This window comes from Crinia signifera, chromosome 4 (genome assembly GCF_055691185.1).
Source record: "Crinia signifera chromosome 4, ASM5569118v1, whole genome shotgun sequence".
Taxonomy (NCBI): Eukaryota; Metazoa; Chordata; class Amphibia; order Anura; family Myobatrachidae; genus Crinia; species Crinia signifera.
The window spans coordinates 14758179-14902357 of NC_139220.1; the positions used below are offsets into that span (position 1 = coordinate 14758179).

At 49.4% G+C, this 144179-nt stretch overlaps 2 protein-coding genes across 8 annotated transcripts in view; both read right to left on the minus strand.

Annotated features, from left to right (window-relative positions):
- Positions 1–20308: 20308 nt before the first annotated feature.
- Positions 20309–64461, minus strand: PTN (pleiotrophin). The gene is made up of 5 exons (XM_083181178.1): positions 64001–64461; positions 42125–42222; positions 41071–41244; positions 39996–40157; positions 20309–21626 (listed from the first exon to the last, which is right to left on the minus strand). The coding sequence occupies exons 2-5, from the start codon at positions 42219–42221 to the stop codon at positions 21574–21576; spliced, it is 486 nt and encodes a 161-aa protein (XP_083037304.1). The 5' UTR covers position 42222; positions 64001–64461; the 3' UTR covers positions 20309–21573.
- Positions 64462–83404: 18943 nt separating this feature from the next.
- Positions 83405–144179, minus strand: part of DGKI (diacylglycerol kinase iota) — a 214671-nt gene continuing 153896 nt past the window's right edge. For 4 of the 7 annotated variants that reach the window (XM_083181180.1, XM_083181182.1, XM_083181181.1 and 1 more), the window contains exons 21-34: positions 142128–142190; positions 138326–138426; positions 120217–120296; positions 119561–119599; positions 118316–118385; positions 115449–115489; positions 113896–114023; positions 112434–112562; positions 105875–105900; positions 103075–103112; positions 94776–94896; positions 87594–87630; positions 86909–87008; positions 83405–84157 (exon numbers count right to left, since the gene is read on the minus strand). In XM_083181180.1, coding sequence (XP_083037306.1) covers positions 84041–84157; positions 86909–87008; positions 87594–87630; positions 94776–94896; positions 103075–103112; positions 105875–105900; positions 112434–112562; positions 113896–114023; positions 115449–115489; positions 118316–118385; positions 119561–119599; positions 120217–120296; positions 138326–138426; positions 142128–142190 — 1090 coding nt within the window. In that variant the 3' untranslated portion in view covers positions 83405–84040. The remainder of the gene's footprint in view (positions 84158–86908; positions 87009–87593; positions 87631–94775; positions 94897–103074; positions 103113–105874; positions 105901–112433; positions 112563–113895; positions 114024–115448; positions 115490–118315; positions 118386–119560; positions 119600–120216; positions 120297–138325; positions 138427–142127; positions 142191–144179) is intronic. The other 3 variants (XM_083181185.1, XM_083181184.1, XM_083181183.1) reach the window with 1 other exon arrangement.

The following is a 144179-nucleotide window of genomic DNA, read 5'->3' on the forward strand; positions in this document are numbered from 1 at the left end:
TAGGAAATTAATGCTGGTATCCGGGAGGGTTGCCCAACTTTCCGGGGCCAGGAGGGGGATGCGATTTTTGGGAGCCTCCCGGCTATTCCGGAGAGAGTAGGCAACCCTGGACTAACTGAGTTAGCTAGGACTGCTGGGCAATATTGTTGTGTATTGCTACACAGCTCCACCTTCAGCCTGTTGGTGGTACTGTATGCAATTAAATATCAATGTTGTCTTTGAGAGCCCCCATCATTGCATAATGGCGCTACTCTCCTTTTAAGAAAAACCATAAGACAATGTACTGTAATGAAAAAGTCATGATGTATTTTTGCTGCAAAGCTCCGATCAGGACTTGCATATGCAAAACGCGTCACATGGTAAACCACTAGAATCAAGTCAAATGGACCTCTTAAACGTTGATTTAGTAAACGACCCCTACAATTCGGCATAATTATGCGCGTTGGATGGAGGACGTGGTTATTCCACCACTCAGTGCGATAATTAGGCTCTCCAGGAAGTGCGGTAAGAGTACATTTCCTTAGAGAACCTGGAGGCAGTGGGGGATGATTAGAATAAATTGCATTCTTTAACAATGAAAAGCAATCACAGGGAACCCTTGGGTTGACGCCAACCTGCGTTTAACCCCGTCAATGCTGCAAAGAGAGTCTCGTCTTCTGTATTCATTAGCGGCAGTACAGGAATGACACACAGCCTCTCTTAAAGGCAGATGATTTATACAACTGTGTGTAATATAAATGTGTGTTTGAAGCGTAATCTTTATAAGATTTATTAGATTTACGCTGCCGGTATCTTCGTGTTAATACAGTTTTACAACAAAGTCTCAGTTTATACGGTTTTATATATTTTGACTGAGGTTCCCGCTGCCCCTCATTATACCACAGATAATATGCACTTGGTGTTATCATTAATAACTGGTATTGTTTTCTACGCCTTGAATTATGTACATGAATGGATGGCGCAAGAGCTTCTAAAGAGGGACGGCGTACCGTCGAGGGAGAAGCCGGTGACCACCCTGATGGTTGACGGGGGTCTGGAAGCCAGAAGTGAGCAAAAAGAGAAGGTAAGTGCCAGACCCTCATGTGCAGTGGGTGGGCTTTTGGGTTTTGGAACTGGGCTGCCTCTGTGAATAACAACGCTTGGATTCATTTAAAGATGTCATGATGTCAACATGCCGGCTGTCCACATGTAAAATTGCAACCTACGCTTTTTTGCAAACACTGACGCTTCTGCGGCTGTGCACAGAAACACAAAATGCATCATTTTTTTCATTTCTGGAAACCCTGACTGCAACCTAACCCTAAAGCTGGGTACACGTGGAGCGATATGGTGTCTGGTCGGACAGATCGCACCGGCATTGCGCTATATCGCTCACTGTGTACAAGCGAAGTGCACACTCCCATGGTCACATGTGAGACGTGTGAGACGTTTGGTTTGTTGCTGTGTACAACACACCTAGAAATATAGCTGGGGACAGTGCATGCAGATGAAGTGATTGTTCGCTCCTTCATTGAAATGTTGCCAGTGTATATCGGCAATCCCTTGTGACTTGTTCCCGATGTCATTCTCTGACTTCCCATGAACCCTCGTTGTTTACATCGGAATGGATCCCTGCTGCTCTCTAGTGTGAACCCAGCTTAAATGTAACCCTACCCACAGCCTCACCCTAACTGTAACCTAACCCGAATTCTAACTAGAGAAGAGCGGCGAGCACTTTTTCGGGTTTTGTTTTGGATCTGGATCTCCCTTCGTGTTTTGGATCTGGATTGGTTTTGGCAAAACCACCCTTGCGGGTTTTGGTTCTGGATTTTTTTGGGGGGAAAAATGCTAAAATAACAGATTTTGGGCCTGTTTTTGCCCCTAAAGTATTTTTGAGCTCAACAAAATTAATTTCCACTCATTTCTAGTCAATTTTGATCACTTCATATACAGTAGTTCGTCACACTGGACACTGGATATAGTCCGTCACACTGGACACTGGATATATGCCGTCACACTGGACACAGCCCGTTACACTGGACACTGGATATTGTTAGAATGCAGCGCCCTGCGTCTGTCTCCATACACTGTTTAGTGTGCAGCCTAACAGACTGCCTTGTCCCCTTGCAGCCACTGTAGCTAGACGTCACCCTGAGTGACAGCTCGCATAGCGAATAGCAGGGCAGAGACCCCTGACCCTGCTGGCAGCGTTTCCTTTCCTGTAGGGAAGTGATAGCGTGATAGTGTGCCTCAGAGCGTGTGTGACATCCTCCATGCCTGTTTACAGCTCCACGTGCACCGGAGCGCGTAAGACTAAAAGCCCCGCTGTACTCCCGTTACAAGCGTGACCTTTATACAGGGAGATTCATCATCATTGGCAGCAGCGTCGACTGGGAGAGATACCGCAGCGTAAACCAGTTAATTGCCATTAACCCTGCACAAGCTGAACGCTACAGATAAGTAACACCCGAAACTGTGATTCCTGCATCAGTTGTATTACACCTGAAGTTAACTACTGAAGTACTGTTGTATTCTACAAGCCTGTCACTTGAATAAATCTCAAGCTGGTTATATCTTCTAAGTGTGTCGTCTAACAACCACACAGCACGTATTTATAGACACTCTGCCAATAGATATAGCCCGTCACCCTGGACACAGTCCCTGGACAATGGACACAGCCCCTGGACAATGGACACAGCCCCTGACACACTGGACACAGCCCCTGACACACTGGACACAGCCCCTGACACACTGGACATAGCCCCTTGTATTATGGACACTGCAGCCCCTGTACACTGAGTGTACAGTCAGCAGCACTGCAGCCCCTGCGTGTGAGCACTGCAGCGCCTAGTTTACAACAAAATTAAAAAATCAGTCACTAAATAAATCACAGCACAGGGCATGGGGCACAGAGCACCGAGCACGGAGCACAGATCCCAACCACCCTCTTCCCTCTCCTATAATGGAGTGAAGATGGTGGGGTGCGCGTGCGTCTTATATAGAATCCAGATCCCACGAGAATCCAACAGCGCGATGATGACGTTTTGCCTCGTTTTCAGTCTGGAATTCAGGCGGGAACTCCCGAGCTGGCTCGGACCCTGACTCAGATCACCATATTCGGATCTGCCAGATCCCGGAGATCCGGACCCGCTCATCTCTAATTCTACCCACAATCTAACCCTAACTTTAACTGCAACCTTTCCCTAACTGAAACCATAACCGTAGCCTAACCCTAACTATAGCCTTACCTGAACTAAAACTGTAACCGTACCCTAACCCTAACTGAAACCATAAGCACAGCCTAAACCCAACTGTAACCATAACCACAACCTAACCCTAACCACAGTCTAACCCCAACTGTAACCATGACTGCCACCAAATGCTAACCACAGCCTAAGCATAACTCTAACCATAACCACAGCCTACCTTAACCACAGCCAGGGCAGCCGAGAGGAATGCCGGGCCCCGGTAAAATTTTGTTTAGAGGTGGGTAAAATAAAACTCTAAAAACTGTAATCTCAGACGCAGCACACACCTACAGCATGTGCTGTGCTGACAGCAGGCTCAGCATGACCTCTCACGCTGTCAGTGAGACACTCATGCTGAGCCTGCTGTCAGAACAGCACATGCTGTAGAAGTGTGTGCTACTGGTGATACCCGGGAGGGACGGAGGGGGAAGGGAGGGGTCGAACCAGGGCCCCTGCGGGCTCCTTCAGCAAGCCTGGGCTCGGGTAATTAGTACCTGCTCCCCCCCTCTCTCGGCTCCCCTGACCACAGCATAACCCTAACGGTAACCATAAACTGCAACCTAACCCTTGTCACAGCCGAAGCATAACTGTAGCCATAACCGCAGCCTACCTTAACCACAGCATAACCCTAACCACAGCATCAACCTAACTGTAACCCTAACTACATCCTAAACCCTTCTGTAACCAGAACCGCAGCCTACCTTAACCAGAGTCTAAAGGTGCCCATACACGTTACAATTATTGCACATACTTTTTGTACTAGATCTCATGTCATCTGATCTCATCGCAAAACTGAGATGCGATGAGATGCGATATTGTATACAATATTGTATACAATAATTGTAACGTGTATGGGCACCATAACTTTTACTTTAACCATAACTGCAGCCTAACTCTAACCACAATAAGTTGGTGTTGACATTCTGCGTGTCACTATAATGAGTACACGCGCTACATATTTATTGTACTGAACTTATCCGTGATCACCATTGGCCTGAATTACTAAGGTCAAGTATAAAATAAGCTGAACTGAAAATAACACAAGTTACACACAGTGCAACAAACATAATGCGGGTCACATTCTTGTATTATGTTAATGGATCCACATCCAACTGTAAATCAGACCCAGAGTGCGAGGAAGAGAAGGACGGCTGAGATTTGGGGGCAAAAGACGTGACATCAAAGGGGGACATCTGTCCTGAACCACAATGCTCAATAGACCAGGGACCTCGCACCACTGCTGGGTGACCTGCTTCTGGTGGCAGTGGTTGGGTCGGGGCAGTTCCATCCGGAGGTTACCACCACTGTGCCACCCACCCACACACACCCACCCTCGTAATGTGGGTGTCCTGCTCTTGCTCCTTAAGTGGATGTGCAATGTGACATCATGTTGTGTGTTGCATCCAACCTGACAAGAAGAGCACCAGAAGTTGTAGCCGCTTGGCCACCAAGCCGATATTCCGAACGGGAGCCTCACCGCTGCCCAGGTGCGATCTACACTCTTCCATTCAGAACAATGTTTTAAAGATTATTATAGACTCCACCCCTTTCTTTTCCTGCCCCTTCCTAGTTTTTACACTCTTATAATACAAATATAATTAAATGAACAAATAAGTGAACATTATTGTTTGCAACTTAGCATTAGAAATATAGGACACAACCCATCCGGCGCGGCATTCAAAAACCAGACCACATGTGCTACAGTGAGACATTTAACAGGACAGCTACTTGTAATTCTGCGCTGTGGTAATCATAACTGACTTAATGCCATGCATTGAACTTGAACTCACAACTCATTGTACCAAAGCGAGACAATTAACACAAGCTATTTGCCCCTGTATATCAAGCTTAATCATTCGAACCATATGCAAGCTACTGTAGCAATACGTACTTGCTTAGACCACTGCACAGGGCTGGATTAAGGTCTGTGGTGGCCCTGGACAACAAAATTGGGACCCCCCCTGACCCCCGGTCGGGGACAGAGGCAGGGATCCAGGCAGCGGGGTCCGTGCATCGCTGGGGAGGCAACGGGGTCCCTGTGGCGGAAGAGTAGACAGCCGCAGGGTCCCTGTGACGGATGGGAACTAGTAGCGGTATTGGCGGGGTAGGAAGCAGCTGCTGAACGTTTATTGCCTGAGAGAATTCTCGCCACTGACTTCCCATCCGCCATAGGGACCCCGCCACTGACTTCATATCCGCCACAGGCTCACATGGACCCCGCCGTTGCCTGCCGTGCCACCGCAGGGACCCCCCGCTTGCCCCACGCTGCCCAGCCCTGCTGCCTGCCACCCACAGCAGTACCAGTGGCGGGGCCCGGGCGACCACCCCTGTCGCCCCATGGTAAATCCGGCCCTGCCACTGCAGCTAGGAAGATCTATGTAGATTGCCCATACAGGCTAGTAGGGAGTCAGCCATGACTGTCTCAGAACCTCCTACATAAATTTTAGCTGCAGTGGTAATTATATATTGTTGCGCATATGTAATTAGTAAACAGGCTCCTCCCACTTGCATGACATCATTTAAAGCCACCTGAGAACGATGCCTGCTCAACGTTTCAGCGTTAACCATTATATGCCGGCAGGTTTAATCATTTTTAGACAGGGAGAAGACAAGGACCAAAAGCATGGAATTATTCTCTGCCTTCATTTTAACCCCTAGAACTTGTCTTCGGCAGATGCAGTGATTATAAACTCCAACTGAGCCGATGGAATCCAGCTGCCCTTTACACCACTCCAGAATCCTCATTGTCTCACCGTCTCTTCTCATTAAGCGCGCTGTCACCTGAGGCTTCTACACCGCCCGCGCTGTCATGGTGGAGAGGCAGCGGCAGCTAATAATACACTTTATTCCTTGTCGTAACCTGGGCGGAAAGACATATAGACTTATAAATGAAATTCAACAGTTCTACCGAAAAAGCAAGATGTTTTTATTTCCCTTCTCCTTTTTGTATGTTTGGGTTTAATGCTTTCACGGAGGCTTGTGAATATTTCAGATACGTCCCCCACTCACTACTCCGGTGGCAGAGAAGAAAGTACATAATGTATGGAAAATCTGTTACCAGTTTTCATTTATTTTGAGAGAAGGGGGCTGTAGAGTAGCGGAAAAAATGCCACCGGGAAATAAAATGTGCTCATAAAAGGCTTTTCTGTTCTTAAAGCTTTAGAAAGAAAGCTTAAAGCCTTTTAGAGCTTTTTGGTAAAATGTGGACAAATTTGTTTCATGAACTTTTTTCTTTTTTTTTTTTAACATTCCCGTCATGTTATGTGTATTGTGATTTAATATAACGCAGATTACAGGCCCGATTTGAGTTGAATCGTAGGCACACTTGAGGAGAACTTCCCAGCCTTCACCACCTGGTTCCTGCCTGACAGGAAATCGACCAGCCAGGAGCAGATGGATTTCGTTACCCCTAAATGGAGTACTTTGGGGAGCAGGATGCTAGGAACAATTGTGTTGAATGCTGAGTTGAAGTCGACTTACATCTTACTTACTCTCCAGCCCGATATACATCTGACAGATCCCATACTTCATTGACATTTGCCGTCTTTTGCCAACCCATTGCTGCAGCAGATTGCGGCCTTTGATGTTACAGTAGGTCTAAAATTGCCAAATTAGCCATCAAAGTCACATCATTACGATCGCTGCAACCAATCAGAGCGAATTGCTGCTTAATTGCTAGGACTTATTGTACAGTAATGTCTGTTTCTGTTAGTAAATAACCCCTGAATCCCCTAAAGATTTGGAATTCTGAGAAATGCTGAAGGTTTAGATAATAATAAACTGTTTCTGTTTGTTTGTGTTTTGCTTCCAGTTTCCATTCTCCCAGCGCAACCTGTCCATTTATCGAGTTGACGACGAGCCCTTTTCACCATGACAATGCTCGGCATTTCCGCATAGCCAGTTAATGAATATGGATTCGGCTCTTTGTATCCAGATTTAGACAGGGAAGAGAAGTTGTGGGAATTGCTCGATGGCCGAAGAAGTAACAGGTAATGATCCGCAAACATTCCCCGAATTTCCTGAGTAAACTGCGTATGTCACGCGTCAGATGTTCCCGCGTTCTGTGCTGGAACATAGCAGACCTTCTTGCATGCTAAGAGACAGAACTTACATTTTAAGGCAAAGAAGCCGCACCTCAAGGGACTGACCGCAAAAAAAGGGGAGGCGGCTGCAGTGTGGGCGGAACAAAAGAGGGTTGTTATTATTAATAATTAAAATCATCATAATAATGGTCAAGTTATTCCTGGGATGTCTTTTCCGATAATTAAGTTATTGACACAGTGGTATTGGGTTTTCTATTTTATTTAATAATCCTGCCAAACTTTGGGCCTACAGTAACTCAGATGGGGTCAGGACTCGGTGTTATCTGTGAGGGGTGGGCTGTGTGGAGGTAGGATGGGCGGTGTGATCTGTGAGGGGAGGTCTGTGTGGAGGTAGGAGGGGCGGTGTGATCTGTGAGGGGAGGGTTGTGTGGTGGTAGGATGGACGGTGTGATCTGTGAGGGGAGGTCTGTGTTGAGGTAGGAGGGGCAGTGCGATCTGTGAGGGGTGGTCTGTGTGGAGGTACGAGGGGCAGTGTTGCTCTGTTAGGTGGAGGGCTGTGTGGAGGTAGAAGGGCCAGTGTGATCTGTGAGGCGTGGGATGTGTGGAGGTAGGAGGGGCCGTGTGATCTGTGAGGGGTGGGATGTGTAGAGGTAGTAGGGGCGGGATGTGTAGAGGTAGGAGGGGCGGTGTGATCTGTGAGGGGTGGGCTGTGTGGAGGTAGGAGGGGCAGTGTGATCTGTGAGGGGTGGGATGTGTAGAGGTCGGAGGGGCAGCGTGATCTGTGAGGGGTGGGCTGTGTGGAGGTAGAAGGGGCAGTGTGATCTATGAGGGGAGGGCTGTGTGGAGGTAGGAGGGGCAGTGTGATCTGTGAGGGGTGGGCTGTGTGGAGGTAGGAGGGGCAGTGTGATCTGTGAGGGGTGAGCTGTGTGGAGGTAGGAGGGGCAGTGTGATCGGTGAGGGGAGGGCTGTGTGGAGGTAGGAGGGGCAGTGTGATCGGTGAGGGGCGGGCTGTGTGGAGGTAGGAGGGGCAGTGTGATCTGTGAGGGGTGGGCTGTGTAGAGGTAGGAGGGGCAGTGTGATCTGTGAGGGGTGGTCTGTGTGGAGGTACGAGGGGCAGTGTGATCTGTTAGGGGAGGGCTGTGTGGAGGTAGAAGGGCCAGTGTGATCTGTGAGGGGTGGGATGTGTGGAGGTAGGAGGGGCAGTGTGATCTGTGAGGGGTGGGATGTGTAGAGGTAGTAGGGGCGGGATGTGTAGAGGTAGGAGTGGCGGTGTGATCTGTGAGGGGTGGGCTGTGTGGAGGTAGGAGGGGCAGTGTGATCTGTGAGGGGTGGGATGTGTAGAGGTTGGAGGGGCAGTGTGATCTGTGAGGGGTGGGCTGTGTGGAGGTAGAAGGGGCAGTGTGATCTATGAGGGGAGGGCTGTGTGGAGGTAGGCGGGGCAGTGTGATCTTTGAGGGGTGGGCTGTTTGAAGGTAGGAGGGGCAGTGTGATCTGTGAGGGGTGGGCTGTGTGGAGGTAGGAGGGGCAGTGTGATCTGTGAGGGGTGAGCTGTATGGAGGTAGGAGGGGCAGTGTGATCTGTGAGGGGTGGGCTGTGTAGAGGTAGGAGGGGCAGTGTGATCTGTGAGAGGTGGGCTGTGTGGAGGTAGGAGGGGCAGTGTGATCTGTGAGGGGTGGGCTGTATGGAGGTAGGAGGGGCAGTGTGATCTGTGAGGGGTGGGCTGTGTGGAGGTAGGAGGGGCAGTGTGATCTGTGAGGGGTGAGCTGTGTGGAGGTAGGAGGGGTGGTGTGATCTGTGAGGGGTGAGCTGTGTGGAGGTAGGAGGGTTGGTGTGATCTGTGAGGGGTGAGCTTTGTGGAGGTACGAGGGGCAGTGTGAACTGTGAGGGGTGGGCTGTGTGGAGGTAGGAGGGGTGGTGTGATCTATGAGGGGTGAGCTGTGTGGAGGTACGAGGGGCAGTGTGAACTGTGAGAGGTAGGCTGTGTGGAGGTAGGAGGGGCGGTGTGATCTATGAGGGGGGGCTGTGTGGAGGTAGGAGGGGCGGTGTGATCTATGAGGGGAGGGCTGTGTGGAGGTAGGAGGGGCAGTGTGATCTATGAGGGGAGGGCTATGTGGAGGTAGGAGGGGCAGTGTGATCTATGAGGGGTGGGCTGTGTGGAGGTAGGAATGGCAGTGTGATCTATGAGGGGTGGGCTTTGTAGAGGGAGGAGGGGCAGTGTGATCTGTGAGGGGTGAGCTGTATGGAGGTAGGAGGAGCAGTGTGATCTGTGAGGGGTGGGCTGTGTAGAGGTAGGAGGGGCAGTGTGATCTGTGAGAGGTGGGCTGTGTGGAGGTAGGAGGGGCAGTGTGATCTGTGAGGGGTGGGCTGTATGGAGGTAGGAGGGGCAGTGTGATCTGCGAGGGGTGGGCTGTGTGGAGGTAGGAGGGGCAGTGTGATCTGTGAGGGGTGAGCTGTGTGGAGGTAGGAGGGGTAGTGTGATCTATGAGGGGAGGGCTGTGTGGAGGTAGGAGGGGCGGTGTGATCTGTGAGGGGTGGGCTGTGTGGAGGTCGGAATGGCAGTGTGATCTATGAGGGGTGGGCTGTGTAGAGGTAGGAGGGGCAGTGTGATCTGTGAGGGGTGAGCTGTATGGAGGTAGGAGGGGCAGTGTGATCTGTGAGGGGTGGGCTGTGTAGAGGTAGGAGGGGCAGTGTGATCTGTGAGAGGTGGGCTGTGTGGAGGTAGGAGGGGCAGTGTGATCTGTGAAGGGTGGGCTGTATGGAGGTAGGAGGGGCAGTGTGATCTGTGAGGGGTGGGCTGTGTGGAGGTAAGAGGGGCAGTGTGATCTGTGAGGGGTGAGCTGTGTGGAGGTAGGAGGGTGGTGTGATCTGTGAGGGGTGAGCTGTGTGGAGGTAGGAGGGTTGGTGTGATCTGTGAGGGGTGAGCTTTGTGGAAGTACGAGGGGCAGTGTGAACTGTGAGGGGTGGGCTGTGTGGAGGTAGGAGGGGTGGTGTGATCTATGAGGGGTGAGCTGTGTGGAGGTACGAGGGGCAGTGTGAACTGTGAGAGGTAGGCTGTGTGGAGGTAGGAGGGGCGGTGTGATCTATGAGGGGGGGCTGTGTGGAGGTAGGAGGGGCGGTGTGATCTATGAGGGGAGGGCTGTGTGGAGGTAGGAGGGGCAGTGTGATCTATGAGGGGAGGGCTGTGTGGAGGTAGGAGGGGCAGTGTGATCTATGAGGGGAGGGCTGGGTGGATGTAGGAGGGGCAGTGTGATCTATGAGGGGAGGGCTGTGTGGAGGTAGGAGGGGCAGTGTGATCTGTGAGGGGTGGGCTGTGTGGAGGTAGGAGGGGCAGTGTGATCTGTGAGGGGTGAGCTTTGTGGAGGTACGAGGGGCAGTGTGAACTGTGAGGGGTGGGCTGTGTGGAGGTAGGAGGGGTGGTGTGATCTATGAGGGGTGAGCTGTGTGGAGGTACGAGGGGCAGTGTGAACTGTGAGAGGTAGGCTGTGTGGAGGTAGGAGGGGCGGTGTGATCTATGAGGGGGGGCTGTGTGGAGGTAGGAGGGGCGGTGTGATCTATGAGGGGAGGGCTGTGTGGAGGTAGAAGGGGCAGTGTGATCTATGAGGGGAGGGCTATGTGGAGGTAGGAGGGGCAGTGTGATCTATGAGGGGAGGGCTGTGTGGAGGTAGGAGGGGCAGTGTGATCTATGAGGGGAGGGCTGTGTGGAGGTAGGAGGGGCGGTGTGATCTGTGAGGGGTGGGCTGTGTGGAGGTAGGAATGGCAGTGTGATCTATGAGGGGTGGGCTGTGTAGAGGGAGGAGGGGCAGTGTGATCTGTGAGGGGTGAGCTGTATGGAGGTGGGAGGAGCAGTGTGATTTGTGAGGGGTGGGCTGTGTAGAGGTAGGAGGGGCAGTGTGATCTGTGAGAGGTGGGCTGTGTGGAGGTAGGAGGGGCAGTGTGATCTGTGAGGGGTGGGCTGTATGGAGGTAGGAGGGGCAGTGTGATCTGTGAGGGGTGGGCTGTGTGGAGGTAGGAGGGGCAGTGTGATCTGTGAGGGGTGAGCTGTGTGGAGGTAGGAGGGGTAGTGTGATCTATGAGGGGAGGGCTGTGTGGAGGTAGGAGGGGCGGTGTGATCTGTGAGGGGTGGGCTGTGTGGAGGTAGGAATGGCAGTGTGATCTATGAGGGGTGGGCTGTGTAGAGGTAGGAGGGGCAGTGTGATCTGTGAGGGGTGAGCTGTATGGAGGTAGGAGGGGCAGTGTGATCTGTGAGGGGTGGGCTGTGTAGAGGTAGGAGGGGCAGTGTGATCTGTGAGGGGTGGGCTGTGTGGAGGTAGGAGGGGCAGTGTGATCTGTGAGGGGTGAGCTGTGTGGAGGTAGGAGGGTGGTGTGATCTGTGAGGGGTGAGCTGTGTGGAGGTAGGAGGGTTGGTGTGATCTGTGAGGGGTGAGCTTTGTGGAAGTACGAGGGGCAGTGTGAACTGTGAGGGGTGGGCTGTGTGGAGGTAGGAGGGGTGGTGTGATCTATGAGGGGTGAGCTGTGTGGAGGTACGAGGGGCAGTGTGAACTGTGAGAGGTAGGCTGTGTGGAGGTAGGAGGGGCGGTGTGATCTATGAGGGGGGGCTGTGTGGAGGTAGGAGGGGCGGTGTGATCTATGAGGGGAGGGCTGTGTGGAGGTAGGAGGGGCAGTGTGATCTATGAGGGGAGGGCTGTGTGGAGGTAGGAGGGGCAGTGTGATCTATGAGGGGAGGGCTGGGTGGATGTAGGAGGGGCAGTGTGATCTATGAGGGGAGGGCTGTGTGGAGGTAGGAGGGGCAGTGTGATCTATGAGGGGTGAGCTGTGTGGAGGTACGAGGGGCAGTGTGAACTGTGAGAGGTAGGCTGTGTGGAGGTAGGAGGGGCGGTGTGATCTATGAGGGGGGGCTGTGTGGAGGTAGGAGGGGCGGTGTGATCTATGAGGGGAGGGCTGTGTGGAGGTAGGAGGGGCAGTGTGATCTATGAGGGGAGGGCTGTGTGGAGGTAGGATGGGCAGTGTGATCTATGAGGGGAGGGCTGGGTGGATGTAGGAGGGGCAGTGTGATCTATGAGGGGAGGGCTGTGTGGAGGTAGGAGGGGCAGTGTGATCTGTGAGGTTTGGGCTGTGTGGGAGCAGTGTTATCGGTGACAAAGGCTCTGCTTGGGGATATTTAAGGAGCTTAAATACCCTTTTAATGAAAAGCTTGCGACCAAAACTGGACTAACTGCATCTCAAATACTATGTTGCCTAAATTACCCCATGTGCTTGGTAAATGTGTTTAGGAAGGGAGTATATAGTGCGATTGACCACTATAATACCTCGCATTGAGTTTGTGATGCAGTTACGGCGAGATTGAACTCTTTTGTTGGAAACCTAAAGGTTAAATGTCGTTTCTGAAACACATTTCCTTACGCAGCTGGATACGGGCAGGAAAAAAAAATGGATTCCGCCAACGGGCCTACAACATTCACCATTCTGCCTCTACCTGCAGTGCAGCCTCTGGTGCCTGGTAGCCTGCGATACCCAGTGACCCTCGGTCCGGCAACATTAGTGACATGACTGTAATTGAAAGCATAGTTACACAGTGACTGCAAGATCAATTATACATTAATAGCCGAGCACAGGGAGAAAGGTTCCAGCATTTAAAGGTGTCAGGCACATTAAAACAAGAAGAGCTATTGAGCTGGGGAAATGGCTTAATAACAGCAGCTGTACAGAAGGCAGAATGGAATCTCCGCAGGTAAGAGACTCAATAGACCAGAACGGCTGGGTGGTCCGGCTTATTAATGCATTCTATTGTCTAGCGAGTCGCCTCCTTAGTGCATGTGCGGTTGTATAATGCTGGTACTGGCTGGCCCCAGCTGCATTGTTATATAGGATGCTTAGAACCAGTCAATGCCATCAGCATGCAGCTACAAAGGGCACCAGCATAAGAATAATTACAAATAACAAAGTATTGGCTTTTATGTGGGGCCTACGCTGCATCGTATATTTGGGAAGTGCCACAAGCTCCCTTAGCAGTAGGTAACCATTGCGCAACTCCCTAGTGACGTGCTGATTGGCTGATGACGTGATTCATTGTTATCCCCCCTATTCACAGGGTCACAATAGTTATGCCAAGAGGGGGTGAGGACGGACGACAAACATTTCCCCACCACCCACAGTGGCCGCTCAGAGGGAGACGGATACTAATTACCCAGGGTTGGGCTTGTTGTAGTGGTCCAAATGGGGCCCGGGTTAGTCTCCCCTTCCCCATTGCAGTAGCAAACTGGATGTGGTTAACTAGGATGCAGGGGGTCCAGAGAAGCAGCTGTCAGTCCTCTCTCTCACTGCATAATGTCCAACTGGAAGGTGATTGCACTGATCACCCCACCCCTTGATCTACCAATGGGTGAGTACGGAGCATAAATCTCAGGGCTGCCACGAGAAATTTTGGGGGGGCCTGGGACAATTTAGCCAGCCACCCCATCTGGGATATGTTGGTGCCAGCAGCTGGGCAGAGACGTCGCAGGTATAATTTCACAAATGGAGCTGTCTGTATGCCAATCATAGCTTGCGGAGCAATGACCAATCAGGAGCAACGGCGATGGTGGCTCTTTATTGGCTGCGAGTTATAGGAGCAGCAGAAAGTAAAATAAAACTGACTAGACACAGAATAGCTGGGAGTCTCCTGGATTTTTGGTAGCCGTCCCTCCCTGTCAACCAAAAGAGTAATTAAATCTCCTGGGAGTGGCCCGTGTCTGCCTAATGACGGCATGTCCAAACTATGGCCCTCCAGCTGTTGTGAAACTACAAGTCCCATCATGCCCTGCCACAGTTTTGCTATTAGGGAATGCTAAAACTATGGCAAGGGATGCTGGGATGTGTAGTTTCATAACAGCTGGTCAATCCTGCTACCTTGGTTTTCAGAAAATTGATGTACTGAAATCTAAATTGCAGTGTAAAAATAAAGCAGTCAGTATTTAACCTGCACAGAAACAAAATAACTCCCCCAAATCTAACTCTCTCTGCACATGTTGCATCTGCCCCACCTGCAGTGCAGTATGGTTTTTGTCCATTTGTTAAAAAAGCATCTTTGCGATCAGGTCTGAATTAGGCCCATTAAGCACACTGACACAAGCTTCCGGTGATTCCCTGGATGCAAAAGGAAGAATCTCCAAACACTACACTCTTACCTGTCAATCAAATCACATGCAATAGAGTCAGCAATACAGTCCTCACCTTACCATTGGGTGCCAGCTTGTCGCTCACATAAGAAGCTCCGCCCCCATACACCATGGGCGGAGCTGATCCAGGTGAATTGAGCTTGGTGTGGTCTATTTGCTGTATATCCATTATGACTTTTGGTGAGGACAAAGGAGTAATAGGTAAGGTGTGGGGGTGGGGGAGGAGGAGAGGGAGGGGAGGTAGGTAATGGGTGCTGACATATTTGGAACACATATGTAGCTTAATTAAATATGTATTATGCATGACTCCCAACTTTCCTGAGCAAACTCACTATTCAGACACTTCCCTGCTGTCCCACAGTGTCCTGCGGGCAGAGGAAATGTTCAGGGAGTGTAGTTACTTGGGGAGCCCTGGGTTCACCCCCAAAATGGCAAAAATGACAAAAACAGTTGATAGTCTGTGAGGCCACGCCCTCCAACCTGAGACCATGCCCACTTAGGGGAGGCCACACACCCTTTTGGAAGAGTCCAGATTGCACTCATTAATTGCTGGAAGGTATGTGTGGCATAATGCACTGGGTGCCCAGCTGTGTGGCATATATAAAATGTGAGGCACATGTGTGGCATATGTATCGGGGCATTGTGTGGCATACAATAAATGTGAGGCTTAGCTATGTGGCATGTTATGTAATGGAGACGTTGCAGTATAAACAGGGGCCATGTAAGTCACCAGGAAGATAGGTGAGGCCGAAAATTGGCATGGCTCCTATAAATATGTGGAGGGCGTACAGCTGTGTGGCATATAATGAAGTTTAGGCACATGTGTATTGGTGCATTGTGTGGCATATTGTGAAGTGGGAGCAGAGTTTTGAGGCACATTAGGTATTTGGGGCACTGCTGTGTGGCATATGATATATTGGGGACACTAATGTGTTGTATGCTATGAATCAGGGGCAGTGGGTGATGTATGTTACCTAGAATGCCCAGATACATTGCACTGGCCCTGAGAACCTTTGTCCCCATGGGCCCATCTTCCTGCTTCTGGCACTGTGATGTCATGAGTCACATGGTGTGGCAGCAGGGGGCATGGTGGGTACCAGCTCTGCTATGGCACTATTACAGTGCGCTGCAGGTATAGCCCCATTGCCATAGATGGGATTTCTGGGTACCGCGATCCCCTCACTGCACATGACTGCTGCACTGATATAGTATATAACGGAGTCTCTTACAAGTGGAGCGTTTCCCAAACTAACATCTATTTCTCCCCTTAGCTGTGGGATTTGTACCGTGTCTAACAAGCCCTGAGATCCCGCTGCAGCATCTCTGACTGAGAGAAGTTATTATATCTCATCTGTGCTGAGTGTTCTACAGAGAGATGTTAGTGCTCCAAGCAACAAACTATATTACAGGGTGATCATATTTCTTCCTCCTCTACTGCACATCTCTGTACTCTGCTCTGCCACTGTGTTCTCTGCTGCTCTGCCACTGTGTGCTGCACTGCTGCTCTGCCACTGTGTGCTGCACTGCTGCTCTGTCACTGTGTGCTGCTCAGCCACTGTGTACTTTGCTGCTCTGCCTCCGTGTGCTGCGCTGCTCTATCACTGGGTGCTGTGCTGCTCTGCCACTGTGTGCTGCATTGTCACTGTGTGCTGCACTGCTCTGTAGTGGTAGTAGTAGTCCATTTATTTATAAGGCGCCACAAAGTGTCCGCAGCGCCGTACATAGTAAACAAACAACAAATTACAAGGTAACGTACAGGGTGTGTTGAAAAATACAGCATAAATAGGGGTATAGCTGGTAGAACTAAAATCAGCATCAGTTCTGAAGTAGCTCTGTCATTGTGTGCCTGTGCTGCTCTGTCACTGTGCGCTGCACTGCTCTCTCACTGTGTGCCCGTGCTGCTCTGTCACTGTGTGCCCGTGCTGCTCTGTCACTGTGTACTCATACTGTTCTGTCACTGTGTACCCGTACTTCTCTTTCACTGTGTGCCTGCGCTGCTCTGTCACTGTGTGCTGCATTGTCACTGTGTGCTGAACTGCTGTCTCTGTGTGCTGTGCTTTCTCTGTGTGTTGCTCTGTCACTGTGTGCCCGTGTTGCTCTGTCACTGTGTACTCGTACTGCTCTGTCACTGTGTGCTGCATTGTCACTGTGTGCTGCACTGCTGCTCTCTCACTGTGTGCCTGTGCTGCTCTGTCTCTGTGTGCTGTGCTTTCATTGTGTGCTGCTCTGTCACTGTGTGCCCGTGCTGCTCTGTCACTGCTGCACTGCTCTGTCACTGTGTGCTGTGCTGCTCTGTCCCTGTGTGTCCGCACTGCTCTGTCCCTGTGTGCCCGCACTGCTCTGTCACTGTGTGCTGCGCTGCTATGTCACTGTGCTGTCTCTGTGTGCTGCTCTTTCACTGTGTGCTGTTCTGCTCCATCACTGTTTGTTGCACTGCTCTGTCACTGTGTGCTGCACTGCTACTCTGCTCTGTCACTGTGTGCTGCACTGCTACTCTGCTCTGTCACTGTGTGCTGCACTGCTACTCTGCTCTGTCACTGTGTGCTGCACTGCTACTCTGCTCTGTCACTGTGTGCTGCACTGCTACTCTGCTCTGTCACTGTGTGCTGCACTGCTACTCTGCTCTGTCACTGTGTGCTGCACTGCTACGCTGCTCTGTCACTCGGTAGTAGTGTAGATGGACATTGCATCCCGATGTTTCTGTTCTGATTCTAGTAGTTTTACCATTCAATGGCAGCATTCAGATGTTTTCCGCCATCGAATGGAAAACGTTTCACCATCGAATGGAAAACGTTTCATGGTGTTGCGATGTTACTGCTCCCAGTTCCATCCTCAGCCAGCCACGCTGCAGATGTTCCATCATGTGTACAAAGAGCTTTTTTGCGCTTACACAATTAAAATATGAATTTTTTTCTAGCAAATTATTTTGATGCGATGGTCAGTTACCACCCCATGGAAAGATTTGATGGCGGAGGTCAAGCCATCAGTTGATGGTGGGCTTCTGATGTCCACCCCTATGCTGAACACGCCACCTGAGTTATTCAAACGGGGATGCGCCATGAGGCCACACCTCCTCTCTGCAAGGCCACACCTCTTTCAATTGAAGTCACACATGTTGCTTTAAATAACTGCCCTGCTAGGACGGCGGGCCCTCTTCATTCCTAGAAATGAAATGATTTTCTGTCTCCTGAACGTGTGAATGACAGAGACATGTTTCCTTGTCACTGGGATCCTGGCTGCGGCAGATGGAATGTGTTACGCTGCTCTGTGTGTTTTTTGGAGCCACTCCTGCCAAGCGGTTGTTTGCAATGTAACACATTGTGAGCCCATCTGCTGGTATAAGGGTCGGTGTGTACGGTATATATTGGGATCTTTGCGTAATACAGCAATGGGAAGACATATGTCAGCGTTATACCAGCTCAGCAATAAAGGGCAAGAGGGGAAAAGACGGTACTGTTTTGAAGTGTAACATATTGTAGTGTGATGTGTCGACAGGCTGGATCCATCACACAGGTGTAAAACTGGCATCAGTGTATACCGTAGGCAGTATTCCAATATATCATTGTCTCTCTCTCTCTCTCTCTCTCATCGCTGGAGCTATCAAGGAAGCAAGTGAGGTGAATAACATCATCAGTACCCAAGTACCACCTATATGTATAACCCCAGAAACAAGTAGGGTGATATGTATAAATAGTGCCCAGGGCAAGGGTGTAGCTACCATAGGTGCAGGGAGTGCAGCTGCTATGGGGCCCTGAGCTGAGAGGGGCCACCTTCCCTGTCACAGTTACATGTGTTATATACAGGGGTGTAACTACCATAGGTGCAGGGGGTGCAGCTGCTATGGGGCCCAGAGCTGAGAGGGGCCACCTCCCCTGTCACAGTTACATGTGTTATATACAGGGTGTAGCTACCATAGGTGCAGGGGGTGCAGCTGCTATGGGGCCCCGAGCTGAGAGTGGCCACCTTCCCTGTCACAGTTACATGTGTTATATACAGGGTGTAGCTACCATAGGTGCAGGGGTGCAGCTGCTATGGGGCCCTGAGCTGAGAGGGGCCACCTTCCCTGTCACAGTTACATGTGTTATATACAGGAGTGTAACTACCATAGGTGCAGAGGGTGCAGCTGCTATGGGGCCCAGAGCTGAGAGGGGCCACCTTCCCTGTTACAGTTACATGTGTTATATACAGGGTGTACCTACCATAGGTGCAGGGGGTGCAGCTGCTATGGGGCCTAGAGCTGAGAGGGGCCACCTTCCCTGTCACAGTTACATGTGTTATATACAGGGGTGTAGCTACCATAGGTGCAGGGGGTGCAGCTGCTATGGGGCCCAGAGGCAAGAGGGGCCACCTTCCCTGTCACAGTTACATGTGTTATATACAGGAGTGTAACTACCATAGGTGCAGGGAGTGCAGCTGCTATGGGGCCCAGAGCTGAGAGGGGCCACCTTCCCTGTCACAGTTACATATGTTATATACAGGGGTGTAGCTACCATAGGTGCAGGGAGTGCAGCTGCTATGGGGCCCAAAGCTGAGAGGGGCCACCTTCCCTGTCACAGTTACTTTTGCTATGGGGCCTACATCTATTTAGTTATGTGCCTGGACATGCTCATTTTAATGTGGCATAATATGAATTGGGGATACTATGTTGCATAATGTGTATTGGCATCCCTACCATGCACAAGTCAGAAGCTAATGTGTGTGACACTGACATAAGTATGTGAAAGTTTCCACTGGAGCCCTGTGAGGTACAGACAGCACTACTAGGAATTGGGGTATGTATATATAGTAGTCAGTAGAGATCTGTGTCAGGGAGTACCTATTATCAAATACAGGTAGTATATATATCATTGGCATTTGTAAAGTGTACCCATTGAATACATAAACTGAAGGCGGCCATTTGTTGGTCTGGAGCCATATTCATGAGAACCACAACACTATGAAAGACTCCGCTGCTGATAGGATGTCTTCTCATGAATATTGTCTTGCATAGGCTGCCATTTTGTACCCAGGCACCTTGGTGATGTCACCAGCTTCTAGTGAAATGATTGGTCGCATTCACAAGAGTAGCCTAGAACATGGCCGCCTCCTCTGTGAAGATGACTGGTATAATTTAGGCACCATCCTGGCTGTGGTTCACGTGATGCGCAAAATCAGCCAGGAAATGCCTCCAGTATTCTCAGTATTTACTCAAGGGTGACACTGTTTAGGATCATGAATCTTATAAAATGTATGCGGAGTCAAAAATAAATATAAATAATCCCATGTCTCCATGGAAACTAGGGTTACTATGGTAATTGCTTGAGCTTTTTTTCTCTTTACTGTGTCTTCCATATTTGAACGGGGTGGGACACAAGAAGCGTCACAGCTACACATGAGCAAAATGGCTGCCACTGAAATCTTGCAGCAGGACAGATTGTTTCTCAGAGGGGTCAAGTTCCCGTGATGCGGTCTACGGTTCTTGCTTTTGTGGCGCCGTCACATAGAGTGGGCCTCTTAATACAAATACACACAATGTGCAATTCTGTCTCAGCCAATCACAGCTGCGCCATTTCTAAGGTCCGGGTAGCAACATTTTCCAGGGACAAATATATGTTATTTTATAAACTGGAATCGGTGCAAACATTCTTTGTTGTGTTCGTATTGGATCCTCGCCTGTCAATCACAGTCCTGCAGGGCATCATGGGAGTTCTGGCAAACAGGCAAGCCACACCTCTGATATAAAAGGGCACTATGCATATTACCTGGCAGGTGTGTTGTGTGCTCCCCCTAGTGTAAGAAATGGAGAACTGCCGTAATCACACTCGTGTATGATCACTGATTAACACTATGGGATGTATTGATTATTATGTGACTGTAATCGCATGCTTGTAAGAAAACACACAGAATTCTTCATTAGTTTATTAAAGTTCACCATTGCCCTATTCAATTATACCGTAACCCAGGTTAATCATTACAACATCACAGTTCATTATTGGTACATATCAACCCCCTGCCATTTATAATTAGGATTTAGGTAGCATCAACCCCTGTAATATTTATGCTGGTGCGATTTGACTTTTCTAGAGTAAGATCATTGCAAATTCTAAGGGACAAATGACAATTCCACAACCAAACGCGCCACGGCTGCCCATTACTTGCATAGATACAGGATAACCGTTGATCTTGTTTGCAACATCGATGCTACAGTTCCATACCAGCAACACTATAACAAGACAGAGAACTCCATCATGTATTTGTAATGACCCCCGTCTGTGTCGGCTGTGGTTTGGGAAGGATTCACCCATCATGCCGGCTTCGGTGTTCCCAAGATGCACTGGGATTTACGGTCTGGGATTTCAGGCAAGTTAGATGGCGCTGGATTGGTTGTATGTCGAGTCTGGGGGAGTGGCTTGTGCTGCTCATGGGAGGGTCAGGAAATTGCCCATTTAGCTGTTACTTGGTATGCTTATTCAGGGCTTATTCACTTACAATGCCTATACCAACACCCCAGTCCCTGGGAAAGAGCACCACCTAAAATTTCAAATTGATGTCTTTAATTCTTAACTCTAAGACGTATCATTAATATTATTTCATCCATTAAATTTGCTTTATTTAATGCACATGCCAACTGTATGCTACATATAAAACTGTAACGCATCCGATACTGCTGAAAACTACATTCATACATCCATTCTCAAGTTGCTGTAGAACTGCAAGTACCAGCATGCCCTGTCAACGAAAGCTTGACAGGGCACGCAGAGACTTGCAGTTCTACCACTTTAGGAGATCCACAGCTTGCCTGTCCGCTCTATAGGAATGATGATGATCACAATGCAGGTATAATTAAAAGCACCCCAAAAATCTTGTTACACCCCATTAAACCCCGGTGACTTTACTACAAATACGCTACGGGTCCTCGGTTCTGTTATGTACAGCTCTAATAAGAAGTACCGTAAATACGTACCCTGTTCTTCAATGTTCCTAACACAGTGTTATGGTTTCAATTGAACCTTCCCCCCTCCACCAAATAAAACACTACAGTGTATAAAGTAGACCCCCCCCCCCCCCCCGTTCCCTTCCACTACTATAGGTAGGAATGTAGAGAGTCTGCCATGCCCAGCTGCACTGGCACACGTGCCCCCCGGGTCTTCCTCTCTTGTCCGCTGTCACTCAGTCCAAGATCTTCTCCTGTTTCTTTACTTCTTTTTTCTTCTTTTTCGACTCTGTGACAAAGACAGTTGTATGAAACGCAGTTATATATATGATAGTCCAGGCACATACTGTACCTGCTGCAGAGCAATTCAAAGGTCACAGAAAATAGCTTTATACTATTATTGTTCACTCTCGCTACTTGGTATTTGCAGGACACCGTTATAGAAAGAGAGAAATGTTCTGGGTACAGGAGATAAGTGCGGGATCTCACAGCGCCTAAAGCAAAATCCTCTAATCACATCACTGGTCACAGTCACAGGTTATAGTTCCGACCAAGGCATCAAATCACTAGGGTTCCACATCCCCCTGCCTACATGCCACTCTCCCTGCCTACATACCATCCCCTGCCTGAATACCACCCCCTGCATACCAAGTCCTGCCTACATACCAACCACTGCCTGCATACTACCCCCTGCCTGCCTACCACCTCCTGCCTGCATGCCACCCCGTCTACCTACCACCTCTTGTCTGCCTGCCACCCCTGCCTGCCTACCACCTCCTGCCTGCATACCTACCCCTGCCTGCACACCACCCCCTGCCTTCATACCACCCCCTGCCTGTATACCACCCCCTGCCTGCATACCACCCCCTGCCTGCACACACCCTGCCTGCCTGCATACCACCACCTGCCTGCACACCATCCCCTGCCTGCACACCATTCCCTGCCTGCCTGCACACCACCCCCTGCCTGCACACCACCCCCTGCCTGCACACCACCTCCTGCCTGCACACCACCCCCTGCCTGCACAACACCCCCTGCCTGCCTGCACAACACCCCTGCCCGCATACCACCCCCTGCCTGCACACCACCCCTTGCCTGCACACCACTCCCTGCCTGCATGTCACCGTGTGCACCCCCCCCCCCCACACACACACACACACATTTTCCTGAATGCTAGCTCCCTCAGCCCCTCCCCACCTCTGAGGCGTTCACATTTATGAGATGATAACCCCCTTGGTGTATTCCAGGTGCGCAATAATTACCATATAATAATATCTGGTGAATACAAGAGAGACATTCAGAAGTGTGTGTTCACAAAGAGGAAATGTGCCCTGTGCGGGATAGCAGGACCACCCTGGTGTTACACGCGCAGTTAGAGCGACATAAGACTAGTACCCCTACTGCTGCAGCCAGGAAGCAGAGAGACAGCGACAGTAATTCTTTCCATTAGTAGCATCTGGGCCTCATTCCCCGTCTGTGACTGCATGACACTATGGGGCTGAGACCAACGCAGCGGCGGTGTCACGGTAATGTTGCTAAAAGTGTACAGAGATGCTGGACTGCGGGTGATGCTGGAGATGTTGGACTGCGGGTGATGCTGGAGATGTTGGACTGCGGGTGATGCTGGGGATGTTGGACTGCGGGTGATGCTGGGGATGTTGGACTGCGGGTGATGCTGGGGATGTTGGACTGCGGGTGATGCTGGGGATGTTGGACTGCGGGTGATGCTGGGGATGTTGGACTGTGGGTGATGCTGGGGATGTTGGACTGCGGGTGATGCTGGAGATGTTGGACTGCGGGTGATGCTGGAGATGTTGGACTGCGGGTGATGCTGGAGATGTTGGACTGCGGGTGATGCTGGGGATGTTGGACTGCGGGTGATGCTGGGGATGTTGGACTGCGGGTGATGCTGGGGATGTTGGACTGCGGGTGATGCTGGGGATGTTGTACTGCGGTTGATGCTGGAGATGTTGGACTGCCGGTGATGCTGGGGATGTTGGACTGCGGGTGATGCTGGAGATGTTGGACTGAGGGTGATGCTGGAGATGTTGGAATGCGGGTGATGCTGGGGATGTTGGACTGCGGGTGGTGCTGGAGATGTTGGACTGCGGGTGGTGCTGGAGATGTTGGACTGCGGGTGATGCTGGAGATGTTGGACTGCGGGTGGTGCTGGAGATGTTGGACTGCGGGTGATGCTGGAGATGTTGGACTGCGGGTGATGCTGGAGATGTTGGACTGCGGGTGATGCTGGAGATGTTGGACTGCGGGTGATGCTGGGGATGTTGGACTGCGGGTGGTGCTGGGGATGTTGGACTGCGGGTGGTGCTGGAGATGTTGGACTGCGGGTGGTGCTGGAGATGTTGGACTGCGGGTGGTGCTGGAGATGTTGGACTGCGGGTGGTGCTGGAGATGTTGGACTGCGGGTGATGCTGGAGATGTTGGACTGCAGGTGATGCTGGAGATGTTGGACTGCGGGTGATGCTGGAGATGTTGGACTGCGGGTGATGCTGGAGATGTTGGACTGTCTTCTAATGATTGTTGTATTTTGACCGTCTGTATTTTGACTAATAGCATATATATTTCCTCCCCCCTACAGAAATCCTGTGTTGCCCCTGAATGATGTTTTGCGGCACCTGCATTGTACAGCGCAGTGATACCATATAAGCAGCGTGATACCGGTTACTGTGTTCTTTAGCAGCGTAAACCAAATAGAGTAAGAAAAATCCAGCCAAAATAAATCTGTATTCTCCCCCCCCCCCCCCCCCCCCCGCTGTGCAGCCTCCATAGTGACAGATGACAGGTAAGCGCCGGAGGGGACACTATTAGTGCTGCCTGTTTTCGGTGACTCGCAGACTGTGACCAAGTGAAGTGCGCGAGGGTCCGGGGAGAGCGAAGGAGTTAGACCACAAGGAATATATCAAGGCCTTTTACAGGACGGATCCATTTGGAATTCAGGATGCTGTGTCACTCATCACCGCCATGCTATGCGAGACAAGAAACAGCAGGAGCCGCGGCTGGAGCCTCCGGATCATGGCTCAGAGCGCTGGGCGGGCCCAGGCATTTGTGTTTTGTTTTGCCCTTCTTTCTGATTTCCCTTTCATAAATCTGGGGGGCAGCAGGGGCTCAGGTATTTGGGTGTAGGAGAATTCTTGGCACAACATTGAGATGAAGATTAGCCCCTTTGAGGTATTGCGGCCTGTACGTCTCCCTTCGTCTGCCTCAGTCGGTCTTGCCTGGCACCAATGACTGAATAACATTTGTGGCGGCCATTTTGTTTCATACACGGACGGTGGTAACTAACTAGCTGCAAAAATAACAACCACAAAGGACTGGAACATTTCAGAAGTGGATGTAGGGGCCTGTTTTGGGTTGCAGTGGCTGAGTGGTTGCATGCTGCATCGCCGACTCATCGCGCCCCCCCTTTGTCCCTTAAACTGTGGTCACATTTTTCACAATAAGAACATAGTAAGGGGTCACGCATTCGTGCTGGCGGAGTACGCCTGTGCATTATGAAAATCGCCAAATAGCCTGCCAGTTTTGTACTAAGATGTACTAAGCCTTAAAAAGTGATAAAAAGGAGAGTGATCAACCAATCAGCTCCTACCTGTTAAATTTCAAACCCAGTTTGTAACATGGCAGGTAGGAGCTGATTGGCTGTTGGTTTATCACTTTCTGTTAGGATCCGTAGAGTCCCCGCCAACCCTAACTCCGTTGCCTCCGGATAGAATTGACGGACGCGTGCTAGGGCTAAGGCTTCACCTATAATAGCCGCGTTTGACAGAGCCCGTTAGTCAGGCTCCGCCCCCGATGCCACCAGGTCTTACTTGTGACAACGCGCCCGTCAAGGCCAACGGAGGACAAGGGGAACTACTAACTGTAACCACAGGCGAGGACTCCCTAGACTAGGAGATGATAGAACTTGCCAACAAGGCACTGGGAGTAACAATACTCTAGAGATGGTATTAGCAGCAATAAACGATATATGCATGTAACAATACTCAAATGATGGTATAAGAACAATAACACGAGTACAGGAGTAACAATACTCAAAGGATGGTATGTAACACGAAATGGCATACAGGAGTAACAATACTCAAGGATGGTATTACAAATATAACAAGAATGACCAGGAACAAAATGAGATGAGGATAACCCCCCACTTATCTGAGAGAGGTGGAAACAGAACGGGGAAGGGTTAATCCTCAGCAGCAACACAGGAACAGACACTGGAGTGCTGGAAGCAGGACAGGAGCCAAGACCACCAGAGACCAGGGAACCGGGAGCACTCTGACCAAGCAAGGAAGGACTATCACCGGCGTCAGAGAGTGGTGCCCGGGAGTTTAAATAGGGCGCCAAAAGGCATCCCCGGCAGCTGCTGCCAATCAGCTGCAGACTGTCCCCTCCTCTCCGCGGCCGCCTGGCGTCCCCCGCCGCCTAGGCAACCGTTGCGGCATAGGAGGAAGGAATTGAGAGGACACCGCTGAGCGCACGTCAACGTCCGGCGGAAGTGCGGGACTGATGACGCGGCGGCGTCCCGGCTGCCTGGCAACAGCCGGGGCGCAGGGAGAAGGACTAGCCGGAGCAGTGCTACTTGCACCCGCATCCAGCGGAAGCGCAACGGGAATGACGCGAGGGCGTCCTGGCCACCTAGCAACAGCCGGGGCGCGTCGCCCACGGGTCCCCGGAGCCGCGCAGCCCGCGCTGCTCCTAACACTTTCCATTTTATCACTTTTCAAGTTTAGTACATCTGGCCCCTAGTAGGTTACGAGTCTGCAGTTGAAAGCCGGATCACCCAGAGTAAACCGCACACAAACACGGGGAGAACATACAAACTTCACCCAGCTATGGCTCCAGTCTGAATCATAATCCCAGACACTGTAAGACAGCAAAGCTAACCACTGAACCACCATATTTACATTTATCTTCCCTTCAACCCTCACCGTTCCGTCAGAAATACACAACGTGGTGAGATGTATGTAGCAATTCCCAGAGGTCTAGGCCTAAAATAATCTCCCATCACTGTGAGACGCACGAACCTCTGAGGTTTCTCACAGTGCCAATCCAGCGGCAGACCAGCACGGAACAGCTGCCAACTCCCATTCATCCCTCCGTCTTCTCTCTCCAGTATACAGAACAAGGGGCCATTGTTTTATCCCCGGGGATATTACAGGCCATCAACACAAACCTCATTTTGTCTCCCGCTTGCAGTACCAGGGAGCGAATAATGCAGATCATTCCTCCCTCACGTCAAAAGTGCCCCGGCAAAGGCAGATAAGTTCTTCGCCATCTCTGGCTTTATGCCGAAATAAGTAACCAGATCGGTTTTGGCTCAATGAGACTATATAACAGGTGGGCTGGGAGCGAGGCACGGATGCTCCGCAGAACAATGCGATACGGATTCCACAACTCCTTCCCGCCAAATTCAGCGTTTGTCTGAGGCTTGGGAGCGAGCCACGAGGTAAAATGTAATTACGGAGAAATGAATTGCTCAGATAAGTGACGCAGGAACATTTCTATAGGGGCGGCTGTGTACACACACACACAGAATAAGGAGTTTCTAAGGAAATGTCATAACGCCTCACAGACTAGCCTCTGAAGTACATGGCATTGCTTTTTCAGTTACACCTATCTGCAAGCAGCAGATAAACTTTGCAGGCAGCGCTACATAATACCACATAATACAGGTGTGTGTCGTTATGCCAACGAGAACAGGAGATGGTACATTATTAATATCCTTGTATCGATTAGGCTGCGGCCTGACATTCGCCAAAACCCTGCCCGGTCAGGAGGGTTCTGCTCAGACATGTCAGTCACAAGGGCCGTGGAGCTTGCAATCTAATTTCACTGACACAGAACAACAACAGGACACAGTCACTAGACAATTACTTATGTCTATGGATCTTGGACGTAAAGAAAAGTAGGAATTCCACACAAACATAAGAAGCACATACAAACTCCACACATATAGGGACTTAACCTAGAGCCCCGCTGCTGCTAACCCCTGTGCCACGCTGCTGTAGTATCTGTAGTATCTGAAGTATCTTGCCACTGGTGCTGATCATCTGTCAACTTTATTGGTAACACAGCGGTGCAACTAGAAATGTTGCACCCCCTGCCAAAAGTTTCTGAAACCTACCCCCAGGGTTCGAGGTCTAGACAAAGGAGGGACCAGAGGAATAAAGATCCTCCCATAGATCACCAGATGTCACCTCTTTTGACGAATAATAAATATCTTCCATTAAGGAGAGATCTTAACAGAGTACATTTTTTAGGGATCGACATAGATCGATCAAGAAGGGACCGGTAATCAAATACAAGATACCTACCAAACGAGGGAAGAGGGCAGGATTGTATAAACGCAATAGAAATAGATCCAAGAAATCCAAAAAGAGACCCCGAAAAAAACGATCAAAAAATAGAAAATCCATTATCACCCCGGATGATTCTGGTTCAGGTTTAACAAAAATCTTTAATTTGAGCTCCCACACCCTCAATCCCTTCGAATTATCAGTGTTGAATAAAGGCTTAAAATATGCGCCCACGTCTAATATAAACAAATTCGATACATTTGTAGACGTGCACAAATTTATAAGGAAACTGTGCATTAAAAAATTCTTTTTACAGAAAGATCAGGAGGAAATACCGTCCACTGAGGTCCCAGAAATAGCTAACTTTAGACCTAAATCTGTGTTTTACCCGGCTCATATTAAGGGGAACTTTATAGAAACTTTTGCCCAGCTGGTACAAAATGACATCAAAAAGATCACCCCCCGAGGCACTAATTACAATCTGACTTTAAATGAAAGAAATGCCCTAAAATCCCTGCGTGAGAACAAAGATATTGTTGTGAAGCCAGCGGATAAAGGGGGGGGTATTGTTATTATGGGGAAAGATTGGTATGTAAATGAGGTCCTCACACAAATAGGGGATGTAAATACCTACCAGAAAATCCGGACGGATCCGACGGAGCGGATCTCTAAAGATCTGACCACCCTTTTAACAAAATATAAACAAAAGGGGACTTTGAAAGAATCAGAGATGAAGTTCCTTTTAAATGAGGAACCCACGGTACCGGTGATTTATCTTCTCCCGAAGATCCACAAGAGTCTTACCCACCCCCCAGGAAGACCTATTGTTTCCGGTACCAATTCGATTACTGCAAACTTGTCCGAATTTATAGACTTTTATTTACAACCATTGGTTTTAACAAATATATCTCATTTGAGAGATACGAAAGATCTTCTCAATATTTTAAAGAATATACCCTGTGAAGAAGAGATTTGGGTAGTGACTGCAGATGTCAAGTCTCTTTACACCATTATCGACCACCAAAGCGGTATACAGTCGGTACGAGAATACTTGACAAACAGCACTTTACAGCAAGACCTCCAGCAGTTTTTATTAGAAGGTGTAGAATTCATTTTAACCAACAACTATTTTACCTTCGAGTCCGGCTTTTATATACAAAAGGTTGGGACGGCCATGGGCACCAGGTTCGCCCCGAGCTACGCCAACATCTTCATGGGCAAGTGGGAGCAGTCCCATGTTTGGTGTTGGGCGGGGCTTGGGTCGAGCCTGGTGTCGTGGGTACGTTACATAGATGATATTTTATTCTTCTGGAGGGGAGGAGAAGATGATCTCAACAATTTTTGTACTTTTTTAAACACCAACGATTGTAATATAGAATTGACTTTTAATAAGAGCATGTCAACAGTGGATTTTTTAGATATTACGATTACCAAGGGTACCAGTCAGTGGGAAACGAAAACATTTACAAAGCCCACAGATACTCACTCTTATATTCATCGTACCAGCTGCCATCACCATAATTGGCTAGACTCTATACCGGGGGGGCAGTTGAAACGAGTGAGACGTAACTGCACCGATATGAATACCTATAATGAACAGGCGGCAAATATGGCAAAGAAATTTGTCTGCAGTGGTTATGAGGGGGAAAGAATTGATTCATTGGTCAAAGAGATAGGTGACCTGGATAGGGATTCTCTGCTTGAGAATAAAATACCCCCGGAAAGACCCAAAAAAGACTTCCACTTGGCCTTCATAACAGGATATAACGCACAACACAAAATGGTGGAACGGTCATTCACCAAAAATTGGGAGATTTTAAAACATGACCCTGCCCAGTCACCCAAGCTTTATCTACAGAAAAGCCCCAAACATAAAAAACAAAGTGGTTAGTAGTGCGCTCCCCCTGCCAAAACGTCCAGGAAGGGTTTTGACTAAGGGGTTCCACAGATGTGGATTGTGTAAAGCGTGCAGGGAAATTAACAGCAGAGGGGTCAGCAAAACCACGGATGTTACGATCAATGGTGTTAAGTTTGTTTTAAATGATTTTATGACATGCAACACTAGTAACATAGGGCCTTATTCTGGTTGGAGCGGCCGGGCCGTACGCGTACGTCCCGGGGTTTTTCATGATCTGCGCATGTGCAGATACGCTAATGCGCCGGCGCGAACACACCACAACGCTTACGGCCGGGCTCTCAACGTGCGAAAAAACCTGTACGCGAGTGTACGGGTAATGGGGCGGCATAGGGGCGTGTTGATGGGAGCGGCCGAAATAATGAGGGAAAATGGGCGTAAATATGGGCGTACACGGGGGTGTGCACCAAAAATGAGCGGTGCTACTACCGCACGATCGACTAAGGCACCGTTCATTTCGGACACCAAACAGGCGGCCGCCAACCGCCAGCTCAAACCACCCCTACAGATACCGCATGCCAGCGTGCGCCTGAGTTGGCTAATTAACGCTGATTACTACTCAAACACATACACCTGAATGTAATAAGCAATGCTGCAGTCTATTAAGTCCAAACCATGATTTCACTGCCTGCAAGCCACACATACAGCACGCAAACACATTGGAAGCTTATGTTTCTATACTTCTCCACATTTAAAGGTTTGTTTAATTTAAGGTAAGAATCTTTTTATACGCTAAGGTAGGTATTTGCTAAACAGTTAGACACATTCACTACGTGCTTTCATAGACTTTACGCAGTAGCACACTCAATCTACACAAGTCGACATGTGTCAACGTGTTCACTCTAATACAAACATAGGTTTTGTATTTAGGATACAATAACATAAACCACATCTAACACCTACAAAGGATGTTTCAGCAATGTTTTAATCCCATGGCCACTATTTTGCACATTAATTAATTCAATTAATTAATTAATTTTCATAATTATAGTTGAAAGGGAAGATATGCTGGTCCATATATGTGAAGGGTATGTCAGCGTACACGGACGTACGCTCACTCTCACGAGCGGTGACATAAGCTGACTTTTCTATTGAAAACAATAGGGACCCGTCCGTGCAAGCTGGCGTACGCTCAGATAGCCGCAAGAAGTCGGTGGGAAGACGGCCGAGAGACGTCCGTAAACGGTGGTGTACGCTCAATTGTACGCCAGTTGTCGGAGTGTAAGGGCTGGGCCGTCCGCGTACGTTGCCGTACGCTCATCTGTACGCCACTCCCCTTCTACGGTATTTCTGGCCGTACGTAAGCGGCTGATTTGTGGGTGGACCTAACCCTAACGGCCGCGTACGGCTAGCGTGCGGTAATGGCGAACGTACGCACGTTTGGCCGCTCCGATCAGAATAACCTCCATAGTGTATGGCATAGAATGTTCTTGCCATAAATTCTATGTGGGTCGCACTTCACGCCCTTTTAAAATTCGTTTAAGCGAACATCTAAATAATATAAGGAAAGGACTAGAGTCCCATTCCTTATCGCAACATTTTAAACTATTTCATAACTCCTCACCATCAGCCATCATCAGGTTTTTTGGCATAAAAATAGCTCATACTGGCCCCAGAAATAAAAACCAAGCCACCTGTTTAGCAAGGGAGGAGATGAAATTAATTTATAAATTTGATACACTGAAACCAAAGGGCCTGAACTGCGATTTTGAAGTGAAATGGTTTTTATAAAGTAACTGCTTTTATGTAATTGGTTTTATATATATATGATTGATTTTATATGATATATATATTTTTATAATATTTTTATATGTATTTATATCCGATTTGCACACATTGTACTCATTTGCACTTTTGTATATTTATAGTGAACTTCCGGACGCATATTCCATTCTATTACCATTGGGATCCAATAAAATCCTAATGAAAAGTGAATGCTGTATATACCAGACAGCCATTTGCGTTCCGGAATCATGATCAGCATCAGGAACCAAAATGAAGTACTGTGTTGCACTTATTATGAATACTTAATAGCGGGGACACACTGCAGAACATCCTGTAAGTGGAACGCAAGATGCGTTCCAATAGCCGCGACCGGAAGTGAGGTAACCGGAAGTCCGTCACCGGAAGTCCGTCACCGGAAGTCCGTTACGGAAGTCCGTCACCGGAAGTCGCGGGAGCGTCAGGTGACTGAAATTGCCATGATTTCCCTGCTATAAAAGGGGATGAATACACAGCAAAAGTTATACTCCTTGAAAAAGGACACATTTGGTGTCCGAAACGCGTCGGAGCGGAGCAGCTGTGTTTCATTTGGACCAGGAGTTTGAGACGGTTGGACACAACTAGGACTATAGCGGTAGTTGACCCGGGAAAAACATCTCACCATCCCTTATGCCTATTTGAGAGCCATATCCATCTGGTTCTCCAGCTTGTCTGGTAAATTCCACCCTTTTCATCTCCTGGATTATTTTGTTTTGTTTTATACATGTCATTGTAATAAAGAGGTTTTGCAATATTATGCCATTTCTCTTCCTTGAGGGAATTATTGAAAAAGTGGACCGGACAGATGATGACCTGACTGGTGCCTGGTTTTCTCATTAAGTGATTCTATATTTGGAGAAGAGGAGACGCCACCATTCTCTAAGGGAGGTGTGGTTTATAATTTTAAGTCAGCGCTGGTGTTGAGGATCGACCCCAAAATCTGGTATCTTCGGATACCTACCCGTACACTATACCCCCAGGGTTGCCAGGGTTTTCTTGCTCATTGCCAGGGGCTACATGCTCATTGCCACTTGTTACATGCTCATTGCCCCTTGTTACTTTCTCGTTGCCACGAGTTATGTACATTGCCAGGGATTACATGCCCGGAAGTAGGCTCAGGCAAGTGTTCCCAGAATCCAGCACTATTGGGTAACGCTATAAGTGCTGTGCTTCCCTGTCAGACGCTAAAGATCCATTGACCTCCAAGGCGGCGGCCATTTTTGGTAAGTTCTTTTCTTCAGATTGTATGTGGATAGCCAGGCCCCATGGGATTTGCACAGATATCTGCTGCAATCCCACAAATATTAAATGCTGACTATGCCCCTTGGGTAGTAAGATTTCATGGTCTCTCTTTTGTCATTTTCCCTGCCCCATGTACAGGCCATCCCGGCCTGACTGACCCCAGGCAGCCTATGATGAACCATATGAAAGTGCTCTGTGCTTCGCTCCCTCGGGATAATGGTTTGGAGATAGGGCAGCTTCAATACGGTGTTATCTCCTCTTCCATTCTGTGCCACACCACAGGGGCATGTTTTTAAGTGTAGTGTACCACACCACATACCCCAGACATACACACCGTAATACCCATTCCACATTATAGCAAATGCCGTAATGCCCATTACATATTACACCACATGCCGTAATGCCCATTCCACATTATTCTGCATGCCACCATGCCTGTTACACATTATTCCACATGTTGTAATGCCCGTTACACATTATAGCAAACGCCGTAATTCCCATTACATATTACACCACATGCCGTAATGCCCATTCCACATTATTCTGCATGCCACCATGCCTGTTACACATTATTCCACATGTTGTAATGCCCGTTACACATTATAGCAAACACCGTAATGCCCATTACATATTATACCACATGCCATAATGCCCATTCCACATTATTTCACATGCCATAATGCCGTTATACATTATTCTGCAAGCTGTAATGCTTATTACATATTATGTCACACACCGTAATGCACATTACACGAGGCCACACACCGTAATGCCCATTACACATTGCACTACACACCATGATGCCCATTACACATTGTGCCAGACAGCGTGATGCCCATTACATATTATGACACATAAGTACTGCTCACCTACATGCATGATGCCCAGGTCTTCATGTTTGTTGCCAAGCTGGTTTTATGCTAGATGCCTGGGGTTTCATGTTCGTTGACAAGGGGGTTTCATGCTCGATGCCAGGTGGCTTCATATTCTTTGCCAAGGGGGTTTCATGCTCATTGCCAAGAGGGATTACATGTTTGTTTTCACAGGGGGTGGGGCGCACCCCCACACCACCCCCAATCAGGTATGCATCAGGGCGGGGGGGGGGGGAGAGAGCGTGGCTCCAGCTTACAGCTGTGAGCCACAGGTGGCGGACAACTGAGGGAGAGAGGAGGACTAGGAAGGTAGGTGGCGGACAATGGAGGATGGGCAGTCCCAGCAGACGGGAGGCTGTCTGTGGCATACACCACACAGTGCGCACAGCCTCAGCGCCAACCTCCCCCATTCAGGGCCACTGCTGACGTCTTCTGTCCCCCGCCTGGGACTTCTGCTCCCCCAGTCCCCCGTTCACCGCCGCAGCCGGGTCTCCTTCTAACCAGCTGGCCGCTGCTGCTTCCACCGGGATGCCTGCTCCCCATCTGGCTGCTGCAGCCACCACCGCCGAGGAGAAAAAAAATCAGTGCTTGAAGTGAAGTGCCGGTATGTCATACCGTTGTGTGTGTGTGTGTGTGTGTATATATATATATATATATATATAGCAGATTTCCAGGGGATGGCCGGCACTCCAAATAGCAGCAAAACAAAACCGGGTGCCCTCCCAAGGGAAGAGAGGCAAGGGCTCGCTCCAATATATTGGTGTACAGTGGGGTGAATCTGTGTGAGGACAGATACAGCCACCGCCACCTCAGGAACCAGGAAATCATTTGCTTTACTTAAACCTAGCTGCTTTATCTTAAAACGGTATTACCCTTAAGTCACTTGGGCACGTCTGCATTTTTTTCTGACACTCCCAGAAAACAGCACCAAATGCCCACTTCCTGTCACTCAAACTGCGGCTCCAAGATCCATGTGCATTTTCTGTAGCTATTTCCCCTTGCAATGCGTACGGAACACATGCACAGTAGTTCATGCTGAATTAGGCCCTGCAATCGAATGTCATATCCTCAGCTGACCCCTCTCTCTGCTATGGGTACGAGTGGGTTTGGGAAGCTGGACAATCCTGGTCAGATCAGGGGCTGGTAAGAGCTTCAGTGGGCTGACATAATCCCCTAACCAGGAGGCTGCTTGGCATGTTGTCAGGATCTGCGTTCTTCCTGTCGCTGCGAGCCACAGTGATTACTATTCATGCCGCGCAGGGTGAGGAACTCGGGGGGAAACTGACATTGCAGAACAACTGATGTCTGACATATTTCACAGAAGTCCATTCAAATGCGCGGAGGAACCATAGAAACGTGCTGGGCGAAGAACAGATCGACATTGCGGCAGTGGTACCGGGAATTTAGGGGCTCATTCTAAACCACGCTCAGGTCCGTCAGCATCTAGCAAGCCTCAGGAAATAGCATCTGAATCTGTATTGAGAGGCCCGCTGGAGGAATCTTAAATCCGCCGATTGTGTACACAACCATCGGTCAATAATCGACCTTCGGGGTAACGCGGTGGCCAAGCAGTTACACAACCCCCAAAATGGTAACGACACGCCTGCGTATTATTAGTCGCCCCCCTATCAATACAAATGGTGCCTGACTGTCAATCGCACTGGGGACATTGTTACGGGATATGGACAAGAAGGTCCACAAGCATTGGGTCGACACCATTAGGTCGACATGCAGAAAGGTCGACATGTGTCTAGGTCGACATGGGTCAATGTCGACATGGATTAGGTCAACAGGGTCATTGGGTCGACACAAGCATTACATCATCATGGACAAGGTCGACAGTAAAAAGGTTGACATGGGGTTTTTCACTGTTTTTTAAGCCGACATGTGCCAACAGGCGGTATTTCATGCCCTACCATCCACTAGGGCGTGGTGGGAGAATAAAATAGTGTGCAGAGCAGAGCGGGGCACCGAGCGCGAAGCATGGCAAGCGCAGCGAGGGGACGCGGTGCACTTTAACCTGTGTTCATGTCGACTGTGTCGGCATTCGGGTAAAAAAAACTGGAGGAAAAACCCCATGTCGACCTTTTGACTATCGATCTTGCCCATGTCGACCTAATGCTTGTGTCGAACTAATGACCCTGTCGACCTAGTCCCATGTGGACCTTGAGCCATGTCGACCTAGACACATGTTGACCTTTCTGCATGTCGACCTAATGGTGTCAACCCAATGCTTGTCGACCTTCTTGTTGTAGACCAACTGATCCACACCCATTGTTACTAGGCCATCACTACACACGCACTGAGGTAAAAGAAAATGGCTCCGCTGCATCCGACGTCGGGACTGCATCCATCTTGGAATCAGGTATTAGGTGTCGTCACCGGACTTGTGCCTAAAACAGTATATTCTTAGAAAAGCCTAAACTTGCATTTACTCTGAATAAGGCTGTAAATGAGAGCTAAAAAATCTTAGGCATGGTATTGAAACGCCTGAATGGGTGGCAACTGGTGGGGTCCCACCATTAGGAACTCTTTGCCTTAGCCCCGATAATGGTCTCAGAAGAAACCCACGCAGGGAACGTAGTGTCCTGCGGTCACCCACCTCTCGCCTGGTTACTTTCCTGGTAATTACATTACAAAGGCCCGGGGCCATTAGTTACTGTGCTGGGAGTATGAAATACAATTACACCGCTAACTAAGTTTACTCTCCACGGGAAACCATAGCATATACCATATATATAGGCAGTATGGGGTGAATTAGTCACGCCATGTGAATTATTCTTTTATATGAATGAGCCTGAGGGTATAAGGTGGTTTCATTATATGAAGCATTAGTATAGAAGCAGCGATGATACGCTTAGGGCCTTATTTTGGTTCATTCTTTCTGACAAAATCCTTCTTAGATGGGAAAAACCATGTGCACTGCAGGTGGGGCAGATGTAACATGTGCAGAGAGAATTAGATTTGGGTGGGGTTTTACTTCAAAGTGAGATCTATATTGCAGTGTAAAAATAAAGCAGTCAGTATTTTCCCTGCACAGAAACAAAATTACTCACCCAAATCTAATTCTCTCTGCACATGTTACATCTGCCCCCCCTGCAGTGCACATGGTTTTGTCTATCTAAGAAGGATTTTGTCAGAAAGAATGAACCAAAATAAGGCCGTGACAAGCATTGGGGAGGGGTTGTCCTCTGTTCTGCAAAGTAATGGTATGTTGTCTATAGCTACCAATCAGATTCTACTTATGATTGGTTGTTACGGGCAACATCCCATCTTCAACAGAACTCCCATCTTAATAAATTTACCTCACAGGAGGAAATTTACTAGGATGGAAGTTGTATTTCACATGTGATGTTGCTATGGGCAACCAATCAAAATCTACTTATTTATTTAGCACTTTCTAGAAGATAATAGATAGGATGTTGTTGCTATAGGCAACCAATCAAATTCTATCGTCAACAGAACTCCCATCTTAGTAAATTTACCTCACAGTGTCTAGGTACACAGTCGATAGTTCAACCCCATATGGTCGCCAAGTGTTGACAGGGAAAAAGTACAGACGGTCGTCATAAAAAAAAAAAATGGTGGACACACGCTTTGAAAGTTATTTTTGGGTGTCATTTTGTATGTTTCATCGTATTTGACCTCAATTAAAGGAAATGTTTAACATCGCGGGACACGTTTCAGGCAAATTGAGCCAGGGCACATCCTATGTAACCCATCCTGCAGCCCTCTCCTTATATCACCCAATAACACTATTAAGCTCCAGGGATAAGACACCGCAACTACGGCCTTCAATGCCGGAACGGCCTCCCCATATCGCAACATACACTATAAATGTGACGTATTCGAGGAACAGTGTCCGTATATGTAATCTGAAGCCTCTGACGTACAGAAATATCAAATAACGGCTTCTCAGTCATCCCTAGTCTGAGGAGAAGACCTGAAAAATGTATTTCTAATGGTGTGAGCTCCAAATGGGTTAACTCTTTGCTCCGCCACCCCCACATGTCATAGATAAGCCCTGCCAAGCTTCTGGGACACACACAGGAGAAGCTGGAGGAGTTCATTACACACTGAAGTCAGATCGATAGGAAAGAAAATGAGTTTGTCTGTTGGGTGCAGCAGGAGCTGAAGTGGATGAGGCGCCAGGGGTCAAAGTACCACAGCCAGGCCTGTCTGCCGCTCCGCCGAGCACGCCTGAGGCCCACCACCTCCACCGGCAGAGGCCTACAGAGATCTACATGCATGACTAACTAACACGCACACATGTATATGTATACCGCCTCCAAATGTCTGACACTCCGCTAAGCTTTGGAGGAGATGTCTCTTCACTGTGAGCAGAACATCTTCTAGTTGACAATAAATTAATTTTCAGACATTATTGTACGCTATGGTTACAGTTAACCGATTAGCGTCTCCGCAGCGGAAAGGGTCCGTTCTTTCGCAGAGATTGTCAAAAATGGAAAAACCCAAAACCTACCAGCATTTACTCTTCCCAACAAGAAGTCCTACTGTACGAAGGCCTCATACCCACTGCTGGGGAAACGCGTGCGTTTGCTAGGGCGCTAATGCCAGCAGGAGGCGGGTGAATGGGTCTGACATAGGTATCACTTTGGTGCTCCTAAAGGTGCCCATACAAAGTGCGTTTTGCAGGTGCGATGGGATGCGCGCTCCCGCACACATCCCAATCGCACAGTTCAAAAAGTATGTGCTGCACGTACTTTTTGAACTAGCTTCAGATCGCAACGCCTGCACATCGAAATGAATGATGTATGTGCACCTTAAGAACGCTTCTTGCGCCATGTAATGTGTTAAAAATGTATATAGGACCACCGAATGCATCGGGAAATATTATTTATTTATTACTAGTTATTTATATAGCGCACACATATTCCACAGCGCTGTACAGAGAATATTTGAACATTCAATCTTACTTACAATCTATATTCCCTACCACATGTACACGCACACACAGACATTGTAGGGTTCATTTTGATATAGGGGTCAGATTGCCTTTAGTTACTGGATTTGGATCTGGGTAATGACAAGAACTATACAGTGTCACTTACAGTAGCTCAGCATAAGGTGCTGACAGTACCATAACACATCCACTAAGTAACCTACTGTACTAGATGGTTAGTTTTATACATTGTAGCTTACTATTTTTCCTGGATGGGATGGGGTCACGCTTCCCTATTTTGCCACGTCCACCCCAGTACCTGGGCCCCACGGCTGTCTCGGCAGCCCTGATCCAGGATGGTAGTCAGCAAACTTTGGGAAGTACAGTGTAAGTGGGGCCCATTGTCCTCATCCGGAGGATTACATTGGCAGAGGATGTACGAGAGAGACTGCACAGAATGGGGGGGGGGACTTCTCTCAGTGTAAATGTTTTCAGTAAGTGACAGAGTTTATTATACAGAGAACACTGAGTGGCTGACTGGGCAGCCGGCCAATAAGAGCTGGTGACACAAGAGATGTCAGACTGCTTTAGCTTCAGACGTCTCCTGAAAGAAGAAAAAATGTTACAGGCCCCTATTTATTCAAAGCAGGGTTTCCCAAACTCGGTCCTCAGGTCCCCCTACCAGACCAGGTTATGAGGATATCCTGCTTGTCCGCAGATGTTATAATCAAATTGACTGAGGCTCTAATTAAGTCACCTGTGCTTAAACGTAGATAGGGTTAAAACCTGGACTGTTAAGGTGCATACACACTGGCCGATATATCAGCCGTTCGATCGAATGGCCGATATATATCGATGGACCATCGACCAGTGATAAAACGCCGTTCACAGATATATCGCTGGACACATTGGTCGATGGTCCATTGATATATCGACTGTCCAAACAAATCGTGTGCAACACAGCTGATGCCCGATATATCTACAGCTATGATTGTGCATCGTTCTGTGTGTATGGACGATCCGCTGACCGCCTGTACAGCCGCTGGAGACGCAGGTGATTGACAGCTCAATGGGTGGGCGCAGTTTGGGGAGTTTTGGTAAAGGGATATTTTTGTTCTGTCCTAATTATTTTTCTATTAAACCCTCTGGAGCACACTGGAGTGTGACAGGTGAGGCTCCGCCTCCCCTTACCACACCTCACTGCCCTGTTACCCTCCCCCAGCCATCGTCCAGGAACGGCCCATGTCTGCTACTGTGCGTCTCAGTGTGTTTTGTGAGTCCGCACTTATTGTTGGAGCTGCAACCTTTAATCCTCCAGTCTCTGGGGCCTGTCTGTCACTTGTTCCTGTGCTACCAGCACATACTTAGTATTATCCCCGCTGCCTGAAGCCTGGGATACCCGTGCCATGCTACAAGACTGATAATGTCATGGGATCTCTCTGCTGCTGCTGACCCAGTGATTCCTAATGAATAACACAGAATGAAATGCATCACATAGGAATTCTATTGCCGTAATAGCAAAAACAGCATGGTGGGCCTGATTCGGCGGAGGTCGCACTGTGGGACGAGAACATGCCCAAGTGCTGCAGGAGCTGTCTTTTGTAATTAGAAGCCGTCTTCATACATACATACATACATACATACAGTACATTCTCACCTTGAGGTTTTGGTTTGGTGACCTTGCCGCAGGGTTTGGACAGGGTGACGGTTTTCTGACACTCCGCATTGTGCAGGGCCCTCTTCAAGCTGCCGTTCCGTGTCTTTATTCCTGTCTCCGGGTCACACTCTCCCCACTCCTGGAACTGGTACTTGCATTCCGCTGACGGCAAGGGGAAAGCAGGAGAGGGTTATAGGATGGTAACCGGATCTAATACACACACACGCTGATCTCAGGCTGCCTAGCTGCTGAGTGTTAGCACTAGTCAGAGTTACAAAAAAATCCCTGTATTATTATTATTGTGCTGGCGCAGAGGAACAAAGGTAGTGTTATCTGTAACCCATGGCAACGTCAGATATTTGTTTTCATTTTGTAAACTGCAGTAACACAATTACTCTTTTTTTAAAGGTTAAAAGCCCTTTTTTGCTGGCCTAAGTTCCCATAAATGTCACCCAATAACATAACTGCCGTCATGATGCATAACCCCACCCAATTATCCTGCTCCTGCCGCTACAGATGTTACAACATTTTCAATGATGTAACTCCCAGAGACATTGGAGGCATTGGCCATGGGGCTCCAGCTGTCAGAGGGGAACCAAGAAAGAAAAACCAAGGGGGTGGCTGAACTAGGACAAATTTCCCTCAACTCATTTGAGAGTGACTTGCCAAAAGCCAATCAAAACCTGAGGAACGTGCTTCATGGTTGTCGGTGGTTGGAGCTACAGTACGTTCCCTCTCCTGGCGCGTGTAGGCCCCAGTGTATGTACCATCGGTGGCAGGAAAACATCTGCTTCTCCCCCTTCAAAGGCAACAGTATTCACAACCGACCATAAACCATCAATAATTTTGAATCTTCGATAGTCAATGGGTATCCCATCCCTGGGAGACCTGCCCAATTTCTGGGGGTCACCTGAATATTTTCTGAGCACCCTGACACTGCGCCCAAGATTCCTATGATCTACGTTTACTATTTTCTGATGCTTTGTGAAACTGCCCATTACCCTCATGTACAAATGTTCAGAAAATGGATTTTAGGGTCAGGTGCTTTAAGGCGTCAACGTCCGCGTCGTCTCACCTCCAAACTGCTTCTTCCAGTTGCAGGGGATTTTACATTTCTGGGTCTTTATGGTCTGTTTACACTCTTTCCCTGTGCGTGTGCCTTCCCGTGTCCCAATTCCACAGTCTCCACTGGTGGGGACGCAAACACTCCACTGCCACTCGCCGCAGTCCGACTTCTTAACCTTCTTATCTGGAAAGCAAAAATGCTGAATAATTAACAATAATTATGTAATAATAAAAAAAAGTTCTGAACTATCTGGTCAGTGGCAAATGATAGTACACAACTGTGGGGGGTTTGTATAGCTGGGGGAGTCAAGTGCCCCAATGACCAGGCCGGCTTTCTGGTATGGATATTATGGAATAGTTTTTAAGAACTTCTATTTCTTGTTAAGCATACGGGGCCGATGGCATTTTTTAAAATTTGACATTAAAGTTGGTGAACAAGGGTATGTAAGTCGGGTTACTAATGTGTTTGTGGTGGTTCATCATATGTAAGACTGGTGGATCCGGGGGGGGGCTACAGCATACTTCAAAATTCAAATACGGGAGTCACGGCAACTGCCATTCCAAACTGACTTAATGGCAGTGAGTGCAGCTCCCCTATTTGAATCTTGATTTGTGCTGCAGCCCGTCACTGTATGTAACGGTCACTGATGTTATGATCTCCAACACTGTAAATATATTAGATGATAGTACTGCATCCCCCCTTCCCAGGCAACATAGCACTACCACCGCCCACCGGCAGCTCCTCCTTTCCGATAGCAACAACCTCCCCACCTATGCTGTGACCCCCCCACAGATGATTCTGATGACTGCAGTCTTTGAGGACTCTTTCTCCTGTGACCCCCGGTGGGGGGTCCGGTCTGTGGGGACCAAATTACTCGACCCACGTCATCATAGCTCCGCCCCCCACTGTGCAATGTCTGTAATACTGGCATTGCACGACAGGGGGCTGACCACGATGATGCGTTCACACTGGTCAAGCCCCAATGCTGGACTTAACCATAAGCCCTGCTATGCCCCGCCCCCAGTGTTCATTACAATTGTCATAGCCGTTCTTCCAGGATTACCTTGTTTGTCTTTCTTCCCTGTATCCGTCCCAATGACCGTAAGCACTACCAGTAACGCTAGCAGAGCCAGTGTAAGTATTCCATGGTGATGGTGCATCCTGTGGGAGAGAGAGAGATGAGAGGCATTATAGGGACTGGGCAACATATCTACCAAATGCTCCAACCGCTATAATATAACTTACTGTCATAATATGGTTCCAGAATAGATCCCCAACATTTACTGACCACTGGCCATAATACATCTATTACACCCTATACAGACATAGGACACTACACCCCAATATGTCCTGACCACTGGCCAGAATACATCTATTACACCCTATACAGACATAGGACACTACACCCCAACATGTCCTGACCACCGGCCATAATACATCTATTACACCCTATACAGACATAGGACACTACACCCCAATATGTCCTGACCGCCGGCCATAATACATCTATTACACCCTATACAGACATAGGACACTACACCCCCAACATGTCCTGACCACTGACCATAATACATCTATTACACCCTATACAGACATAGGACACTACACCCCAACATGTCCTGACCACCGGCCATAATACATCTATTACACCCTATACAGACATAGGACACTACACCCCAACATGTCCTGACCGCTGAATCTATTACACCCTATACAGACATAGGACACTACACCCCAACATGTCCTGACCGCTGGCCATAATACATCTATTACACCCTATACAGACATAGGACACTACACCCCAACATGACCTGACTGCTGACCATAATACATCTATTACACCCTATACAGACATAGGACACTACACCCCAACATGACCTGACTGCCGGCCATAATACATCTATTACACGCTATACAGACATAGGACACTACACCCCAACATGTCCTGACCGCCGGCCATAATACATCTATTACACCCTATACAGACATAGGACACTACACCCCAACATGTCCTGACCACTGGCCATAATACATCTATTACACCCTATACAGACATAGGACACTACACCCCCAACATTTCCTGACCGCCGGCCATAATACATCTATTACACCCTATACAGACATAGGACACTACACCCCAACATGTCCTGACCGCCGGCCATAATACATCTATTACACCCTATACAGACATAGGACACTACACCCCAATATGTCCTGACCACTGGCCAGAATACATCTATTACACCCTATACAGACATAGGACACTACACCCCCAACATGTCCTGACCGCTGAATCTATTACACCCTATACAGACATAGGACACTACACCCCAACATGTCCTGACCGCTGGCCATAATACATCTATTACACCCTATACAGACATAGGACACTACACCCCAACATGTCCTGACCGCCGACCATAATACATCTATTACACCCTATACAGACATAGGACACTACACCCCAACATGTCCTGACCGCCGACCATAATACATCTATTACACCCTATACAGACATAGGACACTACACCCCAACATGACCTGACTGCCGGCCATAATACATCTATTACACCCTATACAGACATAGGACACTACACCCCAACATGTCCTGACCGCCGGCCATAATACATCTATAACACCCTATACAGACATAGGACACTACACCCCAACATGTCCTGACCACTGGCCATAATACATCTATTACACCCTATACAGACATAGGACACTACACCCCCAACATTTCCTGACCGCCGGCCATAATACATCTATTACACCCTATACAGACATAGGACACTACACCCCCAACATGTCCTGACCGCTGGCCATAATACATCTATTACACCCTATACAGACATAGGACACTACACCCCAACATGTCCTGACCGCCGGCCATAATACATCTATTACACCCTATACAGACATAGGACACTACACCCCAATATGTCCTGACCACTGGCCAGAATACATCTATTACACCCTATACAGACATAGGACACTACACCCCCAACATGTCCTGACCGCTGAATCTATTACACCCTATACAGACATAGGACACTACACCCCAACATGTCCTGACCGCTGGCCATAATACATCTATTACACCCTATACAGACATAGGACACTACACCCCAACATGTCCTGACCGCTGGCCATAATACATCTATTACACCCTATACAGACATAGGACACTACACCCCAACATGTCCTGACCGCTGCCCATAATACATCTATTACACCCTATACAGACATAGGACACTACATCCCAACATGACCTGACCACTGGCCATAATACATCTATTACACCCTATACAGACATAGGACACTACACCCCAACATGTCCTGACCGCTGGCCATAATACATCTATTATACCCTATACAGACATAGGACACTACACCCCAACATGTCCTGACCGCTGACCATAATACATCTATTACACCCTATACAGACACAGGACACTACACCCCAACATGTCCTGACCACTGACCATAATACATCTATTACACCCTATACAGACATAGGACACTACACCCCCAACATGTCCTGACCGCTGCCCATAATACATCTATTACACCCTATACAGACACAGGACACTACACCCCAACATGTTCCGACCGCTGCCCATAATACATCTATTACACCCTATACAGACATAGGACACTACACCCCCAACATGTCCTGACCGCCGACCATAATACATCTATTACACCCTATACAGACATAGGACACTACACCCCAACATGTCCTGACCGCCGACCATAATACATCTATTACACCCTATACAGACATAGGACACTACACCCCAACATGACCTGACTGCCGGCCATAATACATCTATTACACCCTATACAGACATAGGACACTACACCCCAACATGTCCTGACCGCCGGCCATAATACATCTATTACACCCTATACAGACATAGGACACTACACCCCAACATGTCCTGACCGCTGGCCATAATACATCTATTACACCCTATACAGACATAGGACACTACACCCCCAACATGTCCTGACCGCTGGCCATAATACATCTATTACACCCTATACAGACATAGGACACTACACCCCAACATGTCCTGACCGCCGGCCATAATACATCTATTACACCCTATACAGACATAGGACACTACACCCCAATATGTCCTGACCACTGGCCAGAATACATCTATTACACCCTATACAGACATAGGACACTACACCCCCAACATGTCCTGACCGCTGAATCTATTACACCCTATACAGACATAGGACACTACACCCCAACATGTCCTGACCGCTGGCCATAATACATCTATTACACCCTATACAGACATAGGACACTACACCCCAACATGTCCTGACCGCTGGCCATAATACATCTATTACACCCTATACAGACATAGGACACTACACCCCAACATGTCCTGACCGCTGCCCATAATACATCTATTACACCCTATACAGACATAGGACACTACACCCCAACATGTCCTGACCACTGACCATAATACATCTATAACACCCTATACAGACATAGGACACTACACCCCAACATGTCCTGACCGCCGGCCATAGTACATCTATTATACCCTATACAGACATAGGACACTACACCCCAACATGTCCTGACCGCTGGCCATAATACATCTATTACACCCTATACAGACATAGGACACTACACCCCAACATGTCCTGACCACTGGCCATAATACATCTATTACACCCTATACAGACACAGGACACTACACCCCAACATGTTCCGACCGCTGCCCATAATACATCTATTACACCCTATACAGACATAGGACACTACACCCCCAACATGTCCTGACCACTGACCATAATACATCTATTACACCCTATACAGACATAGGACACTACACCCCAACATGTCCTGACCGCTGGCCATAATACATCTATTACACCCTATACAGACATAGGACACTACACCCCAACATGTCCTGACCGCTGGCCATAATACATCTATTACACCCTATACAGACATAGGACACTACACCCCAACATGTCCTGACCATAGGCCATAATACATCTATTACACCCTATACAGACATAGGACACTACACCCCAACATGTCCTGACCGCTGACCATAATACATCTATTACACCCTATACAGACATAGGACACTACACCCCAATATGTCCTGACCGCTGGCCATAATACATCTATTACACCCTATACAGACATAGGACACTACACCCCAACATGTCCTGACCGCTGGCCATAATACATCTATAACACCCTATACAGACATAGGACACTACACCCCAACATGTCCTGACCGCTGGTCATAATACATCTATTAAACCCTATACAGACATAGGACACTACACCCCAACATGTCCTGACCGCTGGTCATAATACATCTATTACACCCTATACAGACATAGGACACTACACCCCAACATGTCCTGACCACTGGCCATAATACATCTATTACACCCTATACAGACACAGGACACTACACCCCAACATGTCCTGACCGCTGACCATAATACATCTATTACACCCTATACAGACACAGGACACTACACCCCCAACATGTCCTGACCGCTGCCCATAATACATCTATTACACCCTATACAGACACAGGACACTACACCCCAACATGTTCCGACCGCTGCCCATAATACATCTATTACACCCTATACAGACATAGGACACTACACCCCCAACATGTCCTGACCACTGACCATAATACATCTATTACACCCTATACAGACATAGGACACTACACCCCAACATGTCCTGACCGCTGGCCATAATACATCTATTACACCCTATACAGACATAGGACACTACACCCCAACATGTCCTGACCGCTGGCCATAATACATCTATTACACCCTATACAGACATAGGACACTACACCCCAACATGTCCTGACCATAGGCCATAATACATCTATTACACCCTATACAGACATAGGACACTACACCCCAACATGTCCTGACCGCTGACCATAATACATCTATTACACCCTATACAGACATAGGACACTACACCCCAATATGTCCTGACCGCCGGCCATAATACATCTATTACACCCTATACAGACATAGGACACTACACCCCAACATGTCCTGACCGCTGGCCATAATACATCTATTACACCCTATACAGACATAGGACACTACACCCCAACATGTCCTGACCGCTGGTCATAATACATCTATTAAACCCTATACAGACATAGGACACTACACCCCAACATGTACTGACCGCTGGTCATAATACATCTATTACACCCTATACAGACATAGGACACTACACCCCAACATGTCCTGACCACTGGCCATAATACATCTATTACACCCTATACAGACATAGGACACTACACCCCAACATGTCCTGACCGCTGGCCATAATACATCTATGACACCCTATACAGACATAGGACACTAAACCGGGGACAGAACCAGGCTTCAGCCTGAGTAGGTAAATTCTGGAGGGGGCCATCATTGGGGGGGGGGGGGTCCCCACTTCCCCAGGACTCCTGCCTAGTCTGACTGGTTGGTAGGGATGATTGCTTTGGCCGGCGGGACCTGTATAAAAAGTCTCCCTTTAGCTGTGGCATTACCCTGCTGGCCGGTTGGGCCACGTGCTGGTTCTTGAAATACAAGGGACCCCTACTCACTTTGTCCCCTGTATTTTGGGAACCAGGACCGGCCCTTGGGCCTGGTGCTGGTTTAAAAAATATGGCGAACCTCTATTTTGTTTGTTCCCTGATTTTTTAGACCGGGATCTGAGTGATCCGTGCAGGCTTCTGCCAAATACACCAGAAAAATGAAGTGTATTTTCCAGGCGTGCCATGAATACGAATCAACGTATTTTCGGCATGGTAAATGGGCGCATTTTTGGATATGAATACGCCTATTTTATTCGTATTTACCTTAGTAAATTTCCCACTACACCCCCAACATGCATTCGCAGCCGTCTAGACTTAAGCTGGCCATACATCTACAGATCGATTGTCAGATTGGGCTGATTGGCAGTTTTCCAGCATTTCAAAGCAAATGGTCAACTGTCATTTGCTCTCATCCATTACCAGGATTTTGTTCCCACCAGCCCAATCTGACAATTGATCTGTAGATGTATGGCAGCCTTACTCGGCGTTGCGAAGGTTGTGGAGAGATCGGGACTGTTGCTGACATCAGGGGATCTCCCTTCCAACCGACGAGCGCCACCTATGTTTTCTGGGGCACTGCCAGAAAATATTGGCGTACTTCAATCAAGTTGCGAATGGTTAGCGATGACAATCCATCGCTGGGTTCGAACGCACAGATGGCTCCCTCATCATAGTACACACTTGGATCTTGAGAGTTATACCCCTAACACCAGAAGATGCAGGGATTTACCCAGGAATACAGTCCAGGGATCATGCAGGGACATTCCCGGGTTGGCCCCTCTCACACCATCCTTGCATTTTATAGTGTGGGGGGAGAGACAGCACTGGGAGGGCGCCTATGTATAGCACAGGGTTGCCGACTTTTTTAATCTCCTTTCCGGGAGAAGCCCGGAGTGGAGACTTTCAGCAGGAGTTCGGGGGCAGGGCTTGAGCGTGACATCATTAAGTACCACCCCATGATGGAAAATTACCTTATTTGGGGGGAGCGGGGGTTCCCCAGAAACCGGGAGGATTTTCCACCTTTCTAGGGGGCCAGGAGGGGGACCCGATCTTCGCTACAAGCTTCCAGCCGCCGCTGCCCGGATCCCCGCAGTCTGGATCCAGTTGCCGCCAACCGCTGTCCGGACCCCGCTGTCTGCCACCCGGTCCCCACTGCCTGGGTCAGTAGCTTTTACACCAGCCAGTAACCTAGCTAGCAGGGTTGAAATCCCGGCACATTTTCCAGGAATTTGGCCCAGGAACCTTTCACACCAGCACCAACCCGGGAATTTGGGCTGGTGTGAAAGGGGTATTATTGGACTCCCAGTCCTCATGGCGTCAGAGTATTCGCTGGGAAATAGACAGAGCGTCCTTCCGAAAGCTGGTTCATGACGGCTATGATGAATGCTGGGCCATCTTGGGCGAGCTGGGGAATAGGGGAGACGGGAGGGAGATGGAGCGATTTCTGTCTGCAGCTGACGGGTTCAATTAAAGCACCGGACAGTTTACGGGAGAAGAAAACATTCAGGCGTGAGGGAATCCATTGTATGTGGCAATGGAGCGTGACTGTGTGACGGATCTTGTGGGCTCCCGTCACAAAATCCAACAAGGTGTTTGACCCTGATTGGAACTGCAATTACTGGTAACAGCATTAGACACCCTGCTAATTCCAGATTCATCACCCGATAGAATGCTGACACACTTGTAACATGGCAGTTAGAAGCTGATTGGTCGGTACTTTATCTCTCTCCAATTCTTATTACATCAGCCCCTAAGTACAGCCCCTAGATTTATCAAACCTTCTAAATAGGACTAGTGAGCATTTGATATATATATATAAACTCCAATAGAAAGAATGGCACTCAAGAGGCAAACAGCGGTATAATGAAAGCAAGTGTATTGTCAAGCTTTCGGGGAATTAAACCCCTTCTTCAGGACAAAAAACCTATACCGCTGTTTGCCTCTTGAGTGCCAATCTTTCTATTGGAGTTTACATTTTTTCCACATTATATCATACACTGCACTGTGATGCCATATGCTTCCACATTATATCATACACTGCACTGTGATGCCATATGCTTCCATGTTATATCATACACTGCACTGGGATAGCATATGCTTCCACATTATATCATACACTGCACTGGGTTGCCATATACTTCCACATTATATCATACACTGCACTGTGATGCCATATGCTTCCACGTTATATCATACACTGCACTGTGATACCATATGCTTCCACGTTATATCATACACTGCACTGTGATACCATATGCTTCCACGTTATATCATACACTGCACTGTGAGGCCATATACTTCCACGTTATATCATACACTGCACTGTGATGCCATATGCTTCCACGTTATATCATACACTGCACTGGGATACCATATGATTCCATGTTATATCATACACTGCACTGTGATGCCATATGCTTCCACGTTATATCATACACTGCACTGGGATACCATATGCTTCCACGTTATATCATACACTGCACTGTGAGGCCATATACTTCCACGTTATATCATACACTGCACTGTGATGCCATATGCTTCCACATTATATCATACACCGCACTGTGATACCATATGCTTCCACATTATATCATACACTGCACTGGGATACACCATATGCTTCCACATTATATCATACACCGCACTGTGATGCCATATGCTTCCACATTATATCATACACCGCACTGTGATACCATATGCTTCCACATTATATCATACACTGCACTGTGATGCCATATGCTTCCACATTATATCATACACTGCACTGTGATGCCATATGCTTCCACATTATATTATACACTGCACCAGGATACCATATGCTTCGACATTATATTATACACTGCACTGTGATGCTATATGCTTCCACATTATATCATAAACTGCATTGTGATGCTATATGCTTCCACGTTATATCATACACTGCACTGGGATACCATATGCTTCCACATTATATCATACACCGCACTGTGATACCATATGCTTCCACATTATATCATACACTGCACTGTGATGCCATATGCTTCCACATTATATCATACACTGCACTGTGATGCCATATGCTTCCACATTATATTATACACTGCACCGGGATACCATATGCTTCGACATTATATTATACACTGCACTGTGATGCTATATGCTTCCACATTATATTATACACTGCACCGGGATACCATATGCTTCCACATTATATCATACACTGCACTGTGATGCCATATGCTTCCACATTATATTATACACTGCACCGGGATACCATATGCTTCCACATTATATCATAAACTGCATTGTGATGCTATATGCTTCCACGTTATATCATACACCGCACTGGGATACCATATGCTTCCACATTATATCATACACTGCACTGTGATACCATATGCTTCCACATTATATCATACACTGCACTGTGATACCATATGCTTCCACATTATATCATACACCGCACTGTGATACCATATGCTTCCACGTTATATCATACACCGCACTGTGATGCCATATGCTTCCACATTATATCATACACCGCACTGTGATGCCATATGCTTCCACGTTATATCATACACTGTACTGTGATACCATATGCTTCCACATTATATCATACACTGCACTGTCATACCATATGCTTCCACATTATATCATACACCGCACTGTGATACCATATGCTTCCACGTTATATCATACACTGCACTGTGATACCATATGCTTCCACATTACATACCTCCCAACTGTCCTGCTTATCGTGGGAACGTCCCGATATTTTGGGACATTCCCGCGTCCCTCCCGCCGCCGGCAGTGTCCCGCGGCGGGGGGGGGGGGGGCAGTTGGGAGTCCCCCCCCCCCCCCCTGTAGTCCGTGAATAGACGCTGTGCGCATGCGCATAGCTTCTATTCCCGCAGCCAGGGGGCTGGGGGCATGGCTAGAGGCTCACAGAGCCTCTGGCTCATGCCCCCATAGCGGCAAAATGGGAGCTGCGAGTATAGGCCACGCCCCCGAAATTAGACCACGCCCCCGAAAATTGCAGCGCCCCTGCGGCGCGCATCAGCAGTGTCCTGGGTCCGTCGACCAGAAAGTTGGGAGGTATGTGTGGGGAGCTAGGTAACTGATAAGAAAGGTGTTTCAGCACAGGTGATGGCAGTCATACATTACCAGGGAAGTCCAGGAACAGAGCATTTTCTCACTCATGGAGAGGGTCAGGTAGGGAAGTATGCCTATACCCACCCTGTGCCATGTGTGAGTTCCCGCCTGGGCCTGAGGTAAGCTGTATCTGTACCAGTCTATGACACACAGTTAGTTACCGTACTCTCTGGGAACCTGTAACCGGTATGTCGGCGGGATATCAGACAGTGCCAGCCAGTATTATGATGCCAAATATCCGGAGTGAAGCATTAATTGAATCCATGATGAGAGAATGTGGCACATTATACTATTTCTGCAGATGACACCACATGAGGCTGCTGCAGTTACATCCTATTACACCATTACTCTCATTCCTGCTCAGTTATGTGTACTTACAGTCTGCAGCTAAACCAGGCTCTGAGCTTCTGCCTGCACAAATGCCATGTACATAAGTAACATGCGTGTACAGTACGTATGTAACATGGATATGCATACCTCCCAACATGACACATTGCTCTGTTTCTGGACTTTCTTCTTAATTTATGGATTACCATCACCTGTGCTTAAACACCTTTCTTATCAATTACCCTGTTTAAAACAGGTGATGACAATCATAAATTAAGATGGAAGTCCACAAACAGAACATTCTGTCCCTCCTGGAGAGGGTCATGTTGGGAGGTATGGCGGTGTGGGGCGCTCACCTGGTGTGTCTGGTGAGTAGCTGTGTCTTTGCTGTGTAACATGGAGAGACAGAGGGTGTCTGGCACTGTCTGTGGGCTCACTGGGCTGGTTCTCTGTCATGTGAGTCAGAGGCTCCACCCAGCGTTACAGCTCCAGACACACTTTGAGTGACAGATGTAGCCAAATATATAAGAGATTGCTGGCACAGACCAGCAATGTATATATTATTGGTACCACTGGGCACCAATGATTATTTATCAGCCAGTAATATATACATTGCTGGCACAGACCAGCAATGTATATATTATTGGTACCACTGCACACCAATGATTATTTATCAGCCAGTAATATATACAGTACATTGCTGGCACAGGCCAGCATTTGTGCTGTAAAAACGTTTTGAAGAGCTAAAACGTTTTACCTGCAATGGGAATGGTACTTAAATGGCATTTAAAACTGTAATCTGCTGCAGTGGGAATGCTAAATACCGTTTAAGATTACCTGTAACTTAAAACGGGTCTGCAGTGGGAAAGCAGCATTAGGTGATTGTTTTTGTTTATTATATTGAATATTTTTTTCCAATATTTAACTGGAAAACGCAGAGATCCTGAACTTCCTCCTTAATACCAGCGCGCACGTGCCTGCGATACAGTAGCTGCTAATTTTCTGTAACTGTAATACCCTTCAGCGACTCATCATCATTACCAATGTAACATCTTCATTAGTATGTTCATAATGAGTACAGTCATTTATTCGGTGCCCTCAGGCAGACCCCAGTGCAGCATCCAGGGGGGGGGGGGGGGATATGTATTTCTCTGGCCTGCTTTCTACACTCTCCCTGAAGCCTGCTGTGTGCCAGCCTTGCGTGGTACTCCTTGTTTCCCTAAGGATACCCATCTCCGTGCTCTGTACAAGCGTGCCTACCTATTTATAGACAAGTTGCCTTAATGAGCCCGCTAGCACCTCCTCTCCGCCTGGGGTCACAGCTGATTTTTAATGAGTTCCAAACAAATTAATGATTCAACAACAAACCCTATATTGAGGCGAGCAGTCACCCAGAGGAGCCCGGAATCCGGGGCAGGCTCACCCTCAGACTTGTCAGATTTAATATGGATTTCTCAGAACCGGCCTTTTCTCCCCTCCGCTATTATTTCCTGAGCAACAGCGTTTATGAAGTCATCGCTGCTTCCTGATAGGTCAGATGTCCGCCCGATCTGGGTCACATTGCTCTGTGGGTAATTTGCACGGACAGCCCTGCTAATATGGTGATAATCATTATAACAGTGATTGTAATCACGGCATTCGGACTCTAGGTCGACCATGTCTAGTTCCACATTCATTAGGTCGATATCCTGTGGTTGACAATCAGTAGGTTGACACCACTGAATTGTCAACATACTCATGGTCGACACAAGCTTTAGCCGGACAATGAGATGGTTGACAGTCAAAAAGGTCGACGCAAGCTTTAAATGATGCAAAATGCCGCTTTTCGCGATTTTTGGCCCTGTCCCCTCTCCGGGGACCTGTGAATTCCGGTAATTGAATCAGCGGAGAAAGGGGGTGCGAGGCCTCTGGGCAGCAAGCGGGAGACTTGGCCACCATCCCGAGGTGTCAAGAGACGGACCCGATTTTTTAGGAGCCTCCTGGCCATTCCGTGAGGGTAGGCAAGTCTGATCAGAAACAGGGCCGAATTCGGACCCAAACAGACAGGACTGAATCACCCCCCATGTTGATATGCAATGGGATAAATACATTTCGATTGTTTCTGTGCAGGGCAAATACTGGCTGCTTTTGGATGTAGCCCACAGCTTTAGTTCTACACTGCAATTTAGGTTTTAGTTTACAGGTTTCAGTGAACACACCCCACCCAATTCTGAAGCTGGGTACACACTTAGCTCTTGGTCCCGCTACTGCCTGTCAGAACTGCTTCCTAGGGCCAGGGCTGTGGCGGGTCCACCTGTAGAGCGCCAGGTAGCAGAGGTGCTCAGAGCCTGTGTGCGCTGTCCACTCGTGGCTGCGTCCTTCCCGGCAGCTGTCTTTTGCCGCTGAAACGCACTGTGGAACGAATGGCGCTGACTTCCGGAAAGTGCGACCCACCTGAATGTCCCAACCCAGGTTGGGACCGTTTACATTGCCCACTACCCAGGTACTGCCCATGTTCCACCCTGGTCAGGACCTGGGTAGGATTTCCATGTAAATGGACCCGGGTTTGCCCCTTTTACACCACCTGGGTCCACGAGGCACAAACCCAGGTTTTTGCGGTGGTGTAAAAGGGGTATTGCAGATATATCTGCCGATCATTTGGCGGATCGTCCACTCCATACACACAGCATGACATGCCGATATCTCCTTAGATATATCGTCTGTGTTTCACAGTTGATGCGATTTGTCTGTGAATGGGTGAATTCACAGATATATCACTGGTACACACTGGCCGATGGTCCATCGATATATACCGTCTGTTCAATCGACAGTCCGATGTTTCAGCCAGCTGCTGGGGAGGACGGGATGGATCTCCCCTTAAAATATTGAGTTTTGTGGACATGTCTATCTGGCGAATCACCCCCAATTCCCGGAATAATGCAAAAAACATCACCATCTGGCCCACACCCATTAACCCTTTCATTAGCCAGGTAATACGTACGTCACTTTCACATCCACTGTGCACTTATTGTCAGGGCTATTTTTGTGCAGGCTCCAGCAGGAACTGTGGCCCTTATTCTAGTTCACTCTTTCTGACAAAATATTTCTTAGATGGACAAAACCATGTGCACTGCAGGTGTGGCAGGTGTAAAACCCCACCCAAATCTAATTATCTCTGCACAAGTAACACCTGCCTCACCTGCAGTGCACATGGTTTTGTCCATCTGAGGAATATTTTGTCAGAAAGAGTGAACTAGAATAAGGGCCACAGTTCCTGCTGGAGCCTGCACAAAAATAGCCCTGCTTATTGTGCCCACCATCCTAATGGGCTACATTTACCAACACCACCTTCCAGTGTTGCCCTGTACCCCATGTCAGGGGTGCTATAACTGGATGGTATGTGTGCAGTCCAGCACCAACCGACACTGAATTACCCCCAATGACGCTATATAAGGAGAACGGCTAATGATGTCCCTTTAACCACTTCCAGTCGTCTCTGTACAGTTGGTGCTTCCTGGGCTTCTCAGCCACGTATTTATATAATCAGCCCGATTACTACTATTATCACTGGGCACAGCAATATCTGCAGACAGATATTTTTGTGTCCAAGGGCAACTAAAAGGAATCCATTAACCCGATGATGTAACAAAGTGGCTGAAATGCACAGAACATCGCCTAAAGGTTAAAGTAACATATCATTTATCTCCCCATCTACTCTTCAATGAGTGCTACACTCCTGAGTGACTGTGGGGCGCATTTATCATTAGAACGCGATGCCGTCGCGGTGACATCGCATTGCGGTACCCTGCAATACCGCCAGGATTTATCATCTGGCAGGCGCAGGGACAGGGAAAAGAGCCCGTCCCTGCGATGCCCAGAGCCAGATGCCGGGGGGTCTGCACATGCGCGGTTACGCGCTGACCCCCCCCCGCGACCCCACTGACCGCACTGCAGCACGGGCAGTGCGATCCTGCAGTCATAGGCTACAATGGGCTATCGCCATATAACAATGGCGATAACCTAGGGGTGCGAAGCCGGGCTGCCCGATTGATACGTTGGGCAGCTTCGCATCCCCCATAGAAACCTATGGGGGATGTGGCCGGCGGCGGTGCAGGGGGGATCGCAGCAGGGATAGGAGATTCCTGCTGCGGTCCCCCTTAAATACATTTAGGTGATACTTAACATTTGCGGTTAACCCCCGAAAACGGGGGATTTAGCCGCAAATATTACTTGATAAATGGGCCCCTGTAAGAGAACAGTGACATCACTTAGGGTAGATGTATGAAGCGGTGATAAGGGAGGAGAAGTTATAAAGTGCCTGGTACTGTATCACCAACCAATCAGCTCCTGACTGTTAAGTTACAGGCTGGGTTTAAAAAGGGACAGTCAGGAGCTGATTGGTCAGTGATACAGTACCAGGCACTTTATCACTTCTCCTCCCTTATCACTGCTTCATATATCTACCCCAAGATCAGCTATTCCCTGTTAGCAGACGGGGTAATAGCCTCCCAATATGGCTGCCTATCATCGATTACACCCACTGATAACCGCCATAACTCGCCTTTTAGAGCGGGACGCTGCAGCATTTAGAGCAGTAATTCAGGCGTACGCGTATAACGAGAGGACGGTTTCTATAATCTATTGTGCTGCGAGCAGAAGGTGAAATAAGACATAGGGGCGCATTGTGTCGCTCCCAGGCAGGCCCTGAATGGCTGGTGCAGTGTTTGCAGAGGGGCCCTGCATGTCCTGTTACACAATAGTCATCCGGCTCATTATCTGGGATCTGTGTCACCTATTAGCGGTGTCTGTTACAGGCACAGATTGGAACGCGCTGTTTCCAGAGCCTGCCATCTGTTACAGGAGACCTTCCTGGCTCTCTGTCATCTGTGTACCTCTCTCAACCTGCTCCGTCTGTTGTGATACCCATCTGCCAGGTTCCGCTCGCACAGTGTGTACAGCGCTGAGCCCATGCCATATTAGATGTCATTCCCACAAGGGATGGAGGGGACATTCAGCCAGGAGCAATAAGGGACAATTGGATTAATTCAGACCTGTTCGCTAGGCTGCGTATGTTTGTGGCCTAACAAACAGGAAACGCTGTATGACCGAACATCGTCACCCCCTCGTCGTGCAATGTGGTGGGCGATGAAGTCATGTGATGTTAGCCATTCACTCTGAGCGGGCATCGATCCACCTGTGTTCCCAGGGTTGTTTTTTTTGGGGGGGGGGGGGGGTATATACACTTACCAATCGTTCATCCTATGTGTTGTGTTGTCACATCTGGGTGGGAGTTTACTGTAAATGTGCACGCCATGTTGAGATGTCAGTCGCATGTGTACGACCGACCGTACGTGCAGCCAGCTTTGCAGTTCTGGTTTGACCACCTGTGCTCAAGCACGGATATCACTAGAACCTTGACTGTTAAGTGGTCATTCAATTGTTTTCCCCTGCATCCACCACTCAGGGGTGCAAAAGCCCCAATTGAATTGTTGCTCCTTTTCTCCTGTTAACTGCGGAGGAGGGAATCACTGCGGTAATGCATAATCGTCTAATAATCTCTAGTCACACCTTTGGGGGGGCGTCCATCATACCACCGCAAGAATAGTTAGCCCGCCTGCATCCCTCCCACTTAAGCTGGGTACACATAGATAATATCATCCAAGGACATATTGTGCATATCGGTAACGATAATCGGCTAATGTGTACCCAGCTTCAGAGAAGTGGACAGAAATCGGGTATAATGATGAGAAACGGCGGCCTTTGGGGAGTCTCCAAATTCTGCCCGCTCCACGCCAGTCATTGGAATCCCTTCCATAGGATTCTCCCTCAGCAGTAAAATCAACAGTAAGTAAGTATACAGTAATGTCTGCACTACAACAAAATGGCTGCTTCTGTTATCTCATTTTAGTGTTGGAGCATAACCAAAGGAAAATTTGAGGCATTGCCTATGACAACCAATCAGATTTTACCTACAGTTTTCTTTTCAGTTGCTATAGGCAATGACACCACTATTTATTTAATAAAACTGAGGATATCATCGAATATTCCGTTTTGTAGAGTGAATTTAGATGTTGTTGACGTACAAAGCAGCCTTGGCATATCAAGTATTATCCAGATTTCCAACTATATACTGTAGATCCGCCCCTTTAGCCGCATAATCATAGACTTTAGAAAATAAAAATGTAAAAAGTTCCCTCAGGTTTTCCCGGTTTCTAAGTTACAAATCTACAGTACAGGAAGTTTTTTTTTCTTTTTTTAATTAAAATTAATTTTCACGTTCTCCTCTCTCGTCTCCAAGGACACATGCAACAGAGCCTCAAAAATGGGAGCAGGTTCAGTGCAAACCTTCTCCCCGGCCCCCAGCGGAGGGGCTGAATGAGGCTCATTCATCAGTGAAGGCGTTAGCAGGGAGGCAGCGGAGAATAAGCCCAGACAGGCCGAATCGCTGACCTGCAGCATATTATACTCATTCAAAACAAATAGATTTTTAAAATGTATATTATGTTTATTACATGAATTAATAGGGTATGGACCATTGGATAGACAGCAACTAGGTTTACACCGTCGACATGGACACTAAAATAAAAAAGCACCGTGCCCCCCCCTTTACTTTGGGCACACTATTTTAATCTCCCATAATGCCCTAGTGGATGGTAAGGCGTGAAATACCGCCTGTCAGCACATGTCGACTCAAAAAAAAAGAAGTGAAAAACCCAAGTCGACCCAGTGCTGTGGACCTAACGCTTGTTGGCCTAGTTGTTGTAGACCTAGTGACCATATCCCGCATTAGAATACAGTTGATACAGATGCAGCTACTGCATTTTAAATAAAGTTTTCCCTTCTCACATTGGGGCCTATGGCAACAAGCTTATCGCTGCGATTTTACTGGCCGGGGAATGTAAAGCGCAACGGAATCTGCTGCACTATATAAGAAACTGTAAATAAACTGTAAATAAATAAATGTGCTCCAAAAATAAATGACAAAATCCCTTTATTTCGTAATCAGGACATGATGGCAGCAAAACATGGCTTCATAGCTGTGTCGGCCACACCTCCCTGGGCGCATGACCTCATGGCGAGTGGGGGGCTGCCAGCCACCAGGAAGAACAGCACTGGTCTGAGGATCGGGACCCCAGTTATTATGACTCAGGCAAGCGGTACTTAGCTACTTACTGTAGCCCAAGGCCTGTTCCCACTAGCAGCAATGTCTGCGTATGGCTGAGGTAGCTGGGCCAACGCCTGGTACACTAAACTTTTTCAGTAAGTAAGGTGTTATTGCAGCCCTCATAGTTATGGTCACTGCAATAGTGGGAATATATTATTATTATTATCCTTTATTTATATGGCGCCACAAGGGATCCACAGCGCCCAATTACAGAGTACATAAACGAATAAGCAAAACAAGAAACAGTGACTTACAGGTGAGTACAATAGAGGACCAGAGCCGGCCCTAGCCTAAATGACGCCCTAGGCAAGATTTTGTCTGGTGCCCCATAGCACCGCCACTAGTTCCGCCTCTGACCCTGCTCCCCTTTCCCAGCACCATCAACCCTCATCATAGCAGTCATCATTTTGGTGCTCCTACCCGCAATATTTCAAATAGAAACAGTGCACACATTCAGTGCGCAGCCCAAACAGGGGTGTGTTCTTGCTGGGAAGGGGCATGGCCACACAATAGTACCCTCAATTCAAATTAGTACCTGCATAGAGAATGGTATGATACAGTGATTTCCATGAATACACTATTTCATATGCAGATACAGCCTCACTCACACACAGAATAAAGGCATGCTGCATATCATTTTAATCAGCAGAAGCTGCTGATGCCCCTAGGCATTCCAAATGCCCTAGGCAATTGCCTAGTTTGCCTATGCCTAAGGCCGGCTCTGTAGAGGACAAGTACAGGGCACATAACCATCGCTGCATAAGCAGACACCACTGACATAAGTACCAGAATGACAGAACCACAGGATTTGGTTTAAGTAAATTATTATTTTTATTAAGTAAGAGCAAGAAAAGCACATGAGGACAGAGGGTCCTGCTCGTGAGAACTAACATTCTAGAGGACACATCTGTACCAACTGCTTTTGAACGTGGGTGACAAATGCTTCATAGCTTTGTTCATACAAATTAGCACATGACCCTCCCAAAATCTACCTCTCTCCCTGCACACATTACATCTGACCCCCTGCAGCGCAGCATGGTGTTACCCAGGTGCACAGCTACTTGTTCTTTATTTGCTCTACCCCCAGCTCGGAAAGAGGCCCAAAGTGATACGAGGATACAGAGCAGATGGGGACAATCTGTGCTGTACAGTTCACATCGATCAGCATTAAATCCCAGGACTGGTCCCAGAAACAAAGGCCGAGCTGGGAGTTCAGCTGAAGCAGTAATCAGGGTGACGGCCTGGCGGAAGCTGCAGTTGTCAGGGGCCTGTGTGTGACCGGATGCATGAAATGCAAAGAGGCTGGAGACATCTGGCCTGGAGCTTCTGCCAAACGGCTGCACCGGCGGTGGGGGTCACGGGCTCTAAGCTTATATATCCATCTGGGTAAGATAACACAGGTACACGCTGTCTATTAATATCCCACAATCCTATTAAAGCGTGCACAGGCTTCCCACTGCGCTCTGTCTCAGGCTGCCATTATCACCGCACAATGCTGAAATCCTCTGTTAACCGTTTGGCCTCCCATTCTGAGACTAGATACAGGAAGGATTTCTGTGGCAGCATAAATGAAGTTAATAAACCAGTGGCGGAAACTGTGGGTTGCGGGCCCAGGTGCCGAAATATAATTTTGTCTCCCCTCCTCCACCAAGTTCACAATATGCAGCACAGCATTGGGTGACGGGGAGGCAGAGTGTGACATGGGGAGGCAGAGGGTGACATGGGGAGGCAGAGGGTGACAGGGAGGCAGAGGGTGACAGGGAGAAGCAGAGGGTGACAGGGAGGCAGAGGGTGACAGGGAGGCAGAGGGTGACAAGGAGAGGCAGAGTGTAACAGGGAGAGGCAGAGTGTGACAGGGAGAGGCAAATGGTGACAGGGAGAGGCAGATGGTGACAGGGAAAGTCAGTGAGGGACAGGGAGCAGTGGGTGACAGGGAGAGACTAAGGGTGACAGGGGGAGGCAGAGTGTGGCAGGGAGAGGCAAGGGGTGACAGGGAGGCAGATTGTGACAGGAAAAAACTGGGTGACAGGAAGAAGGTGACTAAGGTCCAATGGTAGCTCTGCCTCTGTAATAAACCTTGCACCCCTGTTGCATCATTTGTGCCGTGTTCAGAGAACATCCCTGCCCAGTGGCGCAGCTACATTTTGGGCGCCCCCCGCCGTTAGGGGGGGGCGCCCATACCCACCCCCCGCCCCATCGAGCACCCCCCCCCCCGGCCGCCCCGCCGCCCATGCTAACCCCCTCCCCCGCAGTCTTACCTATCGCGCTGGTCCCGGCGGCTCCGTCCGTTCATCTGCTGAGGACCACCTAAAAATGGCTGCCCCCGTACAGCAGACAGTTTCAGAGAACTGTTTGCTATATGGGGGCGGCCATTTTGTTGTGGTCCTCATTAGAAGAACGGAGCCGCCGGGACCAGCAAGATACGTAAGTCTGCGGGGGATTGGGGGGTAGGTAACTATAGCACCGCAGCCCCCGGCGCCCCCACATGCACAGCGCCCCCCCGCGGTGGTGGGGGCTGCGGTGCTATAGTTACGCCCCTGTCCCTGCCGTACAGTGTTATATTGTGTTAGAGCATTACAGTTTGAGTATCCCGTATCCGAATTATTCCAAAAGTTTATACTGCCTTTACTCTGTGTTTTGACAGTGTAATATTCTCCTATGCAGTTTGCGGCCAGTAATGACAAGTGGGTGGGGGCTCCCCTGTCTAAAGGGCCCCGGGCCCCCTGAAGGCTTAATCCGGCCCTGCTTTGGATAAGTCAGAGATCTTTCTAATGAGGTCTCATCAGACTGCGTTCCTCAGCTGTCTCTTGCACCCTCTTGATGTCTCTCACTGCTGTCAGGAGGTCTGAGATCTTTGGGGACATAGAACGGGGGAGTCCTACATTGCTGTCAGCACTATACATCCTATACAAGGCTGACATCTCAAAGCCCCGCCCCCAATCCACGCAAACGTCGCAGGTCAGGGCGGGACGAAAATGATGCGAAATGATGTGATTCATGTAATTTTAGTCCCATCCGCTCCCCCCGACTCACGATTTCCGGCACTTCTTTCACCAGCTCCGGGGGGAGCGGGGCTCTGGGGGGAATGCAGGAGACTTGTCCACCTTACCCGGGGGGCTGGAAGGGGGACCCAATTTTCGGGAGACTCTCGCCCATTCCGGGAGGGTAGGCAAGTATGAATTACTGCCTTGCCCCAGTTGACAAGAATCCTAGTTTCGGCCCTGCCTTGATAAGGCCTGTAAGCTTGGATCAGACATGTCCAAACTGTGGCCCTCCAGCTGTTGTGAAACTATACATCCCAGCATGCCTTGCCATAGTGCACTAGAAGGAATCACTACCTGTTACTGAGAACTGTACATCTTTGGGCTTGTGCGTAATCTATAGAACCGTGCTGGTTACCAATACAATAACAAACATACTCAACATGACCAGATGTGATTTCATTGGCTGCAGTCTCACGAATAATAGTCCAGCCCACAAAATGGCTGCTTCCAGTCACTGCATAGAGGCAGCCGCCCCATGTATGGTGTAAGAGCATAATCAGTTATCACTTTCTGTTATTACTCAGAGCTGTGAGCTAGCAATGAAATCAAGGGGGACGAACGAGCCAGGATACGTTCCCTTTACAGAAGCCTCAATAAACCGACGCACCCTAGTCAGCCCAGTCCGAATGCATTACCGTCAAGCCCAATAACCGTCCTCTGATCTAATCTGCTGCCAGCAAGAGGAACAGAAGCGTTACACACAAGCTGGGGGGGACCGGAGCACCTGTCAGTCACGCAAGGAAATTCTGTGTCCTTTGCGAACGTGACGCGTCAACCTCAAAAATTTGCAGAAACTCCGACTCCCCCTTTTAGTTATTGTAGTCATCCGCTGTCTGTGAAAAAGGGGCAGACTAGATGGACCAAGTGGTTCTTATCTGCCGTCAAATTCTATGTTTCTGTGTCTCCGCAGGAAGTCACATAAATCCAAAACTTATTATTAATACATTTTGGGAATTCTCAGTAAACTAAAAACTCAGCACAGTAAATAATTTTGTACAGGTGCCCCGGTGCATTCCCCCACTGCTTGTCGTCCCCCCCCCCCCCTGTGCTGTAATGACCGTAGAGCACCTGTGCTGCCTGTGTATCAATAGTGCAATGTCTGTGGATCACACGTGTAGGGGGAAATTTACTAAAGGAAATTTGTAAAAAAAAATAGGTGTATTTGTATCCAGAAATACACTTATTTTTGACGTTTACTATCCTGAAAATACGGCAATTCGTAGTCGTATTGATGTGCTATCAATACGAATACGAATTGCCGTATTTTCGGGATAGTAAATGTCAAAAATAAGTGTATTTCTGGATACAAATACACCTATTTTTTACACATTTCCTTTAGTAAATTTCCCCCGTAATGTCTGCGGATCACACCTGAAATGTCTGCGGATCATGATGTGCAATGTCTGTGGATCACACGTGTAAGGTCTGCAGATTACACGTGTAATGTCTGTGGATCACACCTGTGCTGCCTGTGTATCGCTAGTGCAATGCCCGTGGATCACGTGTAATGAGTGTAGAGCACACCTGGGCTGTGTGTGTATCAATAGTGCAGTGTCTGCGGATCACAAGTGTAATGTCTCTGGATCACATGTGTAATGTCTGTGGATCACACGTGTAATGTCTGCGGTGCTGAAGAAGTTAATAATAAAGAATGGATCACTTACTTTAACGCCTCAGTCACCCCAGCGCCTGTCCTCCTGGCTCTCTCTCCTCTCTCCTGGCTCTTTGGTAATCCCCTGTTGGGAGTGACTCCTCTCCACAGTCCCAGCTCCTTGGTTAGTATCTGTGATATCTGCTCTCGCCTGCAGATTGGGGTCTGTCAGGATTTCCCGGGGCTTCTGTGCTGGTCCCTGGGATGCAAACTTCTGGTGCGGTGGAGTTCTGCTCTCTGCCTGGTGGTGTGTGTGTGTGATGTCAGGGATCTCAGCTCTCTGTGACTAGAGGAGACACCGTCAGTGTGTGTGTGTGTGTGTGTGTGTCACACCACAGGATCTGAGCCCGCTGCAGCCAGTGCTATCTGGTCTGTAACGTCGCTTATTTCTATGTGTTTATTAACAGTTTCTTATACAGCGCAGCATGATCCGGAGAGAACGTCACCTCAGCACCCGGCTGCCCGCGGATTCCTCCTATTACAAACCCTGAGAGTTGCACCAGTCTTTCGGGGCTATACAACTATTGTGGATGGCACATGGGAGGCTGCTCATTACTATGGAGTGATCTCTATTGGAGAAGCGAAACAAATGCTTCGGAAGCTAGTCTGCTACTTTGTGATTGCTTTTGTGATTGTGCATGTGCGAGAAATAAAAAGATGCAGTTTCACTCGCCGCCAACAGATGGCAGTGTTTCGGAGACACACAATATGACGCTAGACATTTATATAGTTGATTATATATAACTTATAGCTTGACTTAGAAGAGGCAGAGTGTTTCCCTACCTCCTGCTAAATTAAGCTATACTTCATGAGAGGCACATGTGTGTAGAGAAGATGCAGTGAGAGACACAGGTGTGAAGAGCAGATGTAGTGAGAGACACAGTGGTGGAGAGGAGATGCAGTGAGAGACACAGGTGTGAAGAGCAGATGTAGTGAGAGACACAGTGGTGGAGAGGAGATGCAGTGAGACACATAGATGTGGAGGAGATGCAGTGAGAGAGACACAGGTGTGAAGAGGAGATTCAGTGAGACACATAGGTGTGGTGAGGAGATGCAGTGAGAGACACAGGTGTGGAGAAGAGTTTCAGTGAGAGACACAGGTGTGGAGAGGAGATGTAGTGAGACACAGTGGTGGAGAGGAGATGCAGTGAGACACATAGATGTGGAGGAGATGCAGTGAGAGACATAGGTGTGGGGATGAGATGCAGTGAGAGAGACACAGGTGTGGAGAGGAGATTCAGTGAGACAAATAGGTGTGGTGAGGAGATGCAGTGAGAGACACAGGTGTGGAGAGGAGATGCAGTGAGAGACACATTGATGTGGAGAGGAGATGCAGTGATCGACACAGGTGTGGAGCGGAAATGCAGTGAGAGACAAAGGTGTGGAGAGGAGATGCAGTGAGAGACATATGTGTGGGGATGAGATGCAGCGAGAGAGACACAGGTGTGGAGAGAAGCTACAGTGAGAAGAGAAGATACAGTGAGAGACACAACGGTGGAGAGGAGATGCAGTGAGACACACAGATGTGGAGAGGAGATGCAGTGAGAGACATAGGTGTGGGGATGAGATGCAGTGAGAGAGACAGGTGTGGAGAGAAGTTGCAGTGAGAAGAGAAGATGCAGTGAGAGACATAGGTGTGGGGATGAGATGCAGTGAGAGAGACACAGGTGTGGAGAGAAGATGCAGTGAGAGACACAGATGTGGAGAGGAGATGTAGTGAGAGACACAGGTGTGGAGAGGAGATGCAGTGAGAGTCACAGGTATGGAGAGGAGATGCAGTGAGAAACATGGGTGTGAAGGAAATACAGTAAGAGACACAGGTGTGCAGTGGAGATGCACTGAGAGACACAAGTATGAAGGAGATCAAGTGAGAGACATAGGTTTGGAGAGAAGATGCAGTGAGAGACACAGGTGTGGAGAGGAGATGCAGTGAAAGACACATTGATGTGTAGAGGAGATGCAGTGAGAGACACAGGTGTGGAGAGGAAATGCAATGAGAGACACAGGTGTGGAGAGGAGATGCAGTGAGAGATACAGGTGTGAAGAGCAGATGTAGTGAGAGACACAGTGGTGGAGAGGAGATGCAGTGAGACACATAGATGTGGAGAGTAGATGTAGTGAGAGACATGGGTGTGAAGGAGATACATTGAGAGACACAGGTGTGCAGAGGAGATACATTGAGAGACACAGGTGTGCAGAGGAGATGTAGTGAGAGACATTTTTGTGAAGGAGATACAGTGAGAGACTTATATGTGTGGAGAGGAGATTCAGTGAGAGACATGGGTGTGGAGAGGATATTCAGTGAGAGACACTGGTGTGGAGAGGAGATGCAGCGAGAGACACAGGTGTGGAGAGGAGATGCAGCGAGAGACACAGGTGTGGAGAGGAGATGCAGCGAGAGACACAGGTGTGGAGAGGAGATTCAGCGAGAGACACAGGTGTGGAGAGGAGATGCAGCGAGAGACACAGGTGTGAAGAGGAGATGCAGCGAGAGACACAGGTGTGGAGAGGAGATTCAGCGAGAGACACAGGTGTGGAGAGAACAGATGCAGCGAGAGACACAGGTGTGGAGAGAAGATGCAGCGAGAGACACAGGTGTGGAGAGGAGATTCAGCGAGAGACACAGGTGTGGAGAGGAGATGCAGCGAGAGACACAGGTGTGGAGAGGAGATGCAGCGAGAGACACAGGTGTGGAGAGGAGATGCAGCGAGAGACACAGGTGTGGAGAGGAGATGCAGTGAGAGACACAGGTGTGGAGAGGAGATGCAGTGAAAGACACAGGTGCGAAGAGGAGATGCAGTGAGAGACACAGGTGTGGAGAGGAGATGCAGTGAGAGACACAGGTGTGGAGAGGAGATGCAGTGAGAGACACAGGTGTGGAGAGGAGATGCAGTGAGAGACACAGGTGTGGAGAGGAGATGCAGTGAGAGACACAGGATATCTCATGTTCCAGTGATCATAATAGAGAAGTGTTTTAATATATGCTCTAACTTAGAGAGAGGAAGGTCTCTTGGGCACAAATTCTTGTTTGTAGCTATATATTTGTTGTGATATTTATTTTCTTCTCACTCAGCCCAGTGTACATGATTAATGTGATGTCTATGCAGCAAACTCTGTGTGAATTCATCTCTTAGCATTGAAGTATGTTTTCAGTGTACATTTAGGTGGTGCCTACAAGATGGGCTGTCTGCATCTTGTAGGCACCACTTATATGTATTGGATGTTCATTTTTCCATACCATTATAGCATTAGACAATTCATTATGGACACCAGATACTCTAATTACACAAATGAGTTTAACCAAAGAAAGATTACTAACAAAAATTATTACCGTATGTCACAACTCACTAGCCGAGCAGCAGCAGCAGCATGCTATGGATGAGTAGACACCAGCACAAAGAAGGGTGTGTGGTTATATGCTGCTGTCTCTTCTGTCAGGGGTTTCCACAAGGGAGGAATAATGAGAGTAGCTACAGCACATCACCGTGATTAAGGTGCCCATACACTTTACAATTGTTGTATACAATAGCGCATCACATCGCATCTCGATTTTGCGATGAGATGAGATCTAGTACAAAAAGTATGTGCAGCACATACTTTTTGTACTGGATCTCATCTCCTCGCAAAACCGAGACGCGATGAGATGCGATATTGTATACAATAATTGTAACGTGTATGGGCACCTTAACAGCAAGTCACTGTCCTCTCAGCAGCATGCCAGGCAGAATCTGAAACATTTGGGAGATGAGAAGTACAATGCAGGACAGCAGGAGATTTATGACTGCTGCAACAGGAGCCTCCTGCAGGCTGCAGGAGGGTAAGCAACTATAATTTAAATCCCAAGAACAATGGTGCAGTGACACCTGGAAGGAGGGGGGGGGGGGGGGGGGGGGTGCAGGCCCAGGATGCATATAACTTTATAACTGCTCTGAAAGGCTTCAAAGATATTTTGCTGCAAACTGTTGTTTAATCAAAAATGATTGGAAGAAGTTGTGAAGCTTCAGATAACTGTAAATCCCACTTTCTGCCAAAGTGAAAAAATAAGTATTTGTTGTCGACGCAGGCAAATAAATTATCCACACAGTACATGTCTCCGGAAAAGTCTGCAGATACAGTTACCGATATTATATATTATACCGCAGCAACTACTAGATGAAACTGCGTAAAAGTTTTAAGAGAGGGCTTAATTCAGACCTGTTTGCAGCATATATTCACTGCCTAGTGCGCAGGTAAACGACCACACCGAGTGAATCCCCGCACTTGCATGCGAGTGGTTGTGTACGATTACACACGATCTCGCACGCAGCCGCACGGAGAAAAAAATCATTCAATGGTCCCTTTTTTTCTCTGTTCGTGGATAAAAGTTGATACTTACTTTTATCCTGGATAGAGATGACCAAAAGGGGGGCAGACACTGACGTCATGTGATGACAGCCGCCCCCGCCCCTGGCACACCTCCTCTGGCCTGCATGCCCATGGGAGAGGAGATGCAGTGAGAGACACAGGTGTGGAGAGGAGTTGCAGTGAGAGACACAGGTGTGGAGAGGAGATGCAGTGAGAGACACAGGTGCGGAGAGGAGATGCAGTGAGAGACACAGGTGTGGAGAGGAGATACAGTGAGAGACACAGGTGTGGAAAGGAGATGCAGTGAGAGACACAGGTGTGGAGAGGAGATGCAGTGGGAGACAAGGTGCGGAGAGGAGATGCAGTGAGAAACACAGGTGCGGAGAGGAGATGCAGAGAGAAACACAGGTGTGGAGAGGAGATGCAGTGAGAGACAGGTGCGAAGAGGAGATGCAGAAAGAAACAGGTGTGGAGAGGAGATGCAGTGAGAGACACAGGTGTGGAGAGGAGATGCAGCGAGAGACACAGGTGTGGAGAGGAGATGCAGTGAGAGACACAGGTGTGGAAAGGAGATGCAGTGAGAGACACAGGTGTGGAGAGGAGATGCAGTGAGAGACAGGTGTGGAAAGGAGATGCAGCGAGAGACACAGGTGTGGAGAGGAGATGCAGTGAGAGACACAGGTGTGGAAAGGAGATGCAGTGAGAGACACAGGTGTGGAGAGGAGATGCAGTGAGAGACAGGTGTGGAAAGGAGATGCAGTGAGAGACACAGGTGTGGAGAGGAGATGCAGTGAGAGACACAGGTGTGGAGAGGAGATGCAGTGGGAGACAAGGTGCGGAGAGGAGATGCAGTGAGAGACACAGGTGCGGAGAGGAGATACAGTGAGAGACACAGGTGTGGAGAGGAGATACAGTGAGAGACACAGGTGTGGAGAGGAGATGCAGTGAGAGACACAGGTGTGGAGAGGAGATACAGTGAGAGTCACAGGTGTGGAGAGGAGATACAGTGAGGGTCACAGGTGTGGAGAGGAGATGCAGAGAGAGTCACAGGTGTGGAGAGGAGATGCAGTGAGAGACACAGGTGTGGAGAGGAGATACAGTGAGAGTCACAGGTGTGGCGAGAGGATGCAGTGAGAGACACAGGTGTGGAAAGGAGATACAGTGAGAGTCACAGGTGTGGAGAGGAGATACAGTGAGAGACACAGATGTGGGGAGAGGATGCAGTACTGTATTGGTCGCATATCTCATGTTCCAGTGATCATATTAGTGAATTCTTTGAATATATGCTCTAACATAAAGGCCTTTATTCAGATCTGAGCTCAGTACAAATTTGTTTGGAAAATGGGCAAAACCATGTGCACTGCAGGTGGGGCAGATGTAATGTGCAGAGTGAGTGAGATTTGGGTGCGTTATTTTGTTTCTGTGCAGGGTAAATACTGGCTGCATTATTTTTACACTGCAATTTAGATTTCAGTTTCAACAATCCCCACCCAAATGTAACTCTCTCTGTACATGTTACATCTGCCCCACCTGCAGTGCAGCAGGGTTTTGCCCATTTTCCAAACAAATTTGTACTGAGCTCAGATCTGAATAAGGGTTAAAGAGAGGAAGGTCTCTTGGGAATGAATTCTTGTTTGCAGATATATATATTCGCTGTGATATTTCTCTTCTCACTCAGCACAGTATACATGAATAATGTGATGTCTATGCAGTAAACTCCAAATGCAATTTGACCTTGTGTGAATTCATCTCTTAGCATAGCATACCTCCCAACTTTCTGGTCGCCCAACCCGGGACACCGCTGATGCATACCTCCCAACAGTCCCGATTTTATCGGGACAGTCCCGATTGTCAGGGCCTGTCCTGATGTCCCACCCGCGGGCGGCAGTGTCCCGCGGTGTGGGGGGCTGTTGGGAGTCCCCCCTGTCAGCTGCTAAGCAGCGGGGAATAAACGCTGTGCGCATGCGCACAGCGTCTATTCCCGCAGCCAGGGGGCTGGGGGCATGGCTAGAGGCTCACAGAGCCTCTGGGTCATGCCCCCATAGCGGCAAAATGGGGGCGTGGCCTCGCGGAAGAGCCGCGAGTATAGGCCACGCCCCCAAATTAGGCCACCCCCCCCCCCCCCGAAATTTCGCCGCGGGTGGGACAGCGGGACAGGCCCTAATAATTGGGACTGTCCCGCTAAAATAGGGACTGTTGGGAGGTATGGCATAGAAGTATGTCGGTGTCTTTAATATTATTTTATTGTGTATGTATTACATCAATATATACTGTATGCTGTTCTCTTCATATGTCATCCCTCCTTACGTTGTTCTCTGTGATGTCACACATCCATAGAGAGGGACTGGTGCAGATTTGGATGTAAATGCAATTTGCAGATTACTTTCCCCCACAAATTCATTGCAGAAATAATTTTGTGCCATCCTACATACCCACTGTGCCAACTGAGAGGCATCTTAGACTGCCCACCGCTTGCGCTCGGAGGCACAGGTGTCCAAGGGGTTCGAAGGAGCCCAGGCTAACCTGTATGGAGGCAGATTGTTTGTGGGTGCTTACTGCCCTTCAGAGAATATGGTGGAGTAGCAGCCAATCAGCTCCTAACTGCCATCTTACATGAAGTAGAAAGAGAAAAAGTACCAACCAAACAGCTCCTAACTGCCATGTTATGTTGTGTACACACATTGCAATTTAGGCTATCGATTTGACTATGTAGTCAAAATCGATAGCAAGTTAGTTACATGCTGTGTTTAAAAAATGACAGTTGGGAGCTTGTTGATATTGTATCATTCCCCAAGTCCCTGTGTGCCAATAACGGCGTCAGGATGTATGCGGACATGGGTACAGCGCGGTCAGTGATTGTGGGCATTTCTGAGCACAGTCACATTCAGGATTTGGGCAAACAGGACAATACAGGGGGGGGGGGGGACCCAATGTCCTGAAGGCCCAAAGCTAAAACTTTATAGCACTGCTGTGATATATGTGGGGATTATCATATTGGGACAGTGTTATGTAATCTGTCCGCACTCCATGCTTCGGTAATGGCTGGAGTGGGCCTCTGGGGGGCTGGTGAGGTCTCTTGTCTGTATCATGTCACCAAGCGTGGCTGTGAGAGCGGGATTTACAGCTGCCTCTGACATCTAATCCGTTCCTCGCCATGCATTATACATCAGGAGGAGATTTATCCCAATTCTCCAGCACTTCCTCGCATGAAATATACGGGAGTCCGCAGGGACCTGCCTGCTGCAATCTCAGAGTGGATGTTACCGTGTTACATGTGACCTCTCCCCATGCGTGTCCCTTAACTCCTGCACCGCCAGCCAGGGACTATGTAAAAACCGGACCCGGACTAGACCCCGGACCGGAAATCAAAATCTGCAGTCCGGAGCTTGTAGTGTCCGGTCCGGGGGGTGTCTTGTCTGGGGGGGGGGGGGGGGGGGAGGGGGAGATTACAACCTCCCCGTGTGGTCCAGAGCATCCGGTTTTTACTACATGCCCAGACCATGCAGGGAGGCTTTATTCTCTCCCTGGTGACAGGTATCACGTGAAGTCCCCTGGACAGGACCCCCCCCCCCCCAGACAAGGCATCCCCCAGAGTTTGATGTCCGGTCCGGCGGTCTTGTCCTGGTCCGGTTTTTACCCATACCTGCCAGCCAGCACCGCGATCAGCTCCTGGTCACCAGCTCTTTCCTCACATGATGGCGGACAGCACATGAGCACAATATGATAACTGTGGTCCCAGGCAGCACCAACAATATCATCAGGGCAGGGTGATTACTGTATATGATATACATGTGGTATAGCTAGAATCCGTGTGGTTGCTATGGGCAATATCTTCAAACATAGGTGCCGATTTATGTTTTTCCTGGTGGGTGCTCAAGCCCAAAATATACGGGAGTGGCTTTATGGGGAAGGGGCGTGGCCTCTTCAGAAAAGTGGGTGTGGCCTCTGTAATACAGACGTGTTAGATATATATATACTAGGTGATTCATCGCGCCCTACGGGCGCTCTTCAGACCGGCGTAAGGGGCTACGCCCCTTAATTTGTGAACATTTGTATTGTGAGAAATATGGTTAGAATTGTATGAAAGATGCCCTGTATTGCAGCTTCTGGCAGTGGGTGAGGGTCCAGCGTGGCAGCACAGGAGTACAGGATGGTGGCCCTGAGTCAGTGTCTCCTCCTACTGGGTGGGAGTTAGGGTGCATAAGAGCAGGAGGCTAGGATATGAGGCATGATAGGGGTATGTGGGCAACACAGCGTCAGCAATTACCCAGTGGTGGAAGTTACGGTTCAGGAGAGCAGGAAGCTGGGTAGTGATAGGGGTGTGTGGGCATACGGGGGACTAAAGAGGGTGGTGGACACTGTGCAGCTTCTGCCAGTGGGTGAGGGTCCAGCGTGGCAGCACAGAAATACAGGAGTCAGTGTCTCCTCCGACTGGGTGGGAGTTAGGGTTCATGAGAGCAGGAGGCTGGGCGGTAAAGCATGATAGGGGAATGTGGGCAACACAGGGTGAGCGGGTCTCCACTGGCGGAAGTTACGGGGCAGGAGAACAGGAGGCAGGGCAGTGTCCTCCCACATTGATGGCAAAAGTATTCAACATCGGCCATAAACCATCGATTATTTGAAAATCATTGATGGTCGATGGGCATCCCTAGAACTGGAGGAGGGTGGGGGACAGTATGCAGCTCCCGGCAGTGGGTGAGCGTCTCCTCCCACTGGGAGGGAGTGAGCGTGCATGAGAGCAGGAGGCTGTATAATAGTGGTATGTGGGCAAGACATTGATAAAAGTTGTGGCGCTGGTGCAGAGGGCAGTGGGGAAACCTGCAGTGCGGCAGCCAGGGCCGGATTTCCCACCTAGGGGCGGTACCTGCTTGTGGTGGTACAGGATCCCCCATTGTCACGGGGGTACGTGAAATGCGGGAGCGGGGGCCGCGGTGGTCCGCTGGGGGGTGGAATTGCCGGAAGGGGGTCTGGGGGGTCTGCAAATTGCGGGAGGGGGGGTGGTGTGTGGGGATCCGCGGTTAGCGGGAGGGGGTCCGCAAATCGTGGGCGGGGGCGCGGGGGGGCTTTGATCGTGGGAAGGGGGGTCCGCAAATTGCGGGAGGGGGGTTGTCGGGGTTAGTGAATTGCGGGAGGGGGGGTTGCGGAGGTCTGTGAATTGCGGGAGGGGCGCGTGGGGTGCCGTGAGTCAAGGGGGGGTGGTGCGGGGGTCCGTGAATCACGGGAGGGGTCATGAATCGCAGGAGGGGGGGTCGTGGGGGGGCTGCGAATCGCAGGAGGGGGGGTGTGGGGGGTTGCCGTGAATTGCATGAGGGGGGCGTGAATCAAGGGAGGGTGGGCGCAGGGGGGTGGTGCGGGGGTCCGTGAATCGCGGGAGGGGGCATGAATCGCGGGAGGGGGGGTCGTGGGGGGTTCCGAATCGCAGGAAGGGGGGTATGGGGGGTGCCGTGAATTGCGTGAGGGGGGCATGAATCGCGGGAGGGGGGGGCCCCGAATGTGTGAATTACGGGGCGTCGCAAATCGCGAGAGGTGCCGAGGGGCCCCGCAAATCGCGGGAGGGGGGCGCTACGGGGGGTTTCGTGAATCGCGGGAGGGGGGGTCGTGGGGGGTTGCGAATCGCAGGAAGGGGGGTGTGGGGGGTGCCGTGAATTGCGTGAGGGGGGCATGAATCGCGGGAGGTGGGGTCCCCGAATGTGTGAATTAGGGGGCGGTCGCAAATCGCGAGAAGTGCCGAAGGGGCCCGCAAATCGCGGGAGGGGGGCGCTACGGGGGGTTCCGTGAATCACGGGAGGGGGCGGCGCGAATTGCGGGAGGGGGGGTCGCAAATCACAGTAGGGGGGGGTGAATCGCGGGAGGGGGGGTTGCGGGGGGCCCTTTTAATGCCGGGAAGGGGGGTCGCAGGGGTCCCGCGAATCGCGGGAGGGAGGATGCAGTGGTCCTGCGAATCGCGGGAGGGGGCTCGCGGGAGGGAGGGGTCGCTGGGGTCCCCCGCGATTTGCGGGAGGGTCGCGGGGGTCCCGCGTTTCGCGGGAGGGGGTGGTCGCGGAGGTCCAGCGAATCGCGGGAGGGGGTGGTCGGGTCTGGGACGGATATTAGACAGCACTTACATCGACACCATTAGTTCGACAGCTCAATAGGTCGACATGGTTTTAGGTCGACATACCATTAGGTCGACATGTCATTATGTCGACAGCTCCTTAGGTCGACAGCTCATTAGGTTGACATGTTTTTAGGTCGACACTGCCATTAGGTAGACAGAGTCTATGTCGACAGTCAAAAGGTCGACATGGGTTTTTTCACTGTTTTTTTTGGCCGAAATGTCGACACAGTCGACATGGACACAGTTTGAAGTGTACCGCAGCCGCTCGCTATGCTTCGGGCACGGTGCCTCGCTGCGCTCGGCACACTATTTTATTCTCCCACCACGCCCTAGTGGATAGTAGGGCATGAAATACCGCCTGTCGGCACATGTCGGCTCGATAAACAGTGAAAAAACCCATGTCGACCTTTTGACTGTCGACATAGACACTGTCGACCTAATGGCAGTGTCGACCTAAAAACATGTCGACCTAATGAGCTGTCGACCTAATGAGCTGTCGACCTAATGAGCTGTCGACATAATGACATGTCGACCTAATAGTATGTCGACCTATAACCATGTCGACCTATTGAGCTGTCGAACTAATGGTGTCGATGTAATGGCTGTCGATGTAAGTGCTGTCTAACAATAGTCCGGATACCGGGGTGGTCGCGGGGGTCCCGCAAATCGCGGGAGGGGGGTCGCGGGGGTCCCGCGAATCGCGGGAGGGGGGGTTCACGGGGGTCCCGCGAATCACGGGAGGGGGGGTCGCGGGGGTCCCGCGACTCGCGGGAGGGTGGAAAGCGGGGGTCCCGCGATTCGCAGGAGGGGGGGGCGCTGGGGTCCCGCGATTCGCGGGAGGGGGGGTCGCGGGGGGTCCCGCGAATCGCGGGAGGGGGGGTCACGGGGGTTCCGCGAATCGCGGGAGGGGGGGTCGCGGGGGTCCCGCGAATCGCGGGAGGGGGGGTCGCGGGGGTCCCGCGAATCGCGGGAGGGGGGGTCAGGGGGGTCCCGCAAATCGCGGGAGGGGGGTCGCGGGGGTCCCGCGATTCGCGGGAGGGCGCTGGGGTCCCGCGATTCGCGGGAGGGGGGGTCGCGGGGGGTCCCGCGAATCGCAGGAGGGGGGGTCGCGGGGGGGCCCCGCAAATCGCGGGAGGGGGGGGTCGCGGGGGGTCCCGCGAATCGCGGGAGGGGGGGGGTCGCGGGGGTCCTGGCAGAGGGTAGGGATGTGCAGGAGTAATGGTGGATGGTGGCTGTGGAGTAATGGTGGATGGTGGGCGTGTACTGTAGCCCTGGCTGGGCGGGGGGAGGTGATGTCAAGGAGGTGGAACGTCAGACACATGAAAGTGAAACTGTTCTACACAGGAACGTTCTCCACAGGGGTTGAGTGACAGATCTGGCTAAATATATAAGAGATATCAGAAAAGAATGATGTGCGCAAAAACCTTAAAAGAAATGTCCACTGAAGGGAAGTTTCTTTGCCCCAAATGTAGGGAAGCAGTTCTTTGTACAAGCACTCTGGGTTCTTCTTCAACCCGGCAGCTCCACAGAACCTGGTTTCCACAGGTGACAAATTTGTTCTATAAAAGAAATGAACAGGAGCGCTCCATAGTGCAGATAAAAGATGGTACAATATTTTATTTCAAACCTCTGAGGAAGACCTAGTGACGAAACGCGTAGGGGCGTGGCCTGGCGTCATCATTTCTGTTCGTCCAAGGAGCTGAAGCTGCTGCTGCTCAAATTCTTTCCCCACGGGAACCCTCATGCTGTAAACGGTGCGGTTCTGTCTAACCGCCCGCTGTGGTACGTGATTCTGTACTTTGTGATCCAGTGTTTTAAAGGAAATAAAATATTGTACCATCTTTTATCTGCACTATGGAGCGCTCCTGTTCATTTATTTTATAGAACATATATATATATGTATATATATATATATATATATATATATATATGTCGCATGTGCTGCTGCTAAGTGACACCTGCTAGATCCCTGGAAAATGACTCACCCGCCAACAACATGCAGAATTGCAGCCACAGAAGCATCCCGGACTCATAACTCCACGGGGCGCGTGGGACAGCAGTGAGGGAGAAGGAGGTGGGTCCAAAAGTACAGACTGTGCATATCCAAACAGTCTGTACTTGATGTCCAGTCCCATCTCACTGTTGTTGAGCACTACACGTGTGTGCAGGAGCTAATCGTGAGGGAGCCTGCACCCGGGCCGCGGCGGGGATCATAATACATGGCCAAACAGTTTTTCAGGCCCCGGAGCACCCACGGAATCGGCGGCTATGCCTCCATAAAGCTTCTTTAGAAAGTTTGGTAAATCTCCTGTGAGTGATACACGGTCACGCAGCGATTATTGTTATTTACACAACACCGGTCACCCAAGTATCTGAATTATACAACTTAAAGACCCCATCTACATATGGTGAGGAGTTATGTATGTACAAATATTTAGGGGCTCATTTGTCAATGAGTTTTAAAACTCACTGTGAATAATAACTTGGCTCCAGCCAATCAGCTCCCAACTGTCACATGTTCAACTCCCAACTGTCACGTGTTCAACTCCCAACTGTCACGTGTTCAACTCCCAACTACCATGTGTTTGAAAAATAGCAATGGGTGGGGGGATTGGCTGAAACAACAGTATCCTGTTAGAAAAATTACAATTGGGAGCTGATTGGATGGAGCGCCATTTGTCTCGCATGCTTGGACAATGACAGTTGGGGGCTGATTGACTGGGTCACCAAATATCTCACGAGTTTGGTAAATGACAGTTGGAAGCTGATTGGATGGAGCACCATTTATCTTGTGTTTGAAATAAGACAGGAGCTGACTGTCTGGATCGCCAATTAGCTTGTTTGAAAAATGACAGTTGTGAGCTATTTGGCTGTAGCACAAGTTATCTCATGTGTTTAATAAATGACAGGTGGGAGAACCATTTATCTTGTTTTAATAATGACAGTTGGGAGTTGATTGGCAGGAGTCTCGTTTATCTTGTGTTTGATAAATGACAGTTGTGAGCTAATTGGCTGTAGCACCATTTGTCTCATGTGTTTTAATAATGACAGTTGGGAGTTGATTGACTGGGTCACCATTTATCTCATGTGTTTGAATAGTGCCAATTGGGAGCTGATTGGATGGAGCTCCATTTATCCAGTTTGGATCTGATTGGCAGGGGCACCATGTATATCTTGTTTGAATAATGACAGTTGGGAGCTGATTGGATGGAGCTCCATTTATCCAGTTTGGATCTGATTGTCAGGGGCACCATGTATATCTTGTTTGAATAATGACAGTTGGGAGCTGATTGACTGAGGCACCATTTATCTCATGCGTTTGAAAAATGGTAGTTGGGAGCTGATTGACAGGACCACCATTTATCTCATGTTTGAATAATGACTTTTGGGAGCTGATTGGCAGGCGCCCCATTTATAGCATGCATTTGAATAATGATAGTTAGGAGCTGATTGGCTGAGGAACCATTTATCATACACAAGGAGTTTTATCATTCTCAATGTTTTATGACTTGTTGATTATTAATCTGTCCCCCACAGCATACCTCCCAACTTAAAACTAATGGTACGAGGGACACTGGGTGGCGTGGCCTGGCGATAAGGGAGCGTGGCCTATGAATAGCATCACTACCGTGAGGCCACTCCATTTTGCCGGTGTGGGGGCATGGCCAGCAGCTCTGTCCCTCTGACCCAGCCCCTCTGCCTTAGTAGGAGGCTGGGCGCATGTGTCTATTCACAGCTGCTCTGTCGGGTGACAGGGAGGAATCCCAAAATCCCAACTGCCCCCCCCACCACCGCAAAACACTGCTGGATGCGTCGGGGACATGGGAATGTCCCCAAAAAACAGGACGTTCCCACGAAAATCGTGGAGGGGTACCCAGCAGAGGGAAGCCCCCACACAAGCTTTGGAATCTGTAAAACTCCTGACTGGTTCTGCAGCTTATAAGATACAGATGGAAACAACGTATAAAACAATGTATTTGGCAGACGTGGGAGGCGGGAGCATGTTTCCGTAGCGACTTCAGAGTTCCGCCAGTATTGTACAGATGCTTCTGTAATGTTGGTAAATAATAGATTTTGTTTCAACCATTATCAAGTCAACGGATCATTATGTCTGTGCAGAAACCGCTCTCACCCCCCAGAGGACTTCTTCCCCTCCGCTGTTCAGCGTCTGAGCCTGGTGCATTATAGTAATGGATTTAGCGGGTTCACAAGTCCTATGCTGGTAAGTTACAGTAAACAGATGAAAGAAGATCACTCTGGGGGTGCGGGGCTCCCAGGGCTGTGTGCTGGAAGTGATAGCATGTTCCCATTGCTGGATGTAAGCCAGCACAATCAGGAAAGCGGTTAGGGCCTAATTCAAAGAAGACCTGATCGTAGGACAAATTTGTTCGCAAAAGCATGCTGCACTGCAGGTGGGGCAGAAGCAACATGTCCAGAGAGTTAGATTTGGGTGAGATATTTTGTTTCTGTGCAGCAATCACCTATAAAGGTGCATACACACGGGCGTAGCCATGTGCTACAGCCATATAGCTCACAGCTGAGCGACCATATTGCCAGCGATGGTAGTGCGCTCCCGTTTTCAGCCCCTGAATGGTCGCTGGTCGAAGGATCTTGCTCCTCCTACCAGTGACTTCCCATGGCTCTTCTCCCGGCAGTGTGTTTTTCATCTGCGACCATCTCTGGTCGCAGATGAAAACGGGACACTGAGCAAAATGATTGCCAAGCACTGTGCACCAGCTACCAGCGATATCTAGCCTCCAGCGCCGGATAGGACCCACCCACCCGCCGCGTCATAGTGTGTCACACGCCCCCCCCTGCTTCCTCCTCCGTCCCTGCCCGCGCATACAGCACAGAACCTGCTGCGCAAATCTCCCCCCCACTGTTCCAGCACCCACACCTCTTGCGCGCCCCACAGCCGCACTAGCCAGTAAGTGCATAGGCTGTCTTTAGAGGGCATTGGTGTTGGGCAGCATGATTATGTTCATGCTGCCCATCGATGGTGATTTGCACCATCGGTGGGCAGCATAACCATTACCATGCTGCCCCACACCAATAGTATGTGGGCTCAATATAAATGAAGGGGGCATTGGTGTCGGGGTGGCAGGGGCCGCACGGACGTCTTGTGCCCCCACACCCCTGGCGGGAGCGGGGCACTAGCGGCTGCTGCCGCTAGATTATCCTGCCCCTACAAAGATGACCCCTGCTACATCTGTATATACACCATATACACTTTTATTCCCTTCCAGAAGGACTTCCCACAACCCATGTCAATCATAAATTAATTTAAATAGAGGGTAAAAAAATCTAGGGAAAATTGCTGGTCCCTCTGAAAAACTGGACACTGAGCAATATATTGCTGAGAAATATATTGCTGAGATATATTGCAAGTACACTGAGCAATGTATAACTCAGCAATATATTGCAAGCAATATATCTCCCCCGTGTGTACACAGCATAACTGTTACCAGCAATCACCTTACTGTTACCAGCAATCACCTCTAAAGGTGCGTACACACGGGGCAATATGATCGCTGGCAATATATTGCTAGCAATATATTGCTCAGCAATCATATTGCCCCGTGTCCCGTTTTCATCTGCGACCAGAGATGGTCGCAGATGAAAATTTAAACACTGCTGGGTGAAGAGGCAGGGGATGTCGCTGGTCGGAGGAGCATGTTCCTCCGACCAGCGACCATTCAGGGGCTGAAAACGGGAGCGCGCACCCGGCGATTTATCGCTGGTGCACACTCCAATCACTGGCAATATGGTCGCTCAGCGACCATATTCCCAGCGATTTCAGCCCCTATCGCCCCCCGTGTGTACACAGCATAACTGTTACCAGCAATCACCTCTAAATTTTACCAGCAATCTCCTATAACTGTTGCCAGCAATCACCTCTAACTGTTGCCAGCAATCACCTCTAACTGTTGCCAGCAATCTCCTCTAACTGTTGCCAGCAATCACCTCTAACTGTTGCCAGCAATCACCTATAACTGTTGCCAGCAATCACCTATAACTGTTACCAGCAATCACCTATAACTGTTACCAGCAGTCACCTATAACTTACCAGTAATCACCTCAGTTACCAGCAATCACCTATAACTGTTGCCAGCAATCACCTCTAACTGTTACCAGCAATCACCTATAATAACCGTTACCAGCAATCACCTATAACTGTTACCAGCAATCACCTATAACCGTTACCAGCAATCACCTATAACTGTTGCCAGTAATCACCTATAATAACGGTTGCCAGCAATCACCTATAATAACTGTTGCCAGCAATCACCTATAATAACTGTTGCCATCAATCACCTATAACTGTTGCCAGTAATCACCTATAATAACTGTTGTCAGCAATCACCTATAACGGTTACCAGCAATCACCTATAATAACTGTTGCCAGCAATCACCTATAACAGTTACCAGCAATCACCTATAACTGTTGCTAGCAATCACCTATAATAACCGTTACCAGCAATCACCTATAACTGTTGCCAGCAATCACCTATAATAACTGTTGCCAGCAATCACCTATAATAACGGGATACGGTCGTTTTATCGAATGACATTAGGTCGAATGTCATTTGGTCGACCCCACTAGGTCGAATGTGTAAAAAGGTCGACATGGGTTTATGTCGAACTTCCGACTATGTCGACTGCCATTAGGTCGACTGGGGTTAGGTCGAATTGCTCTTTTTGGGGTTTTTTTGGTGCCGACATGTGCCGACAGGCGGTGGTTCATGCCCTACCATCCACTAGGGCGTGGAGGAGGTTATTAAAGCTGTGGCGAGCGAAGCGAGCCACCGTGCCCGAAGCAATGCGAGCGAAGCGAGCGATGCGAGGGTCCGATTCACTATGTCAACAGTGTCCATGTCGACACTGTTGACATTTCGGCCCAAAAAAACCCAAAAAGAGCAATTCGACCTAACCCCAGTCGACCTTTTTACACATTCGACCTAGTGGGGTCGACCAAATGACATTCAACCTAATGTCATTCGATAAAACGAACCGTATCCCTATAATAACTGTTGCCAGCAATCCTGTCATTTAGGGTCTGTTTCCATTGCACACCCTGCAGCTGCCTGGATCGGCTGTGGCTGATATATACTGAAAGAGCTCAGCTCACTGCCACAATAAGCTGATAGCTGAACAGACAACGTATTAATAAACGCCTTCAGATTTACTATGTGATACATGTGATAATGATTTCTGCAGCAATCACCTTTTTACACGGCTGTTACTCATCTTCTCAGCCCTCATGAATATTCATGAGATGCCAACACTAGGCGTACTGGTAGGAGAACTGTTCTGACACAGTGACTCCGGCAAGCAGCAGGACGCCTGCGAGCTGAGAGCCCATTGGTTCTCAGTAGTCTCAGGAAACTGGTGTCAGCTGTGGGAAGTTCTCACACGTCAAGTGCCCACAGCGCAACCCACATCAACAGCCAATTAAAGCAATTGGACACAGTAGCAGGAAGAGTCAGGACAAAGATGGATTACAATGGTACAGATGTGTCTAAAGGCCATACGGTTCGTTGTGCGGGGGTATAGCAGCGCACCACCCTGTTCTCAGAGATGTTGGGCTGCGACGTTAACTGCACAATAATTAGCTGTAAACACAAAGCACAAAGTCGACACTAAAAATGTCAGCACGAACTAGGTAGACTGATGTAAGAGTCAACCTGACTTTTTCACATTTTGTTTGGTGTCTACACCTGAGCACGTGGCCCACTACCAGTGTACTGCATTATATAGGCCAGGTGCCTTATTTTGCTACTGCTGTGCTCACCGCACTTTACTGTTCCCATCGCAACCAATCAGGTTCTACCTATTATCTTCTAGAAGGTGGTTATAAATAAGTAGAATTGGATTGGTTGCTATGGGCAACATCCTACCTGAAAGGAGACGCCCACCGCAGCCAGTGCATTTGTCTGCTATCCCAATTGTATGGTATTATTTGTGAATCCGCTTATTTTCTTGCCCAAACTAACCTTCCAAATGTACCGCCTACGCCCAACACGGGGTAACCGTTATTCACGATAGCCTATGTATTTGCTCGGAGCATGTCACATGGTACAGTCCGGGCCAATGGTGGTGTTTACCTCTATGGCTGCAGCCTCCTCAAGTAAATTCCGCCACTGTAGACTGTGAGACTGCACTGGCTTCACTATGGCTTCTTATTGGTAGTCCGACCTGCCAGTCACCCAAGGCAGTCCCATTTGGGAGGTGTTCCCTCCCTCTGGGATGCCTCTATGGGCTGCTGCGGTGGGAAGCCCATAAAAAACGGGTTCGGCGCATGCGCAGTACTGAGGACGATACTGCACATGCGCCGCACACGGGACTGTGAATATGCTTCTATGGACTGCTGCCGGAGCAGCCAATAGAGGCCGGGGGCCAGCGCATGTGCAGCACCGAAGAAGCTACTGCGCATTTGCTGGTCATGAGACCGCGACGGGTCAGGACCGGCAGGCACTGGCATTGGGGACCAGCTGGGAACCGGCGGTGGGGTCCAGCAGCAGCGGCGGCAGCAGAGGGGCGGGGTGAGGGGCCAGCATTGCAGCAGCGCCTCTTCTCCACAGATGTAAGAGCCGCCACTGGTCCTGGCGTCTTTGGAATCAGTAGCCTGCAGTTTTCTGGACACTGGTTTAGCCAATCAAGTACTGTAACGGTTTCCCTTAGGGCTGACTCTAGATGTACGGAACCCTGCGCACGGATGTTAATGACGAGTTTGTGCTTATACGGCATGATGTGAATTTATACATTTATGCTGATGTCCGTCCACTTGTGAGTTGGACATAACATGGCTTGATCTGTGATATTGGGGATCTTGCACGCCACTTGGCACCAGCCATTGTGTACTGTAGGTGATGGGGGCGACTTTTGTGCCTCAAAAAGGCTGATGACAGAGCAGTGGTTTGCCATGATCTATGTAATAAGATCAAACACAGCACAAGTCAGACAACACAGGTAATGTCATGATATAAGAACTCGGAAACATGTATTTGTGACTGTTACAGGGATTCGCCTTCATGTATTGGATCGTACTGCATTTTAGTGGTTGTTTCATGAAAAAATATTAATAGTTTGACTCTTCACATAATGTCATTTGTACAGCTAAATAAATTATATCCTGGCCGCGCTCCCTCACGGTAACCACACTCAGTCGTAGCAGAATCCAGTCCGTTTAATGAATTGGCACTGCAGGTACCAGAACAGAGGTGAGGTTTATAACACTGTGTAGGCCTGCGAGTCCTTCCCTATGACCGGGGGCTTTGACCAAAGTGAGGAGACAGACAACATATAGGATCATGCGTCTTCTTAGGAAACAGAGAGGGGGGGGGGGGGTTCGCACAGGGCGAGGGAGGTCAGCCCCGTCTCCGTCACTCTACACCCCGCTTCCGCGCTCCTCAACGCGGCAAGTAGGCGGCAGTTCCTTGGCAAGTCTTGGTAGCCCTTAGAAACTGGGCAGTGCACCGTCGTCCGGTGGTCTTGCATTAGGAAGGGGTAACTCTTCCCACCAGTTTCTTTCTCCTGGGGTGGCCTTCTCCAGGAACCTTGGCTGAGCACTTCTTCTCTTCTCCGAAATGTTCCCTCTCGCGGCTGCGCTTATCAAACCGCTGTCTCTAGGTCTTCGCTGGAAAGAAGTTGCTTGGCTTGACACGTTTCCAAGTACGACGCGAGGTCGGAGTCCCCAGACTCCTGGGCTTTGTCAAGTGCAGTTTGCCCCTGTGGAAGGGTGAAATGAAGATGGTGATTCAAATTGGGAAACAAACACGGGAAGCATACGTAGATTGATAATAATGTTCAACTCGCAGGGCTTTCCTGGGGCCTTGGTCACCTTAGGCAGCCTGATCTAACAATATTTTGCCCGTATTTGGTATATTGTGCTACAAAAAAATGGCCGCTAGTTGCTACTGGTACATAAATATCCGGTGTTGTCCCCCCCCCCCCCCCCCCCGTTGATCCTTTATAACTAATATAAAACTCTTATTTCTGGTATGCTTTTCAGCCACCGGCGGTTTTGCTTCTCACCGTAGCGCCGTTTGAAATCAGTCATGTGACCGAAGCAGTTTTATCCTTAAAGAACCAATAAACCCTAAACCAGTTCGGCTTATATAGATAAGCCAGTAATAAGACATATAATGTATGCAAATCTAGCAAGGGCTTATCAGAGCTGGATATATCTGATAGGGCGCAGTGATGGCGGAGAAGCGTTATTTCCTCAGCACACAGCAGACGCCCCGTCTGTAACTGAAAGGCTCGGCAGTCCGTCCCTTTAAGCCTCCTCTTACTGTAAATGGCCGATAACAGAGAACAATAGCTTGCATTTGCTAAACAGAAAATGCATCTAAAAATTCCAGGTTCTGAGAACTTATATATTTGTCAAAACTTGGAGAGAGATCAACTTGACAGAGACAAGTACTAAACAATACAGCCTGTATGATAGAAGCTGATTGTCCAAGCTTTGCTAAATCTTCCCCATAGTCCGCTGAGGCAGGAGTCTCCCCACTAAAATGAATGTAAAAATCACTTCAATATTGTAAGAGTGGGGAGGGATGCACCACACATCGCACTGATACTAGCCACATACGTACTAACATGTGTGACTAGTATCACAAAGGACAGCTCTTCTGAACCAGCTAGGTGGTCTAGGAAATGTGACAGTTAGTAATGACTGCACCAGCTAGGTGGTCTAGGAAATGTGACAGTAATGACTGCACCTGTGCACCAGCTAGGTGGTCTGGGAAATGTGTCAGTAATGACTGCACCTGTGCACCAGCTGGGTGGTCTGGGAAATGGGACAGTTAGTAATCACTGCACCTGTGCACCAGCTAGGTGGACTGGGAAATGGGACAGTTAGTAATGACTGCACCGGTGCACCAGCTAGGTGGTCTGGGAAATGGGACAGTTAGTAATGACTGCACCTGTGCACCAGCTTGATGGTCTGGGAAATGGGACAGTTAGTAATGACTGCACCTGTGCACCAGCTGGATGGTCTGGGAAATGGAACAGTTGGTAATGACTACACCTGTGCACCTGCTGGATGGTCTGGGAAATGGGACAGTTAGTAATGACTGCACCTGTGCACCAGCTGGATAGTCTGGGAAATGTGACAGTTAGTAATGACTACACCTGTGCACCAGCTGGATGGTCTGGGGAATGGGACAGTTAGTAATGACTACACCTGTGCACCAGCTGGATGGTCTGGGAAATGTGACAGTAATGACTACACCTGTGCACCAGCTGGATGGTCTGGGAAATGTGACAGTTAGTAATGACTACACCTGTGCACCAGCTGGATAGTCTGGGAAATGTGACAGTTAGTAATGACTACAGCTGTGCACCAGCTGGATAGTCTTGGAAATGTGACAGTTAGTAATGACTACACCTGTGCACCAGCTGGGTGGTCTGGGAAACGTGACAGTTAGTAATGACTACACCTGTGCACCAGCTGGATAGTCTGGGAAATGTGACAGTTAGTAATGACTACACCTGTGCACCAGCTGGATAGTCTTGGAAATGTGACAGTTAGTAATGACTACACCTGTGCACCAGCTGGATAGTCTTGGAAATGTGAGTTAGTAATGACTACACCTGTGCACCAGCTGGATAGTCTTGGAAATGTGACAGTTAGTAATGACTACACCTGTGCACCAGCTGGATAGTCTGGGAAATGTGACAGATAGTAATGACTGCACCTGTGCACTAGCTAGGGGGTCTGGGAAATGTGACAGTTAGTAATGGCTACACCTGTGCACTAGCTAGGGGGTCTGGGAAATGTGACAGTTAGTAATGACTACACCTGTGCACCAGCTAGGTGGTCTGGGAAATGTGACAGTTAGTAATGACTACACCTGTGCACCAGCTGGATAGTCTGGGAAATGTGACAGTTAGTAATGACTACACCTGTGCACCAGCTGGATAGTCTGGGAAATGTGACAGTTAGTAATGACTACACCTGTGCACCAGCTGGATAGTCTTGGAAATGTGACAGTTAGTAATGACTACACCTGTGCACCAGCTGGATAGTCTTGGAAATGTGACAGTTAGTAATGACTACACCTGTGCACCAGCTGGATAGTCTGGGAAATGTGACAGATAGTAATGACTGCACCTGTGCACTAGCTAGGGGGTCTGGGAAATGTGACAGTTAGTAATGGCTACACCTGTGCACTAGCTAGGGGGTCTGGGAAATGTGACAGTTAGTAATGACTACACCTATGCACCAGCTGGATAGTCTGGGAAATAGGACAGTTAGTAATGACTACACCTATGCACCAGATGGGTGGTCTGGGAAATGTGACTGTTACTAATGGCTACACCTGTGCACTAGCTAGGGGGTCTGGGAAATGTGACAGTTAGTAATGACTGCACCTGTGCACCAGCTGGGTGGTCTGGCCACATTTTCCCTTGAATACATCCCGCCCTGATACGTTTAATAATAGAATAGCTCATTCTCCATGACAGCGGCCTTACCTTGGCATCCTTCCTGGCCAAACAGGCTCCAGCATCCACCAGAATTTGGCAAACCTGCCGATGCCCCTGGAAAGCAGCTTTGTGGAGCGCCGTCTCTCCTCTGTAAGACACAGGGAACACGTCATGTACTAGGATACTAAGCACACTAGGCAATATAGCGTGAGGCCAGGCCACTGAGGCCCCCACAGACTGGCCACCACCAGTCCCTCCCTGCCAGGCGGCACCCACCACCCGCCTCATAGTCTGGCAGTGCTCAGCAGCAGCTGTGTGTGCCAGCTGCCTAGCACCATGTTTACCCAACATTAAATCACAGAATGCAGATGGAATTACTGAATGGCTGTAGAAAAAGACCCCCCCCCTAAATAGCCACGCCCTTATGTCCCCCCACCCTGCCAGCTCAGCTCTTCCCGGGGGAGCGGCTTATGAAGTGGCAGTGCTGGACTGGAGTGACCGCCAATATCTCCGCCCCTCCCACCATGCCCCCAGATACACAGTGTGTCCAGTCAGTTCGGCAAATTCAGGTTTGGGGCAACTGCCAGCACACCCTGTACACCCCATACGCACGCCTATCCAATCAACGATTACGTTTTAGCGGAAGGGGCCACCTTGGGGCCCCATTAACATAAATCTCATCTCTTTCCATAAACCTGGATTTCTTCGATTTTGGGGAAAGAACAGAACTTACGTGGTTCCATCTACCATCTCTAGTAGATCTTCGGATCCTGGGGGAGAGAGAGAGAAATAGAGAGGAATGAAGAAGTTAGTAATTACAGTCTCTTTGTTACTAACGAAGCACTAATATAGGGGGGAGGAAAATCAGCCGCGGGAACTATCTTGAAGCATTTATTTAAACCCAAAATAAGAAATGAAATTGTTTCTTCGTTACGAACCCTCGGAGTCGGCTCACGAAGACGCACAAGAAAAATAATCTAATCCCATATGAATGTCATTGCCTATAACTCAGTGACTACAATTTAGTGTTTACTAAAAGAGAACCAAATCCGTGTACTGTAAGGGGTAACACAATCCCCACTGTAAGTGTTTCAGCCGCGAGAAGTGACGGCAGATTTCTCAGACCCGCCGTGCGCATTTATATAGTCCTGTGCTGTGATTTATTACATCCATATAAATTACATTGGGGCGGATGTATGAAGCCTTAACAAGAGATAAATGCAAGGGTGATAAGGAGAGATAAACGTGCAGCCAATCAGCTCCTTACTCTTTTTTCAAGCACAGCCTGTAACATGGCAGTTAGGATGTGATTGGCTGGACGTTTATCTCTCCTTATCACCCTTGGATTTATCTCTTGTTAAGGCTTAATACATCTGCCCCAGTATCCCATATAGGGACAGAGGACGGAGTTATAGGTTGTTGGAGCTCCGGTGAATGTCAGAATTATTGGGGTGACAGGATGGTTATTTGTGGGGGGAAATAATGAGGCCTGGGATGATTTGTGTGACATAAATAATTAATAGATGGCTGGAGTTCTAGAAGGGGCTTCTTTTGTTATGCAAATTGCAACCACAAAAGAGGCCGTCGGATGCCGCTGGTTCTGGAGACGTGCCCTCCGTAATTGCCGACATTGATCTACCCCAGGGAATGCCACCAAGTCTGACGAGGCCGATGGCCTCACCGAGGGGGAAAGTGCACAGCCCAGCACAGGACGGGGCTGGATTTACATTCTGTACCCCTCTAGGACAATCATTCCTGAGCGACACCATACTCCCCCCTAAGGCCGCATCTCTGTATGGTTCCAACCAGTGCACAGCCCAGCACAGGACGGGGCTGGATTTACATTCTGTACCCCTCTAGGACAATCATTCCTGAGCGACACCATACTCCCCCCTAAGGCCGCATCTCTGTATGGTTCCAACCAGTGCACAGCCCAGCAGTGTAGGAGAAATACAGAACAGTATGGTTCTGTTGTGGTAGCAATGAGCCATCCTAGGTCAGGCTTGGGCCTAGCCAGAAACCCAGGCTTTCCAGGAGAACGGACCCAGACACAGCGGCTGGATATTGATCTGAAGTCTGTTCTCTTCTGAAATTGAAAAGACGTCTCTGAATTATTTATGTGATACCGGGAAAAAGATATTCCTGAAATAACCTGCGCTGCTGTGAAATGAGGGTTGTCTTCCGCGAAGCTGTGTGCAGAATAGGACTTTTGTGGCCATCCGTCTGCCAGAAGCCAATCGGAGTGTAAGCTCTTTGGGTCAGGGAATCTCATTATACATCTGTCCATTTCATTGCTCCCTTTCTTGTGTTTCTTCCAATTTGTAATGTATTGCACATAAATATACATATTACACCTGTGATAGTATATAGCTATCCTGTTACTGTATACGCTGATAGTATATAGCTATCCTGTTACTGTATACGCTGATAGTATATAGCTATCCTGTTACTCTATACGCTGATAGTATATAGCTATCCTGTTACTCTATACGCTGATAGTATATAGCTATCCTGTTACTCTATACGCTGATAGTATATAGCTATCCTGTTACTCTATACGCTGATAGTATATAGCTATCCTGTTACTCTATACGGACACTCATGGATCTTACATATAAGGTTTCTGTATAGGGGAGGTCAGTGCAGTACTCAGGGGAGGTCAGTGTAGTACACAGGGGTATAGTTTAGGGGAGGTCAGTGCAGTACACAGGGGTATAGTATAGGGGAGGTCAGTGCAGTACACAGGGGAGGTCAGTGTAGTACACAGGGGTATAGTTTAGGGGAGGTCAGTGCAGTACACAGGGGTATAGTATAGGGGAGGTCAGTGCAGTACACAGGGGAGGTCAGTGTAGTACACAGGGGTATAGTTTAGGGGAGGTCAGTGCAGTACACAGGGGTATAGTATAGGGGAGGTCAGTGCAGTACACAGGGGTATAGTTTAGGGGAGGTCAGTGCAGTACACAGGGGTATAGTTTAGGGGAGGTCAGTGCAGTACACAGGGGTATAGTATAGGGGAGGTCAGTGCAGTACACAGGGGTATAGTATAGGGGAGGTCAGTGCAGTACACAGGGGTATAGTTTAGGGGAGGTCAGTGCAGTACACAGGGGTATAGTATAGGGGAGGTCAGTGCAGTACACAGGGGTATAGTAAAGGGGAGGTCAGTGCAGTACACAGGGGTATAGTTTAGGGGAGGTCAGTGCAGTACACAGGGGTATAGTTTAGGGGAGGTCAGTGCAGTACACAGGGGTATAGTATAGGGGAGGTCAGTGCAGTACACAGGGGAGGTCAGTGTAGTACACAGGGGTATAGTTTAGGGGAGGTCAGTGCAGTACACAGGGGAATAGTATAGGGGAGGTCAGTGCAGTACACAGGGGAGGTCAGTGTAGTACACAGGGGTATAGTTTAGGGAAGGTCAGTGCAGTACACAGGGGTATAGTATAGGGGAGGTCAGTGCAGTACACAGGGGAGGTCAGTGTAGTACACAGGGGTATAGTATAGGGGAGGTCAGTGTAGTACACAGGGGTATAGTATAGGGGAGGTCATTTCAGTACACAGTGGTATAGTATAGGGGAGGTCAGTGTAGTACACATGAGTATAGGGAAGGTCAGTGTAGTACACAGGGGTATAGTATAGGAGAGGTCAGTGCAGTACACAGGGGTATAGTATAGGGATGGTCAGTGAGTACACAGGGGTATAGTATAGGGGAGGTCAGTGCAGTACACAGGGCTATAGTATAGGGAAGGACAGTGTGGTACACAGGAGTATAGGGAAGGTCAGTGTAGTACACAGGGGTATAGTATAGGGGAGGTCAGTGTAGTACACAGGGGTATAGTATAGGGGAGGTCAGTGCAGTACAGAGGGGTATAGTATAGAGAAGGTAAGTGTAGTACACAGGGGCATAGTATAGGGGAGGTCAGTACAGTACACAGGGGTATAGTATAGGGAAGGTCAGTGTAGTACACAGGGGTATAGTATAGGGAAGGTCAGTGCAGTACACAGTGGTATAGTATAGGGGAGGTCAGTGTAGTACACAGGGGTATAGTATAGGGGAGGTCAGTGCAGTACACAGGGGTATAGTATAGGGGAGGTCAGTGCAGTACACAGGGGTATAGTATAGGGGAGGTCAGTGTAGTACACAGGGGTATAGTATAGGGGAGGTCAGTGTAGTACACAGGGGTATAGTATAGGGGAGGTCAGTGTAGTACACAGGGGTATAGTATAGGGGAGGTCAGTGCAGTACACAGGGGAGGTCAGTGTAGTACACAGGGGTATAGTTTAGGGGAGGTCAGTGCAGTACACAGGGGTATAGTATAGGGGAGGTCAGTGCAGTACACAGGGGAGGTCAGTGTAGTACACAGGGGTATAGTTTAGGGGAGGTCAGTGCAGTACACAGGGGTATAGTATAGGGGAGGTCAGTGCAGTACACAGGGGTATAGTTTAGGGGAGGTCAGTGCAGTACACAGGGGTATAGTTTAGGGGAGGTCAGTGCAGTACACAGGGGTATAGTATAGGGGAGGTCAGTGCAGTACACAGGGGTATAGTATAGGGGAGGTCAGTGCAGTACACAGGGGTATAGTTTAGGGGAGGTCAGTGCAGTACACAGGGGTATAGTATAGGGGAGGTCAGTGCAGTACACAGGGGTATAGTATAGGGGAGGTCAGTGCAGTACACAGGGGTATAGTTTAGGGGAGGTCAGTGCAGTACACAGGGGTATAGTTTAGGGGAGGTCAGTGCAGTACACAGGGGTATAGTATAGGGGAGGTCAGTGCAGTACACAGGGGAGGTCAGTGTAGTACACAGGGGTATAGTTTAGGGGAGGTCAGTGCAGTACACAGGGGAATAGTATAGGGGAGGTCAGTGCAGTACACAGGGGAGGTCAGTGTAGTACACAGGGGTATAGTTTAGGGGAGGTCAGTGCAGTACACAGGGGTATAGTATAGGGGAGGTCAGTGCAGTACACAGGGGAGGTCAGTGTAGTACACAGGGGTATAGTTTAGGGGAGGTCAGTGCAGTACACAGGGGTATAGTATAGGGGAGGTCAGTGCAGTACACAGGGGTATAGTATAGGGAAGGTCAGTGCAGTACACAGGGGTATAGTATAGGGGAGGTCAGTGTAGTACACAGGGGTATAGTTTAGGGGAGGTCAGTGCAGTACACAGGGGTATAGTATAGGGGAGGTCAGTGCAGTACACAGGGGTATAGTATAGGGAAGGTCAGTGCAGTACACAGGGGTATAGTATAGGGGAGGTCAGTGTAGTACACAGGGGTATAGTATAGGGGAGGTCAATGCAGTACACAGTGGTATAGTATAGGGGAGGTCAGTGTAGTACACATGAGTATAGGGAAGGTCAGTGTAGTACACAGGGGTATAGTATAGGAGAGGTCAGTGCAGTACACAGGGGTATAGTATAGGGATGGTCAGTGAGTACACAGGGGTATAGTATAGGGGAGGTCAGTGCAGTACACAGGGCTATAGTATAGGGAAGGACAGTGTGGTACACAGGAGTATAGGGAAGGTCAGTGTAGTACACAGGAGTATAGGGGAGGTCAGTGTAGTACACAGGGGTATAATATAGGGGAGGTCAGTGCAGTACACAGGGGTATAGTATAGGGGAGGTCAGTGTAGTACACAGGGGTATAGTATAGGGGAGGTCAGTGCAGTACACAGGGGTATAGTATAGGGAAGGTCAGTGTAGTACACAGGGGTATAGTATAGGGAAGGTCAGTGTAGTACACAGGGGTATAGTATAGGGAAGGTCAGTGTAGTACACAGGGGTATAGTATAGGGGAGGTCAGTGCAGTACACAGGGGTATAGTATAGGGAAGGTCAGTGTAGTACACAGGGGTATAGTATAGGGAAGGACAGTGTAGTACACAGGGATATAGTATAGGGAAGGTCAGTGTAGTACACAGGGGTATAGTATAGGGGAGGTCAGTGCAGTACACAGGGGTATAGTATAGGGAAGGTCAGTGTAGTACACAGGGGTATAGTATAGGGAAGGTCAGTGTAGTACACAGGGGTATAGTATAGGGGAGGTCAGTGTAGTACACAGGGGTATAGTATAGGGGAGGTCAGTGTAGTACACAGGGGTATAGGGGAGGTCAGTGTAGTACACAGGGGTATATTATAGGGGAGGTCAGTGTAGTACACAGGGGTATAGTATATGGAAGGTCAGTGTAGTGCACAGGGGTATAGTATAGGGAAGGTCATTGTAGTACACAGGGGTATAGTATAGGGAAGGACAGTGTAGTACACAGGGGTATAGTATAGGGAAGGTCAGTGTAGTACACAGGGGTATAGTATAGGGGAGGTCAGTGTAGTACACAGGGGTATAGTATAGGGAAGGTCAGTGTAGTACACAGGGGTATAGGGAAGGACAGTGTAGTACACAGGGGTATAGTATAGGGGAGGTCAGTGTAGTACACAGGGGTATAGTATAGGGGAGGTCAGTGTAGTGCACAGGGGTATAGTATAGGGGAGGTCAGTGTAGTACACAGGGGTATAGTATAGGGGAGGTTAGTGTAGTACACAGGGGTATAGTATAGGGAAGGACAGTGTAGTACACAGGGGTATAGTATAGGGGAGGTCAGTGTAGTACACAGGGGTATAGGGAAGGTCAGTGTGGTACACAGGGGTATAGTATAGGGGAGGTCAGTGCAGTACACAGGGCTATAGTATAGGGAAGATCAGTGCAGTACACCCTGGTATAGGGCTGAGCAGGCCAGTCTTACCAGTATAAACAGTAGAACATGTGTGATTATACACAGATATTCCGGATAAGGAATAACTATTGCAGCGCCCCCAGAGAGGGCCATCACCCCGCCACATCCCGGGCACGGTAACCCGGGCATCGCCACTCATCCGTCCCAAATGCCCCATCTACAGCTAACACAAGCAGTGAGAAGATGCCATTACCCGGCAGTCACTCAGCGCCCAGCGGGTGCTCGGAGACAAACAACAGCCTGGCCGTGAGAGGAGGACAGAGGGGGAGAGAGCAGCGGGGAGGACGGAACACAAAGGACCAGAGCAGAGGCTGCAGGGAAAATTCAGGCGAGAAAAGAGGGGACTGCTGTGAGGACTGAGAAAGATGGCAGCGCTGGGACAGGGAGCTGAGGTCACGGCCGGGCTGGGAGAGCATTAACCCTCTCACTCCCACGTTATCCTTGTTCTAGAGCTGCGATCCGTGGTGTAAGCTCACACATCCGCTCGCATGCGCCCGCACACAGGAAAAAATCATTCGATGGTTCAAATCAAATCAAATGATTTTTCCTCTGTGCGGTATATAAAGAAAGCCTGGACTTGCTTTCATACGGCCGCTTTCGTCACGTGACCTCATCTGCCCGCCCCAATCAGACGGGGCCATGCCTGCGTTTGCTGGGGTCCGCCCAGTGATTCCATGGGCGTGCCCCCAGAGACCGCCCCCTGCCTGTCACTCAATTTGCGAGCGAAAGACTCGCCGAAGGCATTCGCTCCGGGGGTTCGCATATTCACACGAGCGACTATGCGCACAGCCGCACCATCGAAGACGGGGAGGAATTCGGACCTGTACCAAAAGATCTGAATCAGCCCCTCTGCACCTCCATGTGGCTGGCGCAATCGGGCATCTTACTACGCACAGTAGGAGCAACAGCGCTTTAGCCAGTGGGCGTGTCATTGTGGGAGGGACAAGGCCAGAGTCTCCGCCCATGGACAGAGATTTCCTGGCCTCTCGCTCACACCCGTGGTGCCGGCCCCAGCATCTGTCCGATGGTGTCGCAGATGATCCGATGTTGCGTTATAGGATGAAGCTCAGATCAGTAATGCACGCAGGATGTGTCTACACTACAGCCCCTATGGGAAGTAACGCTAACATCGCTCAGCGCCCGCTCTGCCGGTAAATCAGTCAGTAATGGCTGCGTCACAGTATCTGCTCACCGTGCTCTAGAATGTAAGCCACCACGTCTGTGTGTCCTGCCATGGCGGCCAGATGCAGTAACGAGCATCGCTCTGGTCCCCGGATCCGCAGACTTGCTCCTTTGCTACAGCATTCGGTGACCTGGGGACGAAAGGGAGCGATAGAGAATGAGCGATAGAGAACGATATATCGCTGGACGCAGCAGCACAGTGTAATACAGTATTCTTCATTTACATCACAGGTTCTCAAACTCGGGCCTCAGGACCCCACACAGTGCATGTTTTGCAGGTCTCCGCAGAGAATTACAAAAAAAATAATTAGCTCCACCTGTGGATCTTTTAAAATGTGTCAGTCAGTAATGAGCGCACCTGTGCACCCGTCGGGTGACCTGGAAAACGTGAACTGTGTGGGGTCCTGAGGAACGATTTTGAGAACCCCTGATTTAGATAATACTATACAGTACCCACACCAAGGAGTAAAGACACATCCATGCGATGAGACAGAAACATACAGTATACTGTAGCTATTGATACTTTGCGTGGACTAATTCTAGTGCGCCAATGACTAGCGATCTGTGAACGCAGGAACATTGATCAACAATCAGAGTATATTATAAGAACCGTAGAAGAGAATTCTGCACTGGACGCGACAATGGATGGAAGTATGAAACTGGCAGCCTCGCTGATATCACCTCCACAATTATAGGGGGCTGGCCGCCTCTCAGGAGAACCGTCCGCTGGGAACAACTGTAAGGTGCAGGGGAGACTCCTTGTTTCGTGGTCTCATATTATGCTACTGTGCGATACAGCGGACATCCTGAATAGATGAAGCTAATACTTGTTGCATTGCAGAATTGTATTTAGCAACTGGGACCGAGGGGAGTGTGATGATATTGTGCTAAATACAGATATAGCCCGTTATAGCGGTCATCTTGTAATGTTACAGATCTGCAAAAGACTGGGACTGATTCAGCATGGGTTGTACAGTAGTTCTGTGAAGATTCGCAAATCTGCAGCCCCATACCCTAGTGAAAGGTATTGCATGCGGTACCCACAGCAGCTCTACAGTGGCTGGATCACACGTGGTACCCCGGCAACTGACCGAGCAGCTCTTGGGCAGCTGGATCGCAGGCGTTACCACCAGCAACTGACCCGGCAGCTCTATGGCAGCCGGAACGCACGTGCTACCCTGGCAACTGCCCCAGCAGCTCTTCGGCAGCTGGATCGCACGCGGTACCGAGAAGCAGAAGGATACTTCTGCGCATACCTTCCCCGCTAAATTCTAATAAAGATATTCTAACACAATTATATGTGTAAAAAATATTATAACGAATACATGAAATAAAGGAATATTCTAAAAAGATATAACTAATACCGGTATATGTAGACAAGACACACAAACATATAAGATATATATAAAAAGTATATGTGAAAAAGTACAGTATATAGTGGACGGAATATAAATCCTACAGGTCCAAATGGGCACTGGCAAAAGAAGAGGGCGTATGGTGGAACTCCAACCACGGGTAAGTAGATTTGGGTCAGTCTTAGAGAAAAAAAGTGGAGAACCAAAAAAGGGACAACTGTAAACCTCCTATGTGCACTGCTGTATAGTATGTCCAGCCAGGGGGTCGATATCTTTCTGCGTCGCAACGCGTTTCGCCTGTATACAGGCTTCGTCAGGAAATTTCATCTGCAATTTCCTGATGAAGCCTGTATACAGGCGAAACGTGTTGTCACGCAGAAAGATATCGACCCCCTGGCTGGACTTATCCTACTGCTGTGCACTGCTGTATAGTAAGTCTTCCAGCAGAGGTGATCGATACTTGGAAGGAGCTACTGAAGTACGGTAACCCAGTACGATCCAGCCGCCGTAAATCTGCCTGGTCAGTTGCCGGGATACCGCTTGTGATCCAGCCGCCATAGAGCTGCCGGATTACTGCTGGAGACCCCAGAGGGAATCAAATCGTAAATCTGCCATCTGTGCACCAAAAGTGATGACGTTGTGCAAGTGTATTATCAGCCCGCGAAGACCGCGACACAAACGGTAACACGCAATACTGTCGACTTGCCTGATTTGGAAAAAGCATTTCACAGAGATTGTCAAAGGTAGATCTTTGCACACTGTGCAGAACAGGGGCGTGTACCGCGGCGTCTGAGAGGCATGTCCTAAAACCGACTTCCGAATGTGAATGAGCCCCACAACCGTTGCATAGTTTGTCGCTGTATTATACACAGGAAGAGCTGCCTGATTTGGAGTCGGACGCAAAGTTCCCGTAATTGCTGCACCGCCCACTGCGACCGGTTAATAACAGACATACTGGAGATCTGGCCGAGAATTGGCGTATAATTGCGTCTGAGCATTCGCGGTTTGCTAAGAATCGCTACCTGGGTCCGTATAAGGCACAGCGTCAGACTCACGCCCTGTGTCGGCAAGTACAGACGGCGACAATTACAATTCCCAGCCTCAACAAATCACAAGCCGTGCACATAATTTCATATCCTCTGTGTGTACACAAAAGCACAACCTGTACTTTTACTGCCTGGGAAACCACCTATATTAAGCAATTAATGAATGGAGTTGGAATTGTATAGAGAAACCGAACACTCTAATTATCGTCAAACCTGTCTCGTTAAGTGGTAGTTTATAGAATGGATCGCTTGCAAGAAAAAAAAAAAAATACCTTTTACTTCTGGGTGCATACAACCCCCTAAAGAGACTGTCTACATTTACACTGGCCTGTTCTTCCACCCCCTGCTCACAGCCCCCTCTCTGTCCTGCCAATCAGCGCTCCCCCCCCCCCCCCCCCCCCGCAGTGACCTGAAATTCCTTCCCAGGGGGCCATCACCAGTGAACACAAACTGGGGACGCGATGAGAAAATACCCAGAAATGTGGAGATTTCTTCTCTAACAATTCTCTGTTTGTCCTATGTGATTTGGGGACGTCGAGAAGGATATTTACACAGGATTTACCGCAGTGATTACAAATGCATGGAGACAAAATGAACATTTGTACGAGATATTGACCCGAGTGCCCGGCAGGTACTGATCAGCGCCTGGAATAACCAATCTACATCAGTAACCCTGCCCTTATGGGCAGCAGGGGCCCTTCCTCCCCTGACTAAATTGTTTTATTTTCAAACCCTCATTTCATGATAGCCAATTTAATAAAGAAATAAAGCAAGCTACTAACTATGACTTTAATTTTTAATTGCCTATACATAAAAGATTAACTACTCCTCACCTCTGAGGTGAAGTGTGGAAGTTGTTCCAACCTGCCCAATCTGACAATCGATCTGTAGATGTATGGCCACCTTTACCCTTTCTGTACATGCAGCATGCCCAGTTTTGTGCCTGTTTGCTATGCTGACTTGCCTCCCATACAGTAGTTGCAAACGGCCAACGCTGCAATGAATCGTAGTGACCAATCAGTATTTCAATGCTACCTCCTGATGAAATGCTCTGGGTTACTGCCACTCTGCAGGATCGTTATTAAATTGCCCTATTGCTGTGGCCTGGAGACTATAGATAATAAGCAACGATCGCTAGAATATTGAATCGTCCATACAAACCTCATGATACATTTTCCACGTTGTTTCCAGCAAGAAGCCTCATAATAATTGTATGCGTTTATATATTCGTTATCTCCGAAAGCGCCTTCCAGGATCCATAATGCAGCCATTATAATGTATTATTCTCACATAAGCTGCCCGCACCGCGGATGGTGCACGTGTCTTATAAAGAGTCCAATCCCTCAATAATGTTACACGTAATTCTGTCTCCGGCCGACAGATTCACATCCCATATATTACTGCATATATACATACCAATCATCTACAGTTTTAAATATAGAATGCTTATGCCGGGTTTAATAAAATGGCTACGCGTTTGGGCCGATAATGCTGGACTTATTTTCTAATAAAACGGTATTGCCTTTCTGAATATGAATCAATCCATAGGCTGAGGTCTGCATAGGTAGAGAATTCCATGTAAGGGCTGAGAAAAGGGGTAAAACGCGTGGACACCAACATGTGCTTCAGGCGCTTCTCAGGGAATCATTTTTCAAATTCATTCTTATAAATGTTGGTCGTTCTGGAACCTCAGGGAGGTGCGTTTCCCAGATAAGTAGTCGGCCTGGGGGCGTGGTGATGCAGTTTGCAATGGATGAATTGTGAAAAGGGGGCGGGGCTGCAATGATGCAATTCACACCAGGAACCGCCGCTCAACAATCGGTACATAGGGTCTTGAGTCAGACAGCTAATTGTGCTGCATGCGATGGGTGAACGTGTTCAATAAGCTGGTAGTAGGCATTGCTTTAGATGGATAGGGGGAGGTCTATCTGCTTGTATACAGTGATAAAATCATATATACTGTCACATCGCAAATGGCGGGTTGCACCCGAAATTTGGACATGGGTCCCTCCCGGGAGCGATCCGGCATTTGTGAGGTGAGCACCCCACAGCGACCCAGCAATAAGCCGGGTCGTTGACGTCAGAAAGGGGGCGGAACGTCATTGGGGTGTGGGGGAGGAGCCAGCGCTTGAGCTGCCGCTGCCTCCACCCAGGTTACCCATTCACACAGCCCAGCAACCCAGGTTTAACCCTTTTTTTAACCTGGGTTGGAATGCCGAGTTGCTGGACCCGGGAAATTTCAGAAGGCCCTTAAACACTGCACGTTGACCTGGACCTGGGTTATTTGTGCGATGTGAAAGGGGTATAACATTATTATTATTAATATTATAATGTATAAAGAGAATACTTGCTGACTTTGTTGCTGGGTTGGCGGGCAGGGCTGAAAAATGGGAGTGTGGGCCTGGAGTTTGGACATGGAGACACCAATCAATGTCCACATTTTGGTGAGCAGGGGTGAGCTGGGACCTGCCAGGGGAGTACAGCAGGCAGCAGGAGACTTGCCTCCCATTCTGGTGAAGCACATTAGAAGGTAGCCCTCAATGGATTAACAGAGCGATAAAGTATCAACATACCAGCTCCTAACTGTTATGTTACAGGCTGAGTTTCAAAAATGGTAATTAGGAGCTGCCTGGTACTTTATCTCTCCCCACGTTATCACTTTTCCAAGGCTTATATCCATAGCACACACTTAGGGAAGACAGTTCCCCTGTAGCCCTGACAGAGTGCTGGGTCTGCAGCGGCGCTTCCAGGTACTGAGGTAATTTGCCTCTGATAATGACAAAGCGGCGCCGCACATCATGGCAGCTTGATAAAGAGATAAATGGATTTATGACAACAATGAGGCAGTTTGTTCTTTTGATCCCTCCTGTGTAATATTTCTCCTCCACAATAATTGTTACAGGGATTCCTGCTTTTTCTAATAAATCTTACAATATCTTATCATCTTCCCTCACAATACTGGCCGAGCTCCCAGAATCCATCTGTTCCCGTCTGTTCGCTCGCCGGCAGCACAATAAGCTTTTTTTTTCTTTTGCTCTTTTGGCTATAATTCTCCTATTTCCAACACTTTGTCTCTGCAGACAAGCGCTTGGGGGGGTTTAAAGTCGCAGGTCCATTTGCTCTGCTAATAGCTGAGCTGATCGGTGCATTTTGTGACAGAACCTGCTGACTGAAATCATGCAATTTTTTTTCCCTCGCGGATATCAAGGAACCACCTGTTGTGTACTCATGTCGTAGCAAAACATCAGTACATTTTAGTGCGGGAGGTGTGGCAGGGTTATGGGGGCAGCCATTTTGGGATGGACCAATATTATATAGTAAATTTCCCCCATGGTGCCTTAAACGTCATATATGGCCCGCTAGATCACAGTTAGGCTGAATTTGTGTACATGGCGGTTCCCACCACAAAATGGCTGCCTTTCCTGTTATGTACGTGACAGAAACGCGCACTTGTCTATCTATACACAGGAGGATAGCGTTATTTTCCCGGGTAACAAAGATGCATTTACAGGCCTAGGCAACCTGTGGCAGTCCAACTGCCGTGGAACTGGAACTACACAGCCCAGAATGCCCTGCCACAGTTTGAGCATGCCCTAGCAGAAAAACTGTAGCAAGGCATGCTGGGGGTGTGTAGTTCCACAGCAGCTAGAGTGCCACAGGCTGCCTACCCCAGCTTCAGACCATACTTGACGACTCTCCCAGAATTCCCTGGGGCTCCTATGCACAGAAGCACTTTAGAATCGATCAACCTGCTTTTCACTCTTATAATCGCATGTGGAAATGCAACAGAGCATGTTCAGTACATATATACATACAAGATAAGTGCTACGCACACAGGCTCTGCATCACCCCTTTGTCTTTGAGGCCGGGGGAATGATATAACAGGAAGCTTCTGTGACGGAATTAGCCTAGCACAAGACAATACGACAGTAACAACTTGCACAAAGCTGAATGGTTCATGCAAATACACAAAAAAATGACACGTTCAGCAAAGATATAAAAGCATATTTATATTTGTGCCAGGATGAAGAGGGCTTTTCATACTGGATCATCCAGTTAAATTCAAGCGCCCTGTAATTTGTCAAAACGGCACATTTTAGACATAACAGACGCCAGCTGCTAGAAATCCTGTAAATATAGCGGGCAGCCATTTGCAGCATTATAATTCTGTAACCCATATTTGCGCCTTCATTAGCATTGGAAGAGTGACAGTCGGAAAAAGCATAGAAGCTGCACTGGGCAATCAAAATGCAAATAATATTGTTTCTATCGTTAGCCATTGAATGTATCTATACAGCTTCATCGCATTATGCAGTGATTTACAGAGACTTCAATTATTTACCTCAGATCGTTGACGTATCTATAATGTATACAGGCTGTACGGAGCACACAGGCCCGAGTCCAGGGGGCCCACATCACACACCCTGGCACACTTATAATTATACTTACCTCTCTGTTGTCCTGTAGCGACCGGCGCTGAAGACAGAAATCACCGGGAATATGGCGTACCGACCATTTTACTGGTGAATAAACACGCACAATGAAGTTTCTTTTCTCGACCGACAAACACAATCACTAGTTTCATTTCCCCCCCAACAGCTAATGGGCCAGTGTATATTTAGGATTGTTGGAGAAAACCAGTGCAATCTGGGAAACCCACATGGACGTGGTGTTAGAGGGCATGTACCACTGTTTCTTGGCCTTTTGGAGATGCCTTGTGGAGCTTAAAGGTGCCCCCAGTAGTCGGTGGGCCATCACCAGGCCCTATGGCCAAAGATCGGGTGCCTAAAGTCCGAGGTGCTATGTGCCCCATGAGCCGGGGAACCTGAAAATGCACCGGTGGCCTAGCACTTCTCTGCACTAGTATTGTCCTTTGCACTAATTTATTTATTGCACTTTTTACCACACATTTTTATGTATTTTTGTGTGTATCTCACGCTTTTGGGTGTTAGAACGAGATCCTCAGGGTTTAGGTCTCTCCAAGTCTCCTGAGACTTTCTCTCCTTTTTGTAAAAATTATAAATCTGTTCCCCAGGTGGAAACTTTGGCCAATCCGGGAGTTGACCCTGAGCGTTGCGACTGGGAGGAAGCCTGAAGAGACCTTCTGGGGTTAGGGATTTAAAAAAAATTGTCTCACCTAACGATGTCCATTCACAAGTTCAGTGTACAGGCGATAGGCCATTGGGCAGCAGAGGAAGGTGATCGGAATGATCCTTCACCCCTTAAAAACTCTCCAGCTCTGGAGCTGTTGCTGTTATTGGGACACATTGGGCCTCATTCTTAGACGCATGCAGCCCTGCCAAAAATATTGATTTATTGTGAGTATCCGTCCGTATTCAGATCTCCAACCCGCAGGATCAGATGCCGATACTATCATTCGCACTGATATTCAATTGCAGCTGCGACTTTTGATGCACCGGGTGTCCAAAAGTACGCAAACGCCGCAGCCTCCGGATGTGCAATCAGATTCTCAGTTCTGTATCTTGCAGAAGAGCGAGGATGATATTTTCAGAAATGTAACCCTATATCCAGGGCTATTTTTCAGCAGGCTCCAGCAGGAACTGAGGCCCTTATTCTAGTTCTCTCTTTGACAAAATATTTCTTAGATGGACAAAACCATGTGCACTGCAGGTGAAGCAGGTGTTACTTGTGCAGAGATAATTAGACTTGGGTGGGGTTTTACACCTGCCTCACCTGCAGTGCACATGTTTTGTCCATCTAAGAAATATTTTGTCAAAGAGTGAACTAGAATAAGGGCCTCAGTTCCTGCTGGAGCCTGCTGAAAAATAGCCCTGCCTATATCCATCTTCCTGAATATATAAATACCCAGCATGCAACACACCGTTGTCATCTTTCAGACAGCTTTCTGCCCGCAGATTTAAGGCAGCTCATTGGCAGTAAATCTTACCTTGTCCAGGTCCCCATCCAGCACTGCAGCAACAAGAACTGTAATAAATAAAGAACATGGACATTAGCTAATAGAAATATGAAATATCACCACACACTGACTCTATTCTTTAACAGCTGCCAACATGACACATTTCTAAGAATGTTATAATTAGGTACAGGGATGGCAGCCATTTTGTTGCAGCCCAAAACTCTTCCTACATCCATGACATGTCAGACATCAACTAGCTGCATACATTGTTGTACCAAAGGGAATCTGTTTCATGTTGGACCTGGGGCCCTAAAGCAATACAAAACCAACTATTGTGCAGTCTACTGTGTCCATCTCCCTGACAGAGGCAGCAGCCATTTTGTGTGTATCAAATGCAGCAGTCTTTCAATGCACTAGGAGCCGGTGTCATTCCTGGGTGCACAAAATGGCATACCAGGGACAAAATGGCTGGCACAAAATAGCACAGCAGGCACAAAATGGCTTCACCAATAACCAATCAAGTCACTGGTTCATTGTCAGGCTGGATTCTTATTAGTACAGGTTGGTTTAGCCCTCAAAATGGCTTCTGGTGCAGAACAACGGCGATAGCTGCCATTTAAGCCCATATCATTACTGGATGTCTGGAACCTGTATGATGTATGTATAAAGAAATGTTTTCCAGACCCACCCAAATCCTGTCAGCTGTATTTTCCTACCCCGGCTGCATTGCAGTGCATTAGCAACTCTCTCGTCGCCAGCAGTAAGCAAGGTTATGCCAAGATTTTTGCTGCAGTGTCCCGTATTGATGGATCCAACTTGAAAGGTATTTATGGGTTTATGCAATTATGCCAAAACAAACACAATGCTGTGTACTGTGCGAGTGCGGCTGTTATTGGACAAACGGTTGTGCAGCGCTAAATCATTCATTCAGGACGGACGAAGCATTAAAACTTCCTAGCGTTGCTTAGCCGACTGTGCCCGGGAGTGGACTCTGCTAATTCAGCAGCCGATGAGAACAGAATTTATTTACTTCTCCTACGTTAATTTATTTACTTTTGTGCCCCAGGAGGCGCGGACTGCAAAATCACTGGCTTCACGGGGAGCATAAGACTGTGTGTTACTTAGGAGCTTTGCTCGGCTGCATAATGTATGACAAGTCCTGTGAATATCGATGAATTCTGCAACGCTGAGCTAAACCGTTTCCTGTGTGATATTATACTGCCCCCTGTGGTAGTCCGGGGAATAACATCTTCAATGCTACCCAGCTTTATCAACACGAGGCATGTTTCCCGGCTTCCGAAAAGTGTTAATAACATATTACACGCTTACGAGTCTATCACAGCAAAACGTCACCCGCAACCGGCTTTGCCGCAGGAAAGGATGTTTCGCATAAGTTCCAAGTTCTGACAGTACAAACTATGAATTCAGACTTTTCCCAGAGATCATTCGAAGATGGCGGAAGCCATTTGTAGCCAAGGGGCTGCACTTAGCATTCTGGGAGAACTCGCAGAGAACTATGCAATGTACTAAGGGCCGGATCCTGATCAGTATGCAGGGCTACGAAAACGCAGTCTTGCCGATTATCGTACGACTGTACGGTACCTGCGCTTGGTGCAAAGGGAGCCTGCGATGACTGGCCATCCCAGGCTGCCAACAGGGTGATTGACACGCTCCAGTCGTTTGGGGGCGGGAACGCAGCATTTTCTGGGAGTGTCCTGGAGAACGCAGGTGTTCCCTGGCCGTCGGGAGGGAGGGCTTCTGACATCATCAGTGGTCTCCTTTCCCCCCCGCGGAATAGTCTTGCTCGGTGCTGCGACGATGGTTGCTCGCATCGAATGACTTCTCGTGATGTCATCCGGGAACACCTGTGTTCCCTGGGTCCCGCCCAGCGCCTTACAGGTGCGCCCACCTTTTCAGAGGCCACGCCCATGAAACGCCAGGTGCCCACCCCCGGGAAGCCTCTTGGTTGCCAATCACAATGCGAACGCCCCAGCGAGTGAAATTCTCACCAAAGGCGCTTGCTGTGCGGGGTCTGCCCATGCGCATACGCGCTATCCTCCATAAGAGTCGGGCTTGTGCGAGCAGGACTGAATCGCCCCAAGAGTACGTTATAATATTTATTTAACTTAGCATATGTTAATTTTCTGGTAGTTATCATTGGAGGAAAATGTAGACTCTTCTATGAGTAAATAAACCCTGGACAATTAGAGGTAAATGTACTAAAGATTCTAAAAATGAAGAGGCGATGTTGCTCAAAAGCATCCAATTAGAATCTAGAATTTCTCTATTGCTTCCTAGATAGACAGAATCTGTCTGGTTGCTATGGGCAACATCACTATCACTGTTCTGAAGAGGAATTTGGTACCTATCGGTAATTCCATTTCTCCGATTCCACAGGGGACACTGCAGGCTGCTTACAATGGGGATAGAGTGGTCGACAGATGGGAGTCGGCACTTAACATGTTTTACACTGGCTGGCTCCTCCCCCCTCTCTATCCCCCAGCCAGTGTAGAACATTTAAAGTGCTGACTCCTATCTGTCCACCGCTCTATCCCCATTGTAAGTTGCCTGCAGTGTCCCCTGGTGGATGAAGGCGAAAGTTTATATTAGCTGTGGCAGCGATCATCCCAGATTTATCTAGGCCGCAGCCTGACGTAGTAACGAGACATTGCATGAGGTAAATGATCATGTGAGGGGTCACCACTCAGGCGATGTTCAACAGTGACAGTATCTCTGGCTACACTACACGTGCCCCAGCTCATTAGTATCACCTCAGCCGAGAGACCACAATGCTGAGATATTACAGACAGGAACAGTGTGCGGGACTCACCTTGTTCTTCCGCTGAGACTGGGGACCTGAAATCAGAAACAGAGAGAGAGAAGTCAGACTTTGTGCATGAATGACCCACATACAGCTAAATACGCAGCACATTGCACAATTCTGATCCGAACGGGCTCATTAGATAAACGTGATAGAGGAGGCTGATAAAGGGGACTGACAGGAGACAGATGTGCTGCAATCCTGAGACACGTACGCACAGCTCCGACTGTCATGGGGCGAACGCTTAACAGGAACTTATCAAGGAAAAGCGACACATACATTAACAATCAAACATGGCCGCCACTAGTCAGGGACTGGCGGCCATGTTTGATTGCTGTGAAACTACACATCCCAGCATGCCTTGCCATAGTTTTAGCATTCCCTAATAGCAAAAACTGTGGCAAGGCATGATGGGACTCAAATCAGCTGGAGGGCCATAGTTTGGATATGCCTGATGTAAAGGCTTCATAGAAACCAGACTGGTTTATATTCACCTTTCCCATTAATTGTAAGAGACGCCACCTACATATTGCACATAACTAATAAAATCAGCACTTTTCTACCCTGCTGTCCTCGGCTCAGATTTCCATCCCGGCAGCAGAAATAGAATATTTTTTCCATCATGCGTGGGACACAAACTGTACAGAGGGAGCGAGAGAGTGTGAGGGACATACTGTGACTGGGAGATGTTAATGAGCTGATGATGTGACCTGGACGAAGACCAAACATCGTGGGAACAGTCCTCTGACGGAGATCTCACCCGCCGATTCTGGCTGCCAGGCCCTGCGCTCATCCGATTCATCAGCCTGACCTCTGGGGATCCAAGTCCCCCGCGTGGCAAGGTGTGTAACGGGATGACTGGGTGGTAATGACGCAGTGAGGCCCACGGCCATTACTCTGTCATAATCCATCTGCCACATACTACAGAAAATGTTTGAGCCACTGTATGTCACTAACGCAGCCTGAAAGGCTTCCGTGGCTCGTCCAATCAGCTGCTGGCGACTGCGGTTGCAGGTTTTGCCATTTATAGTGCGCTGTATAGGGAACACCCATTCAGAGGGCATTACTATTAGTGCTACCTGGGTTACATATACCCTACAACAGGTGTAGTAGCCAACTCCTCGAGAGCTACCACCAGTTCACCTTTTCAAGACCACCCGGCAGGTGCACAGGTGTTCTCATTACTCACTGCCTTGTTTCCTAGGTCACCCGGCAGGTGCACAGGTGTACTCATTACTCACTGACACATTTCCCAGGTCACCCGGCAGGTGCACAGGTGTTCTCATTACTCACTGCCTTGTTTCCTAGGTCACCCGGCAGGTGCACAGGTGTTCTCATTACTCACTGCCTTGTTTCCTAGGTCACCCGGCAGGTGCACAGGTGTTCTCATTACTCACTGCCTTGTTTCCTAGGTCACCCGGCAGGTGCACAGGTGTTCTCATTACTCACTGCCTTGTTTCCTAGGTCACCCGGCAGGTGCACAGGTGTTCTCATTACTCACTGCCTTGTTTCCTAGGTCACCCGGCAGGTGCACAGGTGTTCTCATTACTCACTGCCTTGTTTCCTAGGTCACCCGGCAGGTGCACAGGTGTTCTCATTACTCACTGACTTGTTTCCTAGGTCACCTGGCAGGTGCACAGGTGTTCTCATTACTCACTGCCTTGTTTCCTAGGTCACCCGGCAGGTGCACAGGTGTTCTCATTACTCACTGCCTTGTTTCCTAGGTCACCCGGCAGGTGCACAGGTGTTCTCATTACTCACTGACTTGTTTCCTAGGTCACCCGGCAGGTGCACAGGTGTTCTCATTACTCACTGCCTTGTTTCCTAGGTCACCCGGCAGGTGCACAGGTGCCATCATTACTCACTGACCTGTTTCCTAGGTCACCCGGCAGGTGCACAGGTGTTCTCATTACTCACTGACTTGTATCCTAGGTCACCGGCAGGTGCACAGGTGTACTCATTATTCACTGACTTGTTTCCTAGGTCACCCGGCAGGTGCACAGGTGCACTCATTAGTCACTGACACATTTCCCAGGTCACCCCGCAGGTGCACAGGTTCACTCATTACTGACTGACTTGTTTCCTAGGTCACCTGGCAGGTGCACAGGTGCACTCATTAGTCACTGACACATTTCCCAGGTCACCCCGCTGGTGCACAGGTGTACTCATTACTGACTGACTTGTTTCCTAGGTCACCTGGCAGGTGCACAGGTGTTCTCATTACTCACTGACTTGTTTCCTAGGTCACCCGGCAGGTGCACAGGTGTTCTCATTACTCACTGCCTTGTTTCCTAGGTCACCCGGCAGGTGCACAGGTGTTCTCATTACTCACTGACTTGTTTCCTAGGTCACCCGGCAGGTGCACAGCTGTACTCATTACTCACTGACTTGTTTTCTAGGTCACTCCACAGGTGTACAGGTGTTCTCATTACTCACTAACTTGTTTCCTAGGTCACCCGGCAGGTGCACAGGTGTTCTCATTACTCACTGACTTGTTTTCTAGGTCACTCCACAGGTGTACAGGTGTTCTCAATACTCACTGACACATTTCTTAGGTCACCCGGCAGGTGCACATGTGTTCTCATTACTGACTGACTTGTTTTCTAGGTCACTCCACAGGTGTACAGGTGTTCTCATTACTCACTGACATTTCCCAGGTCACCCGGCAGGCATACAGGTGTTCTCATTACTCACTAACTTGTTTCCTAGGTCACCCGGCAGGTGCACAGGTGCAATCATTACTCACTGACCTGTTTCCTAGGTCACCCGGCAGGTGCACAGGTGCACCTGCCGGGTTACTCACTGACTTGTTTCCTAGGTCACCCAGCAGGTGCACAGGTGTACTCATTATTCACTGACTTGTTTCCTAGGTCACCCGGCAGGTGCACAGGTGTTCTCATTACTGAGTGACTGGTTTCCTAGGTCACCGGCAGGTGCACAGGTGTACTCATTATTCACTGACTTGTTTCCTAGGTCACCGGCAGGTGCACAGGTGTACTCATTACTGACTGACTTGTTTCCTAGGTCACCCGGCAGGTGCACAGGTGTTCTCATTATTCACTGACTGAGGTGCACAGGTGTACTCATTACTGACTGACTTGTTTCCTAGGTCATCCGGCAGCTGCACTCATTACTCACTGACACATTTCCCAGGTCACCCGGCAGGTACACAGGTGTTCTCCTTACTCACTGACTTGTTTTCTAGGTCACCCGGCAGGTGCACAGGTGTTCTCATTACTCACTGACTTGTTTCCTAGGTCACCCAGCAGGTGCACAGGTGTTCTCATTACACACTGACCCTTTTCCTAGGTCACCCGGCAGGTGCACAGGTGCTCTCATTACTCACTGACCTGTTTCCTAGGTCACCCGGCAGGTGCACAGGTGTTCTCATTACTCACTGACTTGTTTCCTAGATCACCCAGCAGGTGCACAGGTGTTCTCATTACTCACTGACTTGTTTCCCAGGTCACCCGGCAGGTGCACAGGTGTTCTCATTACTCACTGACTTGTTTCCTAGGTCACCCGGCAGGTGCACAGGTGCTCTCATTACTCACTAACTTGTTTCCCAGGTCACCCGGCAGGTGCACAGGTGTTCTCATTACTCACTGACTTGTTTTCTAGGTCACTCCACAGGTGTTCTCATTACTCACTGACACATTTCCCAGGTCACCCGGCAGGTGTACAGGTGTTCTCCTTACTCACTAACTTGTTTCCTAGATACAGAGTTGTTCGGCCCGCTACAAGTGGGTCTAAATGGGCCCCTGAATACCTGTTTGTTATGAGTTACTGCGCTTACTACTCTCTGTCTTTGCACCAGAGAAATACAAATTGTATAAATAAGCTCCATCATAGACTATAATTTGACACCATTTCAGGGAGCCGCAGAACTCTGGATAATTAGTGCGCTGACGTTTTGGAACAGAACAGGAGAATCTTATTGCTTTGTGTAATTATTTTGCAGCGCAGTCAGGAAATCCTGGCAGTGTCTCCGCACTAAACGCGCGCATTGCGTCACTCACAAATCCACGGCTGCATGATGGATAATACTGTAATGTGCTATCTGTCTTCCCTGAGCACTAACCCCAGCAATTCTCATAGACTGAGGATCCCAAGAAATCTGCAATAGTCACAGCGCCATCTAGTGGCCTGACGATGTAGTGATCACAAAGGGCTGAGCGGAGAAATGAACCTAACAGCACCCGTTCTGATCATCTTAGGGCTCTCTACATACAGAACTGACGTGACCGGTACAATAACACAGGCTATTGTCATACGCTTCACGCTGCAGATTCGCACTTACAGGCAAGCCGGACGCAATTTCACCCTCATATATCCTGCCCATTTTCCTGCAAAACTGGCTTGTGTACAACCCCGTAAAAGCCGCCATGTGCGTCGTTATCAAGTTACCTGTACGGTACATGTGTACCGACTTTGGCAGGGAACAATTTAGTACATGCTACACACGTGTGAAGGCCGCAGCCTTTTGTAAGCTCTCAGGAAGGGCACTGCTGTGTTTGCGGTATCAATCTGGTGCCCACATGAAACTGATGCCAAGAAACATAAATCAGAGTCTGTGACACTTTCCTGGATTTGGAAACGGGTTATTATACAGCCCCCCCCCTCCCCCATCATCGTGTAACACCTGATGACAGCGCGCCTCCGCGCCACATGCAGAATTGTTTCATCAGTGGGGGAGCTCAGCGGGTGAGGAGTATATGGGGGGGGGGGGGAATGCAGAATGAGATGAGATGCGGTGTAAGGGGGATGTGTGCGGATGGTAATCTCAGAACTGTCAGCAAAGGTTTCATCTTGGAGTGGAGACCATCAACATAAACTCATTACTCACTGCCCCCTATCTGCTGCTGACATCTGAGGCACTACCGCGGCGGCTTACAGACGTTCTAGCAATAACCATCCGTCCAAGGCTGTTAGGACAGCTGTTATTGTATAACTTGTCGTTCACCAGGAAGACGGCTGTTGTTGCTGCCATATATAACCGCACCCCCTCTGCATCTCATCAGTTATGTTCTCCAGCCTCCTGCACCCCTATCCCCCCCAACATTGGGTCTCTTAGCCTCATGCCCCCGTGTCTCTCCAACCTCATGCCCCCTTTAGGTCTTCAGCCTCATGCCCCCGTGTCTCTCCAGCCATATGCCTCAAGAGTCTCTCCAGCCTCATGCCCCCATGTGTCTCAAGCCTCATGACCCCCGTGTCCCCCCAGCCTCATGCCTCCTGTGTGTCTCCAGCCTTTCAGTGAACCCAGCCAAATAAAGAAACTGGGAACATTTCAGGTTATGTTTGGAATGTGCCCGGATCTTTCAGGCAGCGCCAGGTGTGAGGATAGCAGACTACGTCCTCCCTTCCCATCGACATGACTAATCAGATCCCACCTGAAATGAAACTGAATTAACTCGGTGCTTGCTTGATTAAAAGGCAGAACGTATAATTAATTTTCTCCGGCATGCCGGCAATTACAATCTCATTTGCCCTGAGGACGTGTGTGATAGCGGATCATCGGCAGCATTTTTTTCATGAACCATTTCGGTACTAGAATGAATGCAGCCTCTTACACGTTCGGACCACCTGCCGACATCACAGCCGGAGGCCGGGCTGAGCTGTAACACGCAAGCGCCAAACGATAAACGGAGCTCTTCTCTATAATGGGTGATGGCTCTAGGGGGAAATTCAGGTCGGGAACACAGACATTTTAGGGCCAAATCCCAGGATCCCACCATTCCCGATCCCAGGATTTGCCACCCTGCTCGCAGCCTAGCGCAGTACTGCCGGTGAAACCTGCGATTACCTTTCATTACCAGCATTTACAGAGAGTCTGCCAGGTACTAGACCGACAAACTCTGAAAGGTTAGTGGGCTGTAAGACACCCCACTTTATCTACCAGCGTGTGTAACAGTGAGTACGGCTGTATCTGCTTTATCTTCAGTAAAACCACTCCACTGATGTCTTATACTATATCATTGTGCATATCGGTCAGTGTGTACCCACTATATCGTTAACGATGTGCACTCCCCCGGATCATTACCGATAACCCCTATCGTCTGAACATGCAGTAAAAGCTGACGATATCAGTGACTGCAAGCTCAGCAGGGGTCCCGATATCATCGTTATCGATACCATTCAGTGTTTAACCTGTGGATCATTTGTCTCACGGTACTGTCTATATCATTGACGATATCGGCAGTGCCGCATATCAAACTGGGTGTACGCTGACCATCGAATGATGTGGGATGTGCTTGCATATCTTAATGACTCCCAGGTCACTTAGATTTGCGTGCACCCCCAGGAGGAAGTGGGCGGGCAGCTGGCATACGGTGATGTCAGCTGTCTGCCGCAGGGCGTTCTCATGGGCGCGACTATCCGCCAAAATCTAACTCTCTCTCTGCACCTGTTACATCTGCCCCACTGGCAGCGCAGCATGGTTCTGTCCATCTGCAAAAATCGCAGCCTTACTCAACGGGTGAGAATCAGGCCCTTAATACGTTGGAAGTGAGGCAGAGCTTATCTTGCTGCACAGTGCTGTGACGGCTGGAACGATGGAGCAGAGACTTACGGCAGAGCACTGGATGGACAGGAGTCATGCGGATTCTCTGAGAGCTCGTTGAGCAGCGACACCTTCCCGGGCACGCAGCTGTCACTCACGATGCGCTTCCGACACGTCGGGGTCCACCACTCCGACAACCTAGGAGCAGATGAGATCAGACAGGAGATGTATGAGAGAGACAGGAATCACACAGGGCGTACAGCAGGCAGGACACGGGTGCTCACGTTGTCAGGCGCTGAGCGTCTCTCCCATAGACGCGGCCTTTGTTCTATGTATTTCTCTGCAGCTGCAACCGCACTGAATAACAGTTGTAGCTGACAGATCTGCTCGGTATGGGACAAGGTTATTTCCACACCATGCCAGAAAGTGACGAATGCCAAGCACACTTTCAGTACAGCTGTATACAGTAATATATATATAACACAACTATAACTGTAACCAGTAATAGGGTTAATAATACCCCTTTTACACTGCCGCAAGGTTTTTCCCTTTGTGGACCCGGGTCAGCGGGGCAGTGTAAATGGGGTTAACCCATGTCCCTTTACACGGGACTTTTACCCAGGTTCTGACCAGGGTAGAACACGGAGATGATGTCATCTTCAAGCGCCACCTCCGCTTACACTGCGTGTAGGCACCACAGTGTAGACGGTGCAAATCCCGGATCCGACCTGGCTTAGATCCGTGTTCCAAATGCTGGGTCGGATCCGGGTATAAAAGGGGTATAAGTGGCAGCAGTGGAAATATCACACAAATATACACTGATACCAGTCACACGACAGAACTGGCCAAAATACACTGCCCCAAAGAGCTTACAACCTACAAGTAAAGCAGAGAACCATTTTCTTTTACGAGCTAATTTTCAATTGGCCCCAACAATTTAACGGGCACAAATATTGGGCTTTTCATCTATTTCTATTATGGGTTATTCCATTAGAGCCCCGATTTGCGCCTGTGAAATTATCTGTTTCCGGGCAAAAACACACAGGGGTAAATTTCCTAAGATGGGAGTTCTACTGAAGATGTGATGTTGCTATGGGTAACCAATCAGATTCTATCTATTATCTTCTCCAAACTGCTAAATAAATAAGAAGTAGAATTTGGTTGGTTGCTACGGGCAACGTCCCATCTTCAATAGAACTCCCATCTTAGTCAATTTAGAATCCAGACGTACGTGGCAAAGGTCCACAAATGGAAAGGTCGACGTGATCTATAAAAACCTGAAGCTCCACAGGTTCCTCCATCGGTTTGCAGCCTTAAATCCACATAAAGCAATATAATTGCTGGTAACGTATCCTCAGCGCAGGATAATGCCTCCCGGGTCAGGCTTACTATAGTGACTGAGGGTGTGGAGTAGGTTTCCTTATTGCTGCGATACATATCACCAGCTATCGCGCTGAACCGGTTTACTCTTCCTTCCAGCACATTCCATCCACTAAACAATCCCGCGAATAATCATGAACACAACACTCACCCTGACGACTGCTCCACCACAAGATCCGGCATACCCGTTCCGGCAGTGCCCTGCGGACTCCCGGCGGTCTCGGGGTCCAAAATAAAGACCTCATCTTGGGAAATCTCAGTGACAAAATGTAGATGTTCCTGCGGAGACGGGCAGACAGCAATTATTGTGTAATGAGTTCCATCCACTGTCTGGTCACGCACGCAATTTGGCTTCCTGGATCCGTGTTAAAGCTTTTAAGGGGCTGCACTAACTGCAAAAGTCATCACAGTAGAACTTATATATGTACTAAGCCGTGGCGAGGGATACAGTGGAAAGAGATAAAGTATAGATCGTTCCATCAGACATTAAATCGCATAGATTGTGCCGGCAATCATGCTGAGGGGGAAATCGTCCCCTAATCGCCAGATAACCGGTCGCTCCAGTGTGTACCCGGCTTAATGGTTTAATACTGGGTCCCTTATTGAAATATATACAGTAGGTTGCAGAGCTGTTCCCACTGACTAAACAAGGGACTGAAAATCGGTGAATTATACTTTTTACTTCTACAATTCAAGTTATCATTTGCATATGGAAAGATGGAGCCAACCATTCAGCAAACACAACAGTGACATCTGCAGGTTATAATAAGTTATTACACCACAGACCGTTATGAGGAGAAACATAAGCATGGCCGGCGTTTGGCATGTCCGCATTTAGAATACCGATGCCCCAATGGAGGGAACCTCAACAGGGGTTAGGTAAATATATTTACCCTTCCCCTGACCCCCCCCCCCACCCCAAACCTTCACTCACTGCATCCTAACCCTCCGCCCCGCAGCCTTCCCTAACCTTACCCGTTAGTGCCTAATTCTAACCCCTGTACCCCTCCGCCTAACCCTTCCTCTAAGTGCCTAACCCTAACCTTTTCCCTCCCCCACCCTGCAGCCTAACCCTAAGTCGTAGTTGTCGTCCCCCTACTGCCTAAACCAGTGCTGGCTAACTTTGACACTCCAGCTGTTGTTGAACTACACATCCCAGCATGCCCCTGCATTAGTTTTAGCATGTCCAAATAGTAAGACTGTAGCAGGGCATGCTGGGATATGTAATTCAACAACAGCTGGAGTGTCAAGGTTAGCCATCACTGACCTAAACCTAACCCCCCTTACCCATCATAACCTGCCAAGTTTCTGGCGTTGGTATCCTGGCAGGAGTTGGCATGCCAGCGTTGGTATAGTGAACACCTGCATCCCAAACGCTTCCTACATTGGAGGAAGACATTTTGGCATTTCCACTCCTAATCATAGGCTCCAGTGATGTCACCAAGGCACAAAGTTCACAGTGGAGGCAGCCATTTTGCAGACTGAACTAATATTTAGAGACAGCCACATCAATTTGCTAGGAGAAATAAAGTACTTGTTATTAAACTCGGCCATTGGTGATTCCTGCTGATTTACTAGGCTGCACTCTATGAATAGAAGTAGTCTAGCACACAAAATGGCTGCCTTCGTTTTGTGTCAGCTACAAGTGCACTTTGATACAGCCAAATGGGTTAAGTTCCCGCTAAAACAAAGGATCTGGTTTACCTGAGATCGGTCTATGCGATAGAAGCGGTCGGCAGAGGTAGCTGTGGGCGAGACGGGGGAAAACATGAGCAATTTCATGTATATATTTCTATATAGGAAGAAAAACAGTCATAGAGGCATCAAACGACACAACAAGCACTAACAACGCACATTTTATACACCAGACACAACATGGCTGACAACTACCGTATATGCCAGGGCTATTTAGTATAATCTACACTCTCCTGTTATACCTCATTTTACTCAAAGGGGGGGGGGGGGGGGGGGATTCAATTGCTGGTATATGTTCTTTAACAGTAGTCACGTAGATATGGGAATGTCGATATGGTCACGATGTTGACATGTTCATGGGGTCTGCATGTCAACACAGATATTATGTTGACAGAACTGAGTTCTGTCATAGCACTACCATTATATCTGATATTCGAGGAATCAATAAACTTAGGAATGGTACCAAGGGTCTGGTGCATAGCTAACGTAGTACCAATATGGAAGAAAGGTAGCAAAACTAACCCTGACAATTATAGACCGGTCAGCCTTACATCCATTGTGGGGAAAATATTAGAAGGAATAATAAGAGATAGTATCCAAAATTTCTTAGAACAGGAGAATGTGATAAGTAAGGCTCAGCATGGGTTCATCAAAAATAGATCATGTCAGACTAATTTAATTAGCTTATATGAGGAAGTCAGTAGGGGGCTGGATTTAGGGCAATCTGCTGATGTAATACTGCTTGATTCGCTAAAGCTTTTGACACGGGGCCTCATAAAAGGTTATTAATATAACTAGGTAATTTAGGGTTAGGAGATAAAATGTGTAATTGGATTAAAAACTGGTTGCACAATCGGGGACAGAGAGTGGTGGTAAATGGCATACATTCCATCTGTGGTAAGGTCCAAAGTGGAGTCCCGCAAGGTTCAATATTGGGACTCACCTTGTTTAACATATTCATTAATGATGTAGGTAGTGACATAGTAAGATAGCAATATTTGCGGATGACATGAAATTGAGTAAGGAAATTAACTCAGGAGAGGATGTGGAAAATGCAGTTTCACATTGATAAATGTAAATTAATTCATTATGAGAACAAAAACGAACATGCTACTTATAGGCTAAATGGAGTTATTATAGGGACTTGGGGGTCATCATAGATAAAAAAAAATTGGGTCATAGATAAACAAAATTGGGTAATAGTGCACACTGCTCAAGTGCAGCAGGAAAAGCAAACCGGACACTGGCTTGCATTAAAAGGTAATGGATTCAAGGGATGCCAATGTGATAGTGCCACTTTACAAGGCATTGGTGAGACCACACATGGAATATTGTGTTCAGTTCTGGGCACCGCACGTTAAAAAGGACATAAATGAATTGGAACAGGTACAGAGAAGGGCGACTTATACCCCTTTTACACCAAAATCCCTGGTCGGACCCTGGTCTATGAACACAGGAGTTTCCAGGGTTGGACCCAGCTTCATACCCCATTTACACAGCACTGTGACCCAGGTCGGACCCAGGTCTGCGCCGTTTACACTGAACCTGGGTCAGCACTGCTTTTCCCTATGGATGACATTAAAAATGTCCATTTTAGGACTGATAATCTGCCATCCAACCTACCCTCAATGATTTAAAATAAAAATTAAAAGACATGACAAGTTAGCATTGAAAAATGTTGGTTTGTTTATTTTGTAAAATATTTTTCAAAAAGTTATATTCAGTGCTCAGGGACACATAGCGGTATAAAAGTGCAGTATCTCCCATGTGCTCTCCCCAGCCCCTTCCACTGCAGCAGCAGACCGAATCTCCCATGTGCTCCCGCCAGTCTCCCCCCCCCCAAAAAAAAATAATAATAATAATATGAATGACACTGCATCCAATTATGATTTCTGTGTGCACTGCCCGTATCCTTCCTGGCTGCTGTCATTTGCCACTGCAGCGCACTGTGGAAAGGCGTCCAGCACTTCTGGTATCCTTTCAGCACTACCCGGATGTTCCAACCTGGATTGGGACCATTTACACCGCCCACGACCCAGGTCCAACCAGTGTTGAACCCTGGTCAGGACCTGGGTAGGAGACCAGTGTTACTGGACCTGGGTTGACCCCTTTTACACCAACATTGACCTGGGTCCGACCTGGGTCCAACCTGGGTTATTTCTTGGTGTAAAAGGGGTATTAGCTAGTAAAAGGTCTTGAATCACTAGAATACAAAGATAGGTTAACCAGGCTGAATATGTTATCACTGGAGAAATGGAGATTGAGAGATGATATGATTACTATGTTCCAATACAGGATTGGGAATCATATGGAACTGGGAGATGATTGGTCACTAACAGGCCTATTCATAGGACACGCGGCCATGTACTGAGGCTCAAGGAAAAGAAATTCCCTACTGAATTAAGAAGAGGATTCTTCACCATTAGAGCAGTAACATTGTGGAACTCATTGCCGATGGGGGTGGTGGTGGTGGTGGGGGGAGGGGGGGGGGGTGGTGGTTACAGCAACTACTGTTAATGAATTTAAATCAAAACTGAATGCATTTTTGGCCACTAAGGGAATCCTATAGATATGACTTACTCAAGTCATTAGTTACAAGTCAGATAGGTTGAACTCGATGGACTAATGTTTTTTTTCAACCTTAATTACTATGTTACGATGTTACACAGAGCCCTCCAAAAAAAAATTCTACTAGGTGCCAGGAACCTAGACGTGGGCCTGCAAAGACCCCACCCACAAGCTCGGATTGGCCTGCAGTTCTGTAAGTCATAAAGCAATCTGGGGGTTGGTGTTCTGAAAACAGCTGGTGCGGCAAGCTGCCTGTTTTTGTTCCCCGTCACTGCTGCCCCTCCCCTCCACGATCATATTAAATTCACCATCTAGGAAGCACCATCGCGGATTGAGACGCTGGGCAGAAAGCAGCCTCGGGAATGAGTTCTCAAGATCCTGAAGAGGGAGAAAAATGGGATTTCAGTGAATATATGAATGAGAACTTCTAGAACATGTTCTTATAACTGAAATCCACCCATAGAAATGTATGTGCGAGTAACACATAGGGTTCCCCTGCTCCCATTCTTCTGCCTTCATTTGGTAATGTCTATCAAGGCAGAAGTATTCAATAAAACATCGTAAGTTCAGGGATAAAGGGGGTGATTCTGATTCATGCACTCCCACGCGAATGCAAATGGGAGCACGATGTTTGTAATGTGCGCATCTGCATACGCTGTGTTTGACCGGCCCCGGCGAATAGAGTGTTCACCGGGCACTTGCACGCAACAGTGCGGGCAGGGGGGCGGGGGGTAGCGGGCCGGGGGGATGCACCCATAGGAACACCCAGCGTTTCATGTGCTTTTCCATCACAACGCTGGGCCTTCTCATGGTAATGACCCGTTGACGCGGGTGCCGGGGACGGGCAGCTGACATCACCGGATGCCAGCTGCCCGCCCCGTTCTCCCACACGGTGCACACAAATCTAAGGCACCTGCGAGCGTCTTAGTTTTGCATGCACATTCCACATCATTCGGTGGCCAGTGGCGGTCCTCACCCCCTAGGCTTCAAATGGATGTGTATGCAAAACATCTATTCACGGCTGTGCGGGCGAATTCACCGCGCGGAGGGAGGTGGACGGCAATGCGAGCGGCGGACGGACTTATGAAGACTCGCGGAGCTGCGTATCAACCAGAATAAGGTCCAATCTGTGCAACAGTCAGGGGTAAATTTACAAAGATGGGAGTTCTATTGTAGGTGGGAAGTTGCCCGTAGCAACCAATCAGAATCTACTTATTATTTATTCAGCACCTTCTTGAAGATAATAGACTAAATCTGGTTGCTACGAGCAACAACCCATGTTCAATAGAACTCACAAGTTTACTCCGAAGGTTCTCCCACAATTGGGCTGCTGCATTCTACCACCTATCCCCCAGGGGGCGCTAATCCTCTGGCCGATATGACATTCGCGTCACGTGCAAGAAGTCCTGAGTCCACGGGGGAAATTTAATAAGATGTGTATTCTACTTCACATGTGATGTTGCTATGGGCAACCCCGTGTTTTACCGAATATATGTATTTAGGTTACGGCGAAGCTGTCCGCTTCTGTCGCGGGGGTCTGACACGTTACCCACCTGGCAGTGATCTCTGGGCGACGTCACAGAATGAAGATCCTACAGAGAAATATAAAGACAGATTAATATCATACAGCAAACCCGCCGCTCCCCTCCACCAGTTGGCTGTGGTGTATATGTGGTCCCTGGGGGGGGCGGGTTTGTGTATAACGCTGGGTGGGGGGGGGGGGGGTGTTCTAAGGCAGAAACGTTGTGTGTATAACGCTGTCAATCACTCTTGTAGGTGATCAAGGTTTGGCTGATTAGCAGCACCTGTGTCTTTCTGTTAAATATGTCTCCAGAGCAGAGGGTAATGGTTCCTGAGGGTGGAATAGCTGGCCAGGTGATAGTCTGGGGTTGCGGGCTATGGTAGGGCCATTGGAAGGTGTGAGGAGTTTGGTGACGTGTGCTGCTGACACCTGTATGCTGCTGTACTGTAACCCTGTGAACATACTGGAATACTGTGGCCTGCTACAAATAAAGACTCCGACATCTGTGTCCAGTGTATGCGATTCCTTGTCACAATACCACAATACATATATACACACACACACATATACACACTTGTTATACTGCAGGCCTGGTGAAGTTGTGGGTGTAACAGTACAGCGATTACAGGATCACTCGCAGGCAACAGGTGATGACAGAAGTCATTACCGTGTGAACCCGGGACTCACCTCCTGCAGGCGATCAATGTACATCCGGCAGGTCTCCAGATCACAGTCTCCCCGCACCACAATTATTCCCAGGGGAATGGCTGTGGGAAATGTGGAGAGGATTCAGTGTTAGATTTTACAGTACATGACGAGCAGCAATTACATAGAGGCAGCCAGACAGACCGGGCGGTCTCCATACAGGTGACACTGATTCCCTGCTGCTGGGCTGACTTCCATAGCGCAGGAATTACAGCGATGCAGGGGACGCACACATGAGCTCCAGGCTGGGGAGAATCCATAGCGCAGGAATTACAGCGATGCAGGGGGCGCACACATGAGCTCCAGGCTGGGGAGAATCCATAGCGCAGGAATTACAGCGATGCAGGGGGCGCACACATGAGCTCCAGGCTGGGGAGAATCCATAGCGCAGGAATTACAGCGATGCAGGGGACGCACACATGAGCTCCAGGCTGGGGAGAATCCATAGCGCAGGAATTACAGCGATGCAGGGGGCGCACACATGAGCTCCAGGCTGGGGAGAATCCATAGCGCAGGAATTACAGCGATGCAGGGGGCGCACACATGAGCTAAAGGCTGGGGAGAATCCATAGCGCAGGAATTACAGCGATGCAGGGGACGCACACATGAGCTCCAGGCTGGGGAGAATCCATAGCGCAGGAATTACAGTGATGCAGGGGACGCACACATGAGCTCCAGGCTGGGGAGAATCCATAGCGCAGGAATTACAGCGATGCAGGGGGCGCACACATGAGCTCCAGGCTGGGGAGTATCCATAGCGCAGGAATTACAGCGATGCAGGGGGCGCACACATGAGCTCCAGGCTGGGGAGAATCCATAGCGCAGGAATTACAGCGATGCAGGGGGCGCACACATGAGCTCCAGGCTGGGGAGAATCCATAGCGCAGGAATTACAGCGATGCAGGGGGCGCACACATGAGCTCCAGGCTGGGGAGAATCCATAGCGCAGGAATTACAGTGATGCAGGGGGCGCACACATGAGCTCCAGGCTGGGGAGAATCCATAGCGCAGGAATTACAGCGATGCAGGGGGCGCACACATGAGCTCCAGGCTGGGGAGAATCCATAGCGCAGGAATTACAGCGATGCAGGGGACGCACACATGAGCTCCAGGCTGGGGAGAATCCATAGCGCAGGAATTACAGCGATGCAGGGGACGCACACATGAGCTCCAGGCTGGGGAGAATCCATAGCGCAGGAATTACAGCGATGCAGGGGACGCACACATGAGCTCCAGGCTGGGGAGAATCCATAGCGCAGGAATTACAGCGATGCAGGGGACGCACACATGAGCTCCAGGCTGGGGAGAATCCATAGCGCAGGAATTACAGCGATGCAGGGGGCGCACACATGAGCTCCAGGCTGGGGAGAATCCATAGCGCAGGAATTACAGCGATGCAGGGGACGCACACATGAGCTCCAGGCTGGGGAGAATCCATAGCGCAGGAATTACAGCGATGCAGGGGACGCACACATGAGCTCCAGGTTGGGGAGAATCCATAGCGCAGGAATTACAGCGATGCAGGGGACGCACACATGAACTCCAGGCTGGGGAGAATCCATAGCGCAGGAATTACAGTGATGCAGGGGACGCACACATGAGCTCCAGGCTGGGGAGAATCCATAGCGCAGGAATTACAGCGATGCAGGGGATGCACACATGAGCTCCAGGCTGGGGAGAATCCATAGCGCAGGAATTACAGTGATGCAGGGGACGCACACATAAGCTCCAGGCTGGGGAGAATCCATAGCGCAGGAATTACAGCGATGCAGGGGACGCACACATGAGCTCCAGGCTGGGGAGAATCCATAGCGCAGGAGTTACAGCGATGCAGGGGACGCACACATGAGCTCCAGGCTGGGGAGAATCCATAGCGCAGGAATTACAGTGATGCAGGGGGTGCACACATGAGCTCCAGGCTGGGGAGAATCCATAGCGCAGGAATTACAGCGATGCAGGGGGCGCACACATGAGCTCCAGGCTGGGGAGAATCCATAGCGCAGGAATTACAGCGATGCAGGGGACGCACACATGAGCTCCAGGCTGGGGAGAATCCATAGCGCAGGAATTACAGTGATGCAGGGGGTGCACACATGAGCTCCAGGCTGGGGAGAATACACAGCGCAGGAATTACAGCGATGCAGGGGGCGCACACATGAGCTCCAGGCTGGGGAGAATCCATAGCGCAGGAATTACAGTGATGCAGGGGGTGCACACATGAGCTCCAGGCTGGGGAGAATACACAGCGCAGGAATTACAGCGATGCAGGGGGCGCACACACGAGCTCCAGGCTGGGGAGAATCCATAGCGCAGGAATTACAGCGATGCAGGGGACGCACACATGAGCTCCAGGCTGGGGAGAATCCATAGCGCAGGAATTACAGCGATGCAGGGGGCGCACACATGAGCTCCAGGCTGGGGAGAATCCATAGCGCAGGAATTACAGCGATGCAGGGGGCGCACACATGAGCTCCAGGCTGGGGAGAATCCATAGCGCAGGAATTACAGCGATGCAGGGGGCGGACACATGAGCTCCAGGCTGGGGAGAATCCATAGCGCAGGAATTACAGTGATGCAGGGGATGCACACATGAGCTCCAGGCTGGGGAGAATCCATAGCGCAGGAATTACAGTGATGCAGGGGACGCACACATGAGCTCCAGGCTGGGGAGAATACACAGCGCAGGAATTACAGCGATGCAGGGGGCGCACACACGAGCTCCAGGCTGGGGAGAATCCATAGCGCAGGAATTACAGCGATGCAGGGGACGCACACATGAGCTCCAGGCTGGGGAGAATCCATAGCGCAGGAATTACAGCGATGCAGGGGGCGCACACATGAGCTCCAGGCTGGGGAGAATCCATAGCGCAGGAATTACAGCGATGCAGGGGGCACACACATGAGCTCCAGGCTGGGGAGAATCCATAGCGCAGGAATTACAGCGATGCAGGGGGCGGACACATGAGCTCCAGGCTGGGGAGAATCCATAGCGCAGGAATTACAGTGATGCAGGGGACGCACACATGAGCTCCAGGTTGGGGAGAATCCATAGCGCAGGAATTACAGTGATGCAGGGGACGCACACATGAGCTCCAGGTTGGGGAGAATCCATAGCGCAGGAATTACAGTGATGCAGGGGACGCACACATGAGCTCCAGGCTGGGGAGAATCCATAGCGCAGGAATTACAGCGATGCAGGGGGCGCACACATGAGCTCCAGGCTGGGGAGAATCCATAGCGCAGGAATTACAGCGATGCAGGGGGCGCACACATGAGCTCCAGGCTGGGGAGAATCCATAGCGCAGGAATTACAGTGATGCAGGGGACGCACACATGAGCTCCAGGCTGGGGAGAATCCATAGCGCAGGAATTACAGCGATGCAGGGGACGCACACATGAGCTCCAGGCTGGGGAGAATCCATAGCGCAGGAATTACAGCGATGCAGGGGACGCACACATGAGCTCCAGGCTGGGGAGAATCCATAGCGCAGGAATTACAGCGATGCAGGGGACGCACACATGAGCTCCAGGCTGGGGAGAATCCATAGCGCAGGAATTACAGTGATGCAGGGGACGCACACATGAGCTCCAGGCTGGGGAGAATCCATAGCGCAGGAATTACAGCGATGCAGGGGGCGCACACATGAGCTCCAGGCTGGGGAGAATCCATAGCGCAGGAATTACAGCGATGCAGGGGACGCACACATGAGCTCCAGGCTGGGGAGAATCCATAGCGCAGGAATTACAGTGATGCAGGGGGTGCACACATGAGCTCCAGGCTGGGGAGAATACACAGCGCAGGAATTACAGCGATGCAGGGGGCGCACACATGAGCTCCAGGCTGGGGAGAATCCATAGCGCAGGAATTACAGTGATGCAGGGGGTGCACACATGAGCTCCAGGCTGGGGAGAATACACAGCGCAGGAATTACAGCGATGCAGGGGGCGCACACACGAGCTCCAGGCTGGGGAGAATCCATAGCGCAGGAATTACAGCGATGCAGGGGACGCACACATGAGCTCCAGGCTGGGGAGAATCCATAGCGCAGGAATTACAGCGATGCAGGGGGCGCACACATGAGCTCCAGGCTGGGGAGAATCCATAGCGCAGGAATTACAGCGATGCAGGGGGCGCACACATGAGCTCCAGGCTGGGGAGAATCCATAGCGCAGGAATTACAGCGATGCAGGGGGCGGACACATGAGCTCCAGGCTGGGGAGAATCCATAGCGCAGGAATTACAGTGATGCAGGGGATGCACACATGAGCTCCAGGCTGGGGAGAATCCATAGCGCAGGAATTACAGTGATGCAGGGGACGCACACATGAGCTCCAGGCTGGGGAGAATACACAGCGCAGGAATTACAGCGATGCAGGGGGCGCACACACGAGCTCCAGGCTGGGGAGAATCCATAGCGCAGGAATTACAGCGATGCAGGGGACGCACACATGAGCTCCAGGCTGGGGAGAATCCATAGCGCAGGAATTACAGCGATGCAGGGGGCGCACACATGAGCTCCAGGCTGGGGAGAATCCATAGCGCAGGAATTACAGCGATGCAGGGGGCGCACACATGAGCTCCAGGCTGGGGAGAATCCATAGCGCAGGAATTACAGCGATGCAGGGGGCGGACACATGAGCTCCAGGCTGGGGAGAATCCATAGCGCAGGAATTACAGTGATGCAGGGGACGCACACATGAGCTCCAGGCTGGGGAGAATCCATAGCGCAGGAATTACAGTGATGCAGGGGACGCACACATGAGCTCCAGGTTGGGGAGAATCCATAGCGCAGGAATTACAGTGATGCAGGGGACGCACACATGAGCTCCAGGCTGGGGAGAATCCATAGCGCAGGAATTACAGCGATGCAGGGGGCGCACACATGAGCTCCAGGCTGGGGAGAATCCATAGCGCAGGAATTACAGCGATGCAGGGGGCGCACACATGAGCTCCAGGCTGGGGAGAATCCATAGCGCAGGAATTACAGCGATGCAGGGGACGCACACATGAGCTCCAGGCTGGGGAGAATCCATAGCGCAGGAATTACAGTGATGCAGGGGGCGCACACATGAGCTCCAGGCTGGGGAGAATCCATAGCGCAGGAATTACAGCGATGCAGGGGGCGCACACATGAGCTCCAGGCTGGGGAGAATCCATAGCGCAGGAATTACAGCGATGCAGGGGACGCACACATGAGCTCCAGGCTGGGGAGAATCCATAGCGCAGGAATTACAGCGATGCAGGGGACGCACACATGAGCTCCAGGCTGGGGAGAATCCATAGCGCAGGAATTACAGCGATGCAGGGGACGCACACATGAGCTCCAGGCTGGGGAGAATCCATAGCGCAGGAATTACAGCGATGCAGGGGACGCACACATCAGCTAAGGCTGGGGAGAATCCATAGCGCAGGAATTACAGCGATGCAGGGGGCGCACACATGAGCTCCAGGCTGGGGAGAATCCATAGCGCAGGAATTACAGCGATGCAGGGGACGCACACATGAGCTCCAGGCTGGGGAGAATCCATAGCGCAGGAATTACAGCGATGCAGGGGACGCACACATGAGCTCCAGGTTGGGGAGAATCCATAGCGCAGGAATTACAGCGATGCAGGGGACGCACACATGAGCTCCAGGCTGGGGAGAATCCATAGCGCAGGAATTACAGTGATGCAGGGGACGCACACATGAGCTCCAGGCTGGGGAGAATCCATAGCGCAGGAATTACAGCGATGCAGGGGACGCACACATGAGCTCCAGGCTGGGGAGAATCCATAGCGCAGGAATTACAGTGATGCAGGGGACGCACACATAAGCTCCAGGCTGGGGAGAATCCATAGCGCAGGAATTACAGCGATGCAGGGGACGCACACATGAGCTCCAGGCTGGGGAGAATCCATAGCGCAGGAGTTACAGCGATGCAGGGGACGCACACATGAGCTCCAGGCTGGGGAGAATCCATAGCGCAGGAATTACAGTGATGCAGGGGGTGCACACATGAGCTCCAGGCTGGGGAGAATCCATAGCGCAGGAATTACAGCGATGCAGGGGGCGCACACATGAGCTCCAGGCTGGGGAGAATCCATAGCGCAGGAATTACAGCGATGCAGGGGACGCACACATGAGCTCCAGGCTGGGGAGAATCCATAGCGCAGGAATTACAGTGATGCAGGGGGTGCACACATGAGCTCCAGGCTGGGGAGAATACACAGCGCAGGAATTACAGCGATGCAGGGGGCGCACACATGAGCTCCAGGCTGGGGAGAATCCATAGCGCAGGAATTACAGTGATGCAGGGGACGCACACATGAGCTCCAGGCTGGGGAGAATACACAGCGCAGGAATTACAGCGATGCAGGGGGCGCACACACGAGCTCCAGGCTGGGGAGAATCCATAGCGCAGGAATTACAGCGATGCAGGGGACGCACACATGAGCTCCAGGCTGGGGAGAATCCATAGCGCAGGAATTACAGCGATGCAGGGGGCGCACACATGAGCTCCAGGCTGGGGAGAATCCATAGCGCAGGAATTACAGCGATGCAGGGGGCGCACACATGAGCTCCAGGCTGGGGAGAATCCATAGCGCAGGAATTACAGCGATGCAGGGGGCGGACACATGAGCTCCAGGCTGGGGAGAATCCATAGCGCAGGAATTACAGTGATGCAGGGGACGCACACATGAGCTCCAGGCTGGGGAGAATCCATAGCGCAGGAATTACAGTGATGCAGGGGACGCACACATGAGCTCCAGGTTGGGGAGAATCCATAGCGCAGGAATTACAGTGATGCAGGGGACGCACACATGAGCTCCAGGCTGGGGAGAATCCATAGCGCAGGAATTACAGCGATGCAGGGGGCGCACACATGAGCTCCAGGCTGGGGAGAATCCATAGCGCAGGAATTACAGCGATGCAGGGGGCGCACACATGAGCTCCAGGCTGGGGAGAATCCATAGCGCAGGAATTACAGCGATGCAGGGGACAGACACATGAGCTCCAGGCTGGGGAGAATCCATAGCGCAGGAATTACAGCGATGCAGGGGACGCACACATGAGCTCCAGGCTGGGGAGAATCCATAGCGCAGGAATTACAGCGATGCAGGGGACGCACACATGAGCTCCAGGCTGGGGAGAATCCATAGCGTAGGAATTACAGCGATGCAGGGGGCGCACACATGAGCTCCAGGCTGGGGAGAATACACAGCGCAGGAATTACAGGGATGCAGGGGACGCACACATGAGAATCTCTGGGACACTGACAGGTTTGTTGGGAGAGCTGGAACCTTAATTATACTCTGACAATAAAGCATTGAGATTACTGACTGTAAGTACTGAGTGTGAGATGTTGGTGGGTTTCTATTGTCCCGGTGCACATACTACAGGGTGGGTACCAGGTGCACATACTACAGGGTGGGTACCAGGTGCACATACTACAGGGTGGGTACCAGGTGCACATACTACAGGGTGGGTACCAGGTGCACATACTACAGGGTGGGTACCAGGTGCACATACTACAGGGTGGGTACCAGGTGCACATACTACAGGGTGGGTACCAGGTGCGCATACTACAGGGTGGGTACCAGGTGCACATACTACAGGGTGGGTACCAGGTGCACATACTACAGGGTGGGTACCAGGTGCACATACTACAGGGTGGGTACCAGGTGCACATACTACAGGGTGGGTACCAGGTGCACATACTACAGGGTGGGTACCAGGTGCACATACTACAGGGTGGGTACCAGGTGCACATACTACAGGGTGGGTACCAGGTGCGCATACTACAGGGTGGGTACCAGGTGCACATACTACAGGGTGGGTACCAGGTGCACATACTACAGGGTGGGTACCAGGTGCGCACTCTACAGGGTGGGTACCAGGTGCGCACTCTACAGGGTGGGTACCAGGTGTACATACTACAGGGTGGGTACCAGGTGCACATACTACAGGGTGGGTACCAGGTGCACATACTACAGGGTGGGTACCAGGTGCACATACTACAGGGTGGGTACCAGGTGCGCACTCTACAGGGTGGGTACCAGGTGCACATACTACAGGGTGGGTACCAGGTGTACATACTACAGGGTGGGTACCAGGTGCACATACTACAGGGTGGGTTCCAGGTGCGCACACTACAGGGTGGGTACCAGGTGCACATACTGCAGGGTGGGTACCAGGTGCACATACTACAGGGTGGGTACCAGGTGCACATACTGCAGGGTGGGTACCAGGTGCACATACTGCAGGGTGGGTACCAGGTGCACATACTGCAGGGTGGGTACCAGGTGTACATACTACAGGGTGGGTACCAGGTGCACATACTACAGGGTGGGTACCAGGTGTACATACTACAGGGTGGGTACCAGGTGCGCATACTGCAGGGTGGGTACCAGGTGCGCATACTACAGGGTGGGTACCAGGTGCGCATACTACAGGGTGGGTACCAGGTGTACATACTACAGGGTGGGTACCAGGTGCACATACTACAGGGTGGGTACCAGGTGCACATACTACAGGGTGGGTACCAGGTGCGCACACTACAGGGTGGGTACCAGGTGCACATACTACAGGGTGGGTACCAGGTGCACATACTACAGGGTGGGTACCAGGTGTACATACTACAGGGTGGGTACCAGGTGTACATACTACAGGGTGGGTACCAGGTGCACATACTACAGGGTGGGTACCAGGTGCACATACTACAGGGTGGGTACCAGGTGTACATACTACAGGAGTGGGTATCAGGTGTACATACTACAGGGTGGGTACCAGGTGTACATACTACAGGGTGGTTACCAGGTGTACATACTACAGGGTGGGTACCAGGTGCACATACTACAGGGTGGGTACCAGGTGCACATACTACAGGGTGGGTACCAGGTGCACATACTACAGGGTGGGTACCAGGTGCACATACTACAGGGTGGGTACCAGGTGTACATACTACAGGGTGGGTACCAGGTGCACATACTACAGGGTGGGTACCAGGTGCACATACTACAGGGTGGGTACCAGGTGTACATACTACAGGGTGGGTACCAGGTGCACATACTACAAGGTGGTTACCAGGTGTACATACTACAGGGTGGGTACCAGGTGTACATACTACAGGGTGGGTACCAGGTGTACATACTACAGGGTGGGTACCAGGTGCACATACTACAGGGTGGGTACCAGGTGTACATACTACAAGGTGGTTACCAGGTGTACATACTACAGGGTGGGTACCAGGTGTACATACTACAGGGTGGGTACCCGGTGCACATACTACAGGGTGGGTACCAGGTGTACATACTACAGGGTGGGTACCAGGTGTACATACTACAGGGTGGGTACCAGGTGCACATACTACAGGGTGGGTACCAGGTGCACATACTACAGGGTGGGTACCAGGTGCACATACTGCAGGGTGGGTACCAGGTGCACATACTACAGGGTGGGTACCAGGTGCACATACTACAGGGTGGGTACCAGGTGCACATACTACAGGGTGGGTACCAGGTGTACATACTACAGGGTGGGTACCAGGTGCACATACTACAGGGTGGTTACCAGGTGTACATACTACAGGGTGGGTACCAGGTGCACATACTACAGGGTGGGTACCAGGTGCACATACTACAGGGTGGGTACCAGGTGTACACACTACAGGGTGGGTACCAGGTGCACATACTACAGGGTGGGTACCAGGTGTACATACTACAGAGTGGGTACCAGGTGTACATACTACAGGGTGGGTACCAGGTGTACATACTACAGGGTGGGTACCAGGTGTACATACTACAGGGTGGGTACCAGGTGTACATACTACAGGGTGGGTACCAGGTGCACATACTACAGGGTGGGTATCAGGTGTACATACTACAGGGTGGGTACCAGGTGTACATACTACAGGGTGGGGACCAAGTGTGCATACTACAGGGTGGGTACCAGGTGTACATACTACAGGGTGGGGACCAAGTGTGCATACTACAGGGTGGGTACCAGGTGCACATACTACAGGGTGGGTACCAGGTGTACATACTACAGGATGGGTACCAGGTGTACATACTACAGAGTGGGTATCAGGTGTACATACTACAGGGTGGGTACCAGGTGCACATACTACAGGGTGGGTACCAGGTGTACATACTACAGGGTGGGTACCAGGTGTACATACTACAGGGTGGGTACCAGGTGTACATACTACAGGGTGGGTACCAGGTGCACATACTACAGGGTGGGTACCAGGTGTACATACTACAGGGTGGGTACCAGGTGCACATACTACAGGGTGGGTACCAGGTGCACATACTACAGGGTGGGTACCAGGTGTACATACTACAGGGTGGGTACCAGGTGTACATACTACAGGGTGGGTACCAGGTGCACATACTACAGGGTGGGTACCAGTTATACATACTACAGGGTGGGTACCAGGTGCGCATACTACAGGGTGGGTACCAGGTGCACATACTACAGGGTGGGTACCAGGTGCACACGCTACAGGGTGGTTACCAGGTGTACATACTACAGGGTGGGTACCAGGTGCACATACTACAGGGTGGGTACCAGGTGCACATACTACAGGGTGGGTACCAGGTGCGCATACTGCAGGGTGGGTACCAGGTGCACATACTACAGGGTGGGTACCCGGTGCACATACTACAGGGTGGGTACCAGGTGCACATACTACAGGGTGGGTACCAGGTGCACATACTACAGGGTGGGTACCAGGTGCACATACTACAGGGTGGGTACCAGGTGTACATACTACAGGGTGGGTACCAGGTGCGCATACTACAGGGTGGTTACCAGGTGTACATACTACAGGGTGTGTACCAGGTGCACATACTACAGGGTGGGTACCAGGTGCACATACTACAGGGTGGGTACCAGGTGTACATACCACAGGGTGGGTACCAGGTGTACATACTACAGGGTGGGTACCAGGTGTACATACTACAGGGTGGGTACCAGGTGTACATACTACAGGGTGGGTACCAGGTGTACATACTACAGGGTGGGTACCAGGTGCACATACTACAGGGTGGGTACCAGGTGTACACACTACAGGGTGGGTACCAGGTGCACATACTACAGGGTGGGTACCAGGTGCACATACTACAAGGTGGTTACCAGGTGTACATACTACAGGGTGGGTACCAGGTGTACATACTACAGAGTGGGTACCAGGTGTACATACTACAGAGTGGGTACCAGGTGTACATACTACAGGGTGGGTACCAGGTGTACATACTACAGGGTGGGTACCAGGTGTACATACTACAGGGTGGGTACCAGGTGTACATACTACAGGGTGGGTATCAGGTGTACATACTACAGGGTGGGTACCAGGTGCACATACTACAGGGTGGGTACCAGGTGTACATACTACAGGGTGGGTACCAGGTTTACATACTACAGGGTGGGTACCAGGTGTACATACTACAGGGTGGGTACCAGGTGTACATACTACAGGGTGGGTACCAGGTGCACATACTACAGGGTGGGTACCAGGTGCGCACACTACAGGAGTTGGTACCAGGTGTACATACTACAGGGTGGGTACCAGGTGCGCACACTACAGGAGTTGGTACCAGGTGCACATAGTACAGGGTGGGTACCAGGTGCACATACTACAGGGTGGGTACCAGTTATACATACTACAGGGTGGGTACCAGGTGCGCATACTACAGGGTGGGTACCAGGTGCACATACTACAGGGTGGGTACCAGGTGCACACGCTACAGGGTGGTTACCAGGTGTACATACTACAGGGTGGGTACCAGGTGCGCATACTGCAGGGTGGGTACCAGGTGCACATACTACAGGGTGGGTACCCGGTGCACATACTACAGGGTGGGTACCAGGTGCACATACTACAGGGTGGGTACCAGGTGCACATACTACAGGGTGGGTACCAGGTGCACATACTACAGGGTGGGTACCAGGTGTACATACTACAGGGTGGGTACCAGGTGCACATACTACAGGGTGGGTACCAGGTGCACATACTACAGGGTGGGTACCAGGTGCACATACTACAGGGTGGGTACCAGGTGCACATACTACAGGGTGGGTACCAGGTGTACATACTACAGGGTGGGTACCAGGTGCACATACTACAGGGTGGGTACCAGGTGCACATACTACAGGGTGGGTACCAGGTGCACATACTACAGGGTGGGTACCAGGTGTACATACTACAGGGTGGGTACCAGGTGCGCATACTACAGGGTGGGTACCAGGTGTACATACTACAGGGTGGGTACCAGGTGCACATACTACAGGGTGGGTACCAGGTGCACACGCTACAGGGTGGTTACCAGGTGTACATACTACAGGGTGGGTACCAGGTGCGCATACTGCAGGGTGGGTACCAGGTGCACATACTACAGGGTGGGTACCCGGTGCACATACTACAGGGTGGGTACCAGGTGCACATACTACAGGGTGGGTACCAGGTGCACATACTACAGGGTGGGTACCAGGTGCGCATACTACAGGGTGGGTACCAGGTGCACATACTACAGGGTGGGTACCAGGTGTACATACTACAGGGTGGGTACCAGGTGCACATACTACAGGGTGGGTACCAGGTGTACATACTACAGGGTGGGTACCAGGTGTACATACTACAGGGTGGGTACCAGGTGCACATACTACAGGGTGGGTACCAGGTGCACATACTACAGGGTGGGTACCAGGTGTAAATACTACAGGGTGGGTACCAGGTGTACATACTACAGGGTGGGTACCAGGTGTACATACTACAGGGTGGGTACCAGGTGTACATACTACAAGGTGGGTACCAGGTGCACATACTACAGGGTGGGTACCAGGTGTACATACTACAGGGTGGGTACCAGGTGTACATACTACAAGGTGGGTACCAGGTGCACATACTACAGGGTGGGTACCAGGTGCGCATACTACAGGGTGGGTACCAGGTGCACATACTACAGGGTGGGTACCAGGTGTACATACTACAGGGTGGGTACCAGGTGCACATACTACAGGGTGGGTACCAGGTGTACATACTACAGGGTGGGTACCAGGTGTACATACTACAGGGTGGGTACCAGGTGCACATACTACAGGGTGGGTACCAGGTGCACATACTACAGGGTGGGTACCAGGTGTAAATACTACAGGGTGGGTACCAGGTGTACATACTACAGGGTGGGTACCAGGTGTACATACTACAGGGTGGGTACCAGGTGTACATACTACAAGGTGGGTACCAGGTGCACATACTACAGGGTGGGTACCAGGTGTACATACTACAGGGTGGGTACCAGGTGTAAATACTACAGGGTGGGTACCAGGTGTACATACTACAAGGTGGGTACCAGGTGCACATACTACAGGGTGGGTACCAGGTGTACATACTACAGGGTGGGTACCAGGTGCACATACTACAGGGTGGGTACCAGGTGCACATACTACAGGGTGGGTACCAGGTGTAAATACTACAGGGTGGGTACCAGGTGTACATACTACAGGGTGGGTACCAGGTGTACATACTACAGGGTGGGTACCAGGTGTACATACTACAAGGTGGGTACCAGGTGCACATACTACAGGGTGGGTACCAGGTGCACATACTACAGGGTGGGTACCAGGTGTAAATACTACAGGGTGGGTACCAGGTGTACATACTACAGGGTGGGTACCAGGTGCACATACTACAGGGTGGGTACCAGGTGCACATACTACAGGGTGGGTACCAGGTGTACATACTACAGGGTGGGTACCAGGTGCACATACTACAGGGTGGGTACCAGGTGCACATACTACAGGGTGGGTACCAGGTGCACATACTACAGGGTGGGTACCAGGTGTACATACTACAGGGTGGGTACCAGGTGTACATACTACAGGGTGGGTACCAGGTGTACATACTACAGGGTGGGTACCAGGTGTACATACTACAGGGTGGGTACCAGGTGCACATACTACAGGGTGGGTACCAGGTGCACATACTACAGGGTGGGTACCAGGTGCACATACTACAGGGTGGGTACCCGGTGTACATACTACAGGGTGGGTACCAGGTGTACATACTACAGGGTGGGTACCAGGTGTACATACTACAGGGTGGGTACCAGGTGCACATACTACAGGGTGGGTACCAAGTGCGCATACTACAGGGTGGGTACCAGGTGCACATACTACAGGGTGGGTACCAGGTGTACATACTACAGGGTGGGTACCAGGTGTACATACTACAGGGTGGGTATGTTGGTAGCTTCTGAAGTTGCGATGATCTTTCAGTAACACCTGTGGACAATGCTCTGCTGCCGCCCTGCCAATTACACTCCTTCTACCCCCCACAGGGTTTAATCTTGTCCTCCCCGATCGGTCCAGTGATCTCTCAGGCCAGGCATTAATCAGTCTCCCTCCTGCCATCTCCTCTGTATTATTATCGGCAGGCCCAGAGACAAAGGCCATAATTACTTTCATTACAGGACGGAGCGAGACTCAGACGTGCCTGCAGTTCAGATGCAGATCTCCTATTCTATATAGGGGGAGAAGCAGCGTTCCGCAGCCACGCATCTAATCCAGAAAATACGTCCAAGAGAAGAGACCAACAAATCAGCTCCTGTAATTTTTCCAAACAGAAGCTGATTGGCTGGTACTTTGGGGCAGATGTATTAATATGTGTTTTACATTTTAAAAATAACGGGTCCCCCTTCTCCTGCATAACGCAGCCGTATGCATTAACCCCCCTTGCCGATAAGGAAAGCCATTATGTCCAGCGTCCATGGCTCTCCTTACCGGCGCCCCCGCAGCACTGCACAAGAGCATTTAAAATAAAATCTTCTCTCCCCCCAGCTGCCTCACTTGGCATGAGCGAGATCACGCTATTACCGCGAGATTTCATACGCAGCACGGTCCCAGCAGAAGGCTTCAGTTGTCCCTGCAGTGGGAATAGGACAACGCTAGCCCTGGGCTGGCGAAGTGGCCGGGGCGGTTTAAGGTGTCATACATAAAAAAAAAAAAACGTAATTCACCCCAGTTAACCAGCGAAAGTTTGGAGTGGGGAGGAGTACAGAGGTGTCCACATACATCTGTCCTCCATGCGCTATAAGTTGCGTTATACATAACGCGTGTGGGACTCTGTAGCGCCGGGTGTCTTTTTTTTGCGACCTTTTCTGTTAAATTGCTTCTTATTTTCAAAATGAATAGGACGCACAAGCAGCTTCTGCTGGATTAAATGATATGCAGCATGCCTATGTTCAGTGTTCGACACACTCTGAATATAGGCATGCAGCACATCATTTAAAACAGCAGAAGCTGCTTGTGCGTCTTATTATTTTCATTTGGAAATACGACTCTATTTAATGGAAAACGTCGCAAAAAAGATGCCCGGCGAGGGCTGTTTAACATGAAAGGAGGCTGGATGTACGTGGACACATCAGTACCTACAGTAGGGCTTTCCGGATGCACAATGACTCACGTAGGATGTGTGTATTCGTATTGCTTAGGGCACCACAAACGCTATATACAGCCCCATATTATGGGATGTAGATGTATACAAAGGCTGATCATCCTGATAAATGAGATGAAATTCCGATGACAGGCCTTGTATGTCGCGCTCATTTCATTCTCCGGACCCCGCGACCTGATTTGGCAATGCTGCGGAAGAAGCGATGGGTGTCAGCAGTTTTTCATACTTAATCAAAAAGTAGCAGAAGCCCGGTGTCTGCGTGACATGGGGAGAGTGACATGGATTCCTGTGTAATTGCACACAAATCCCGCAGTGTCTGCGCTGCTCAGAAAACAGCCGTCGCTTGTACCTCTCAACTTGCAATGAATAATGAGTACAGAGGATGAACACGACTCGATTAAACTGTTATCAGCCGTGTTGATTAATGACTTCTACCATCACCCATAGGGGGACTTCATTATGTGCCGCACACTGGCAGCGTGCAGAGAAAGAGGTGCCCCAGCTGAGGCTGGCAATTAAGAAATGTATTGCTGCGGGGGGGGGGGGGGGGGGGGGGGGAGAGGGACGATGGTAATATAACTTTCCTAAGGGTCTTCATCCTTAAGTGTACAGACTTTGGAGTGCACTCCCTGCAACAGGGCCTGTCTATGGAATGGGTGATCGCTGTTCTGCGCTCGTCTATACTGACTGAGAAGACATCACTCTGCATGGATTACTGCTATCTTGATCATGGCGCTGCATGTTTAGTGCCAGATTTTTGGTTTATGTAGAATGGTTTATGTAGAATAGATTTTTGTTGTATATAGATTAGAATGTATATAAAGTGTTTATCTTCTAGATATGAGCGTCGCGTCAAGTAATCCGAGTGCGCTCGCCACGCTTCGGGCTCGTTTTCTGAGTGCGCTCGCCATGCTTCGGGCTCGCCACACTAAAATCTACTCCACGCCAACGTGGATAGTGGGGGTATGAACAGGTCGGGAGGACGCGTCCATTCTCCACGCTTTGTGGTGACGTGGATAGTGGGAGTTTGGTAAACGTGGATAGTGGGGTGTGCGATCAAATGCGATTTGCGTGCGATGCGATCCACGGGCAGGGGTGCAGTGAAACTGCACAAGTACCATCGCAACGCATCACACGCAAATCGCATGCGATGTGATGCGATCCTACTACACTGAATAGGACAGTACGTTAAATACTTAATGGGCGCCGTGATATTACACAAGTGCCGAAATCTTAAAAAATTGGGACTGCCCTTTTAAATGACAGATATTCTGCTTCTACTTGTGAGTGCACTGGAGTAATAGCTGCACCTCTCAGCAAAATTTGGGTGGGTTCTCCCCCTTCCCACCAGTGCAAAGATGGTCACCAGGTGAGTGGGCAACACTAAACCACCCCTCTGCTGGGCTATCAATCCCAGACTCAAAAGAGGGTATAATGATAGATGCTGCTTCCAGCCCTGGCCTGCCACAGATTGCGAATTTCCGCTGATTATTGATCACCATCGATTCTCCACTGACTCCGGATTCCCCCTGACTCCGGATTCCCCCTGACTCTGGACTCCTCGTGATCCTGGGCTTGCAAAGCTGCTGGCAATGTGAGTCGGGCTATAAACACAAGCACATCGCTGGCAGTTTTTCTATCCGTGTAATGCTGGGTACACCCTGAGCGATATATAGTTAATGACATTCACAATATCGTTAATGATATATCGCAAACACTGGCCAGTGTGTATGCTCAATATCATTTACAAAGCATGCTCCCGCGCATCATTAATGACCTCCCCATTGTCAGTACATGCAGCTCAATCTGACAATATCGCCAGCGACTGCCTGGTGACATCACTGACCGATATTGTTAACGATATCGGTCAGTGTGTATGCACTATGCCAGAAATTTCCAAACTCTGGCCATCCAGCTGTTGTGAAACTACACATCCCAGCATCCCTTGCCATAGATTTAGCATTCCCTAATAGCAAAACTGTGGCAAGGCATGATGGGACTTGTAGGTTCACAACAGCTGGAAAGCCACAGTTTGGACATGCCTGAAATCGGTCGGTGTGTACCCAGCATAAGACTCCTCTCCCCCAATAAAACCAGCTCTAGCACTTCAACCTAAATTTGTATTGGAAAAATTGGGGATCAGAGAGCATAGAATATAAATATAAAATAGTTTTGCCCTTCTTTCCCTTATTTAATTATTCTTTTGGGAAGAGAAACAAAATGAGGTGACAAAAAACTGCCACTGATTATCTTCTAGCAATTGTCCTTCTGTACCATGACAAATTGGGGGTCCAGCCTCATGCAGACATATTTACTAATAATTAATCACCGGAGAAAAAAAAAACTCTTAATAACCGAAATACAAGCGGCTCCTGCATTCTGACTTTCTCTGTTATGCTAATGTTTCTTAATTATTTTCCAATTAAATTCCCGAGCTTTTAATCCCAATTCCCCACTCTTTCCATAAACCTGAAACCTTCAGACTCAATTTCAGGGCTGTCAGCTGCCTGCAACCCCGATCCTAAACCCAGACAACGCTCCCTGTGTACAATTACCTACTGGAAAAGAGAATATTAATTCTGCACAGACAAATGCGACACTCAAGTCTTGTAACGACATCCACCATTTGCTGAATGCCGATTTCAGAGACTCACAGGCTTCCCGCAGCTTGTCCTTGTCGTAATGCAGGCCCTCGTACTCCTGCACCCGGATCCGGTTCACTCGGATGCGTAGCCGATCTGGGACAGAATGTGGGCTGCGTGGAAAAGAGACATGGCGACACAGTAAGTTTCTCCCACTCGGGTATGAATGTGTCAGACCACTCATGGGGGGGGTATATTTACAAAGCGGCGGGTTAGGCCCTCCAAATTGAAACTGGAACGGATACTAAAAGGAAAATGCTGACGCGTTTCATGGTTTTTATTCTGGCCACACTGGGCCTTATTCTTTTTCACTCTGACAAAATCCTTCTTAGATGGACAAAACCATGTGCACTGCAGGTGGGGCAGATGTAAAATGTGCAGAGAGAATTCGATTTGGGTGAGTTATTTTGTTTCTGTGCAGGGTAAATACTGGCTGCTTTATTTTTACACTGCAATATAGATCTCACTTTGAAGTAAAACCCCCCCCCCAAATTTAATTCAGAGAATGCACAAGTTACATCTGCCCCCCCCCCCCCCTGCAGTGCACATGGTTTTGTCCATCTAAGGAGGATTTTGTCAGAAAGAGTGAACTAGAATAAGGCCCCTTGTATGCTTCACTTGATCATGTTCAGGTGTATATTTATGAATTGGTGGGTTTGACCTTGACATTTAAACTGAAACTAATACTAAAGTCAACACAGACGCGTTTCATGGGTTTTTCCTAGAGACATGGCGACATGTACGTTTCTACTGTTCAGGTCCTGCTTCTGTCAGACCACTCATAGCGATATATTTACGAAGCGGTGGGTTTGATCTAGAAAATTTCAACTGAAAGTAGTACTAAAGGCAAACCAACGCGTTTTATGTTTTTTTTCCTGGAAAAGAAAAATGGCGACATTGTAAGATTCTCCTGATCGGGCATATAATGTGTCTACCCATAGGGATATATTTATGAAGCAGAGAGTTTGACCTCAAAATTGAAACTGGAACAGAAAGCTGACGCGTTTTACACTTAAAATTAGTGCCGATTAAAATTTTGAGGTCAAACCCACCGGGAAGCAGCCCTTGGAGAAGGCGACGCTTTGTAAATATACCCCATAATCTCATCGCATAACAATATACAACAAATAGAAAGACACAAACTACATAATACTCTAAAAACAAAATAATAAAAAAAACTATGGTCAGGCCAATAATAGGTTTTTATTTCAATAGCCTTGTTTCCTTCATGCCCAACTCGATAAGTGTGGTAAAAAGGATGGTACTTCCGCTGAGGTAAGTAGGAATGACTTTGGCATCAAGTATACCAAGCTCTCTACCCGGCTGCAGAGGTTTGTGCCCCTGATGGGAACATCTGCAAATGGACCGCAATCTGTAGTAAAGTACAGCGCGCAGGTTCTCCAACTTGAACTGGTCTTAAGGGCAGACTGTCACCAACACACAGTGGAGTCGGCCATTTTGTAGCATGAACTAGTATGCATGCAACTGAATGTTACCGGTTCACCTCAGGATCCGATATTCATGAGGTAATGAACGGATTGGCTGCCTTCTGGCGAATGCTGTTTCCGCCCACATATTATCTGTCGGCAACAGGTGCTCGTTACATCATGAATATGGTTTCTTAGCTTTATTTTTGCATGGCTGTAGAAAAACAACAACGATGTTATAATAACTGGTGCTCCGGCCGTTCCGCTGAGCTCTCTTACAAACTACACTGTGGAAGAGGCTCATTCCTGGGGAAAGCATTGTTCTCGTTCCGTGGGAGAGTAACAGAGAGACGAACAAAACATTATTACAGTATTTCCCCTCTGAGATCACGGTCAGTTTAGTTCCGGCAGGGTCACCATCCTTGGCGCATATGCTAAGGTGAGTACCGAGCAGGGCATCACTTACAAACCGGCCAGCTGAACGAGGGCCCAGCGGGTGCTGACTGGAGATCAGGGCGTTGTAATAAGGACCCTGGGCCTGTATGGTATTTGCAGAGTGAACACATTTTGTGGGCAGGCTCGGACTGGCCCGGCAGGGGACCGGGGGGATTCCCCGGTAGGCCCTGCTGATTTTTGACCCCACCCACTTTTTGAGGTGGGCATGGTCTGGCGAAAACCTTTATCCCCGGTCCCCCGCCGGGCGTGTGGAGCATACTGAGCCGCTGCCAGAAGCTGAAGAGGGTGGGGGAGGCAACGGAAAGGCTGGAGTGAGGGAGCTGGGCAGAACCGGGAGAAGCCCAGAGCAGCAGAAGCAGGATGACAGGACGGCTGACGTCATGACATCACACGCCAGACCCGCCCACATAGTGATGTCATACGTTGGACACGCCCCGGTGGGCCCCTGACCTCCCAGTCCGACGCGGTTTTTGGGTACTTATCTAGGTGTTACACCTGTTCTATGGGGCGGATAGGACTCACCATAACAATAGTCCTATTATCATGACAGGGTGATGACGTCCATCTGCCCGGATGGCCAACAAGTTGCCCATAAATTCTAAGTATTAAAATTAGTATTTCAATATTTCTCATAAAATTATGTAAAATGTTCTACTTTTACGTATTTAGTGAGACGTTGCGGTTGATAGTGTAGGGTTGGATACGCCCACACGACACTGACGACACCCACACAGCTATTGGCCACACCCCTTTGTTTTTCACAGAAAGCTCTTTATGAAAAAAAAAACTGCTTTTGCCTTGAGAAAAAAAGATCCAAATCTAACAGCATAAATCGATGGAATTTCGTAGACTATGACCTAGACCCTAGGGGTGAAATGTAATAGGATGAGAGATTCAGAAAGTGAGAGATTTGGTAAGAAATCTCCAGTTTTTTAAAGCGGCAATCATTTACACTGTAAAATCACACTGGTTCTGCAGTGTAAATGATTGCCGCCTTAAAAAACCTGGAGATTTCTTACCAATTCTCTCACTTTCTGTAGCTCTCATCCTATTACATTCCCCCCAGGTCTGCATTTACCATGTAAAATACAATTAAATACAAAATAAAAGTAATAATGTCACACAAATACACATATTGGTCTTTGCCTTCAAAAATCCAAAGCACATCTCTCCTCCCTCTGCTAACATAAGGCATAATCTATTACTATATATAATTCATTAGAATTGCTTTGGATATGGAACACTTCACTAACTGTTTAAAGGAGTCTCCCACCTTCAGACAACTTTAGCTTTCCCTTTTGTTGCCCTTGCTTACCACAGATAAATCCATATCGTGTGTGCTGGATACAAATTGATCCACACAACATGGCTGCGGTATTTAACAAAAAAACAAAGTCAATAATCTTTGCTTAGAAGACAAAGTTGTCTGAAGGCGCACAACCCTTTAAACATTGGTAATTGAACAAACACTGACTTCCAACTTATACAAAGCGGTACATTATAGAATTATACGCGTCACACAAGAATAAGGTAATAACGTAGATATTTTAGGCCTATTAAGGTTTTTTATCTGTGCAATATGAAAACATAAAGTAATTAGCGACTGACAAACATGGCGGTCCCACGCAGCTACACTCCTCTGCCAGCCCACAGACAGCTGATTTGTGTCTGATGTTCTGTGTAAAGCACTTTAATAAGTCTAATCATTTATGCTCAGAGGGTACCAGACAGGAACAGCGCAGGGAGGGTGAAGACCCCAGTAGGTGGGACTGAAATGATGAATTTGGTGCGTGGAAGAAACAAGAAAACAAGTGAGTCAGAGGAGAGAGTGGGCAGCTGTCACTACCGGATGGGCAGGGGGACGGGACGGTGAGCTAAGAATGGGGGTGCCAGTCACCCAGTCACAATGACAAGCAGCATGACATACTTACACAGTGAAGGAGTCTGGGGGAGCGGAGACGCGTCTGTGGTCAGCAGTGGGCACTTTATGGATACTGTGGCAGACAGCACAAAGCCAGCACATAGACAAAGTACAAGCCAGAGGTGAGGGTGCATGAGAGAGAGAGAGGAAGAGACAGACACACAACAGTTTAACAGGAACGAAAAAGGAGTGTGTTACACAATTGATGAAGTGATAATCATGCACAGTTATACCGGGCACACGCCTATGGGAGCGGCTGGCTGCCTTCATGGCCTGTCAAGTACCAACAGAGGCGGCGGTGGTCAAAACTAACATACAGCCAATCAAATCGCTTGTATACTAGCTAACATGGCGGCCTCCATGGTGAAAAACTGATTAATCACTGTCTTCCGACATCACATGAGTTATTGCCGGCTGATTTGGAATAATAAATAGCCACTAATGGGTCAATTGGCATATGCAGGTTATATCGGTGATGCGAACCCGGAACTAAGTCATTCAGACCTGAGCACACAAGTGCAAATTCGCACAACCGCTGATAAGCCGCCACCCTGCTCCAGTGAAATCCCGCCTTGCAAATGAATATGCTCGCTGTGCGAGGGATGTGTACGGCTGCCCATCCATTCCCAGTTGTAACAGGCTCACCAACCAATAATTTTTTACACTGGGCACCACTCATCGAAGGCACAAAGTAGCCAGAGAATTACTCTGCATTGCGATGAAACACAGGCACAACCGGTCCAGAGCGGACGACGCACACCCTCCCCTAAACCCTTCAGCCACGCCTAGCATTGTTCCAAACACTCCCAGCATTTTCACAGACACTCCCAGAATTTTCCTGCATACTCCCAGAATTTTCCTGCATACTCCCAGAATTTTCCTGCACACTCCCAGAATTTTCCCGCACACTCCCAGAATTTTCCCGCACACTCCCAGTGGTTTTCCAGACACTCCCAGAATTTTCCTGCACACTCCCAGAATTTTCCCGCACACTCCCAGCGGTTTTCCAGACACTCCCAGAATTTTCCTGCACGCTCCCAGAATTTTCCCGCACACTCCCAGCGGTTTCCCAGACACTCCGAGCGGTTTCCCTGCACACTCCCAGCGGTTTCCCTGCACACTCCCAGAATTTTCCCGCACACTCCCAGCGGTTTTCCAGGCACTCCCAGCGGTTTCCCTGCACACTCCCAGCGGTTTCCCTGCACACTCCCAGCGGTTTCCCTGCACACTCCCAGCGGTTTTCCAGACACACCCAGCGGTTTTCCAGACACACCCAGCGGTTTTCCAGACACTCCCAGCGGTTTCCTGCACACTCCCAGAATTTTCCAGCACACTCCCAGAATTTTCCAGCACACTCCCAGCGGTTTTCCAGACACTCCCAGCGGTTTTCCAGACACTCCCAGCGGTTTTCCAGGCACTCCCAGCGGTTTCCCGCACACTCCCAGCGGTTTCCCTGCACACTCCCAGTGGTTTCCCAGACACTCCCAGCGGTTTCCCAGACACACCCAGCGGTTTTCCAGACACACCCAGCGGTTTTCCAGACACTCCCAGCGGTTTCCTGCACACTCCCAGAATTTTCCCGCACACTCCCAGCGTTTTCCCGCACACTCCCAGCGGTTTCCCAGACTCTCCCAGCGGTTTCCCGCACACTCCCAGCATTTTCCTAGGCACGCCTGCGTTTTTCTTAGCACACCCACTACACTTCCAGCTACCACCCCCAGCGCCTTCTTCCTCTCACTGATCTTGTGAATGGCGCGCAATCAGAAAATGTAGAAGTTAATTACTGCCGGGCGTCGCACACACGCTTTGCATCCCATATGCCATGCCCAGTACATCTATAATCGTCCACTGTGCAAATTCACAGTCGTGCGATCAGGCCTGAATGACCCCCTAAACCCGGATATATGTCAACATGCAAAGTTTTATGCAACTATGCACCCCACTGCCCTACCCATACGCACGGCTACGCAGACGCTATTATCAGTGCATGACTGTGGAAGCTTTATGCCTGGAGCAACGGATCCTCCTGAGACAGAAATCATGATCTGTCTGCAATACTGTC

What these genes read in the sequence shown, in the direction of transcription:
- PTN (XM_083181178.1), bottom strand. Translation starts at nt 42,221, where the DNA reads ATGCACCATCACCATGGAATACTTACACTGGCTCTGCTAGCGTTACTG. An exon ending in AGGGAAGAAAGACAAACAAG is followed by an intron (nt 41,245 to 42,124) that starts GTAATCCTGGAA and finishes TTTGCTTTCCAG; the next exon opens with ATAAGAAGGTTAAGAAGTCG. An exon ending in CACCAAACCAAAACCTCAAG is followed by an intron (nt 21,627 to 39,995) that starts GTGAGAATGTAC and finishes TCTTTGTCACAG; the next exon opens with AGTCGAAAAAGAAGAAAAAA.